Raw genomic sequence first — 140,168 nt, 5'->3', positions numbered from 1 at the left:
TGTACCACACACAGAGTTTCGTTATTATCCAAGGTTTATTCAGTTATGTGTTACCGTTGGTTGCTTGTGGTCCTCTCCTCCTCTAACCAGAGCAACTGAAGGGGGCTGCCTTATATGGTGGTGGCAGCTAGGGTTTTTTTTCCTTGACCTTTAATTAACCGCTTATTTTTGGTGATTTATGATTGATTGAAGAATGTTTGATTGGAGAATGTATTAAAATGATGTGTATTGTTTTGTGGGTCTTGTGGGGCCTTTGCAGAAGTAGTTTGGTGAAGCAGAATAGTAATTTGTGAGTTAATTGGGATTTGGTTGGTCTGTGGAGGGGCATAGCAGGGTATATAATGCTCCGGCCAACAAGAATCTGACAAGAATCCCACGTTTATTTGACAGTATGTAGGATGTAAACATGTCACATTATGTCACATATAAACATTTAACTCATGTTCATGTTACATTTTCATATGGGAGCCCTGTCGGCCATCTTGGAAACAGCTGTCATCGTGTGTCCAGTCCAGCGTTAACAGGACGTAGACTACAGAGCGAGGTGGTCGGAGGTGTGCGCCCCCCAGTGGTCTGGTCTGGAGCAGAACAAGCTCCGCCCCCTCCATCCAATAACCACGACGACGGCCCTCCTGTGTCAGGTGTGTGTGTGTGTTGCCCCGGTGACAGAGGACCACTGGAAGTGTGAGGAAATAACAAGGGAGCGAGTCATTAAATTTGACTTCATGGAGAGTGTGTGTGTGTGTGTGTGTGTGTGTGTGTGTGTGTGTGTGTGTCTCGGTGTGTGTGTGTGTGTGTGTGTATAGGTACGGATCACAGCTCGCCAACATGGGCTGATAATAAAGTCCCAACACTTTTTACTCAGAGAGAGAGAGGGAGAGGAGGATTGTGGGAGACGGAGGAGAGTGCGTCTCATCTGAGGTGGCAGAAGATAATGAAGTCATCTGGTTTGTGTGTGTGTGTGTGTGTGTGTGTGTGTGTGTGTGTGTTTGCAGCGCCGACCGACAGGTAGAGACCACAGCAGGGTCCTGGAGGTGTGTGTATACCACCAGCACACACACACACACACACACACACACACACGTAACAGAACATAGAAAAATATCTCTCATGAATTCTCGAAACACAAACAGATGTAACATAGATACGTTGGATGAAAAGCACTTTGACCTTTGACCTTTGACCCACAAAACCAACTCAGTTCATCCTCAGATACATTAATAATAATATAAGTTATAAAATACAACACAATGTTTATGTACAGACATGAAAACCCTCCTGTAGTAAGTAAGGACAAAGGGAAGGAAGGAAGGAAGGAAGGAAGGAAGGAAGGAAGGAAGGAAGGAAGGAAGGAAGGAAGGAAGGAAGGAAGGAAGGAAAAAAGGATTGTGGAAAGAAGAAAGGATGGAGGAAGGGAACAGATTGGGTCAATTCGACCCAGAAGGACGACAAGAGGGTCAAAAAAGTGTATAAGAAGATTTGGTAACCTTTTAATTTACAGGCTGTTAATTAGCTACGTGATAATGTCTAGAAATAACAGTAAATTTCATTGTAATGTCATTTGAATTTTTTGAGAAAGGCCAGAATTTTTCTCCACCAAGTCGTTGCAATTGACCAATATTTCTGGGCTATTTTTTAGACATTATTATGCCATCAATTATTATTTCTTGGCTATTTGTTGACATTGTCACACACAATTAAAGGCCTGTTATATAAATTAAAGGATTGCCGAATTATTTTATTATATGTTTTGATTTTAATTTGATTCATGTATGTTTACAGAAGAGCATTAGGGCCAACAACTGAGTTTTTTTTTTTAAAAGATTTAAAGATTTTTTAAGAGTTTTTTTCTCCAAAGTTCTGACTTTTTTTTATCTCAGAATCTTAAAAAACAAAACAAATCTCCGTTGTTGGCCCTAATGCTCTTCTGTAAAAGTTTATTAAAACACCTTCTGTATGTTTTTATTATTATATAGCCTATGTTACAATATTACACATGTATTAATACTGACAGGTCTCAGGATGTTTATATAACACTAGAAGTTAATGTCAATATATGAAGTTCTTCTTTTTTTTCATATAGCCTATACTTTTATTTTTCATGTCTATAAACATCCATTATGTATAAAAACTGACGTGTACCTACATTATGTTATATTTGTGTATGAGCCACAGGGATGAAGGTCAACAGGAAGTGACCAGAGGAGGTCGGCGTGATGCGTTCAAAGACACGTATTGATTAATGAGTTGATTGAGTGATGCTCTCTTGGTTTCTTATCTATCTTCTCCTTCTCCTTCTTCTTTTCTTCTCCTTCTTCTTCTTCCTCTGTGCAGGTCTCTTGGGGTTTCCGTGGCGGCGGCCGGGCGGCGCTGTGTGACAGACGGAGTGACAGATGTGAGAATGTAGAAGAACACACCTGTACGGACACAGTCGCCACACACACTCAAACTCACACACACACACACACACACTTCATATATGAAGGTTTTGGGGCCAATTTATTTTTCGTGGCACGGCGGGAAAACCTGGGCGACACATGTGTCACCTGTCGCCATGACAGCAGTATGAGTCTGAATGATGGAGAAGCTCTCACAGTGGAGTTAAAGCAGAAACACAGAGCGGAAGTTCAGAGTTTGGTTTGTTAGAATGGATATCACATGACGATCACATGGTATTGATCATAACCAATCGCCTTGTTTACAACTAGAAAACCAGCACATAATTTTAATAAGAACAGTCGTAACGAACAAGAGTTTAGCTATCATGTTTTTCACGTCACTATCACCGTAAATACAAATATGAAATGACTGAAGAAACATTACTATTTGTGTGTGTGTGTGTGTTTTGTGTTGCTATGTGTTGTATTTATTCAGTTTGGGGGAATCACGGTGTCTAGAAAGCATCAGTGGCTCAGCTGACAGGGACAGCTAACGGTAGCTAAGCTAACGGTAGCTAAGCTAACGGCGGTAGCTAAGCTAACAGCAGGACGTCAGCTGTTAAAACCCTCCCGTTGTGGGACACGACATGAAACTACTCCAGTTAGCTCAGTCATGTTGTAACTCAGATATCCGCTGGAGAAAATATTTTTTCATGGAGCGTTTATTGAGTCACTGAGTTATTAAAGTTAAACAGGTAGCTAACCGTTAGCCCGGCTAATCTATGATAACCATGACTAATTACAAAAATGTGCACACAGAAATAGTAATGTTTGTCCAATCATTGGTTTTATAGACTTTACAAACATCAGATTAGTCTATACGAGGATATAGTCTATAGTCAGGATAAACTCTCGTCCGTCACTATCGTTCTCACGCTGGTTTTCTACCGGAAGTAGGTTGTTCTATAGCATTAGCTTTTAGCCTTTTGGTCCGTCACTTTGTGCCTCCGCAGAAACACTTAGGCTATGTTGTGTTGTTTTATGTTGTGTGGTTTTTGTCAAAGTGATGTAGTTGTTTTCTGAATTTGTGGGGCGACTTTATCCTCACACACACACACACACACACACACACACACACTAAAACACACTAAAACACACACTGAAACACACACAGCTCCATATAATTATCACCGTGCTGCAGCCAAACTCTTTCTTTCTTTTCTTGCTGCAGTAAATTGCTGCGTATCGCTGAAAATCCATTGAACGCATCAAACAAAAGAGGAGAAAATGTAACTGTGGCGACAGCGTGGATTCCTACACACACACGCACACACACACACACACACACACACACACACAAACATGCACACACACACACACACACATACATGCACACACACTGTCCATTGTCTTCTCCTCCATTATCAAAACCAACAGTGTGTGTTTTTTCCTCCTGTGTTTTGTGGTGGTGAAGCCGACACCCGGTGGGAGAGTCGCCTGCCACTGGGGGGGGGGGGGTAGATAACGGGGAGGGGGGGTGGGGGGGGGGGTAAAGGGGGAGTTGTGGGGGGGCAGATGGGTGTAATTATGTTATTTTTACCTCCTCCAGGAGCTGGCTGCCAGCTCGGGGAAATTAGCATCACACCTGTGTGTAATTGGCTAAATTAGCTTGTCGAGCGGCAGAGCTGAGACAGAGGTGGACGACGGTGAGGAGTGTGTGTGTGTGTGTGTGTGTGTGGGAGGCAGGTAAAATCAGAGAGCAGTTGTTTAGAGGAGGCTGTCGGGGGGCGAGCGAGCGAGGTGTCACACCTGGAATGGAAAATGTCGCACACAAACACACATATGGGCTACACACTGCTGCTGACACACAACAAGCTGAACAAGAACAAAGTGGAGGGAACAAACACACACACACACACAGAGACAGAGACAAACAAAAACAGAAGAGGATGTAAACACACAAACAGTGAGAGGAGACACAGGAAGCTGAACACACACACACACACACACACACACATGTTCGCCTACACGTGTTTGGTCGATCTAAAAGAACATGTGCTGTACTACACACACACAGAAACACACACCTGACCATCATTTGTACTGAGCATGTGTGTAAACAACAGGAAGTAGATAACTCATCATCATCATCATCTCCAAAGGTCTCGCCACCAAAGTTTTCAAAATAAAACACATCATAGTTTTCAAAATAAAGCACGACCCCAGGGTTTTCAAAATAAAACGTGTCTGGTAGACGTTCTAGAAGTCTCTGAGAAGGAAATGTAGTAAAAGAGATGACCAAAATAAGGCGCCGTTTTCCACCGCAGGAACTTCGGGGTAATTTTACGGGGGCCGTTGGTGCGTGTCTCCACTGCAGGAACTTTTATGGGGCCAAAAGGAGTCCCTGCCTGGGGGAAGATACTCAGATCGGCCCTGAAAAACTCCCAGATTTACTCTATGCTGATTGGTCAGACCCGCTAGACGTGACGCCAAAAGAGAGCACCGAAATAAGCTGCATTTTTAAAACTCAGCATTATTACTGTAAGAAAAAATAATTAAAAAATGTCTACACGGCCGGAAAAGAGAGAGAATAACTGTGCGTTCACACCAAAAGCTTCCAAAGCGTCAAAAACGCTCGAGGATGCGGACAACAGACAAGACAGCTTCCAAAAGCAGCTAAATATTTTTAGCCGCTTTTGTTTTGTCGCTCTTCACGTGACCGATGTCAAAGTTCGATCGCGCTGGTCATTGGGGAGTTGAAGGACAAAAAAAGGCCGGACTCTCATTGAAAATGAATTGACTTCCGGCGTTTTTGACGCTTTGGAAGCTTTTGATGTGAATGTACGATAAGTCAGTGAAAGATGTATGAGAAAAAAAGTTTAATATGCGATCGTGCAATTACGCGACGATCAAAACGGCAATTAAAAACCCAGCTTTATTAGAAAGCACTTCTTAAATCACATCTTAAAACTCATTTATTTAGACAGGCTTTTAATATTGAGTAACTTTTGCCTTTTGATATGCATTTTATCATTTGTGTTCTCTTGCTTTTGTATCTGCTATGTTACTCTTTGTCACTTGTAATGTAATTTATTTCTGTAAAGCACTTTGATCATCTTTCTGATGTTGTAGGGTGCTATATAAATAAACTTTATTATTATTATTAGAAAGCGTCTATACTGAAGGAAAAAACAACAACAAAAAGCTACAGAATGACTGCGCGATGATCCTGTAAAGATTCCTATACCCGCTCCCTTTACCAGAAACTCCTGCAGTGGAAACGCGTCTGTTTCCTCACTGCAGCATCATGGACCTGTTCAGACTGGACCATGTGGGTCAGATTTCATGTCTCCCTGGTACCTGAAGGCATCGCGTCAACGCACAGTGTAATTAAAGCTGGATGTCAGGTGTCTGTCTTCGTGTCTCTGTGGGATTTTGTCCCATTCTCGTGGACATGAAGTGTCAGTGACGCCTTGAAGGAACTTCTTCAGTTTTTCAGCTTCTTCAGATTTATTTGACTCAGGGTCAAAGGTCAAATTAAACCTTTAGCATCAGACCTAAGTGTCTGATCTGTGATATAATACATGTCAGCACATCTTATCTTCTGCAATAATAATGACTCAGATTCAGATTCAGATTGCTTTATTTGTCCCAGAACAGCAAATAACAAGACAAACATTAATACTCATTTATATTCTCAGACAAGGCAGCTCATTATGCAACAAGTAGGGAATAAAAAAATAAAATATGCAAAGAAAATAAAGTAAAAAACCAACTTGTAATGTGTATGAGTATACTATTGCACATGAGAAACCTACTTCACGTTCAGCAGCTTGATGGCAGAGGGGGCACGTAACGCCGACCCGACGGCATGAGAGTGAATTCTTTGGACAGAGCTGTCGACTTTCTGCAGGACCCGTCTCTCCCAGAGAGAGTTTAAATGACCGTGGTCACATGCTGCATTAACAGCATCACACTGTTATTCAAGAAGTAATAAAAAAAGTATTTTATGTAGTTAAACAGACAAAGATTTAAATAAACTCATAAGTTTGGTTGCAGAAACTCATGAGAAAACAGATTTACAACCCTCAGGTTTGAACCACAGATAAACGAGTTTAAGCAGCAGTGAGGACTCAGATTTTCTTTCAAACTCAATGATAATTTAACAAAAACACAAAAATATAAAGAGTGAAATCAAATTACAGATATATATATAGAGAGAGATTAAACTGATGAATAAAGAAGAGAATGAATGAACCTTCAGAACTCTGAGGAGGGAAACGACCCCAGCGACGACAACATCACTGGTCTGTTGGCGCCACCTACAGGTGATCTGACGTAACAGCAGCACATTCCCTCAATCAAATTGATAAACTGATAGGAATTTAGAGAGTTTTAATACTTTGGGCTGATGTATTTAATGGTATGATGATATTTGCTGAATAATGAGCAGGACTTTAAATCAAACAGAAGTTATTTGACTTTACCATTCACACACACTTGCACACTTTACCAATGCTCCACCGATCCTTCACACAGCCAAAAATTACACCTCAAAATCAGAGAAACCCTCAGCAATAATACAAGAGTGGGCCTGTGCACACATACACACAGAATATTTATATGCACATGCCTACCTATACTCACAAATAAATAAATTACATTAACAAAAACAGGAGGAGAACCAGTTTAGATCAACTAAATCCTCGAGAGAAAAGGAAGAGGGGAAAGGTAAATCAGAAACAGGAGCAGGATGTTTGGAAGTAAATAAAAAGTGAGGATTTAAAGGGACAACAAGGAGTTTTGGAAAGCGAAGTGTTTTCACACTACATTTCCCATGAGCCTCCGTGCGCACTGTGAAATTCTTGGACCGACGCAAGACGGACTAAAGTGAAAAGATTTGCCAAGAATGTTTTCATTGATCAAGAAGTCGGAGGTTGGAAGACAATCAGATACCGTCGTAGTTCCGACCATAAATGGCGATTCGGCGGCGTTATTCTCATGACCTGCCAGGCAGCGTCCGGGAAACTGAAAGTAAGGAAATACTGGGCGAGTCCACCACTAAATAATAATATCAAAATAACTATAAAGACAAAACGATATAATTATCGAAAATGGACCCATTAAAGCAGAAGTAAGCGATATTTTTGTGTTAATATAAGTCTTAAATAGTTGTATCTTCCGACAGCAATCACTTACATAGAGTGTTTGGTCTGAAACACGGGTCTCTCAGTCCCTCTGCTCTGCTCTGAGCCCAGGAGAAAACTTTTATCGTATCCTACAAGTTTTATCCAATGAGGAGAGAGAACGGCATAAAGGGGCAGTCCTCTCTGTGTGTGCAGCCAAGGGATGCGCCTGAATGTGGTGACGTAGGGACGAGGACCAATAGATCCATGACGAGGGCGGGGGCTGCTAACTCCGTCGGCTGACAAGAAGTTATGGTGCGTTCAAGGCAACCCGTAACTCGTGTTTTTCCGACCTGTGAAGTCGTACCAGTTCGATCTGGTGCGAGTTCACGGGTCGGAAGTTAGGAGTGGCCGTTATAGTGACTTTCACAGGTAAAACAGGTCGGAAAAACACGAGTGGGTTGCCTGGAACGCTACAAAGTCGTAAGTCGTGACTTGAAGCTGTAATTTACGGTTTCAAAAGCCTGCCTGGAACGCAGCATTAGCCAAAACGATCGGATCGCTTACTTCTGCTTTAACAAATGGTAACGTAGATTCATCCACATTAATATGAGACTCTTTTAGAACCAATTATAAACTCCTCGTTGTCCCTTTAAAGAGATGAAAAGAGGTTAAAGGGAGATTTTTCGAGTCAGTTAAAATATGAATACGGATAACTTTATTAATCCCCAAAGGGAAATGTAGCCTATTTGTTTGTCAGCTCATCGACCATTTGCAGAATTAAAAAAAGTCTGATTCTGACTCTCTCTGTCCTGCAAATGAAAGGAGTAAAAAATAAAGAATAAAAAAAGTAACAAAACACTTTTACTTCCTGTGGATTTCGGTCAAAATCTACAAAAGAAACTTCGAAAAAGAAACAGTTTTATGTGTTTATTTCGTTTATTTGTGTGTTTCTGACTCGTTGGTTCTGGATGCAGCTGCAGTTTCTGACCAGCAGGAGGCGGAAGTGAGTCATTTCACTGTTTCAGTCACTTCCGGTTACAAAGAAGAAGAAGAAGCGGAAGCGGAAGTGGTCGCTGCTAACAGGCTAACATCACTGCTGTGGCTAAGTGGCTAACCCGTTAGCCGCTCGTGTTGTTGTTGTTGTGTTTGAGTTTTATCAAACTGTTAATAACCATGAACGGACTGAACCGGGACCCGGAGTTTGACTCGTATGAGATCGAGGAGCCGAGTGACGAGGAGCGAGCGGAGGACAGGTCAGTAGCTTAGCTTTAGCTTAGCTTAGCATTAGCTTAGCTTTAGCTTTAGCTTTAGCACCGCGGGGCGAATGTAAACAAACCTGAAGAGAGAGAGATTATGATGATAAAACTGAGTTTATATTCATGTAGCTTCTGTTAAAACATGGTTAAATACTCAGAGACGAAGCTGTGAACTGTTGGAGTCAGATTCTGTGTTTTGTTTTTTGTTTTATTATCAACGCAACAATAAAACAAGATGCTCAGATCATCACAGTCACATGTGACACCAGAAACCTGTTTATGTGGGGAAAAAAAGTCACATTTATAAATGTAACAGTTCCGTAAGTAAATAAATAGGAATAGGTTTGGAGTTTAGTGAGTTAAATAACTGAAATAATGGTATTTAATATCGGTGTAATGTCGTTATTCCACGTGCTAAATAAACCTGTTATTCACTCACAAAAAATTGCAAATTCAGTCAGTTAAATTCATTTTTTAATCGTTTCTTTATTTCCTTCTTAAATTATTTGGACTTTTAAACAACTATTTACTCTAATGAACCTAAAACTCACTCCACAGTAGTTGTATCAATGAGGGCTCCACATTGGCCCTAAATCTGAGACAGTGCAAGTACATTTTTTGTGCAACCAGTAAATTTGCTGTTTTTTGTCTTTCTGTTTGTTTTTAAACACTCAAAGAATCTGGACTTTGTCAATACAGGTGTCAGGTCAATGTGTGTGAGGATAATGAATGAAAAGGAAAAGTCAATATTTCCTTAACAAGTCCATTTCCAGTGTGTACGCCCCTAAATTTTCTGTTTGTGCTCCTAGTAAAACTAGTTAGTCTGGAGCCCAGTGTGTGGACATGAGGCTGATTCACAGTCAGCTGAGCTTTTACAGTGCACACACACACACACACACACCTGTCAGGAACAATGGGAAAAACACACACACACGTCTCTGTGTTTTGTCATGTAGATGTTTGACAGTGACTCTTCACAGCTCAGTGTAAAGGGACGTGATGATGACAGAGAACAGACTCTGACCTTTGTCTTTCTGTCTCTCTGTCTCTCTGTGTGTGTGTGTGTGTGTGTGTGTGTGTGTGTGTGTGTCTCAGCTCGGAGGACGAGCTGGACGTGCTGCTGAACGGGACCCCGGAGCAGAAGAAGAAGCTGATCAGAGAATACCTGACGGGCGAGAGCGAGTCGTCCAGCGGCGATGAGTTTGAGAAGGAGATGGAGGCGGAGCTCAGCTCCACCATGAAGGCCATGGAGGGAACCTGGGCGCCGAGCGCTGCAGGTAGCACTCACCTGGACTGGTCACACACACACACACAGACAGACAGACAAGTTTATTCAGACCTACAAACTCTGGAGTAGTGAAAAAGGTGACAACATACAAAACTAAAACCCTCTTCATTCACTTCTACTTCCCTGGTTGACATAAAAAAAGGTGACTGTAGCCAAAAGGTGACCAGTTTGCAGGTGTGTTATTAATCCCACCAGGGGCAAACAGCTTGTATACTGCACATACAATACAAGTAGAATAAAATGCCAAGGAATATAGTGGAATCAAGGATCAATAAATAGAAAATACATAAATAGAAGGGGGTTACTAATATTGACCAATAAGATAATTAAAACCTGATAACATGGGTTAAAAAGAATAAAATGATTATAAAGAATTTAGGAGAGGAAAGGCAGAGGGAATAAAAGATTGCAAGAAACAGTGAGTCTGACAGACAGGTGAGACGTACCGACGACGACAACAAAATGTTGTTTGCTTTCCTCAGAGTTTGTTGGTCACAAAAACTGGTGAAGTCCCTGAAGATCTTGGAACATGTTTTTATAATTAAATGCTGTACAAAGAACTGAAATCAATCCCAACTATAAGCACTTTTAAATCCAGGTTAAAAACATTTCTCTTTTCATGTGCTTATAGCTGAGCTCTTTTTAAGAACTTGAAACTTGATCTATTTTCTTTTATTCTACTTTTTTATTCTTCTTTGCTCCTGCTTTTAACTCTGTGTTTTTGTTTTTATGCTGTTTTTCTTAATGTTTTGTCTTTCTGTAAAGCACATTTGAGTTGCCTTAGTATGAAATGCGCTATATAAATAAAGATGCCTTGTCTTACAAACTGTTTTTACCTCCCAGCATAAAGGTGATAAAGGCGAAACACAGGAGGCTTTAGATAAAAGTTGTAAAACAACTTCAGAGTGAGGATGAAACAGTGAATCAGCTTCACATGTGAAAATAGAAAGACAGAGAAACAACTGAACCAGGTTTTATTTGTTCTCCAGCAGAAGGAGGAGGAGAAGGAGCTCGCCCTGGCCTCCCGAACCCTCGGCTCTACGACAACATTTACTTTGACTCGGACTCAGAGGAGGAGGACAAGCCAAGTAAACACACCACCACCGTCAACCATCATACTTACATACACACAAACATACATGAACTTTATTTATTAAAAAAAAAAAACACAAGAGGAACAGAGAACAGAAAACATACTGTCCAGCAGGGAAAATAAGTATTGAACATGTCAACATTTTTTCTCAGAAAATATTATTTCTAACGGAGCTATTGACATGAAAACTTCACCAGATGTCGGCAACAACCCAACTAATGCACACATACAAAGAAATCCAAACATTTATGTCCATAAATGAAGTAATGTGTAATAAAGTGAAATGACACAGGGAATAAGTATTGAACACATGAAGGACAGGAGGAGGAGCAGAAAGGTAAAGAAGGAAAGACAAGAAAGCAGCTGGAGTCTGTCGGTGTTTAGAAAGTAATCCTGTCAGTACAAAGTAATATCAGCTGCTTTAAGTCCAGTTTACGCCTATAAAAAGGTTTCTCATCACCAAGGTGTAAAAAAAGAGGTGTCTCATGATGGGAAAAGCAAAGAGCTCATTCAAGACCATCAGAAGCTGAATGCTGATGCAAAATATACTGATGCATCAGTTACACATGTGTCTGAATGAACCGTTTTATCCGTTAATCTGGAACATTTCACCATAAACTGGCCACGACCAGGTCCTCACAAGATTTCTGACAGAGACAAAAGAGAATTTCCAAGAGCCAAGGAGCACTTGAAGTACAGTTATAAAAAAAAAAAAAAAAAAGAAACAATGAGTAATGCATTTAACCGCCTCTATGGCCTTATGCTGCTCACCATGAAAGTATATTGACGTGTTCCATACTTATTTTACCCGCTGTAAAAGCAGACACAATATTGACAAGTAAAACTAAACAAGCAACAAAACAGCAACTGGACAGACAGAGTGAAACAAGGAGGTTCAGTAACGTGCTGTAACCCAAAAGTGGGTCGTGGACCCGTTCTGGATGGGTCGCGGACAGCTGGTCAAAAAAGTAAATAATATTTAATGCACATCTGATGTTGGACATGTCTTTTATTTTGAAAAATAACTTATATTGAAAGGCAGAAGAGACACGTGAACACATGCAGTTGTAATGGTCCTCCTCACTTTCTTATTATTTGCTCCATTTGCTCTGAATGCAAAGATATCAGTTTCTTATTAATGTGGCCTGAATGCAGTGAATCTTGTTTTGTTTTGTGGGTCTTTATTTTGTGCAATTTGATATTTATTCACTTTAGTGAACATGCTCTGAATGCAGAGATGCATTAGAAGTCAAATATATCGTTTTGTTGGTCTCCATTTTGTGCAGTTTGATATTTTTTTATTCACTTCCGTACATGCGGTTGTCATGGTAACTCCTCAGTTTCATTCATGTGCTCTGAAATGCACTTTGCTCAATAAAGAGCAAAATGAGTTTTTAAAGGCTTAAAAAAAATCTTGGTTTGAATTCTATAAAAGTGGGTCGTGACTTAATGACCATGGGACAATGTGGAGCCCAGAGTGAGACTAGTGGAGAACCCCTGGTTTACATGACATCACTCCTGCAGGCGGCTCCACGGGCCGGAGGCGGAGACAGAGAGTCATACCGACCAACGACGAGCTGCTGTACGACCCCGACGAGGACGACAGAGACCAGGCCTGGGTGGACGCCCGCAGGAGGATGTGAGTCGCTCAGACGGTTCCCGTGGCAACGCCTTGACAGCAGGTTTTTTTTCTAAACCCGTATTCATTGACCTGACCTGTCCTCTTCCCGTCCAGGTACAGCAGGAAGCGACCGGCGTCGGCGCTTCGCTCGCAGCCGCGGCGGTCTCAGGGTTTACCGAGCAGCGACGCCGTCCTCAACTGTCCCGCCTGCATGACCACGCTGTGTCTGGACTGTCAGAGGTGAGGGACGGGAAAGTTTTTATGGGAATTAACCGGAAATGGTAGAAAATTGAAGGCTGGTCCTTCACGGGGAAAATATATTCTAGCATAATCTGAGCTAAAAGAACCAGATTTAATGCGAGCAAATAAATGAATATCTATGCACACGGCTGATTGTTCACTTAGTGCACAGATGATTTCTACAACCCTGAGGTATTGAGGACACATTTTGAGACCAAAGCACAAAACTATAGAAGTATGCACGGGCCGAATATCATGTTCAAGTTATAACCGCGATAATAAAAAGTCAAGGTTTCGAAACCACTAAAAATGTCTGTGATACTGTTCCTAAGGTATGAGCTGTTTTTAATGTCTCACCTCCCTACTTACTTTCATTTTATTTATAAAAGAGTTCAATCATTTATTTTATTTTATTTTTTTCACTAATGTAACAGATATGTTGTTTAAAGATAAAAGATTGAGTTCAATGGAAAAGTTGCTTTTTTGTTAAATCCACACATTTCAAACTGTGATATTTTTCCCAACCCTTTAACACCTATAATATTAGACAGTCTGTCAGGACTTAATTTGGCATTTTAGCTGTAAAAGTGTTATACAAATATGTACTTTGGCCCCTTTTTTCAGGATTACTTATTTTAACTTATTATTTTAACTGACGGTTGTTTTGCTTTACTGTATGATATAAGTGCTTCAAAGGTTTTTTTTCTTTTTTTAATTGTTTTATTTTGCAAGAATGTCTGCTAATGACAAAACAAAATGTTTATATCTGTTTGTATATGATACAGTTAGTTTAAATAACCCCCAATTTCCAGTTAATTCCCATGGACATTTTCCAATTTTGAATATTTTCAAGATCCCCCAACTAAAATTCCCATGGAAAGTTTCGGGAACTTGCAGCGCTTTTCCTCACACGTCTGTTTTGTTTAAGACACTGCTTTGTGTTGAGCTGAACTGTTCGAACGTTGTGGTCGTTTCCACTCAGGCACGAGAAGTACCGGACTCAGTACCGAGCCATGTTCGTGATGAACTGCACGGTGAAGAAGGACGAGGTGCTGCGCTACCAGACGCAGCCGGAGAAGAAGCAGAAGAACAGGAAGAGGAGGCGCGGCCAGAGAGCAGAAACCACCGAGGCCGAGACCGCCGACGCTCCCGCTCCCACCCTGGTGCCGGCGGGGATGGACGCCGGCGAGGTCTACCACCCGGTGCAGTGCTCCGAGTGCAGCACGGAGGTGGCCGTGTTCGATAAAGAAGAGGTGTTCCACTTCTTCAACATCCTGGCCAGCCACTGCTGAGACACTGCGAACGTTTTCCGAGGTTTTTAGTCGTCGCAGAATCCTGCTCCAGTCAAACACACTGCGGCTGGTCACAGCTCTGAAACTGAACTCTACACAAGAGACCAGATGTTTGTTTTTTTTTACTTTTTATTTGAGACGTTGAAACCTGCAGCAGTGACGATGGACGGTCTTTATTTTTATATAAAAACAAAACACATCACACACACACCGACACACACATAATCCTGTTTTTTGTGGAGTGGGTTGAGTGAGATGACGTGTTGGGACTTGTCAGAGTTCAAAATTAAACTTGTCAGTGCTGAATCTGTTTCTGAAATCTGTCTTTGACTTATTGTAGATCTACTGAGATTTCTTGATATTTTTCTATTTTCTTAACCCTTCAGTGAACTTTCAGGCGTAAAACATCACATGATCACTCCATATTTCTGCCATCCACTCACATATAAATGAATAAATAATTCAAGTGTCTCCAAGAATTTAAAGTAATAGTGTTTGTAGCGGTAGTCTTGTTAATAAGACAATATTCCTTTTGGGGGGTGACCAGTGTTTTTCTATTTAATATTTTCACATCTGGAAAAAGACATCTTGGTTGGTTGGTTGGTTGGTTTACTTTATTAATCCCTCTGAAGGGAAATTGAATGTCACTCTGTACGTACAACATCCAACACACAATACTACAACATGACAAGCATTGACAACTCAGGCAGTAAGAAAACACCAAGTTTTTTTTGTTAGGGACAGCAGCGGGAGGGAAGTGTTGTTTAAAATCAGCTCTAGGGGTGAATTTAGAAACTTTATTTCTGTTTACAAATAAAAATAAGACATTTTTATACTTTTATTTTGAAATCCGGATGCTGGAACTCCCTGGTTGCGTCACTGCCGTGCCGTTCTTACGCGTGGTCGTGATTGGCTGAAACCGAGCACCTTCCGACCGTACATGCGTCATTACGTAATTTACGGCGAGAAGTCACGTCGAAAGGAGGAAGAAGGTAAAATAGCAAACAGTAGAGTAGAGAAAAGTAAAGTAAAAATAAAGTTATCGGACTCGAACCCGGGACCATGGCGCTGGGAGACTGTTGGAAGCAGCTGTCGTGGTTTTACTACCAGTACCTGCTGGTGACGGCGCTCTACATGCTGGAGCCCTGGGAGCGGACGGTGTTCAGTATCCTTCTGCCGGCGAGCTAACGAGCTAACAGGCTAACCATAGAGATACACGGTTATGATGCTAACGAGCTAACAGGCTAACCATAGAGATACACGGTTATGATGGTAACGAGCTAACAGGCTAACCATAGAGATACACGGTTATGATGCTAACAGGCTAATTGTAGCTACAGCCGCTCGGACTTTACTAACACAACAATAATATGTTAGTTAACGTTACTAATAGTAATAGTAACGTGTTGTCGGTCACAGTTAAAGGGGTTTTACGGAGTTATAACAGCGTATTTACACACTGTACCGTTGAAGTTGCTAACTATCGATCGGAAATTGTTACTGTGCTAAAGTTTCGTAACGTTTCACACTTTATAATCTCTGTCGATTCAAAACAAACAGCTCAACCCGTTTGGTAACAGTGTTAAAACGGTGACAGGTTGTTTGCTAACATTTTGCGGAAGACATAAAAAAGAAAAGAAGTTGTAGGCTACTTATAATCAGCAGATTCACTGATCGATTAGAGAAGATCTATAGGCCTGTTTCTGTTCCAGAGCCCTCGTCTCTTTTTTCATTTATTTTTCTTGTAAGTAAAAACACAAAAGAGGTAAAATAGTAAACGGAAGACTGTGTGTGTGTGTGTGTGTGTTACCGGAAGAGGGCGAAAGAGGAGAAGTCAGGTGATCCACATGTGCCTGTAAATTACACCACAAGTCCAGAATTAGTTTTTTTTTTTTTTTTGCACTGTGTAAAAACCAGCTCATCGTTAGGAACATGTCTATGGATATTCTCATTCATCCAGGTCATTGTTCTTTTCTGGGCAAATTGAATCGTAGGCAACTGGACTTGTATTTGTCAAGGGATAGTTCACCCAAAATTCAAATTTCACTCATCATCTCCTCCCCCTCATGTGGACTAAGGGCTGGGAGAAGTTTCAGAGTCCTCCGTTCCTTCTCTGAGTTACAGGGGGGGGGTCCGTGCAGCAGTATTTGTCCATATAATGGTTTTCAATGGATACCAACTTTCTTCATCCAAAAAGACACACCAAAAAACATCCAAATACCTCCATACTGCTCGTCTGTAATGTCCCTCTTGTATTGAAGCCCCGACATGAGAAATTGTTCCGCCGGTGACACAGGAAGAGCAGTGAACCGAGACACTGGGAGCTTCCGCTACAAACAAGCTTAAAATATAGACTTATTTAATTTTTTTCGGAACAATTTCTCATGTCGGGGCTTCAATACAAGAGGGACATTACAGACGAGCAGCATGGAGGTATTTGGATCCAAAAAGACACATCAAAAAGTGTCTTTTTGGATGAAGAAAGTTGGTATCCATTGACAACCATTATATGGACAAATACTGCTGCGCCGAGCCCCGCTGTAACTCAGAGAAGCCACGGAGGACTCTGAAACTTCTCCCAGCGCTTAGTTGACATGAGGGGGAGGAGATATAATGAGTGAAATTTGAAATTTGGGTGAACTATCGCTTTAAGATAAGAGGCGAAACATCTTCCCAGATAAATAAATACAAGTCCAGTTGCCTACGATTCAATTTGCCCAGAAAAAATAAACTCATCGTTAGGAAGAAGTAGGGCTGTTCGATTAATCGATTTAGAATCGTAATCGCGATTATTTGGAATTGTAAAAATTGATTTTTTGAAATCGTAAAAATCGATTTTTTACTCTAATTAGGGTAATTACAGTAAGCCCCCGTTCATGAATCTGGGCTGCGCTGAATTATTGTAATGACTGCTGCCTCCTTCCTCCCATCACACTCTCCCACTGCTCTCCCCACACACTGGAAACAAGCATGTTGGCATTTTGCTATGACCAGTGAGGATTTTGTTGCCAAAAAGACCAACGGCCCTTTTCCACTACACAGTTACAGCCCAACTGGTCCATTAGGTCAATTTAAAAAGACACAAACAGCACACAAAATAGTTTGTCATTTAACAAAAAAATCGTAATCGGAAATCGATTTTTCAGAGAAGAAAATTGAGATTTTATGTTTGGGCAAAATAGAACAGCCCTAGGAGGAAGTGATGGCTGCTCTGAGATCAGTTTGTGTCCACCTGCTGTAAATTATTATCTGTGATGCCTTCAGGTGCCTCTTCTCCTCTGTACAATACAAAACCGTGTGTGTCCGTCCCTTAACTCCTCCCCCTCCTCAGACTCCCTGCTCGTCTCGGTGGCCGGCATGGCGATCTACACCGGCTACGTCTTCATGCCTCAGCACATCATGGCCATCCTGCACTACTTCGAGGTCGTCCAATGACACTATCCCGTCTATCCCTGTCTGTGTCCGTCTCGTCTGTGGCTTCCCTGTCCGTCCATCTCGCCTGCAGCCGGTCCGCTGTGATGTTGAAGCAGAAACGTCTCGTCATCCTTTTTCCTTTTTCCAAAGTGAAAATCACAGTCGAAGTTGAGTCGAGTTGGACTCTAGGACTGAATCATTTGCACCTTAACAGTTGTTGAAAGTGTCTTAATCCTACAGACGTGAGTGGACAGATGTTTTTTTTTTTTGTTTTGTTTTTACTCCATGAAGACATCGAAGGTTGTCTGACGGTTTGAAACGCGAGACGAGACGGGACGGAACTTTTCTCTGAGCCGAATGAACCTGATGATGATGAAAAAGCAGCGACGTTCAACGCTCGCCATCCCCGAGGCCACGCCCCCCCGCCGCCCTTGGAAAAAGAGGCGTGGCTCTAAGAACTCAACTGGCTTAGTGATTTTAACCTTCTTCTTTTCTTTCTTTCTTTTTTTTTGTTTATTGTGGAAACTGCTGAGGGTGTTTATAAAGTCACAAAACTTATAACCGTCTCATTTTACCAAACGTTTTAATATTTGTATTTGTATATAAAACCCGATGGGGGAAACATTAGCGACCAATCAAAACTCCACGACCACGACCACGTCCGTTACATTGTTTATCTGTCATTTGGCGGCGGTGGTGATGCTGCTTGCTGATTGGCTGTTTGACCAAGTTGAAAAGTAAAACTGTAAATAAAGTTTTTGTCTTTTTGTTTAATTATTATTAGACAGATTCAGGAGGATAAGTTTCCTTTTACGTAGCCGTGCTTGAACGCCTCGCTATGTACAGTGTAGTGTTCGTCCTGCAGCAGCTGCTGGTGGTGCGTTCAGGTTCACGTCACTCGCTGCGTTAAAACAAACACTGACCGACCGTTTCCTCTTTGCACAGAAACATTAAAATATTTAAGTTCCATTTTTACTATCGTCTTATTTTATTTTATGAGTTTGTTCTCTCTGCTACTGGTGTCCCTTGGAAAATTGTGATTTTTTTTTTTTTCGGCAAAATATTGTATTTTTCTGCAGCTGTGTGTATATAATCTTGTATACATATTTGTAAAGTTTTTGTAGTCGGTGTGTAGAAGAACATGTGTGTGTGTGCGTGTGTGTGTGTGAGCTACTGATCCAGGTGTATAACTCAGAATCATTAAAGGGATGTTTCACTACGCCAACGCTGCTGCTCTGCTCCTCATTCACTCCAGCTGCTCTGCAACATTTATTTTAATCAGCTACAATGCAAAAAAATAAATACAAAGTTTATCACCTTTATCATCTTTAGGTGAGATAAAGAAAAGAAAAGCAGAAACTGGATTTAAATTAATAAACAATCATTTCTTCACAGTATCTTCACTTTTTTTGACTACATCATAATAGAGTTTATTTGTACTAAAGTAAATTTATCAAGTTTGCCTATAATAAAATATCTATAACAGACTCACTAAACATTAGTAACTCATAAGTGCAGCATAAATGTTTGTAAAAGTAGTTTGTCAATCATTTACTGACACTTTAAATGATTGTTATACCAGTGACATCTCTTAAATGACTGGTTTGTAAATGATTTATAAAGGCTAAATCCCCATCACTTCACAGTAAATGTGAAAATAAGTAATTAAACACATTATAGATGAGTTTATAAATCCAGAGTTAAGCAATTATAACTGTTTTAATGTTCAGGTCAAAAAATAATTTCACTAGTTTTCATTTTAATGCACATTTCTTCACTTTGAGCAGTTTGTTATTGAGGTTTTGTGTTTCCCTGTATCTGCTGTAATCGGCCACTAGAGAGGAGTGTTTCCCTGTTCGACACAAACTGCTCATGTTTCTTTGTGAGAATCAAATGACCCATAAAGTTCAGTTTTTAAAAGAATCTATTTCATTTATTTAAAGTCACTATAGGCTTTATGCACAGCTCCACTACTTCCTGAACTTAAACAAGCTCCTTTATTTCCTGTCTGAGCTGTGCATAACGCTTGTTTTTTTTTGGGGGGGGTTTTATGTTTTGTCTTTATGTAAAGCACATTGAGTTGCCTTGGTATGAAATGTGCTATATAAATAAAGATGCCTTGCCTTGTTGAAATTCACAAATGACAAATTCAAGGTTTAGTTGAATTAAAACAGTCACATAAAACAGCTTCAGTTACTCAGCTTGATATTTTTACGTTGCTTTGTTTATTTATTATACATGTATACACTGAGTTATATTAGTAAATATATATGTATATATATATATATATATATATATATATATATATATATATATATATATATATATGTATATAAAATCATATTTCATGTTGTAAAAGAACAAACAAAAAAATCATAATTTGCAAAATCATGTCAAATGTGTCTAGTGGATAAAAACTCTGTCGTCACCTTGGAAAACTTCAGCCTTTCGTAAAGCTTCAAGGTTAATAGGATTCTTTTCTATTATAAATGTGTGTGTGTGTGTGTGTGTGTGTGTGTGTGTGTGTGTGTGTGTGTGTTTCCGGAGACGTCGGTTCAAACTCCAGTCTCTGCTCTGCTGTCGTTGGTGTACGTGAGAGGGGCTTCATCGCCTCAGTTAACCAGTAACCAGACCTCAGCTTCCTCTGATCCGATGCCAGAGAGAGAGAGAGTGTGTGTGTGTGTGTGTGTGTGTGTGTGTGTGTGTACGTGGTGTAATTTGAGCAATAATTCCTGCGGTTTACTTTAGAGCTCGACTGATGTGGTTTGGTTCCATTGAAGCTGCTGATGACTGATAATCAGCAGATAATTGATTGATATGTGGTTTATTGAAGTTTGTGCATTAAAGGAAACAGACACAAAAACAACAACACACCACACATCTAAATACTGTATGGAGCTTTAACACAAACATCTACCTTTATACTGTATGGAGCTTTAACACAAACATCTACCTTTATACTGTATGGAGCTTTAACACAAACATCTACCTTTATACTGTATGGAGCTTTAACACAAACATCTACCTTTATACTGTATGGAGCTTTAAAGCAGAAGTAAGTGATATTTTTGTGTTAATATAAGTCTTAAATAGTTGTATCTTCCGACAGCAATCACTTACATAGAGTGTTTGGTCTGAAACACGGGTCTGTCAGTCACTCTGCTCTGCTCTGAGCCCAGGAGAAAACTTTTCTTGTGTCCTACAAGTTTTATCCAATGAGGAGAGAGAACGGCATAAAGGGGCAGTCCTCTCTGTGTGTGCAGCCAAGGGATGCGCCTGAATGTGGTGACGTAGGGACAAGGACTGTTATGGTGCGTACAGGGCAACCCGTAACTTGTGTTTTTCCGACCTGTGAAGTTGTACCAGTTCGATCTGGTACGAGTTCACGGGTCAGAAGTTACGAGTGGCCGTTATAGTGACTTTCACAGGTAAAACAGGTCGGAGAAACACGAGTGGGTTGCCTGGAACGCTACAAAGTCGTAAGTTGTGACTTGAAGCTGTAATTTACGGTTTCAAAAGCCTGCCTGGAACGCAGCATTAGCCAAAACCACCGGATCGCTTACTTCTGCTTTAATGTTAAAATCTGAATCTACTCCCCATGAATATATTAGTCTAAGTGTATAAAAAATAAAATTTGTTTGGTTTTCGTTTGGCCTTATTCATTCATATCTACATATAAAAACAAAAAAGCCTCTTTTGGCCTCCGTCCAAACTGTCTAAAATAACCTTTTGACCTTCGGTGTCACTGCTATTTCTGGACTCTGATTCTGCAGAAAGAAGGTGAATCAACCAGCTGACAGTCGACCCTGGTTGATTGATCGATGTGTGTGTGTGTGTGTGTGTGTGTGTGTGTGTGTGTGAACGGGTGTCACCGTGGTGATTAGTGGAGGCGGAGCTGGCACAGCTTCATGTGGCAGCAGGAAGAACAAGTGTGCAGCCTCACGTATACAGCATGCATTCCTCAGACATGGAGCTGGAGCAGCGGTGACGGGGCACGATGTGACTCGTCTGCACAATAACATACACACATAACAGGTCTATACACACACACACACACACACACACACACTTTATTAACCATTCTGTAATCAGATAGCTACAAGGCCGGGGCCTTTTCCAATGTCCCTGAATGCAACGTGCAGGGTCACAGGGAGGTTGTTTCCTGCTGCAAGGAGACACTGATAACAACCGATAACATTATCAATACATAATATTTACAATAACATGCAATATATTACAGAAGCATAATCAATGATCAACAATTGGTGGCAGCCAAAATAGCCTAAATAAACATACATGGGATGATATTTCAGGTTGGGATCATCAAAATTTGTTTACAAGACATCTTGAAGATTGTAAAAATATAAAAGTTAGGGAAAAAATGTCAATAGGGCGCATTGGGAAGGAGTTCCTGTGATAGAATTCCGCCGTTGTTTTAACTTTTTTTTGTGTTTTTTTGATTTTTTATGTACCACACATGATTTAATCATGGCAATCTTCATCTCTACCAATTCCTCATGCCAAGACAAAAAGAAAATGGGGTCAGTTGTCTCTGTAGGATGTATAGTTCAGGAGCTATATAGATTAACATTTTTCATTTTTCACAGTTGGAAATCCAGGATGGCCACAAAAGATGTTCCAAAAAAACATACATGGGACAATAATTGGCGCGGGGATCATCAAAATTAATTTACTAGACATCTTAAGGATTACAAAAAGCTAAGTTAGAAAAATATATCTTTCGGGTGCATGGGAACCCCCCCTGGCTACTAGACTAAATGTGATGTTTACAGGAAACAGAAAATATGAGCTGTTCTACTGGTCGTGTAGGTAAAATTACTTGAGTTTTATTTTGGACTTTTATTTCCATAGTACACAATTCACTGAGATTGTTGAAAAACTTTTCAATAACAGACTAGAAAATGTAAAAAAAAATAAACACAAATACTCTCTGACAGCCGGTGTGGGTTTAGAGAAAAAAGGTCAAAGTCACTCAATCAATATTAGATTCAACTGAAATGCCACAAATCAAAAAGAGTTCGCAACTGGATTATCCATCTATCGAAAGAAAAGTGTTTGACTCAATAGATCATAAAATATTAACTTAGAAAACTTGAACTTTATATGGTTCTGGACTGGGTTATAGTTATTAGTTACCTGGGTAACAGGAAGCCAATTGTGTAATATAGGAGACTGCTGCTACATGTTCGGACATGGCCTGTGGTGGTGTTCCCCAAGGCTCAATGCTGGGCCCCCAACTGTTTCGTTTTATAGTATTTTATATTAATAATGTGTGATATGTTTCAGATGTTAAAACCTGATACAAATATCTTCTGTTCAGGTCTTGATTTAAACTATGTAATAAAACGTATTACTTTTAGAAATGAGCATGGTTCAATATAATTAAGTTATCATCAAATCTGAGCAAAACAATAATAATGTTATTCGTGAATTGCAGAAAATGTACACAAGCAAAAGTTCAAATAGACGAGGTGGACATAGAAAGGGTAACTTAATTGGAGTGCTCACATTTATAGTACAAAGTTTCAAGAACAATCAGTTTATATATTATTATATTTTATATATACGTAACAAAGTAGAACAGCTCCCACAGTCAGAGCAATCAGGGTAATTAACAGAACCGGTCATAGGGATCATTCACATCTACTGTTTTCACAGCAGCACAAATCATGTTTAAAGTGGGGAAAAAATACCACCAGGAAACATGAATAAGATAAATAAATAAAAATGAAACATGAGGGGATTGTTTTATTTAAAAAATGTCAAAGTGAAAAGTTTTAGTATAAAAATTATAATTAGCCTATTATATTTTTGTTTTCAATGTTTTTGTTGTTTTCAATGTTTTTGTTCTTTACAAATGAACTTTGTTTACATGCTCTAATTAAAAAAGAAAAGAAAAGTTTCATTTACATTAGCTGAAGAGTTGAGCTGACACAAAGCTAATGCTAAATCCAAAATAAGATTAATGTTAATTAAACTGAATGTTAAATTAAAATTAAAAATGCTGCAATGTGTGGCCGCTTAGCATTTATTTTTCTGTTTAAGTTATAAATCAATAAAAAAATGAATAAAATAAAATGTTTTGAATGATGCAGAATGAAACGATCAGTCACATTATTTTCCAACTTTTTCTTTTAAAATTTTTAGGTCAAATTCAAAGTGGAAAAATACCTAATGTTTATTTATTGATTCATAATGTATGGTATCTATGGGTAAAATATATAGTTTCAGTAAAATAAGCTGCTAATTTTTAAAGTTAAGACTTTACTGTAAATCTCCTTTAAGTCAGATTAATGAGAAGGATTATTATTATTATTATTATTATTATTATTATTATTATTATTATTATTATTATTATTATTATTATTATCAGTCCGCTCCCTCCAGCTGCTCTCAGTCACTTCCCGGCGCGTGGTCAACTTCACGTTCACTGTTGACTCTTCACTTCCGCGCGGACATCAAGGGAGAGAGAGAGAGAGCGCGAGGGCTACATGCCGCTCGCGGAGTCCTCAATGGCGGCGGGCACGCCCAGTGCGCGTTCACGTGAAAGAGCTGAGCGCACGCACATCCAACCACTTTCATGCATGATGCTCACTTCACTTTCTGATAATAATCGATGATTGAAACTTTTTTAATCGATACAGATGTGACGTGGTGTGTTCACGGACCAGGTCGCTGTGGTTTTTATTGGTTTTTTATTATTATTCTTGTTTATTATTGAAGCTTTAATGTTGTTTCCTCCTCCACTGAGCTGATTGACTCGATCATAAACAACAGGTCACGTGATGCAGCAACAATAACAGAGAAATGAGGTTACAGTCAAGTCCAGGAACCCCCTCACCCCCCCCCCCTCCCTCCTCCTCCTCCCCCCTCTGTGTACATCACATCCAGCACGTCTCACTCCCTCTGCTTCATCTCAGCCTCCACAGTGAAGCAGCTGGCACTGGCACCGGAAGTCCGTCACTGGGGGCTGTCAAATTAAAAGCACAGAGTTGGCATAGCCTGTCCTGCACGTCCTTGGTGGTTCCTGTGCTTTAACTATAGGTTAAAGAGGAATTAATGCAGGATTTTCACTTCAACTATACATTTGTACCTCCATGAAACAGCTTCAGAGTATATATTGTTGTAAGGCTGTTGTTGTGTAGTCGTTATGCCCGTTAAAGGGACAGCGAGGAGTTTCTATTTGGTTATAAAAAAGTCTCATATTAACGTGGATGAATCTATGTTACCACTTGTTAATGGCTCCATTTTAGATAAATCTATGGTTTTGTCTCTATGGTTATTTTATTATTATTAGTGGTGGTGGAAATGCTGGGCGAGCCGACCAGCGTTTCTTTACTTTCGGTTTCGTGGCGAGTCATGAGAATAACGCCGCCGAATCTCCGTTTATGGTGGGAACTACGACGGTATGTGATTGTCTTCCAACCTCGGACTTTAATTCTTGATGAATGAAAACATGAGTCTGTCTTGCACCGGTCAAAGAATTTCACGGTGCGGAGGCTCATAAATGTAGTGTGGAAACACTTCACTTTTCCAAAACTCCTGGTTGTCCCTTTAATGAGTGTTGCTCTATGCACATGTCACCACCTCCAGGGATAGTCGGGGTCACAGCTCTGTTACTTTGGGGGTCGGGGGCTGAAAAGTTTAGGAACCCCTGGTTTAGGCTATTCTACGACGGAGTATTAGGGCCACTTTGACAAAAAAAATATCACAAACTTCAAACTTCTAGTTGTAAATTCACGACTTATTCTCGTAAATTTACGACTTTATTCTCGTAATGTTATAACTTTTTTCTCGTAGGAAATGTACGATTTATTCTCGTAATGTTATAACTTTTTTCTCGTAGGAAATGTACGACTTTATTCTCGTAAATTTATGACTTTATTCTCCTAATGTTATGACTTTTTTCTCGTAGGAAATGTACGACTTTATTCTCGTAAATTTACGACTTTATTCTCCTAATGTTATGACTTTTTTCTCGTAGGAAATGTACGACTTTATTCGCATAAATTTACGACTTTATTCTCCTAATGTTATGACTTTTTTCTCGTAGGAAATGTACGACTTTATTCACGTAAATTTACGACTTTATTCTCCTAATGTTATGACTTTTTTCTCGTAGGAAATGTACGACTTTATTCTCGTAAATTTACGACTTTATTCTCCTAATGTTATGACTTTTCATCCATGGTCCAGCCCTTTAATCACTTTTAAGTGCCCCCACTGTAGGAAAACGACCCGACTCTTATTTTGAAAGGTGCTGACCGGACGTGGTGCGTGTGCACGCCGGCTGGCCTGACGCGGCTCCAATAAGAAGCTCTGTAACAACATGAAGTTGGATTCTTCTTCTCAGTCTGAGCCGCAGTCAGAGACCGGTTGACTTTCAGCGGGACCGAGTTGAGTCGTGAGTCCGAGCTCCGAGCGCCGAGTCCCGGCCGCTGTCGCTGCGTCACCCCGCTGTTTCCTCCGGTTCTTCTCAGCCTCAACTCAACCACCCAGACACTCTGAGATGCCGTTCATCGAGCAGGTCTCGGACGCGGACTTGGAGCGCCTGGCTCTGGAGCGGATCGTGCCGGCCCTGCTGTCCCACGGCTTCTGCTACGTGGACGCGCTGCTCGGGCACGTGGCCGGCGGCGCGGTGCTGGAGCAGGTGATGGACATGCACCGGTCCGGCGCGCTGCAGGACGGCCGCCTCGCCGGCTCGGGGTCGGACGACGTCGTCCACCGCAGGAGGATCAGAGGGGACAAGATCGCCTGGGTGAGCGGCTCGGAGCGCGGCTGCGAGGCGATCAGCTTCCTGCTCAACCTCATCGATAAGCTCATCGCCCTGTGCGCGAGCCGCCTCGGAACCAAGGCGATCCGCGAGAGGTCCAAGGTAAGACCGAGACTCACACCCACATCTATCTATATCTATATTTATATCATGTTTATAGTCTATTCAAATACAGTTTTACCTGTTTGTCAACCACTCCTTCGATAATGAAAACTTGAAAAATACAGTTATCCAACTAAGGCAATGCGAAAGAAAAATAAAAGTAGGGTGTATAGCCTACAGCTCTGGAAAATATGCAGAGACCACTTCAAAATGACCAGTTCCTCTGGTTTTACTATTCATAGCTATGTGTTTGAGTAAAATGAACACTTTTGTTTCATTCTATAACCTACTGACACAATTTCTCCCAAATTGGAAATAAAAATATTGTCATTTAGAGCATTTATTTATTTGCAGAAAATGGCAACAGGTCAAAATAACAAAAAACAATTCTGGTGTTTTCAGACCTTGTACTATAATGCAAAGAAAACAAGTTCACATTCATTTTAAAACAACACAACACTACTTTTTAAACTTAGGAAGAGTTTAGAAATCAAAATTGGTTGAAAAATCCCAACAATAGGCCTACCTGATAATGAAAACTTAAAAATAAAGTTATCCAACTTCTAAGACAATGCAAAAGAAAAAGAAAAGAAGGTGGATGCATATGTTTGAGTGTGTGTTTACAATATCATTATATATAGAGACATTGTACAACAAATATGTTCATATAATTTCATATAGTTCATATTATGTAATTCAATAGGCCTAAGTTCCAGATAATTCAAATAGTTGCACTAAAGTATCTGCTTGTGTTAAAACCATGATGTGAACAACTTGGTGTCACCATGACAACAGTGGGCGGAGACTTCAGCAGGTTCTGTGCTGTGTTCTTCTGTTCAATCCAAACTTTGTTTACATTAAATATGGTTTAGATTTTACATCAAATCATCTTTTCTTTTTAATCTGAGGAGGAATAATGTAAATATCAAGACACGTGGTTATTATGAGGACCGGGGCTGGAGACAGTGGTGGTCTTGGAAATGGACTTGTATTGGTTTGGTCTTGGTCTTGGATTTGTGCTTTTATTTTGTCATATTTCACATACATTTTTAAATATGTGGGTGTGTGTGTGTGTGTGTGTGTCATATTCAGTGGAGATATGACCGTATTCAGAATTAATGAGAAGTTATTGAAGAAAACATGGAAAGGTGCAGCATCATATTGATTGATGGAAGTGGGCGTGGCCTGTTCATCAATAGGGGATGTTTCCTCTAGAGTCAGACTCGGGAAACTGTGGCCCAGTGGCTGATGGGAAATGTGAAAGCCCATTGTTCCTTTTTGTTGTTATTGTTTTTTCAAAATAAAACTACAACCAGCTCCAGAGGAGTGTGTGTGTGTGTGTGAGTTAAAGAGGCCGGAGAGTCAGGACTTCCTGTTCTTCTCGGTCGGGGGCCTTTTCAGGGCCAGAACCAGAGCGCACGCTCCAGGAAGGACCCGGTGTGGCGTTGACCTCGTGACCTCTGAGGTGAATACCTGGGAATCTGCTTCCTGTTCCTGGGAAAACATGAGCGTTGCTTCACTGTGAAGCTCCGTCCGTCTTATAAACCATTTATTACACCTTTATATTTATATTAGTGATATAAAAGTAAACAAAGGGTATTACGGTAACTTTCCGGCTTTTATTTTGGAGTGCACAAACTAACAAATGTCCAAATTTAAACATATGTAAAATATGTATTACCGGTATTTATATTATTTACAGTTATAAATAATAGCAGCACAGCAGTTTGAGAAAGAGCGTCCTGCTCGAAACGTCACTTGCAAATAAATCCTTTTCAAAGGGAGCTTTTTGGTGTGCGGACTTATTCATCCTCTTTAGTTATAAATAATATACATTTATTTATTATACTATATAAAATGTAGGTGTTATGTCATATTGTGTCACACCAAAGTCAGCAGTATGTCCCGGCAAAAAAGACAAAACACAGTAAAAATAAACTTGATTATATCCAGATGTGTTCACAAAAATTTAGTAGATACATAGAATAGAATAGAATACAATAGAATACAATAGAATACAATAGAATAGAATAATTCTTTATTGTCCACATGGGGTGGAAAATTGCTTTCGGCTCACCAAACAAAACAAAACAGCACGAATTACACTGAAGAACAGAATCTAAAAACCACAACAACAATACATTGAGTTAAAATAAGAGTGTGGGTTACAGTAGGAAATAAGAAAATATAGCCTATACTGACATGTTTTTTCTTAAATTATATATAAATATACACAGGTCGATGTCGTGACTCGTGATGTGAGCTGGAGTCAGGTGGTTTAACTGCTGTTTCTTCATAAACATCTGACTATTAACAGGAAAATCAATCTGGACTCAAATGTGGAAGAAATGTTGATTAAGATTTCCAATACAACATTTAGTTTATTATTAACACGTGTGACGTAATGTGCCACATGTTTTTTTTAGTCCTGTTCAGTGCATTAACATTTAAATATAGAAACACAGCAAAAAAAAAAGCCTAACTTTGGTTAAAAAGGTTCAAATGTCAAAAAACCAACATGAATATAAAATGTACAAAACAGTTTTTAAAGATATTTTTCATGTTTTTAAATGAGTTTTTAATTTAGTTTCATGTTCTGTTAAAATGTGACTAAACAAATGAATCCTGCAGAGAGTCAACAACCCAAGTACTTTAATTATAGCCTTATTGTTTATTGTCAAAAAGTTCATTAATGAGTCACATTTACACTTCCTGTCGTCTTTGTTTACCTTTCTGTCCGGTCTGTTGTTGGTCTTTAGTCTAGTTTTCACTGAGACGACTTCATGTTGTGTAGTTTTGTTCGTTTCACGTTTCAGTTTTTACACCGTTAAAGTTAAAGTTCAGTCACGTTCAGATTCTCCGGCTTCAAATCCCAAAAGTTTCATTTAGTTTGTTTCTCGTCTTATCAGGGAAAAGAAGCTGCTGAGACAATACACAGGGAAACATATGTGTGTGTATGTGTGTGTGTGTATGAGTCACACACACACACACACACACACACACACACACACACGCACACACACACACACACCTGTTCATGAGAGCTCATGCCGACATTCTCACGTACACACTCTCCCACTTATTCAATTATTCCCTCCCTCCCTCTCTCTCTTCTCCTCAGTGCTCAGTCATGCTCTCGCCCGCCCCGCTCACACGTACACACACACACACACACACACACTGATTTACTGTATCCTGACTTCCTCTGCTCACACACACACACACACACTCTCCCATCTTCACGTGCAGCAGCAACAACACACTGAGCCCTTATCACATGTGTGTGTCTGTGTGTTATCAGATGGAAGTTCTTAAGAAAACAGGTCAACCCAGTTACAATAGGAGCACACACACACACACACACACACACACACACACACACACACACACACACACACACACACACTCACACACACACACACACACACACATGCTGCAGGAGAATCAACACACACACACACACACACCGATGAGCAGCAGGATAAGAGAGTTATTGTCTGGAAAACCGAACCAACGTTTACTGTAATAAACTTCTCTCTCTGCTCTGATTGGCCGACTGTGTCCGGAGGGATCCAATCGGAGCAGCAGCTTTCAGGTGAAACAGGTGGACGAGTCACCTGTTGATCAGCTGATCGACTGGTTGATGGATTTTAGTCTTTGAGGCTGAGAAGGTTTAATCTGAAACTTGGGATGTCACGATTATTATAATAAATAATTTCGCAACACTATGAATGTGTAAAATCAAATAGAAACACAAGAGAATCTGGTCAGTTTTCAAAAATAAAACAATTTTCAAAATAAAACAGCTAAACATTGGCGAATACGAGAGGCCAATGTGTGTGCGTCTGTAGCTTATTTGTGTTTATTTATCTAAACGGCGTGAGAGAGTTGAACACATTTTGTTTCAAATGTGAATGAGTTCTCAAAGTGAGAATGTTAGTGTGAAATATAAAACTACACTTTGTTGTTTTCAATAAAAAAAACATTTGCACAAAGCAAGCCTATCCACTTCCATGTTGATAAGAGTATTAAAATGATCATTCAAGGGACATTTAGAATAAATGTGTGATTAATCGCAAGTTAACTATGACATTCATGAGATTAGTCATGATTAAATATTTTAATCGATTGATAGCAATATTTATAAAGCATCTATTAATATAGGACCAATTATTAATCCTTCAGAGGAAATGTTTGACGTTTTTTTTAACCTTTTTTTTTTCTTACTGTTGTTGTGTAACTTTGTTTTTGTTCTGTGCGTGTTGCACTGATCTGCCGACACGGTTCCAACATAATCGTTTTGGGAAAGTGACGGTATTTAGAAACCTTTACCATTAAATAATTGTGGCATTTTTGTGAAAACAAGTCATCGTTACATCCCAATTTAATCTGAAGCTCTACAGTGATTTGTCACCAGAATGACTCCGTAGAGGCGTCCTGTTTTGTCCACGAACTTTGTGACCTTTTGAATTTGTCGTGTGACCCTTTGTGGGGGGGTCACAGGGTCACGGGGTCACGACCCCTGCAGTCTGAGAACCACGGAGCTGAGGTGGATCGGTCCTGGAGGTTTGTGTCGGGTCCAGACTGCAGCCTCACGCTCCTCACGTAGCTCTGTCATTAAACCGTCAGCAGCCTGGAAACCTGCCAAAGCCCTGCACACACACACACACACACACACACACACACACACACACACACACAGACACACACACACACACACACACACACACACACACACACACACACACAGAAACCTCCCCGCACTCCCACAATCCCCCTCTCCTCCCCCCTCCTCCTCTCTAATAGAATAAGATAAGATGAAGTTTAACTCCTAAACGGCTCTCGGAGGCGTTTTGTTTTCCACGGTATCATTTCCTCTCGGCCCCGCCCACGTATTTCAAGGTTGCACGATGATGATGATGACGATGTGTACGTGTGTGTGTGTGTTTGTGTGTGTCTAGTGTGTGTACGTGCCTCAGTGGTGGCGTCACGTGAGCTCCCTATACTTCCCCTCGGTGCAGCCGCCTGTGGTTTTCAGAGCAGCTCTTTATCAACTCGCTGACGGGGGCCCAGTCCATCCATGTGGTTGCATGTGAAGCGTGTGTAAACACAGACGTCAGTGAGGTGTGTGTCGTTGCTGTTGTCGTTGCATTGAGCCGTGTGTCTGATGATGATGATGATGATGAGGGTTAATCCACGCCGTGACCTTCCTGTATGAAGTGGAGTTGCGTGTCCATGATTGTAAAGAGCAGGAAGTGAGAAGGATGTCAGAGTTTATGGAGCGTGCGGCGGCGGCGGCGCAGGGCTACGTGCTCACAGTCTGTGGCTGCAGGTGCACGCCCAGGTGAGCGCATATGTCGCTGTAAAAGCTGGCGTGGACAGGGGGGGGCTGCGTGCGATGTGAGTTTGAGGCGGCGGCACCAAGGGGGCAGTTGTGGGTCTGAGAAGTGAAGTCACTTCCGCGTTCAACAAACTGCAATCCCCTCTTCTTCCTCTGGGGGCTGGTGTCAGAAAGCAGCATTCCTCATAGACCCCCATGTTAAAATCACCGACTTTACATCCTCAATAAACATGTTAAAAGCCTGGTGTCAGAACGTTTCTTCGTCTCAACCGATAGTTTCTACCCCCGCACACACTCTGAGGGGGGTGAATTTTTTTTTAACTCTACCGTTTTACTGTTATTAGGTTAAAATTCTGGCCAATTAGGGCGCGGAAACGTTGAGTGACAGGTCCGAGCAGCTCCGTGGACAGCTGCTTCGAGGCCAGTGGGCGGGTTCTCGGCCGGCCAATCCAACATGGCGCTGTTCAGGCCGCCATGTTGGAGTCACAAAAACGACTCCCCAAAACCAATGGGTGACGTCACGGATGCTACGTCCATATTTTTTACAGTCTATGGGCAAGACACGCACGTCACATGACGCAGTGCTGCTGTTGTTGTTGTTGCATCTCGTATTGACTCATGATCCTGCTTCTTCTGTGAAAAACCTTCATGTCAGAAAGTAACATCTGAAAGCTACACTGTGTAGGAATTCCTCCCATCTAGCGTTGTGGTTGTATATCACAAGCAACTCAATGGTATTTTTCATGCTGCATTCACCTGAAATTGGGCAGATGGCAGACGGACGACAGCCGCTGCACGTAACGGCATAAACAAGCCTCTATGTAAACAAGTGGTCCGTCAGCACGAGGTGAAACAATACACATGACAATATGTTGTCATGGCGATGTGGTATTGTTTTACCGGCTTTCTCTGGACTTCTGTGACTAAAATGACATCTGGTTTGTTAGCGACGGCCGTCTGCCCGACTGCAGGTGAATGCACACTGCAAAAACTCAAACTCTTACCAAGAACATTTGTCTTATTTCTAGTCAAAACAATCTCATTCTACTTAAAATAAGACTAATCACGTTAAAAAGTAGCTTGTTTTTAGACACTTTTTACTTCTTTCAAGCAAATTTTTACTTGAAATAAGTAGAAAAATCTGATAGTGGAGCAAGTTTTTCTTTCTTATTACAAGCACAAAAAACTTGCTTTCATTGGCAGATTTTTCTACTTATTTCAAGTGAAAATTAGTTTGAAAGAAGTGAAAATGATCTAAAAACAAGTTCATTGGCAGATTTTGAGTCTTATTTTAAGTGGAAAGAGATTAGTTTTGACAAGAAATTAGACAAATATTCTTGGAAAGATTTTGAGTTTTGCAATGCAGCATCAGTGTAACGCTCCATTCCTCCTCACTGCGTTACCGCGGTGACTTCTCACAGACGCCACCTCCACCTGAGCCGACAGCTCCGGTGTCTCCGCTGAGTTTCCGTGGTTACCTACCGTCACGCTGCCACTGAACGTAAAAACATGGCGACACCACATGGCAGCCAGCACGGTCTGTCTGCCATATTTTTGATTATTCTGGCGTAGTGCATCTCGAACGCTTTGAAGTCGGAAGTTGGAGTTTTCAACTGGAAGATTCAGAGTTGCGAGTTTGCATCATTAAAATAGTTTTAGTTTCATAGACAGTGAAGTTATGAAGAGAGCAGCAGTGACCTCACAAGGGGGCGGGGTCTTGTGCGTGTGCATAGAGGCAGCTGCTCTTTGTTTTTCCTGGGAGGAAACTCACAGTTTGAGCCTTTGTTGACTTTGACACAGTCTCAGGTTGGATAATCGTCGGCTTATCAGACACTTCCTGTTTGGGTCGAAAGGCCGTGGTGCTGCGGGGGAGGAGGGGACGCAGGGAAACCCCACAACCACCACAACTTTCACCACCACCACTACCACTACCACCAACCCCCACCCCAAAATATGGGGGTGAAAATGAAATTGAAAGGGTTGTTTCCATGATGACCTGTGTGCATAGGAATACAGTCGATAAAATGTAGTAAACAGCTGTTTGACAGATCGGCCTAATGTTCAGTTAAAGTAGTCCAGATGTGAGTTTGTGGATGGATGTCACATCAGGTGGTGGGCGGGGCTACATATTGATTGACAGCATGAGTCTCTGAACACAGATTTCCGAGTCCTCGCCGAGTCACACAAAGGCTTCGACCTGCGACTACACAAGTGGACGATCCAGTTTCCAAACACTGACCATCTGCACGTACACGCACACACAGACACACACATACACACACACACACACAGGCAGCCAGCAAACATGAACACACATGCATGCAATTTGTGTACGTGCAACTGAGGCCGTAGGCACACAACCACAACACACACCCCTGATGTTCGCAAGAAATATTAGCAAATAACCACCCACACACACACACACACACACAGGAAGCTTATGTAATCATGTCTCTTAACACAACTGGTCTTCAACAGTTCAACATTTGGGTCAGTAGCAGGTCCTTTACAGAACGCCACTTCTTCTTCTTTGGTTTTGTTTTTTGGCATCTGCCTCCGATGACTTTGTGTCAAACCAACGTCCAATGAAATGTCTCTTGTCTTGTCTTGTCTTGTGTGTTCAGGCCATGGTGGCATGTTACCCGGGAAACGGAGCCGGATACGTCAAACATGTGGACAACCCCAACAGCGACGGACGCTGCATCACCTGCATCTACTACCTCAACAAGAACTGGAACGCCACGGTGCGTTGCGTTTGTTGTCACCTCTGACCTACAGTCGCTGGTTGTTACTGGGTTGATGTTGTTGTTATTATTGTTCAGACGTTTGAATCTTTGTGTTTTGTGTCGTTGTCGTATCTCAGGAGCACGGCGGCGTCCTCAGGATCTTTCCTGAAGGGAAGAACTACGTGGCCGACATCAAACCGCTTTTTGACCGGCTTCTTGTCTTCTGGTCCGACCGCCGGAACCCACATGAGGTGCAGCCCTCCTACGCCACCAGGTAACTGATCAATCAGTCAATCAATCAATTAACGAATCAATCAATCAGTCAGGTACCAATCCTGACCAATGACAGGAGGAGGTTTGTCTGGTTAAAAGTGACAAACAATATTGTAAAAATCCAGAAAACTTACCAGTATGAAAAGTGTCAACCACAGAAACATGGGTCTGTTGAGACAGTAAACCTCTATCTACTGTCGAATGGCTCCACCTGCTGGCGGGATTGTGTAATAACACTCACATTTCACACACAGAACAGTACTGTTTGATAATTGAAGACACAGTTTAGTTCCTTTCCTCCCCATGAGCGTAAAGCCCCTAAAGTCTCAACCTCCTCCTTGACACGATTGGTCATTTCAAACATGGCCAAGTTAGAAAATCCCTCAGTCTTATTCAGTCATTACCAAAAGCCATGAAGGTAGTCGAAACAAAATACATGAAGACCAAAGATGGTGTTTTATCAAAGTCCACATTATCCAATGCCAACTCAACAACACAGGATTGAGGCCGGAGAGTCCAGAAACATGAAAAGCATTGCAAGTAAACACACAAGTCAAATGTAGAGCTTCATTAAAGCAGATATCATCGGCACGGCCGTTTCGGCTAATGCTGTGTTCAAGGCAGGCTTTTGAAACCGTAAGTTACAGCTTCAAGTCACAACTACGACTTGGTAGCGTTCCGGGTAACCCGTAGCTCGTGTTTTTACCGTCCTGTTGTCTGTGAAAGTTCCCTATAACGGCCACTCGTAACTTCCGACCCGTGAACTCGTACCAGATCGAACTGGTATGACTTCACAGGAAGGAAAAACACAAAGTACGAGTTTCCTTGAACGCACCATGAGTTAGCAGCCCCCGCCCTTGTCAGGCATCAATTGGTCCTCGTGCTACGTCACCACATTCACGCGCATCCCTTGGCTGCACACACAGCCCTTCATGCCGTTCTCTCCCCTCATTGGATAACACTTGTATCCCACAAGGAAAATTTTCTCCTCGGGTTACAGCAGAGCAGAGTGACGGAGAGACTCGTGTTTAGGCTGAAATACTTCATGTAAGTGATTTCTGACGGAAAATAGGACTATTTAGGACTTATATTAACAAAAACATTCCACTGATATCTGCTTTAACCCTCAGTGTTTGTGTTGCAGGTACGCCATCACCGTTTGGTATTTTGATTCTGAGGAGCGAGCTGAGGCCAAGAGGCGCTTCAAAGACTTGACAGGTACAAACACACATTCGCACAACAAATTGTTGCTTAGTTTAATTCATCTGACACTTTCTCTGGTATCCATCCATTGGTCCATACGTTTAGTGCACAATAGATGAGCCCTTTAAGACCCCTATCTTTGTCCTCTACCTGACCCTACCCAAACAAGGGTCCTAGAAAGGCAACTTTAGGACAGTAGCCCTGAAACTACATCCACTTTACTGCTAAAAATGGATGATTACAGGAAGTTCAGGTTGGGTTTTACTGTATTTTGTAGGTAATGACACTACAAAGGCCCTGAAATGTTGTAGTGTAAGTTTCTGCAGACAGGACAGGAAGGGGACTGAACATGTTTTGATTGTGTGTCCTTTCAAAAGGCCGAGCTGCAGCTGTAGTGTCACCACTCTTTACCGATCCTCTTGACATCACCCATCCCCTTCAAAACAAGTTTCAAAGAGTGTCCCTTCATGCTTGTGTGTCTGTTGTGTCTCAGCAGCGTCCACTGGGAAGCAAGGCAGCAACTCTGGCTGACTGTGAGGAAACATCGCCACCTGGTGTTTGTCACCATGAACTGCAGGAGAGGACAGCAGGACTCCCTCAGGCTCTTGGATTCCCCGGAAAAGCTGCGAGAAAAACGACAAAAAAAGAAGTCGCTTTGATCCGTCCTGGACTCTGGAGGAGTTGAGAGGGTTTTAAAGTCTTCAGCTGATGAATTTTCATCCCCTCATCGCTCCAACCGGCGTCCAGGCTGGAGAGAACTCCCTGCCTGCACTGCTCTGAGCACTGCTGGAAACCTGATGGACAATGGGTTCAGGTGCCCGACAGCTGCTCGGGACTTTCCTGTTTCTTTGTGATGTTTTTGTGCAATACTTTATCTTTCTCTGTCTCTGCTGATTTCTATTGCCGAGATGGAAGAAAAAACACAGACTGCACCTTTAAGCTTCGCCTTCAGCTCGCTTCAAACAAGACGGAGTTGGAGAGACAGAAAGCACTCGACAAAGTTTACCGACAGAAAGAGACTCAAGACACGATGCCTTCAAAGCTGCGTGACAGATATATTTCATACTGCAATGTGTTCTTTTAAGATATAAGAAGTGTCATGTATTCAGTGATGGAGGAACATCAGAGAACTGTTTACTTGTAAATAAAATTAGAGATCCAGTTTGGGCTGGAACTCAGAACCACATAAAGAGTCTAATCTGATTTGAGAGAGTCTGAATTCATTAATGGAGAACTTCAAACACAGGCCTGCAGTGAAGAAATTATACGGTAACTGAGAGAGGTGGAGTCAGTTCAAGACACCATGACAACAGAAATTCAGCATTTATTCAACAGGTCTGAGAATCAAACCTTTTCAGGATGTGCTTCAGGTACAACTTAAAGGAACTAAATTTGTACTAAATACCAATCAAACTATTCATTCCAGCTCAGTGTTGAGGAAATTGCATTGAAACTACACCACAACATTTATCTGACAACTGCATCAGGAGGGATTGGCAGGTGGATGGGGTCGGCATCAACAGGGAAATGGGGGTTGTACCGGACCACAGTAGAACCACAGCTCTATAGGACCATGGTTTCTGGTGCCATCTAACAACAACGGTAGAATGAGGGGTAGTGTACCGTTATCAGTGCCACTAGAAACTAAGGTCCAAGATCTATGGTCGTCAGACAGGCCTGAATGTCCTGAAGCTGCAGGCTCCAGGTCTGCAGAGACATGCTACTCAAAGATGGAGTTGAGCTGGAAGGTAAAGCTCTTGATTTACGACTCCATCTTTGGTCTTTGATCTGGTGACCAAAAATCTGAGTTTGAATAGGTTCAATCTGTTGGTCGAAATTAGTTTCCTTCTCTGGGGTGTCTGAGCGCAGAGGGATAAGACATGCAGCAGAGCATTGGGTAGAGCCGAGGTGGTTGGGGCAGCTGATGGGAATCCGTCCTGGGAGGAGCCCTCGGGTTAGACCTAGAGCTTGTTGGAAGAATTATATGTATAATCTGGCCTGGGAACGCCTTGAGATCCTCCAGAAGGAGCTGGGAAACGTTGCTGGGGAGACGGGCATCCGGAATACCTTGTTCCAATTTGGCTGAAAATGGAAGTTTGCTTGCTTAGAAATGAGAAAATACAAAGACACATATATATTCATATAATACAGTTTAGTTTTTGTAACTGGACCCTAAGTTGTTTAACTTCATTTATATCATGGTTTTATTCATTTTTCACAGCTCCGGCTTCAATTTGTTGCTTTTTCTTTGTGTTTGAATCATTTTTACACTGAAATGAAGTTCTGGTACCTTGGTGTTTCTCTATTTTCTGATCTTTTGTGCATCAATACCAATACCACACTGTGAAAACACCCAATGATTCATGTTTTTACCCATTTCTCCATTAAATAGTCAACAACTGATCTAGAATTAGAGAAGTAATCTTTGGTTGAAGCCTTGTACGAAGTTGTTAAACCACTTTGACCAACCACAACAGTAAAATGCTGCTTCAGAACTGACCTGATTTATCAGCCAATACTTTCCTAATGATGTACTTGTACCTGTGCAGAGTTATTGTACACAGTGTGTTGTTAGTACTTCATCTTAACACTTACTCCACCTCTGCTGCTAATTAAAAAGAATGGGAACCTGTGATCTTTGTTTTTTTATTTACTTGGGGGTGGGGGTGGTCGATGCAGGAGACATTAAAGACAAAGCAGATTATGAATCCAACTCAAGACAATATTTTATTATGTTAATGAAAAACAGGAACAAATGTACATTCACCTTTTGTGATTACCCCACACATTGATACATTTTAATCGTTTTGTATGAACCGAGACAAACTTTTCATATTATGTCATTAAACAATAATCACTTATATGTTGGACATTTTTTCATTTGGAGCAGAACTGAAAATAAAACTTTTTTTTATCACCATCGCCATCAGTTAACTGGTGCTCATCACCCCAAACAAAAGTCATAACAAACATAAATTTGAAATGATTTTACACATGAAAAGTAGTAAAAAATTAAAATTAAAAAAAAGTATAAGTGTAATAACAGATGCTGCATAACAGGTTCAATTCACTGACTTTTCCCTTTAAGAAATAAACAACATTATTAATATGATCATCTTCTTTATCTCTAACTGCTCTGCTCCACTGTCACTGACACCTTCACTGGTAACAGCTTCATTGGGGTTTCATCAGGGGCAACATATGGAAACATCTTCTCAGTGAAAGTGTGTGTGAAGGTGTGTATGTCTGTGTTAGTATCAGGATCAGAGAATGACAGTTTTCTTCTGTTCAAGTCCAGATTCACTCTGATCCTCTGGAACTTCTTCTGCTCTGGGAGATCAATCCATTGAGTTGATGGTGAATGTGCTGAGTATTCACCTCTATAAAACTGTATTCCCCACAATCCAGACCATAGGTTGTTTCCCTTCCTCTGCACAGACTCTCTCACCACACCCAGTCCCCACCATGTACTGTCTCCAACCTCGACATCCCAGCTGTGAGTCCCTGAGTTAAAACCCTCAGAGCCCAGGACAGGGTAGAAATCATCAAACCTCTCTGGATTGTCAGGAAGCTGCTGTTTGTCTCCTTCTCTCCCACTGGTCAGATCTTCAGACAGGATGAGTCTTGGATCAGCAGTGTTTGGGTCCAGAACCACAGGACTGTAGGAGACCATGTCCTTCATCTTGTTCCAGATGTTGAAGGTCAGGTTGCCCAGGTGTTTGGCCTGGTCTATCAGAGCTCCTGAGTCCAGCTGTGGATCCTCCAGCAGGGGGCGCTGCTGGACTCTTTCCACTGCAGCCTTGTAGTTGAGCAGGAATGAGACGTCTTCAGCTCTCAGCTCGTCCTCTGTGGCTCTGACTGTGTGTGAAAGAGCTGCTATCTCTCTGCTCAGAGCCTCCATCTTCTCCTTCATCCTCTGACTCTTCTGCTCCTCTTCCTCCCTCAGTGCAGCCATCCTGGCCTCCTCTTCCTCTTCTAGAAACTGGTGAAGCTTCTTAAACTGCTCCTTAATCTGCCTCTCTGTGTGTCGGGCCTGGACCTTAATGTGTTCTGCTGTTTGATCAAACTTCACTTGAGCTTCTTCAAAACCCTTTAACTTCTTCTTTAAGGGCTCCAGAGTTTCCTCAAGTTCCTTCTTGAGTTGTGAAGCAGCTTCATCGATGGGTTTGAATCTGTGGTTGGTGTGTTTTTCTGAATCTCTGCAGATGAGACACACTGGCTGCTGATGGTCCAGACAGAAGAGTTTAAGTTTCTCAGAGAGCAGACTGCAGAAAGCCTCTGAAGATCTCTTTCTCTGCTGTATGAAGCTCTCACACAGGTTCTTCAATGCCAGGTTGCAGGGTGGATCATCAATTGAAGATCTTGTCTTACAAACTGGACACAGTGGATCTTGTTTCTCTCTCCACCATCTCTTCAGACAGTCTCTACAGAAGCTGTGGCTACAGGACAGAATAACAGGATCTCTGAAGACCTCCGTACAGACCGGACAGCAGAGATCCTCCTCTGGTCTGGAAGCCATTGAGTCTGTGGGTCATTATCAAAATATGGTGATTTTCAGAGTCAAATAAGTTAAAATTTTTAATTCAGATTTCACAAATTTAATTTAACAGGAACTATTTATTAGCATGCTCACCATGTTACCAACTATAATGGACAACTAGAATATTTTTCTTTTTTTTCCTTTAAAAAAAAAAAGTCTATCATACGTATTTAGTTTTCTGTCGTTGGTGTTACCACACAGTAACACCAATGACAGTAACACCAATGACAAATATCTATAACAGGCTAATTACACAAAATGGTGTCCAAGCTAGCTCAAAGCCAGCATGAGTCAGCATCTTAAAATCTATAAATTATACTCATTAAACTGTTTTTATCCATAAAAATATTTCATTATAGTGCAAAGCAAAGTAACACCAATGACACAACAAAAAGAACCACGTTGATAAACAACATTTTAATTGAAAATATCTTAGGTGAAGCTGAAAACACAGCAGACAGGAAGTAGAGTCAGTCATGGCTCCCCTCCCTCCTCTACTGACTTGACTGAAGTTTACTGTGACTCTGAGTCCAGGTTTTAGTCAAACTCACCTTCAGTGTGTGGAGTGTCAGCAGGTTGAAGCAGCAGTGTTGTAGTTGGACTCACTCACAGGAAGTTGGTAGTTTGGTCTGAAGCTGAATCTGATCGTCTCTTCTTCAGTTTGCGTCTCTGGGACTGAGGAAGAACAAACTCTTTCCTGGTTTAAGTCTGTGAGTCATGTGAGGGGGCTGAGCTGTGTCAAACTGAAACTTAAGCAGGATGATGTTACATTAACTCAGTTTAGTTTCGCTTTGTGAACACATGAATCAGAAAAGTCAGAAGAAATAGTTCCTATCAGGACTTCAAACTCGCAGGACTTGAGTAAATTAGTTTTTTGTCTCCTGGCCTTTGTGAGAAGCCCTTAGAGTTCGGGCCTTGCACTTAAGCTGTGTGGTTGAGTTGAGACTCACCTTTGAACCTACCATCCCACTCGTCCTGCAGAGACAGGTCACTGAGTAAGTAGACAAGTAGTTGTAGTAAGTAGACACAAGATAAATCAAAGCTGCTTTATAACAGTGGGTCATGGTAACAGCAGTACAGTTCATCCATTCAGGCTTAGGCAGATGAGAGTTGAATGTGGTCTATAGAACAAATAACAAAGGAGACAATTACTAGAAGAATTCAAACAACCACATATCGTCAAATTATGCTGCTTGTTAAGACGCACACAACTCCCAGCACTTGGAAACCAGAGTGTCCTCAGTGTGCTGTCCTGACAATGTCCCTGTTACTGCACCGATCTATCTGCAGCATGTGTTTCATAACGCAGCTGCTCATCTTCACCACAAGATGGCACCCTCACATCAGTCTGCTGAAACTCAACAGGCAGCTGTGTGATTTAAAATCTGATTAAATGTGTAGTTCCACTAAAAATATAACTAATGGCGAACACACAGCTTCTACAACCGACAGTCAGAACTGTATTTTTGTTTTATTTTAGTTTATGTTATTTCTAATGGGCGTAGGTTGGGGATGGTGAAAAGTGAATTAAGCCAAAGTGACATTAGGTGCAACACCACTGGGGCCGGCTCCACAACACTGTGGCTCCAATACACACTCATTTAAAAAAAACAAAAAAAAAACAACTTGTCTACTGAAAAACACACAACTCACTCACTGTGGTGTCGGACTGAATTCGCTTTTATTGGTCACTGTTCTGAACTCCTTCTAAAAAAATAATCCTTCAATTGATTACAAAGCAGGCCTGAAGATTATTGTGTAACTCAGCTACCCATAAAATGTGTTAAAAGTGTTAAAATAATTTTTCATGCAGGTTTAAATAGTGGATTATGGTGACATTATTTACAAACATGCATCTGCTTCTACTCTTGCCCCACTGGACTCAATATACCACTCTGCTCACCAGCTCCCATTATTCCACCCATCACGCGGCACGGTGGCGCAGTGGTTAGCACTGTTGCCTCACAGCAAGAAGGTCCTGGGAAAAAATAATCATCACTTACTGATCAAATTATTAATAACTATAAAGGATAGGCCGCTGCTCGGGACTTTCCTGTTTCTTTGTGATGTTTTTGTGCAATACTTTATCTTTCTCTGTCTCTGCTGATTTCTATTGCCGAGATGGAAGAACATTGCCACCTGGTGTTTGTCACCATGAACTGTAGGAGAGGACAGCAGGACTCCCTCAGGCTCTTGGATTCCCCGGAAAAGCTGCGAGAAAAACGACAAAAAAAGAAGTGGCTTTGATCCGTTCTGGACTCTGGAGGAGTCGAGAGGGTTTTGAAGTCTTCAGCTGATGAATTTTCATCCCCTCATCGCTCCAACCGGCGTCCAGGCTGGAGAGAACTCCCTGCTCGGGACTTTCCTGTTTCTTTGTGATGTTTTTGTGCAATACTTTATCTTTCTCTGTCTCTGCTGATTTCTATTGCCGAGATGGAAGAAAACCACAGACTGCACCTTTAAGCTTCGCCTCCAGCTCACTTCAAACAAGACGGAGGTGGAGAGACAGAAAGCACTCGACAAAGTTTACAGACAGAAAGAGACTCAAGACACGATGCCTTCAAAGCTGTGGGACAGATATATTTCATACTGCAATGTGTTCTTTTAAGATATAAGAAGTGTCATGTATTCAGTGATGGAGGAACATCAGAGAACTGTTTACTTGTAAATAAAATTAGAGATCCAGTTTGGGCTGGAACTCAGAACCACATAAAGAGTTTACTCTAATTCGAGAGAGTCTGAATTCATTAATGGAGAACTTCAAACACAGGCCTGCAGTGAAGAAATGATAACCGAGAGAGGTGGAGTCAGTTCAAGACACCAGGACAACAGAAATTCAGCGTTTATTCAACAGGTCTGAGAATCAAACCTTTTCAGGATGTGCTTCAGGTACAACTTAAAGGAACTAAATTTGTACTAAATACCAATCAAACTACATTCATTCCAGCTAAGGTTTGAGGAACTTGCATTGAAACTACTCCACAACATTTATCTGACAAATGCATCAGGAGGGATTGGCAGGTGGATGGGGTCGGCATCAACAGGGAAATGGGGGTTGTACCGGACCACAGTAGAACCACAGCTCTATAGGACCCTGGTTTCTGGTGCCATCTAACAACAATGGTAGAATGAGGGGTAGTGTACCGTTATCGGTGCCACCAGAAACTAAGGTCCAAGATCTATGGTCCTCAGACAGGCCTGAATGTCCTGAAGCTGCAAGCTCCAGGTCTGCAGAGACATGCTACTCAAAGATGGAGTTGAGCTGGAAGGTAAAGCTTTTGATTTACAACTCAATCTTTGGTCTTTGATCTGGTGACCAAAAATCTGAGTTTGAATAGGTTGAATCTGCAGTTGGTCGAAATTAGTTTCCTTCTCTGGGGTGTCTGGGCGCAGAGGGATAAGACATGCAGCAGAGCATTGGGTAGAGCCGAGGTGGTTGGGGCAGCTGATGGGAATCAGCCCTGGGAGGAGACCTCGGGTTAGACCTAGAGCTTGTTGGAAGAATTATATGTATAATCTGGTCTGGGAACACCTTGAGATCCTCCAGAAGGAGCTAGGAAACATTGCTGGGGAGACGGGCATCCGGAATACCTTGTTCCAATTTGGCTGAAAATGGAAGTTTGCTTGCTTAGAAATGAGAAAATACAAAGAAGGCACATACAGTTTAGTTTTTGTAACTGGAACCTAAGTTGTTCATTTATATCATGGTTTTATTCATTTTTCACAGCTCCAGCTTCAATTTGTTGCTTTTTCTTTGTGTTTGAATCATTTTACACTGAAATGAAGTTCTGGTACCTTGGTGTTTCACTATTTTCTGAACTTTTGTACATCAATACCAATACCACACTGTGAAAACACCCAATGATTCATGTTTTTACCCATTTATCTATGAAATAGTCAACAATTGATCCAGAATCCAAGAAGTAATCATGAGTTGAAGCCTTGTACGAAGTTGAAGTTGTTAAACCACAACAGTAAAATGCTGCTTCAGAACTGACCTGATTGATCAGCCAATACTTTCCTAATGATGTACTTGTACCTGTTCAGAGTTCTTGTACACAGTGTGTTGTTAGTACATCATCTTAACACTTACTCCACCTCTGCTGCTAATTAAAAAGAATGGGAACCTGTGATCTTTGTTTTTGTATTTACTTGGGGGTGGGGGTGGTCAATGCAGGAGACATTAAAGACAAAGTAGATGTAGTGTATTATTTACCTGAACTTTTAGCTTTAACATCATGTATTATGTTCTTCTTTTTATGTGTGTCCTGTTTTTCACATTTTTCCCGTGAGAGCCTTGCATAAGGTCGTAAACTCTATAGGTTGGATCCTGTCTCATGTCCATAAACGACAGACATGAACTGTGTATGTTAAACATTTATAGAACACGTAATGCCTGTCATGATAAGATATAGATAAGATATAAGATAAGATATAAGGTGGAGTTTTGGAGTTAGAAAGTATATAAGATCATGGTTTTGAGCCTTAGGGAAGAAGATCCCACTTTGGCACCAGGGATGCTTCAGGATTCGGCATTTTTGTACACTGTTCTTCTACTTGTTAATAAACTTCTTTTTGAACACAAGTGAAGACGTGTCGGCGGTGATCCCTTCTTTTCAGCAACACATCAATATACCACAATTTTGGCGTCACGAACTTGGGCGTGTTTGTGGCCTCTCAGCGTTGGCTGGCAGCTCCACTGGGCCGACTCCCGCAACAGCCGGCTTCTACTAAGGGTGAGTTTTTCACATAAGTGTGCGCTGGTTTGCTCGTGGGAGCTGCTGTCTGTTTGCTGTTGGGTCACACCGTTAAAGATCTTTGTGTGGGTGATTGTTGTTCTGATGATTAGAAGAAGGTTATCGTTCTAAATTTACCTAAATTTGGGGGTTTTTTGGTTTTTGTTTGCGTTACGGGCAACGCAAAAAGGGGGAAATAGGGAATTTGGGGTAAAAGGGAAATAGGGATTTGGGGTAAAAGTAAAATAGGGAATTTGGGGTAAAAGGGAAATAGGGATTTGGGGTAAAAGTAAAATAGGGAATTTGGGGTAAAAGTAAAATAGGACATTTGGGGTAAAATGGGTATGTGGGTAAAGAAAAGGGGTAAAAAGGGGGATTAAGTAATGGGTAATAATATAAGTTAAGAATTGTTTTTAGTGGGTTTAAAGGAACTGGGGTTAAAGAGGGTTAACTAAAATAAAGGGATTAAAGAGGGTACATTTGAATAGAGGGTAAATTTGAATACTTGGTAACAGAGGGTGAATTTGGACATTTGGTTAAAGAGGGTTAATTAGGATATCTGGTAAAAGGGGGGTAAAATTTGAATAAAGGGATATTTTGGGGTAAAGAAGAAAGTTAAAGGGGGTATTTAAAAAGTAGAATAAAGTTAAAAGTGGGACAATTAAAGAGAGAGATAAAATATAGGGAAATTGAAATAGTTTTCTAGTTAAAAAGAAGTTAAAAAGTAGAAAGAAACTGCAGTTATTAAGCAAGAGAAATATGTGATCACTTACCGGTACATTTGAGTGTTTTGTGTTTGTTGTCTATTATGTTTTGTGTTTGTTGATTTTGTTGTGTATGTGGCTAATGTGATAGACTCTATGTTGAATAAGGCATAAGAGGTAATATAACTTGAGAAACAGGAGATATAATAATAGTAATAGTAATAGTAGTAATAATGATAATATATACATTAATAGGAATTTATGAGATAAGATATTTTGTCTAAAATAAATGAACTTTTAAAGGACGTTTGATAGAATATATGAGCTCTCTATGGGGACTTTTTGGTAGAGATAAGCCTCTGTTTAGAGGACTTTGGAAAATAAATCTGTAAGAAACATATGAGCCCTGGAAGAAGGACTTTTTTATGTAGTGGAGAATTTTTTGATAAAGCCTGATTAACTTTTTTATCCAAAGGATACATCTTTCAAAAATAATGCATTCACAGAATGTCTAGGGGGGTGCAGAATAAAAGTATTAATTTTACTGAATTTTAAAAAATAGTATATAAATAATTGTTTAATACGTTTTGGCGGGTCCGAAATATATATATATTTACATCTGGTTATGTTGGCAACGTCGGCATGGAATGATCTCTGTGGCAACAGCATTAGAACGTTGATGTCATGTGTCGACTGCTGTAACTGGCGACCAGTACAATGGAAGGTTGGAGCGAGAGCTACTGGCCAGGAGGAATTAAACTTGTAGCTATCACCTTTAAAGTGAGAATGTTTTTATAAAATTATAACGTTCCAGTTATAATACAGAATTTTTGAAAGAAAGGAAAAGTTTGCAGTAGGAATGTGCATCTAGTGATTTTATAAAACACTGAACTATTTGTTTGTCTTCCTTTCATGGAGCGAGAGTTCAAGGAGGAGACCAGAGCCTAAGAGGTGTGTCTAGAGGAGGACAGAGGACAGCTGGCTTGCATCACAAGGATTGAGGCTTGCGGACGACAGTGCATGCATCTGGATCCAGTGATCAAGGCCAGTGTGATTTTATCCACAAACTCTTTGTAATACTAGTTGCTTTTAAATGAAAGTGTGTACATTTGGTTGTACATTTAATTTTATTAGTAGTATGGATTAACAGAGTGCATTCATTTGCTCACATACATAAAACCCAAAATTGTACAGTATGTTGTAGTTATTTAGAAGGAAGACTTGGCAACTGACTGATTAATCAAGGCTAACTGATGTTGAGCTTTTGTAATTTGATAGATCTGATAAGACTTTGAATTCCTTTGAAGTTATTTGTTTCATCTTTCTTTTGTTGACCTTGGCAATACAGAGGTTATAAATGAATTAATCAATAAAAATAAACTAAATAATATTTAATTAGTTAAGTTACGTAAAGTTAAGCACAAGAATAAATGGGAGCCATGACATTGATAAAATAGATGTAAAAAATCCAAAAGTAGTTATTGTTGTTGAACTAGTGTAGAAGAAAAATCCTAAATTATAGGTATCAAAGAGGTGTTAAAGAAAGGGTATAAGAATTGCTCTGAAATTGACTATCCATGGTCATTAGAAGAAACACTCAATAAAGATATCATTTAAACAATAAAGTTGCTGGTGTCCATATATAAGGTGATCGAAAAAATAAAATAAAATAATAAACAATAAAAAATAAATAAAAGAGATGAAAAATATAAAAAGAGACAAATAGAGCTTGACATTCTCCAGTTGCTTGAAAAGGAGGGTCAAAGATGGATAATGAGAATCCTTCATTTTCAAGAAGGCATGCCAAGAAAAAACCTCTTTCTAGGGAAGAAGAAGAGAGACGACAAACTTTAAGTAGGATTGATAAAAGCATAGATCAATGCCTTAAATATTTGGACCAATACACCACACCAAAAGGCCGGAGATTGTTACAGGAACAATTACAGGACTTGCAAATGCAAAAGAAAAAGTTATTGAAAAAAGCCTCCCAAAAATCACCAAGGAAGGAAGATAAGTCTGATAAGATCTGTCCAGTGGTTATCAGAGGACAGAATCTGGTGTATAAATCTTGGGATGATACAGTTATGCAAGATTTATTTGAGAAATTACCCATTCTTCAAGATGGAGCACATCCTTGGATTTTAAAGTTGGAAGAGATTATGTTGGGAACGAAGCCTACCATGGGAGACTTTAAGAGACTTCTGGTAAACATTATTGGGGTTCCAGCCATGGAAGAGATTTTACAGAAAGCTGGATATAATCGATATGTGGGATCTACTGTGAATGATTCAGAGCTGTTTGCAGCAAATAGAGGTCGACTGTATAGAGCGTTAAGAGATACATTTCCAACAAATGTACACCCTGATAATATTCATGTTGAATCATTAGGACAAGAAGAAAATCCGAGATCTTATGTCTCGAGAGCCCATCAGGTATGGAGAAATGTTACAGGGAATGATCCAGAGGACAGTCAGATGGAACAATCAATCTTGCGAGCTAAGATTCAGAAGGGGTTGTCCCCGTCAGTGAGGAGCAAGTTAGCAGAAGTGGTTGGCCTAGGAAGCATGACAAAGAGTGTTTATACAGATCACATAGCACACCAAGTAGAGCTGTATAGAAAGAAAGAGCATGAACAGAGGGAGCAAGATCAGGAGATCCTCAGAAAGCTCAATCAAATTCAATTGGTGGATAATAAGAAGGAGGAGAAGCAAGTAGTTATGCAGAACCAGCCTGAGACAAATCAGTCCATGCCACAGCAACAGCCACAGCCACCACCACAGCCAAATCAGTGTCAGTGTCAGGCATCACAGCCTTTATCAATGGTTCCTGTAGCTTATAATGCACAGCCGACCTTTGGTCTGCAGCAGCAGGCATGGAGAGGAAGAGGTCGAGGAAATGTAGGGAGAAGAAGAGGTCATTTCAATCCAAATTTTCAACAAGTCCCTGAAGTGTGTTATATCTGTGGACTGGTTGGTCATTTTGCTCGTGAGTGTAACAAACCAGGAGGAGGAAATTTCAGAGGGAATTTCAAAGGAATCCCAAGAGGCTTTAGAGCTCAGCCAATGACATTCCGAGGACTGTTGAACCCTCTCAGGGGTCCGCAGCTAGGATTCTAGGACTGCCCAGAAAATCCGAAAGGGAGGTGTCAGTTGGTACCTCTTACAAAATTAATTGAGCTCTGTTACAAAAAACAAAAAACTACAATACCTATACTGGTATCAGGAGCATACACCTATCTGTACTTTTGGGAAGAGATGCTTTGTGTTCTGTGATGACACTAGCGTTGAAACCAGTTAATTTGTTCTCCTTCTACGTCTCAACTGTCCACTGCATTGGCTGGCATATTATTAAAACAAGATGTAAACATTTAGGAAGTGCAGGGTAAAATATCAACATCAGGATAAGGACATATTTTGACTTATACTTGTCTGAATGAGGTAAATGTTGCAGTGTTGAACAGCCACTTCTCAACACTCGTGTTATATTGTGTAGTAGCCGATTGTCAAACAAATAAAAGTATCAAATCAAACTTCAAATTATACTAATCAAAGGACCACTGTTGCACCATAAGTTGTGTACGCGGATGGGAAAAACATAATGTCCAAACAAATGTCCAATTTCAACAAAAAGCGTGGTTTATTTAACCAAAAAGCGAGCAAACAAAGAACAAAGAAAATTCCGGTGCCTCTCCCGCTCCGGTAAAAAACCATTTGCCCACTCAGGTGCATGCTGGTCCCTTACCGATAGCTTACCTATATAACTTCAGGTGCCCTCCTACCGTGTCCAAATGAAACAAAACACATATAATAACCAAGAAACACCTAAAGTAAACAAATAATAAACTAGAATACTAATAGAAATTTAATCATAATGAAATCAAATAAATTGATTAAGAATAACCAAAACTAAATACTCACTAAACAAAATACTAAACTAAAGAGCACTAAATACTACAAATAAATAAATAGTTCCAACATATTGTTTTGATTTCTGTTGATAGTAATGAAACCTCATAGAATTCATAAGTTGTAGTTTAGCATTTATTGACCAAACTGACATGCATCAGATGCTAAAGTAAAGAAAGTAAAATTGCACTGCTTTGGCAGTAACATGTAGTATGAGCAGAAATTTGAAGTCTAAACGGTTGTTGTTTTCATTCTCCATCTTTTCCTTTATACAGTTAAGAATTATTGTTATTGCCATAGTGTAATAAAATGAAGCGTAGGCCTGCATAACAAATCTTTCTAGTATGTTTAAACTCATTGTGTTGGTGAATGTTGATTAGTTGGTTTACTGTTGGGAAAAAAAAAATCCTACAAGTCTCACTCAATTATCCACAAAACTGGCTTTCTCATACTAAAATGAAATAGGACAGAACATGACATGTTAAGAAAATTGTGTGTATCCAGCGTAAGTGTGGGATCCACTACTCACTCAGGTCAACGGCCCAATTTGAGCCAATGTGTGAGGCTGCTGCCTTTTGAAGTTCCAGTGCAAAACGTATAATTAAATAATACAAGTAAAAATGAGAAATTTAGCAAGCTTACTATACTTATTGCAGTAACATACAGTATATCCAAAGAGCTTAATTTACACAATATGAAGTTGTGTGGTTACCTTAGATAATTGAGACAATTACAAACAGGAAGCTGTTCTTGAAATAAAGAAATAGTTATGGATAGACCGAGGTGACACTTAAGATTCTATTGGTCTTTGGAGAATCATGAAGGATTGATAATAGTGCTCACTGACCTTTTAGGTCTGACGATTCAAGAAGCACATGGGTTGGCCCATGTTGCAAGGGGGGAGGTTATAGTATGAATTTTATTTGTTTAAATAGATTGATTGGGTTATAACCAGGTGGATGCTCAGTCACTTGTCAAGTTAACCAAGTTTTGTCAAAAAATGTGCAAGGTTTTTGCCAAGTTTTTGTCTAGAGAAGTAATATATGAGGGCTTCTAGATTGAACATTCTTAGATAATGGATGAGAGTCTGTGGATAAAATTAAAAGAAAAAAAAAAAGATTTTGTAACTATAGGGATTTAAGTGTGATGTGTTTATGCGTTTGATGTTTTAATTTGTATTTGTTGTTTGTCGCAAAAGATACTGCTGTGTGTTTTCTGTCCTCTTAGAATGATATTGGAAGAAGACAACCATAAGAGTGATTCTTCAGGGACCCTGAGTTCCTGAAAAGATGTATCTGATTATGGACAGTGAAGAATGGACTGAATGTGAACTAATGAAGTCTACAATGGGAACCGGACGCTGCGAAGGAGCTGCAGTGTCTTGATAATGTGATTTTATGTTTTCATGTTTTCATGTATGTAAGTTTGCTATTGTCCATGATATGTTTTTGCAAGTAAGTGGATATATTGAAACCTCAGATGTTTTCTTTTCTTTTTGACGTTTAGGAAGAGTAATGTTAGGCAGGGATAGGTCCAATGGAGGATCCGATGGGTTGACCAGCCTGAAATTGGATATTGTTTGATTTTATTTGTCTGAGGTCTTCATATGTATCTACTTGTGTTATGTCATATAAGCTTTAAGAATTTTTTATTTTTGATTGGTATGGAGTACTAAAAAGTGGTTGCCTAAGGCAGAGGGACCGTGAGAGAATTTCCTGTCTTGATTGTTTGATGGAAATTTTAAGAAAGATTGGCTGCCTGGCAGGTTTTCGCTCTCACACTCCACAAATTGTTTTATTGCTAATTATTGTTTTGTTGTTAGCAATATATATATATTTAAGTATCTGTTAGTTTCATTATGATAATCATTAAAGTGTATGATATCTTTTTTGTGTCGAGACTCTACGAGCCTCGAAGGGGGGAATATGTAGTGTATTATTTACCTGAACTTTTAGCTTTAACATCATGTATTATGTTCTTCTTTTTATGTGTGTCCTGTTTTTCACATTTTTCCCGTGAGAGCCTTGCATAAGGTCGTAAACTCTATAGGTTGGATCCTGTCTCATGTCCATAAACGACAGACATGAACTGTGTATGTTAAACATTTATAGAACACGTAATGCCTGTCATGATAAGATATAGATAAGATATAAGATAAGATATAAGGTGGAGTTTTGGAGTTAGAAAGTATATAAGATCATGGTTTTGAGCCTTAGGGAAGAAGATCCCACTTTGGCACCAGGGATGCTTCAGGATTCGGCATTTTTGTACACTGTTCTTCTACTTGTTAATAAACTTCTTTTTGAACACAAGTGAAGACGTGTCGGCGGTGATCCCTTCTTTTCATCAACACATCAATATACCACATAGATTATGAATCCAACTCAAGACAATATTTTATTATGTTGATGAAAAACAGGAGCAGTACATTCACCTTTTTTGATTACCCGACACATTGATACATTTTAATCGTTTTGTATGAACAGAGACAAACTTTTCATATTATGTAATTAAACAATAATCACTTCTTGTGTTTGACATTTTATCATTTTGAGCAGAACTGACAATAAAGCTTTTTTATCACCATCGCCATCAGTTAACTGGTGCTCAAGTCATTAACAAACATAACTTTGAAAAGATTTTACACATGAAAAGTAGTAAAAAAGGAAAAGTGTAATAACAGATGCAGTTTAATAGGTTCAATTCACTGACTTTTCCCTTTAAGAAATTGTTATGATTAGATGTTATTACATGTTTGACCGCTAGGCGGCAGTACTGGTTAGTAGTCAGCTTACCGTACCATATAAGAGAGTAGAGCAAGACTGCATGAAGCCACATGTAAGTTGTTGAGAACGTGAGACATTAAACTAAGTTACTTGCTATCAACACGGCCTCATCCTTCGAACACGAACATGACATGGTACCAGGAGTAAACTCGAATGGGCGACATGGATTTAAAACCACCGGAAAGTTGGAAACTGACGGGGAATGTCGACGAGAACTGGCGCACCTTCAAACAGCAGTTTCACCTTTATGTTGCTGCTACGGGACTCGAGGCAAAGCCGGAGGCAAGAAAGGTAGCGCTGCTGCTAACAATAGCAGGGCCACAGGCCATAGAAGTATTTAACACGTTCGTGTTTGACAGTCCTGAAGATAATGAAAAGTTGGATGTAGTGCTTAGCAAGTTTGATGCTCACTGTTCTCCGAAGAAGAACGAGACGTACGAGAGGTACGTGTTTCGGTCTCGTACACAGCGGCAGCATGAGCCATTTGATAGCTTCCTGACGGACTTGCGGCTAAAGGCGCAGTCCTGCAACTTCGGAACGCTGAGTGACTCCATGGTCCGGGACCAGATCGTCTACGGCGTGGAGGATAAAAAGGTCAGAGAGAGGCTACTACGGGAGATGGAGCTGACGCTGGCAGGAGCCATTAAGATCTGCCAGGCCAGTGAGCTGTCCCAAAGGCACGTGAGGACGTTCAGCGAGATGTCTGCAGTCGCCTCGGCGCAGAGCGACAGCGCGGCAGCGGTTGGAGCAGTGTCGTATCAGCGGAGACGGCGCACACAGACCCGGCCTGCACAGCAGGAGGACGTGATGATAAACTGCAAGCGCTGCGGCTCACAGCACAAGCCTAGACAGTGTCCAGCGTTTGGTAAGCAATGCTCCAGTTGCCAAGGCAAGAATCATTTTGCTAAACAATGCTTCTCCAAATGGAAAGAGGGGAAGAAAGAAAAAACTGTAAACTTAATAGACGAGCCTGATCTAAGTGACACGTTCTTTGTTGGAATGGTGAATTGTGAAAGTGAACAAATAAATAAGCCAGACAATGTAAATGATGTCACTACAGAAGATAAGTGGATAGCTCCTCTAATGATAAATGGGACTGTAGTCACCATGAGATTGGACAGTGGTGCGAAAGCAAATCTCATAAGCATGTGTGATGTGAAGGCAATGAAAAATAAGCCACAAATAAAAAGAAAAGAATCTGGACTGAAAGACTACAATGGGCGGCCAATCAAATGTTTGGGCACATGCAGGTTGAGTGTCACAGTTAAAGGAAAAGTGCACCACCTATCCTTCTTTGTTGTGAATGAGGGACGGGAATCACTTCTTGGTGACAGAGCCTGTGAAGAACTGGGGCTTGTGGAAAGAGTGTATCAACGGATATATACTCCAGGTAAACACCTAGTCCTTGCTGATGCCCTATCCAGAGCAACTACAGGCGACAGTGTGAGTGCAACAGACGAAGACATACAGTGTCACGTGAACATGGTGTCGGCTACACTGCCTGTGTCGGACACAAAGTCAAGACAAATAGCGGAGGCTACAGCAAAGGATGCTGAGCTACAGCATGTCATGAAGAACATGGATGAGGGATGGCCAGCTGGTTCATGTCCACAATTTTACCATGTCAGAGGTGAGCTTAGTACTGTGGATGGTCTGCTGTTGAAAAAGGGCAGGATTGTTATTCCACGGGCTTTGAGAATGGACATGTTGCACAGGATACATGAAGGCCATCTCGGCATCGAAAAGTGCAAAAGGAGGGCGAGAGACACGGTTTTCTGGCCCGGACTGAACAAAGACATTGAAACACTTGTAAGTAAATGTGAAACATGCCAGAAACACAGGAACAAGCAGAGCAAAGAGCCTATGGTGGTAGCTGAGGTGCCAACAGCACCATGGCACAAAGTAGGAATGGACTTGTTTCATCTCAGAGGTAAAGACTATTTAGTGGTAATGGATTACTACTCAAACTTCCCTGAGATGGCGCTACTAGCAAGCTCAACGTCAACTTGTGTCATAACACATGCTAAATCTATCTTCGCCAGGCATGGCATCCCACACATCGTGGTGAGCGACAATGGCCCCTGCTTCAGTAGCAAAGAATGGCAGAAGTTTGCAGTGCAATATGATTTCAAGCATGTGACGTCAAGCCCACACTATGCACAGTCAAACGGGCAAGCTGAAAAAGGAGTTCACATTCTCAAGCAACTCCTAAAGAAAGCAGCTGACAGTGACTCGGATCCGTATCTGGCTTTATTGAGCTACAGAGCATCACCTCTTCAGTGCGGCCTGTCACCAGCTGAACTGCTGATGAAGAGGAAGCTAAGAACAACTTTGCCGAGTCATCAAAACGACAAATTAAAGCAAAAGAATCACTCAAAGATTGAACATAAGCTACGACAACAGAAAATGATGCAAAAGTCATTCTATGACAGAACAACCAAGCATCTCCCTCCACTGACTACCAACAACACAGTCAGGATTGAGGATGCTGATGGATGGAGTACAAAAGCAACTGTCCTGCAAGAAGTTGCTCCACGATCGTACACGGTGAAAACTGATGATGGACAAATCCTCAGACGCAATCGTCGCAGTCTGCTAAAGACTCCTCAAGGGACTGTTGGAGAGCTCAGTGTAACCTGTGGTGAATCTCAGGTAACTCCCACACCCGCTATGGACTGTAACACTGACTCTCACACACCTACTCCAAGCGAACCTGAGTTAAGAAGGTCCACAAGAGAAATCAGAAAGCCTGATAGACTGAACTTATAAACAAAGAAAATTCAATATGCATGTTAAAGATGTTGAACAAAATGTATATTGATTGATGTTGTGAATGTGTTCTAAATGGTCTAGTAGTGGCTTAGATATGAGTTATGCAATCTGATAAACTGTTTATACTGCTTATGTGTTGCAGAGTTATGCTGAATGAGAAATGGTTAAAATAACTGACACAGCTAATGTGATGATTCATGTTAATGCATTTTACCTTAGAAAAGGGGGGATGTTATGATTAGATGTTATTACATGTTTGACCGCTAGGCGGCAGTACTGGTTAGTAGTCAGCTTACCGTACCATATAACGAGGTAGAGCAAGACTGCATGAAGCCACATGTAAGTTGTTGAGAACGTGAGACATTAAACTAAGTTACTTGCTATCAACACGGCCTCATCCTTCGAACACGAACATGACAGAAATAAACAACATTATGAATATGATCATCTTCTTTATCACTAACTGCTCTTCTCCACTGTCACTGACACCTTCACTGGTAACAGCTTCAGTGGGAGCTCATCACCAATGGCTACGTACGGAAACATCTTCTCAGTGAAAGTGTGTTTGAAGGTGTGTATGTGTGTGTTAGTATCAGCATCAGAGAACGACAGTTTTCCTCTGTTCAAGTCCAGATTCACTCTGATCCTCTGGAACTTCTTCTGCTCTGGGAGATCAATCCATTGAGTTGATGGTGAATGTGCTGAGTATTCACCTCCATAAAACTGTATTCCCCACAATCCAGACCATAGGTTGTTTCCCTTCCTCTGCACAGACTCTCTCACCACACCCAGTCCCCACCATGTACTGTCTCCAAACTCGACATCCCAGGTGTGAGTCCCTGAGTTAAAACCCTCAGAGCCCAGGACAGGGTAGAAATCATCAATCCTCTCTGGATTGTCAGGAAGCTGCTGTTTGTCTCCTACTCTCACACTGGTCAGATCATCAGACGGGATGAGTCTTGGATCTGCAGTGTTTGGGTCCAGAACCACAGGACTGTAGGAGACCATGTCCTTCATCTTGTTCCAGATGTTGAAGGTCAGGTTGCCCAGGTGTTTGGCCTGGTCTATCAGAGCTCCTGAGTCCAGCTGTGGATCCTCCAGCAGGGGGCGCTGCTGGACTCTTTCCACTGCAGCCTTGTAGTTGAGCAGGAATGAGACGTCTTCAGCTCTCAGCTCGTCCTCTGTGGCTCTGACTGTGTGTGAAAGAGCTGCTATCTCTCTGCTCAGAGCCTTCATCTTCTCCTTCATCCTCTGACTCTTCTGCTCCTCTTCCTCCCTCAGTGCAGCCATCCTGGCCTCCTCTTCCTCTTCTAGAAACTGGTGAAGCTTCTTAAACTGCTCCTTAATCTGCCTCTCTGTGTGTCGGGCCTGGACCTTAATGTGTTCTGCTGTTTGATCAAACTTCACTTGAACTTCTTCAAAACCCTTTAACTTCTTCTTTAAGGGCTCCAGAGTTTCCTCAAGTTCCTTCTTGAGTTGTGAAGCAGCTTCATCAATGGGTTTGAATCTGTGGTTGGTGTGTTTGTCTGAATCTCTGCAGATGAGACACGCTGGCTGCTGATGGTCCAGACAGAAGATTTTAAGTTTCTCAGAGTGCAGACTGCAGAGAGCCTCTGAAGATCTCTTTCGCTGCTGTATGAAGCTCTCACACAGGTTCTTCAATGCCAGGTTGCAGGGTGGATCATCAATTGAAGATCTTGTCTTACAAAATGGACACAGTTGATCTTGTTTCTCCTCCCACCATCTCTTCAGACAGTCTTTACAGAAGCTGTGGCTGCAGGACAGAATAACAGGATCTCTGAAGACCTCCGTACAGACCGGACAGCAGAGATCCGCCTCTGGTTGGGAAGCCATTGAGTCTGTGGGTCATTATCAAAATATGGTGATTTTCAGAGTCAAATAAGTTAAAATTTTTAATTCAGATTTCACAAATTTAATTTAATGGGAACTATTTACCGTATTAGCATGCTGACCATGTTACCAACTATAATGGACAACTAGAATATTTTTCTTTTTTTTCCTTTAAAAAAAAAAAATCTATCATACGTATTTAGTTTTCTGTCATTGGTGTTACCACACAGTAACACCAATGACAAATATCTATAACAGGCTAATTACACAAAATGGTGTCCAAGCTAGCTCAAAGCCAGCATGAGTCAGCATCTTAAAATCTATAAATTATACTCATTAAACTGTTTTTATCCATAAAAACATTTTATTATAGTGCAAATCAAAGTAACACCAATGACACAACAAAAAGAACCACATTGATAAACAACATTTTAATTGAAAATATCTTAGGTGAAGCTGAAAACACAGCAAACAGGAAGTAGAGTCAGTCATGGCTCCTCTCCCTCCTCTACTGACTTGACTGAAGTTTACTGTGACTCTGAGTCCAGGTTTTAGTCAAACTCACCTTCAGTGTGTGGAGTGGCAGCAGGTTGAAGCAGCAGTGTTGTAGCTGGACTCACTCACAGGAAATTGTTAGTTTGGTTTGAAGCTGAATCTGATCGTCTCTTCTTCAGTCTGCGTCTCTGGGACTGAGGAGGAACAAACTCTTTCCTGGTTTTTGAGTCATGTGAGTCATGTGAGGGGGCTGAGCTGTGTCAAACTGAAACTTAAGCAGGATGATGTTACATTAGCTCAGTTTAGTTTCGCTTTGTAAACACATGAATCAGAAAAGTCAGAAGAAATAGTTCCTATCAGGACTTCAAACTCGCAGGACTTGAGTAAATTAGTTTTTTTTTTTTCTTTGTGAGAAGCCCTTAGAGTTTGGGCCTTGCACTTAAGCTGTGTGGTTGAGTTGAGACTCACCTTTGAACCTATAACCATCCCACTCGTCCTGCAGAGACAGGTCACTGAGTAAGTAGACAAGTAGTTGTAGTAAGTAGACACAAGATAAATCAAAGCTGCTTTATAACAGTGGGTCATGGTAACAGCAGTACAGTTCATCCATTCAGGCTTAGGCAGATGAGAGTTGAATGTGGTCTATACAGTAGAACAAATAACAAAGGAGACAATTACTACAAGAATTCAAACAACCAAATATCGTCAAAGTATGCTGCTTGTTAAGACGCACACAACTCCCTGCACTTGGAAACCAGAGTGTCCTCAGTGTGCTGTCCTGACAATGTCCTTGTTACTGCACCGATCTATCAGCAGCATGTGTTTCATAACGCAGCTGCTCATCTTCACCACAAGATGGCACCCTCACATCAGTCTGCTGAAACTCAACAGGCAGCTGTGTGATTTAAAATCTGATTAAATGTTCCACTAAAAATATAACTGGTGGCGAACACACAGCTTCTACAACCGACAGTCAGAACTGTATTTTTGTTTTATTTTATTTTATGTTATTTCTAATGGGCGTAGGTTGGGGATGGTGAAAAGTGAATTAAGCCAAAGTGACATTAGGTGCAACACCACTGTGGCTCCAATACACACTCATTGAAAAAAAACAAAAAACAACTTGTCTCCTGAAAAACACACAACTCACTCACTGTGGTGTCAGGCTGAATTCGCTTTTATTGGTCACTGTTCTGAAGTCCTTCTAAAAAAATAATCCTTCAATTGATTACAAAGCAGGCCTGAAGATTATTGTGTAACTCAGCTACCCATAAAATGTGTTAAAAGTGTTAAAATAATATTTCATGCAGGTTTAAATAGTCTAATGAAAGGGTTAACAGTGTAGGTCAGAGATGCATTATTAAAAGAATAGTTCACCCAAAATTCAAATTGCACTCATTATCTACTCACCCTCATGTCGAGAGAAGTTTCAGAGTTATCTGTGGCTTCTCTGAGTTACAGGGGGTCTCGGCGTAGCAGTGCATGTCCATATGACGGTTGCAAATGGATACCAACTGTCTTCGTAACAAAAAGACACACCAAAAAACATCCAAATACCTCCATGCTGCTCGTATGTAATGTCCGTCTTGTTCTTCGTGGAGCTTCCGCTACAAACAAGCTTGAAATGTAGACTTATTTAATTTTTTTCGGAACAATTTCACATTTCGGGGCTTCAATACAGGACGGACATTACATACGAGCACTATGGAGGTATTTGGATGTTTTTTGGTGTGTCTTTTTGTTACGAAGACAGTTGGTATCCATTTGCAACCGTCATATGGACATGCAGTGCTGCACGGAGCCCCGCCGTAACTCAGAGAAGCCACGGAGGACTCTGAAACTTCTCCCAGCCCTTACATGATGAGGGTGAATAGATAATGAGTGAAATTTCAATTTTGAGTGAACTATCCCTTTAAATCTTTCAGTTTTATTTTATTTTGAAAAGCACATGGTGAAAGAGGAAGTACCGATCGAGAAAGAGGTTGGTACTGGTCCTTCATTGGTGGTCGAAGGTGTGTGATTGACGGTGTCAGACAGGAAGAGAGAGAGTGTGTACATGTGTGTGTGGATTTTGGGGAATTTGACAGAGAGACGATCGGAAAACAGAGTCACATGGCGACAAGTGTGTAGTTTCACTAGGCTAATGTTAGACTTATGGAGAAGACTGTCTGCTGCATATTTACCTGGATATCTGAGCTGCGCCTGATTGGTGGACAACTGGAGACATTTCTACTCGAAGTTTCTGTTGTAGTTGTGCACGTTTTGAGTGTTATTATTATTAGCACTGGCTAGTAAAGTGAATAGACTGTTAGCCGCTGCCTAGCTAAACCAGCTACCAGCTAACTCTGTGGGCTCATTGTTTTCCACGCGGGACCGTGAGGATTCATCTGAAACGCTGTCAGGGTGAGTGAAAGAGACTCCATCACCGTCTCACCTGTCTGTCTGCCTCCATGTTGATCTACAGTAGGCTACCTTCAGCATCGCCTTTCATCAGACTGGGTAAACTGTCGTCCTTCGGAGTTGAGCTGCACTCGAGGTAACACTTTTCCTTTTTACTGTTCTGTCGATTAGCTATTGTCAGAGCAATTATCACGGTATTACAATTATCACGATTATTATGCATTTAATTTCACAGCTATGTAGCCTATGCATAAAATCAAATATAGTCAAAGTATGATTTCATTAGGCTACTACAGAAAAGTAGGTTGAAATATTCAAGTTATATTGTCATCACATCAAATGTTCAAGTTTATTTTAATCGATTTTTTTTATTGCAAATGACAAGCTTTAAATTCCTACCGATACTGATAACTGTGATAATTTGATCACTGTAATCGAGATGTCAAGTTTTCTATATCGTTACATCCCTTATCGGCTACAATTGGAATAAAAGGTGTGTGTGATTGATTGACAGGTCTGTTCTCAAGTAGAATTGATTCAATGTTACATTAAATGTAATTTAACAAACCAAAACAAAGTTACACATGCGGTAACATGCAGATGTTGTGTAATTTTCTTTTCCTCCGTGCAAACCTGCCTCTTTTTGTTCCAATGTTTTGGAAAAGTTGCGGTAGATCTAGGAATCTTAATGATTAACTGTAGTGTTTAATACCTGGGTTAGGCCTAATCGTGACATCCTTAGTTATGTGGATCATGTGGATTAAAACTGTGGATTTCCTCGCTTTCAAGCATCGTAACGTTAGGCCTGCAGCGGATTTTATTTTGATTTTTGTGCGTGCGTTGTGTGGGCCCACTGAGTTGAGTTTGACTGTATAGCACAAAGCTAAATATGTTGGTTGTTTAAAGGTGCTTTTGAGTAGCTTAACAGTTCATTTTTGTTTAAACTTGAAGAGTATTTTCTTGCAACTTAAAGATATGGGTTTAATTTCATTAACTGATGGTGAACCTTTTTCTTTCGTGCCTTAATTGTTTGTGATGACAAACGAAGAGAACAAAGAATTTAAGTTATTTTCTCAGAAAAGTGAATTAGTTTCTGTTTCTTGACATTTAAGTCTAAGTAAATAATTGATTTATATTTTCTAAATCAGAAGCACTCCGCCTGCTCAGTTTTGAACCGGTATTTCTCAACCCGCTCTCTTTCCACGTCGATCATGGCTGATATCACCACCGTTGCTGCACTGTACTTGCTGTACAAGTCCTATCGCGTTTGGTGTGAACGCCCCTTAACACCGTCAGCACCCGGTCTACTCAGGTCCACTGAGCGGAGCCGACACAATGTAAGGCAACATGAGGTAATGTAATCATGTTCATTTAATGTGATCGCTAACCGAGATGAAAACTTGAAAGACCGTACGGTGATTATGATTATTGATAATGACGAGCTAAGAACGAGAGTCCATATTGATGGCTTGTTATGATGTCTGTATCTTCAGCTCAAGAAATTGTATTTTTAATGTTTTATTGTGATGTTTTCAATTAGTTTTAAAGGTAGTTTAAGTGTTAATTTAAACCTGCACTGAAGTAATGTTTCTTGATAAATAAGCTGTATTGCACTTACAAATATCGTGTTTATGTTGATAAGTGTGATAATTTGGTCACTGTAATCGAGATGTCAAGTTTTCTATATCGTTACATCCCTAATCGGCTACAATCGGAATAACCAGAGGCATGTGTGATTGATTGGCAGGTCTGTTCTCCAGTGATTGACAAGCTGTGAGAAACCGGAGGATCGGACACCGGAGAGGAGCTTCAGTGGTTTGTGCATCGTTTTGAGTGAGTTGTGTTAAATTTCTGCTGCTTCCTGGGTCTTTGTGGAGGAGGATGTTACAGGGACAGTTTGTCTCTTAGTTATTGATCTTTAATCAGTTTCCATTTCACCGTGATCACGGCTCGTTCTGTGGCGCTAACAGACCAGAAGGAGCTGATGTCCACAGGCATCAAAACTTTCAGGTTTAAGACATGAACTTGTTTCTTTGTTCTCGTTTCACTGGTGTTGTTTTGTATTGAACACAACACATTCCCTGTGATCCACCATGTTTGAACTGAAGTGTTTGTGTTTTACTGTGATTCTAAGTGTCTACACTGTGAAAACTGACTGACTGACCCAACAGACGAAGGACACCATGTATGGAGCTGTGATGATGAAGATGAGAATGAAGTGTTCAAGAACAGCAACATTAGAACATTTTTATTATCTATTTACTGATCATAAGAAATCATCCTGTAACTAGCAACAAAGTTAACAACCCAAGCATTAAATATGAATCAAGATCAAAACAGATGAATATAAAAACCATGAGAAATGTATACAGACAGTAAAATCGAATTTATACACAAGATAAACATTCAAGCAACAGGATACATTAGAAATCCAGTCCAACAAACTGCAGCTGAGTCTCCATCATTGTGTGAACAACACCACCCTCTGGTGGACAAATGTTGCAGCTGCATCATGAAATGACCTCATAGAAATGCAGGAGTGCAATGAGAACATAAGGTTTCTATGTGGGAGTGTGAGCAGGTTCACAGAGTCACTGACAGTACAGTAGTCTACACATCAGACCTGCTGTGGACTGGACCGTCCAATCAGGAGGGAAGAACTCCTCCATCCTAATCACTGTTGGTCTTGGTGTCATCACATCAATCAGACAATAGTTCATAGATTTTGCATAATCTCGGATGAAGAGTTTCTACACATTTGAAACTTTTCATTCATGCAAAAAGACATGAATGAATCATGTTTGAAACTCATCAACTGAAGCAGAATTCAAAATGAAATTTGTTGAATGTGATCAATGATCAGATGAGACAACGGGTGCAGTTTAACAGGACGTGACTGAGTCAGAACAAGATTTTATTGTGTTGATGAAAAACAGGAACAAATGTTTTTAGCCTTTTATGATGAACTGACATATTTACAATGAAAACAGCTGTTTTTGTTGTTTCAGTTTAGTTATTGTTTGTTTCTCGTCATAGATCTACACAAAACCACAATAACATAAGATTAATAACATAAAATGAGCCAAAACCACAGACCACAGAAGAAGAAAAGGGTAACAAAAACCAGTGAGAACTCAAGGAGAAACAACAATGTTTGCAATAATGAGACAGCAGTAGGACAGACAGTTTAACAGGTTCAATTCACTGACTTTTCCCTTTAAGAAATCAAAGTCAAAGTGTCTTTATTTGTCCCAAACAGGGAAAATTGATTTGCAGCCAGGAAGATCCACACATTCGAACACATACACAAATAGACAACACCAAATAACATGTAACATATCATGGGCAGATTAAAAGGACCTACTGCAAGATAAAATATGATTAAAAAGTGCCAATAATGTACAAACAAATAAATAATAAACAGCATGGGGCCTAAAGTGCAAATGCAACGGGCAGGTTACAACAGCCGTGAACAGTCTGTATACAATTAATTATCTACTGTCTCTGAAATAAACAACATTATAAATCTCTCTTTATCTCCAACTGCTCTGCTCCACTGTCACTGACACCTTCACTGGTAACAGCTTCACTGGGACTTTATCATCAGAGTAAATGTATGGAAACATCTTCTGAGTGCAAGTGTGTGTGAAGGTGTGTATGTGTGTGTCAGTTTCAGAATCAAAGAACGACAGTTTTCCTCTGTTCAAGTCCAGATTCACTCTGATCCTCTGGAGCTTCTTCTGCACTGGGAGAACAATGTCTAATGCTGATGGTGAATGTGCTGAGTATTTACCTTCATTTAACAGTAGTCCCCATAATCCAGACCACATGTTGTCTCCCTTCCTCTGCACAGACTCTTCTAACACACCCAGTAACCAGAATGTAATGTCTCCAACCTGGACATCCCAGCTGTGAGTCCCTGAGTTAAAACCTTCAGAGCCCTGGACGGACCGGTAATAATCAAACCTCTCTGGATTGTCAGGAAGCTGCTGTTTGTCTCCTCGTCTCACACTGGTCAGATCTTCAGACAGGATGAGTTTTGGATGAGCAGTGTTTGGGTCCAGAACCACAGGACTGTAGGAGACCATGTCCTTCATCTTGTTCCAGATGTTGAAGGTCAGGTTGCCCAGGTGTTTGGCCTGGTCTATCAGAGCTCCTGAGTCCAGCTGTGGATCCTCCAGCAGGGGGCGCTGCTGGACTCTTTCCACTGCAGCCTTGTAGTTGAGCAGGAATGAGACGTCTTCAGCTCTCAGCTCGTCCTCTGTGGCTCTGACTGTGTGTGAAAGAGCTGCTCTCTCTCTGCTCAGAGCCTCCATCTTCTCCTTCATCCTCTGACTCTTCTGCTCCTCTTCCTCCCTCAGTGCAGCCATCCTGGCCTCCTCTTCCTCTTCTAGAAACTGGTGAAGCTTCTTAAACTGCTCCTTAATCTGCCTCTCTGTGTGTCGGGCCTGGACCTTAATGTGTTCTGCTGTTTGATCAAACTTCACTTGGACTCTTTTAAAACCCCTCAACTTCTTCTTTAAGGGCTCCAGAGTTTTCTCAAGTTTCTTCTTGAGGTCTGAAGCAGCTTCATCGATGGGTCTGAATCTGTGGTTGTTGTGTTTTTCTGAATCTCTGCAGATGAGACACACTGGCTGCTGATGGTCCAGACAGAAGAGTGTGAGTTTCTCAGAGTGCAGACTGCAGAGAGCCTCTGAAGATCTCTGCTCTCTCTGCTGTAAGAAGCTCTCACACAGGTTCTTCAACGCCAGGTTACGAGGTGGTTCATCTCTTGAAGATCTTCTGTTACAAACTGGACACAGTGGATCTCGTTTCTCTCTCCACCAGCTCTTCAGACAGTCTTTACAGAAGCTGTGGCTGCAGGACAGAACAACAGGATCTCTGAAGACCTCCGTACAGACCGGACAGCAGAGATGCTCCTCTAATCTGGAAGCCATTTAGTCTGTGAGAGAAGCTAAAAACACAGCAGACAGAAAGTAGAGTCAGTCCTGGCTCCCCTCCCTCCTCTACTGACTTGACTGAAGTTTACTGTGACTCTGAGTCCAGGTTTTAGTCAAACTCACCTTCAGTGTGTGGAGTGTCAGCAGGTTGAAGCAGCAGTTGTTAGTTTGGTCTGAAGCTGAATCTGATCGTCTCTTCTTCAGTCTGCTTCTCTTCACTGATGGAGAAATGCAACATTTTCTTGGTTCATCTAGTGTGAGTGGTCAGTGATAGAGCTTAAAAACTGACTGAAAAGGATGTAGCATCATTGGTTTCAGTTCAGATGAAGCTGTGGGTTAAATGTAGTGGAGCAGTTGAACCAACAGGAAGTGAAGAGTCATCCATTTCTTTATCAGCTAAGCCAAGAGTTTATGCACAGCACAGATACTGTGTAGACCTAGGTTGTGACTGTCAAGTCTTGCCTTGTGCGCAGTCTGATAGGAAGACCAGCAATGACAGCTTACAGCTTAAAAACAACACATTCTGCCAGCTCTATTCTTATTCTTCAACTAAATTCATAATATATTTGTAAAAAGTTAGGACTGAATTAGTTGTAATTAATTTGTTGCATTCTTTTTAAAACCACCACAATGTTGAATCAGTGGGAGCCCTGAGCTTGTTTCCCTGCAGCTTGACAGTCGCATCTGGGGGTGATTGGGTTTACTTGCCGATCATGACAAACTGCTCCCTGGTTTTTCCGAGTTGATTAATGTGAGTGGGCGGAGCTTTGCCAACCATTTACTGTAAAACAGGTTGATTTTCATTCCAGACTTTTGACGGTATGGTGAAAACACTTGGTGCAGCAGCTCTGCTCTGATCCTGGTTTTCCCCAGCACTTATGCACATTGGACACCAGAGTGTCATCGGTGTGCTTTCCTGACTATGTATCTGTTACTTACCCATTCATCACTGCTGCAACCCACTTTGTTGACACCCCCAGTATGCTTCCTCATCCTCTCACTCATCTATGGCCCTCTGCTTACAAAATGCAGTTCACAACCACCACCCACTGATCTTCTCACCACTGTTTTTCACACTACCACAATACCACAAACCCTCAACCCTCAGCACAGAGTACCTCAGCTGCAAGTTGTCCCTCACAATATTCCGAGTGAGGTTTCGGGCTCAGGAGAATCCATGCGAGGAAGGCAGCAGCTCCTGATTGCATCAGCTCCAGACTCCTTAAGTTCTGTCCTGACCAGCTCTGCTCAGTGATTGAGCGCTGGTGAGAGTGCAACGACTGTGGAAAACAACCTGTACGTCCCAACAGCTACAGGCTGGTGGCACTGACATCCCAACTGATGAAGACCCTGGACGCTGCAGACTTCAGTAAAAACATGCCCACCTGTCACCTTGAGAAGTTTTCTGACGACTCTGCAATTGTTGGCCTTATCACTCAAGGGGACATTAGGGAGTAAAGAAAACTGATTGAGGATTGTGGACTGGTATCTGAGGAACCACCTCTAGGTCAATGTGGAGAAGACCAAGGAGCTAATGGTGTAAGGAGCAGACACCCCTCTCCAACACTGCTGAACATCCAGGGCAAGGACATTGAGATGGTGACATTTTACAAGTACCTGGGCATTCACCTGAACAATCGACTGGACTGGACTGGACTGGTAATACCACTGCACTTTTCAAAGAAGGGTCCAAGCAGATTATATCTGCTCAGGAGACCAAGGACTTTTGGAGTGAAGGGGGCACTCCCTAAAGGGATATTTTGGTGTAGGTTTAACCCAAGGTAAGACCGAGTTGAACGCCCCCTGAAGAGAACAAGTTTGTCGACCACAAACTTCTCTAGTTGTAGTGGCTTCAGCACAGACAATGTAATAGCAAAATTCTGCTGTCTTTGTAGCCACTAGCCAACCGCGATCAAAAAAGCCACTCATCGCCAGAAATAATGCTCAGAATAGCACCATACTTAGTCAACAGTACGAATAGGGTCCAAGTCCATAATACGAGGCATCAAACACTTGCTAGTTTTGTCCAAAATGTAATAGGTTATTTGTAGTGCTGCTCATTTAGTTTAAGAAATAGACAGCTCCAGTTCAACTGTATCCGCTAACGGAGCTAACAGACCTAACAGACCTAATGGTGCCAATGGAGCTAACAGTGCTAACAGTTTAACGGAGCTAACAGGTACTCGCCGATACCTATGCCGGCATTTTTGGCAATATTGGAGTCATTTACTGCAACAATGACGTAAATTTCCCCAGTGTGCGATCTTATCTTATCATATCTTATCTTCCTTACGTCAGTCTGCTGCCTTTCCAACAGTAACCCCCAGAAATGGGCAGAAGTGTGATTTAAAATTAGATACATGTATTTCCACTAAATTTCCTCTAGATGGTGCAAAGCATCTACAACTGATAGTTTTTATTCAGAAATGGTCAGAATCAGAGAGGAGTAACATTTGGGGTGAAAAATAACGAGACTGAAAGTTAAAATGAGCTCATTGGACACATGTGTTTTATTTTTTAAATTTAGTTATGTATGTATGTATGTATGTATATTTTTAGAAAAGTTTGTCAAATACACAGCTCTGTTTTAGTATAAAGTCTCTAATGTCTGTTTTTCATCTTCAGAGGATTTTCTTTCATTAAAAAAAACAAAACAACACACCCGAGTAAACATTGATGTATAAAACTAGATATTATATGTTCCGTATATTGTAGATACATAGCAGTTCAATAACTGAAACAATATGCAGTTGAAATCCAGTCCGACAAACTGCTGCTGAGCCTCCATCATTGTGTGGACAACACCACACTCTGGTGGACAAATATTGCAGCTGCATCATGAAGCAACCTCATCACATCAACTAGAAAACAGTCCTGAGTATTTTGGATAATTTTTAAATTTATCAATTGGAGAAAAAATTCAAAATAAATTTTGTTGAATGTGATCAATGGTCAGATGAGACAACAGATACATTTTAACTGGTTCAACTCACTCGCTTTAAGAAATAAACAACATTATAAGACTGATCTGCTCCACTGTCACTTACAGCTTCACTGGTAACAGCTTCACTGCGGGGGTTTCACCAGTGCCAATATAGGGAAACATTTTCTGAGGGAAAGTGTGTGTGAAGGTGTGTATGTGTGTGTTGGTATCCGGATCTAAGAACGACAGTTTTCCTCTGTTCAAGTCCAGATTCACTCTGATCCTCTGGAACTTCTTCTGCACTGGGAGATCGATGTCTGATGCTGATGGTGAACATGCTCTGTATTTACTATTATAGAACCATATTCTCCATAATCCAGACCCTATCTTCTTTCCCTTCCTCTGCACAGACTCTGTTAACACACCCAGCCCCCAGTATGTATTGTCTCCAACCTGGACATCCCAGCTGTGATTCCCTGAGTTAAAACCCTCAGAACCCAGGACAGACCAGAAAGTATCGATCCTCTCTGGATTGTCAGGAAGCTGCTGTTTGACTCCTGGTCTCACACTGGTCAGATCATCAGACAAGATGAGTCCTGGATGAGCAGTGTTTGGGTCCAGAACCACAGGACTGTAGGAGACCATGTCCTTCATCTTGTTCCAGATGTTGAAGGCCAGGTTGCCCAGGTGTTTGGCCTGGTCTATCAGAGCTCCTGAGTCCAGCTGTGGATCCTCCAGCAGGGGGCGCTGCTGGACTCTTTCCACTGCAGCCTTGTAGTTGAGCAGGAATGAGACGTCTTCAGCTCTCAGCTCGTCCTCTGTGGCTCTGACTGTGTGTGAAAGAGCTGCTATCTCTCTGCTCAGAGCCTCCATCTTCTCCTTCATCCTCTGACTCTTCTGCTCCTCTTCCTCCCTCAGTGCAGCCATCCTGGCCTCCTCTTCCTCTTCTAGAAACTGGTGAAGCTTCTTAAACTGCTCCTTAATCTGCCTCTCTGTGTGTCGGGCCTGGACCTTAATGTGTTCTGCTGTTTGACAAAACTTCACTTGAACTTCTTCAAAACTCTTTGACTTCTTCTTTAAGGGCTCCAGAGTTTCCTCAAGTTCCTTCTTGAGTTGTGAAGCAACTTCATCGATGGGTCTGATTCTGTGGTTGGTGTGTTTTGTTGAATCTCTGCAGACGAGACACACTGGCTGCTGATGGTCCAGACAGAAGAGTTTGAGTTTCTCAGAGTGCAGACTGCAGAGATCTTCTGAAGATCTCTGCTCTTTCTGCTGCAAGAAGCTCTCACACAGGTTCTTCAGTGCCAGGTTAGACGGTGGATAACCTTTGGAAGATCTTCTCTTACAAACTGGACACAGTGGATCTTGTTTCTCTCTCCACCAGCTCTTCAGACAGTCTTTACAGAAGCTGTGGCTGCAGGACAGAACAACAGGATCTCTGAAGACCTCCGTACAGACTGGACAGCAGAGATCCACCTCTGATCTGGAAGCCATTTAGTCTGTGAGTGAAGCTGAAAACACACACAGCAGACAGTCAGACTTGACTGAAGTTTACTGTGACTCTGAGTCCAGGTTTTAGTCAAACTCACCTTCAGTGTGTGGAGTGTCAGCAGGTTGAAGCAGCGTCTCTTCTTCAGTCTGTGACTCTGTGACTGACAAAGAATAAACTGTTTCCTTGTTTGTCTCAGGTGTGGGTGTGGAGCTTTGTCAAACCCACAAACAAGCTGAGTTTCATTCCAGACTTTTAATTAATTGCTGGAAAAAGTTGATGCAGCAGCTCTGTTTCTGTTTTTTTGTTTGTGAACATGAATCAGTCAAGTCAGAAGAACTAGTTCCTTTCAGATAGAAAGTCATTGTAGTGTATTATCCACCTGTACTTTTGCTTTAATATCTTAAATTATTGTATGTTCTAGAAAAACTTCAGGGGCCTCATTTATAAAACATTGCACAGGGTCGTTACTGAAAGTGTACGTACTCCCAAAAGCCAAAGTTTGCGTACGCCAAAAAATATTCATAAAACCCTGCGTACGCACACACACACACACACACACAGCAAACGTCGCTTTCATAAATCAAAGAGTGCCTCAAGTGTGCGCAGCTGGATCGGCTTCATGTCCCGCCCTGTACACACCCTTTTTTAACCATAGATGGTCAATGCAAACTACTTAATGAATGCTGACTGCATGTAAATAAGTCTGACGTGCTCTTGTGGTTTAAGGTAAGAACAAACGACAAAGGAGACAATTACAGTATTAGAAGAATTCAAATAACCAAATATTGTCAACTTATGCTGCTTGTTAAGACGCACACAACCCCCCTGGAGTCAACCTGAGTAAACACGCAGACATTTACTGGACAAAGATAAGAACAGTTTAACAGTAACCTCATCACGATGCACACAACAGTCGTTTTGTATTGAACAACACGTGATATGTAGAAGACTACTGTGTTGTCTTGTTGACAGCTGATAAAAGTCTTGTGATTCACTATGATACACCATGTTTGAACTAAAGTGTTTTTGTTTTACTGTGATTCAAAGTGTCTACACTGTGAAAACTGACTGAGCAACAGAAGAAGGACATCATGCATGGAGCTGTGATGTCCGACTAGCTGTTTCCACATGTTGTGTATTCATGACTCTCTGTCCACATTAACCTCACACACTCTTTACTGTGAACTAGAAATAGAAAACTGTTAGAATAGTCCAGTTCATGAATTTGTTTTACTCATAATGTAATTATTATCAATGAAAAGCTGCTTAATAAACATCTACTGTGATTCAACTGGTCCGAGTGTTATTTCCCGTCAGCCTCATGATGAATCCAACAGAACACTTTGGTCAAATTGTGTTTTCAGTATCAGAAATATTAATAAGAGCATAAAAGCATGAAGAAAACACAAGCTCTAATATCTACCCCTGGATCTGTTATTGCCAAGGGTTCAATGACAGCAACATTAAAACATTTCTATGGTTTATTTATTGATTACATGGCCATCATAAGAAATCATCCTGTTATTAACAAATTGAGGACAAAACCGCTTCCATCAGTGTGTTCTTTATGATACGTATATGTTGTTATTTTTTAAATTCATAGCAGATACGCTTCAATAAAAACCATCACACAGCAAAGCTTCATAGGCTACATGACTTTATTTTATATTAAAACAACATTAATGTCAGAAATGTACAACACTCAAAGCACATAGGAAAAAAAGACAGCTGTAGATGAAGATGAACATCACAGTCACATGATCAATTTGAATGATAGAGGCTGAATCTCGAAACGGAGTTAGCAGCCCCCGCCCTTGTTATGGATCTATTGGTCCTCGTCCCTAGGTCACCACATTCAGGCGCATCCCTTGGCTGCACACACAGCCCTTCATGCCGTTCTCTCTCCTCATTGGATAAAAATTGTAGGATACAAGAAAAGTTTTCTCCTCGGCTCAGAGCAGAGCAGAGTGACTGAGAGACCCGTGTTTCGGTCCAAACACTCTATGTAAGTGATTGCTGTGGGAAGATATAACTATTTAAGACTTATATTAACACAAAAATATCACTTACTTCTGCTTTAATAACAGAAAATAAACCATCACTTAATCTACATAAGAAGAAATGGGATATAGAAACCATTGAGAAGTCAAAGAAAAAAAAGAATGTTTGTAATAATGAGGAAATGTGCAGTTTAACAGGTTGAATTCACTGACTTTTCCTTTTAACCCCTTGGCTTCCATTGACGTCTATAGACGTCAATCATGTTTTTCAACGGTGGGGGTTGGGGGACAGTCTGGTGGAGCTTGTCCATCAAAATCGGGCTTGTAAACTAGTGTAATGACGTGTAGCTGCCCTGTAGGTGGCAGCAATGCCCTGTTTGGATGAGAGATCAGCATTGATTATGAGAAGAAGATGCAAGATGACGAGAGATAGCCTACCTATAATGGATGAATACATCCATGCTACGTATGCGAAAGAAACATTGGCACATATGTGTACCGTACGTTGGCACGTACGTGTAGCCTACCGTATGTGTTGCGGTAGTTCGGAGAGTAAGAGTGTGACGATCCTAAAGACGACGGAGATCATAGAAAAAGACAGCGACAATCAAGCCGGGCCGAGCGGTGAAAGTCAGCATAGCTCACGGTGTGTCAATCAACTGACAGGTCAGCGAACGTGACCCGGATTCGTCAGATGAGTTTTTGCCATCTGGATCAACCAGGAGCAGCAGAGACTCATCCCCAGACACTCCAGAAAGAAATTAAGATAATAATATACCTCCATGGTAAGAACTAACTTGCTAGCTAGCTAACTTTTACTGCTTAGTGAAGTGCGGATCGTGTGGAGAGAAAAAGTAAAAAAAAAAAAAAGAGAGAGTTTTTTTTTTCCACATCACACTGCACCAATAAGAAATGTATTTTTATGGTGATTCTATATATTTCTATAATTTACAGGTCGTGCATCGAGCAGAGGTCGACCATGGGGCAGAGGTCATGTGACAGCATGTATGTATTACAAAAAAGTTCATGCATTTTTAGTTATACGTATATTTGTGAATAAATTATTATTTTGTCATCAAAAGTTGTTGTTTTATAGAAGGAAAACACTGTTCAGATGTTTGAGGTGTCACTAAAGCAAAAAATATTAACGTCAAAGTCACTGTTCTGCTTGAGATGTTTCTTTCCACAAAAAGTTTGTTTTCTCAGTGTTTGGGTCAAAAACTGGTGTTTTTGGCAAAACCAGCCTATGTTCTACTGCCGTTTACTAACAAACGGAAAACAAACTTTTTCTCCTAATGAAAGAAGAGAGTTTACTCTTCTCTTGGTAGTTTTGCTGTTTACATAGTCATAGAACACCATATTCTGTCAGTCTTGAAATATTGGTCAAAATGCTCTAAAACGGCTGGCAGTATGGGGCTCTCTGCTCAGAAAATGGCTGGCAGCCAAGAAATAAACAACATTTTAAGTGTGGTCATCCTCTTTATCTCTAACTGCTCTGTTCTAGGGATGTGAAGATTCACCGATTCATATCGGTGGTCCGAAACGTATGCGATGCGACTGCACCGGTAGATTCAGGGTACATCGGACATAATTTATGGTTAAATTTGCGATGCATCTCTTCTAGCCTTCTACATCGGTAAATTCCATGGTTAAATCGATCATTTCATTTTCCGAGGCAACCTGAATGCACCATCGTGGAAGCCGTGCGCAGCCTCCTGTCCAATGCTCTGACAGCAGCAGCAGCAGCTGTAGTCAGAGCCGCCAAGAAAAGTAAACAGTCCAAGTGAAGCGGCGGGTCAATACTCGGCCGTCAGCGGCTGTAACTAGGAGGGGGGCCGTGGTAGTGGCTCTGGTTGTAGTGAGCTGGGAAGCGGTGGTAGCCGCGGATGCCAACCGCTAGTTAGCGGTAGCGGTTAGCATCTGGGACAGCTAGCAGGGCTAGTAGCTCTGCTCTGCTGCACGGAGCTTCACCTGAGAGAAAACACAGACTCTCCACCCAGAAATGTCCTGTGCACAACAAAACATCTGTGACTTGTCTCTTTTAAGTTGTGCTATACAAATAAAGTTATTAACATAGCAAAAGACCAAAATGCAGAAGTGCCACCACACAAGACTAGCCCACATGATTAAGCTGGATTTCATTTCTACCATTTATTTCCTCTAGACTGTACCTTTCAAATATGATTTATTGGTTTGCCCTGTAAAAATTAACCAAATATAGGCTACATCCCTCAAATTGATACAGAGAGTAAAGCAGAATAGTGGTATTGAGGTAATAAACTTGATGTGGGAAGAAACTCTCATATCACAACTGTATCAAACATCATATCGAACCGAATCTCTTTGTAATTAAGTCATATCGTTATCAAATCGCATTTGAACCGCATCGCATCGTGAACAGGAGTGAATCGTATCGCATCGTATCGACGGGAGCTTCAGTGTATCCAGGGTTTCCCGCAGCGCTTTCCTGTTACAGCAAAGAGCTGCCGCCTAAACTAACGTCTTTAATAAAAAAAAAAGTAGCGATATTGGCCCCCCCCCCCCCCCCCCCGGAACGATCAAACAATCCGCCCCCGCCACCAGGACAGACACCACCTTAACTAACACATTTTCTGGGGGAAACACTGGTATCGTTAATGTATCATATCGGTGGCAGCGTATCGAGATGCGTATCGAATCGGCCTCAATGGTGGAGATATACAACCCTACTCTGTTCCACTGTCACTGACACCTTCACTGGTAACAGCTTCAAAAGGAAAAGACCACCAATGTCAAAGAAGGGAAACATCTTCTCAGTGAAAGTGTGTGTGAAGGTGTGTATGTGTGTTTTAGTATCAGAATCATAGAACGACAGTTTTCCTCTGTTCAAATCCAGATTCACTCTGATCCTCTGGAACTTCCTCTGCACTGAGAGATAAATGTCTGGACCTGATGGTGAACATGCAAAATATATACCTTTAAGAAACCCTATTCTCCATAATCCAGATGATGTCTTGTCCCCCTCCCTCTGCACAGACTCTGCTAACACACCCAGTAACCAGACAGTATTGTCTCCAACCTCGACATCCCAGCTGTGAGTCCCTGAGTTAAAACCCTCTGAGCCCACGACAGAACAGTAATAATCAAACCTCTCTGGATTGTCAGGAAGCTGCTGTTCATCTCCTCGTCTCACACTGGTCAGATCTTTAGACAAGATGAGTCCTGGATAAGCAGTGTTTGGGTCCAGAACCACAGGACTGTAGGAGACCATGTCCTTCATCTTGTTCCAGATGTTGAAGGTCAGGTTGCCCAGGTGTTTGGCCTGGTCTATCAGAGCTCCTGAGTCCAGCTGTGGATCCTCCAGCAGGGGGCGCTGCTGGACTCTTTCCACTGCAACCTTGTAGTTGAGCAGGAATGAGACGTCTTCAGCTCTCAGCTCGTCCTCTGTGGCTCTGACTGTGTGTGAAAGAGCTGCTATCTCTCTGCTCAGAGCCTCCATCTTCTCCTTCATCCTCTGACTCTTCTGCTCCTCTTCCTCCCTCAGTGCAGTCATCCTGGCCTCCTCTTCCTCTTCTAGAAACTGGTGAAGCTTCTTAAACTGCTCCTTAATCTGCCTCTCTGTGTGTCGGGCCTGGACCTTAATGTGTTCTGCTGTTTGATCAAACTCCACTTGAACTTCTTCAAAACCCTTTAACTTCTTCTTTAAGGGCTCCAGAGTTTCCTCAAGTTCCTTCTTGAGTTGTGAAGCAGCTTCATTGATGGGTCTGAATCTGTGGTTGGTGTGTGTTTCTGAATCTCTGCAGATGAGACACACTGGCTGCTGATGGTCCAGACAGAAGAGTTTGAGTTTCTCAGAGTGCAGACTGCAGAGAGCCTCTGAAGATCTCTGCTCTCTCTGCTGTAAGAAGCTCTCACACAGGTTCTTCAACACCAGGTTACGAGGCGGATTTGACTTTGAAGATCTTCTCTTACAAATTGGACACAGTTGATCTTGTTTCTCCTTCCACCAGCTCTTCAGACAGTCTTTACAGAAGCTGTGGCTGCAGGATAGAACAACAGGATCTCTGAAGACCTCCGTACAGACCGGACAGCAGAGATCCTCCTCTGGTCTGGAAGCCATTTAGTCTGAGAGTGAAGCTGAAAACACAGCAGACAAGAAGTAGAGTCAGTCATGGCTCCCCTCCCTCCTCTACTGACTTGACTGAAGTTTACTGTGACTCTGAGTCCAGGTTTTAGTCAAACTCACCTTCAGTGTGTGGAGTGTCAGCAGCAGTGTTGTAGCTGGACTCACTCACAGGAAGTTGTTAGTTTGCTCTGAAGCTGAATCTAATAGTCTCTTCTTCAGTCTGCGTCTCTGTGACTGACGAAGAACAAACTGTTTCCTGGTTTGTCTCGAGTGAGTCATGTAAGGGGGTGGAGCTTTGTCAACCACAAACAGCTTGAGTTTCATTCCAGACCTTTGATTCATTGCTGGAAACAGTTGGTGCAGCATTTGTCTTTAGTTTTTCTTTGTGAACACAAGAATCAGAAAAGTCAGAATAAATAGTTCTTGTCAGATAAATGTTGTGCAGTGAATATTAGTCACAGAGATGTGGAGCAGAAACATGAAGAGCTGTGGCAAGAAAATCATCAAGAAAAGTATCAGGACTTCAAACTTGCAGGACTTGAGTAAATTTGTTCACTTAACTTTCCACATTCATTAAAGAAGTTGTTTGTCTTTGATGAACCGTGTTGGACAGGAACCAGGATCAGCTCCTGACCTTTTTGAAAACCTCTTTGCTGAAAAGACTGTCTGTCACTCTAAAATGGTGAGGACTGAGTCAGCAGAGTGCATACCTTCTCCATTCTGCCTAGCAACACTGACCAGTCAAGACCATCTTATCAGCAGCACCAGCAGATAAGAGCTGAAAAAGGAACTTTTCAGTAGATTTCCCTTCACTTCAGTGCTCAGCAGCGGGATGTGTGCATCCATGTGAACTGCACATTGTCCTCTGATCTGTTGTTGGTGAGCACTCTACTGATGTAGCTTGGCTTAATTGTGTTGCTGAGACTGACCTGTAATCTAACAGTTGTAGTTTAAAGTCCTTGTTGTGTTTGATGTGAGAATGCTTTACCTATGAATGGTTTCTGATGTTTACACTCTGTTATTGTGTGTTTCAGAAACCACACAAGTCACTAGAAGTGCATCATTCAACTGTCGGAGCAACTAAAGGGAACTTTTCTTTCACCCAGGCCTGGTTATTGGGACCAACCAGAGTTCTGACCGGACTCTCCACAGAGATTCCTTCTGTCCAACCTCCATACAATCAATCACCTGTTTTTCATTCTTTGTGTTGACATTTGTCTCTTTTTTTTCCCCAATTTGAGCTGCAGCTTTTTCATCATGAGGTGATTTAGATGAACGGACTTCAGTGTTGGTGTCAGTGTCTACAAACTGAATCAGGCTACAGAGGTTGTCATCTACACACAGCTGATCTGATACAAACACATCTGAGTTCATGACGACAACTTGTTCAGTGGAGAGAGAGAGATAGATAGATAGATAGATAGATAGATAGATAGATAGATAGATAGATAGATAGATAGATAGATAGATAGATAGATAGATAGATAGATAGATAGATAGATAGATAGGTGTTTGCTGTCTAAATAAATCTGTGTGTAGCGTCAGGTCATTCTGCAGCTCACCTCTCTGTGTCCTGTGTTGCCCTCTGCTGGATGAACCCTGACACTACATCACACCACGTGCAGAGACACAATCGTGCTACAAACTCAGGAAACAACTTCATCAGTTTGACACATGAGCTGCAGAAACTCACAATCTCATCCTCTCCATGTTCACTGTAATTTCTACTGCCTGTATTTCTATTAGTGTAACTGTCAAAGAAACAGAAAAGCAGCACATGACTGAGTCAGAACAAGATTTTATTGTGTTGATGAAAAACAGGAATGAATGTACAGTCAGTTTTTATGATGAAGTTACACGTTTACACTGAAATCAGCTGTTTTTGTTGATTTTAATCTAGTAATTGATCATCGGTTTGTTGCTCTTCATAGATCTAGACAAAATCACAATAACATGAGCCAAAACCACAGACCACAGAAGAAGAAAAGGGAAATGAAAACAATTGAGAAGTCAAAAAGAAATAGAGTGTTTGTGATGATGAGACAGCAGGAGGACGGGTGCAGTTTAACAGGTTCAATTTTAAGAAATAAACATTATAAATATGATCATCCTCATCCTTTATCTCTAACTGCTCTGCTCCACTGTCACTGACACCTTCACTGGTAACAGCTTCACTGAGAGGTTATCACCAATGTGAATGAATGGAAACATCTTCTCAGTAAAAGTGTGTATGAAGGTGTGTATGTGTGTGTTAGTATGAGGATCAGAGAACGACAGTTTTCCTCTGTTGAAGTCCAGATTTACTCTGATCCTCTGGAACTTCTTCTGCACTGGTAGAACAGTGACTGGAGTTGATGGTGAACGAGCTGAGTATTTACCTTCATAGAACCGTACTCTCCACAATCCAGGCAGTCTGTCTCCCTTCCTCTGCACAGACTCTGTTAACACACCCAGTGTCCAGACTCTATTGTCTCCAACCTCGACATCCCAGCTGTGAGTCCCTGAGTTAAAACCCTCTGAGCCCAGGACAGAGCAGAAAGTATCAAACCTCTCTGGATTGTCAGGAAGCTGCTGTTTGTCTCCTTGTCTCACACTGGTCAGATCTTCAGACAGGATGAGTTTTGGAGGAGCAGTGTTTGGGTCCAGAACCACAGGACTGTAGGAGACCATGTCCTTCATCTTGTTCCAGATGTTGAAGGTCAGGTTGCCCAGGTGTTTGGCCTGGTCTATCAGAGCTCCTGAGTCCAGCTGTGGATTCTTCAGCAGGGGGCGCTGCTGGACTCTTTCCACTGCAGCCTTGTAGTTGAGCAGGAATGAGACGTCTTCAGCTCTCAGCTCGTCCTCTGTGGCTCTGACTGTGTGTGAAAGAGCTGCTATCTCTCTGCTCAGAGCCTCCATCTTCTCCTTCATCCTCTGACTCTTCTGCTCCTCTTCCTCCCTCAGTGCAGCCATCCTGGCCTCCTCTTCCTCTTCTAGAAACTGGTGAAGCTTCTTAAACTGCTCCTTAATCTGCCTCTCTGTGTGTTGGGCCTGGGCCTTAATGTGTTCTGCTGTTTGATCAAACTTCACTTGAACTTCTTCAAAACCCTTTAACTTCTTCTTTAAGGGCTTCAGAGTTTCCTCAAGTTCCTTCTTGAGGTCTGAAGCAGCTTCATCGATGGGTCTGATTCTGTGGTTAGTGTGTTTTTCTGAATCTTTGCAGATGAGACACACTGGCTGCTGATGGTCCAGACAGAAGAGTTTGAGTTTCTCAGAGTGCAGACTGCAGAGAGGCTCTGAAGATCTCTGCTCTCTCTGCTGTAAGAAGCTCTCACACAGGTTCTTCAACACCAGGTTACGAGGTGGATCATCCTTTGAAGATCTTCTCTTACAAACTGGACACAGTGGATCTCGTTTCTCTCTCCACCAGCTCTTCAGACAGTCTTTACAGAAGCTGTGGCTGCAGGACAGAACAACAGGATTTCTGAAGACCTCCGTACAGACCGGACAGCAGAGATCCTCCTCTGGTCTGGAAGCCATTTAGTCTGTGAGTGAAGCTGAAAACACAGCAGACAGGAAGTAGAGTCAGTCATGGCTCCCCTCCCTCCTCTACTGACTTGACTGAAGTTTACTGAGACTCTGAGTCCAGGTTTTAGTCAAACTCACCTTCAGTGTGTGGAGTGTCAGCAGGTTGAAGCAGCAGTGTTGTAGCTGGACTCATTCACAGGAAGTTGTTAGTTTGGTCTGAAGCTGAATCTGATCGTCTCTTCTTCAGTCTGCATCTCTGGGACAGACTAAGTCTGATAATGTGGTTCCTCAGACTTTGTCCTCAGTGTTAATAACCAACCTGGTTTATCTCAGGTGAGCCCGGGGAGCAGGTGGAGTCTTGTCTACCATGTAAAAGAAGTTGAGTTTTATTCCAGACCTTTGATCCACTGAAATCAAGAAACTCAAAGTGATAAATGTTGTGCAGTAAAAAGTAGCAGATCGTGGGGCAGAAACATGAAGAAAAGAAAGTAGTCCAGTTCCTCAAACTTCTATGAAAGTTCTTCAGTAAATAATCAAAGTGAAAAAAAGAGCAGTAGCGACTATTCACAAAAACTCACCTAACCACCTTGTTGTAACTGGACTCACTCAGGAAGTTGTTAGTTTGGTCTGAAGCTGAATCTGATCGTCTCTTCTTCGGTCTGCGTCACTGTGACTGACAACGTCCAATAAAGTTGTTCCTGGGACTTTGCCCTTATTGTTAATAACTTACCTGGTTCATCTCAGGTGAGTCAGGTGAGGGGGCAGAGCTTTATCAACTATAAAACAGCTTGAGTTTCATTGCAGACCTTTATTTTATTGCTGTTGATGCAGCAGCTCTGTTTTCAGTTGTGTTGCTGAGACTGACTGGTAATGTATCAGTTGTAGTTTTAAATCCTTGTTGTGTTTGATGTGAGGATGCTTTACCTGTGTGTTTACACTGTTATTATGTGTTTCAGAAACCACGCACACGCTTGTGTATCATCCAAAGAAAGGTTATTGGGACCAGCCAGACTTTTGACCAGACCCATCACCATTTTTTTTTCTCACTCCTTGCGTTGACATTTATCTCATTTTTTATCCCTGATTTCTTACATTTTTGCATATTTCTCACACTTCAATGTTTAACATCATCAAACACATTTCAATATTAGACAAAGATAACCTAAGCATGCAGTTTTTAAATGATGATTTCATTTATTAAGAGCTATGCAAAGCCACCTGGCCCTTTGTGAAGAAGTAATCGCCCCCCATGTTTAATCATGAACTAACTGTTACAAACCAAATGTTTTGGAAAGCTGAGATCAGTTTCACTGTCCACACCCAGGCCTGATCACTGCCAGACCTGTTGAATCAAGAAATCCCTTCAATAGAACTTGTTTGAGTGTAGTGAAGGAGGCTGAGAGATCTCAGTTCAAGAAAAGATGGAAAAACAAAGTCACTAACATCTATCTGTCTGGAAAGTGTTGCAAAGCCATTTCTAAAACTTTGAGACTCCAGTGAACCACAGTGAGAACCTTTATCCACTAATGGATGACCCCAACAGCATTTGACCCTGAGGTCACAAACTGATGGCTGGACATTATCCTTCAAGATTTTCTGGTAGAGAGCAGCATTCATGGTTCCATCAGTTACTGCAAGTCGTCCAGGTACTGAAGCAGTATAACAGCCCCAGACCATCACCCTATTGGCACCCTCATATTGGTAAGATGCTCCTTTTATGAAATTCTGTATTAGTTTCAAACCAGATGGGACGGACACCTTCCAGAGAGTTCAACTTCTGTCTTGTCAGTTCACAGAGTATTTTCGGAAAAGTCACGGGGATCATCAAGATTTTTCTTTTGTTTTGTTTTTGTGTTTTTTTTTTGGCAAAAATGAGACAAGCCTTTGTGATCTTTTTGGTCAGCAGTGGTTTTCACCTTGGATGCTGTTTTTGTCCCGTCTCTTTCTTATTGTTTCCTGCAGGTCTTTAGAAGATATTCTGGGTCCTTTTGTGACCTCCTGGATGAATTGTTGCTGCGCTCTTGGAGTATTTTAGTAGGGTGGCATCTTAGGAATGTTTTCACCACTGTTCCAAGTTTTCTCCATTTGTGGATAAAGTGCTCTAACCCGTGGTTCACTCACTTAGCGCTGTCTAGAAGAGCCTTGGAGACAGTGTGCTTCTTAGTGTTTGATTCCTGTGTCTTAGCCTGCTGTGTGGGTGTCCTTTTACTATTCTGTCCTCACTCTTGCATAGCCGGACAAGGCTAGACAGATAGTGAACAAAAACTCAGGCAAAGCGTCTTCCTAGTATGTGGTTTTTACTGTTGTTGTTTCTGTAAAACTGAACTATACAGACCAAATCAATATATTTTGCATACAGTACATAAACATACTTAAAATAATGACAGTGCACACATGTACAAAAAACACTCATTAAATTCTTGTAAACAATACTCATGGACAAATCTACTCTGAGGCTGAAATGTAAAAAGAACACCGCACACTGCAGGCTGCTAGCTGTTGTACTGAACAACATAGAGAAGGGAAAAAACAAAACTTAAGGAAAACAGAACTTAAACCACTACCAAAGGTCACCAGTAGGTGGCTGCAAAGGTCAGGGATCAGCACAGTGGCATCTTAGGAAGGTTTTCACCACTGTTCCAAGCTTTCTCCATTTATGGATAAAGGCTCTAACCCGTGGTTCACTGGAGTCCCAAAGTTTTAGAAAAAACACTTTCAAGACGGATAGATGTCAGTGACTTTGTTTGTCCATCTTTTCTTGAATCTCTTTAGATTGTAGTATGATGTGTTGCTTTTTGAGATCTCTCAGCCAACTTCACTTCATTCAGACAGGTTCTATTGAAGTGAAGTTAGAAATCAAGAGGGGGGGGAATACTTTTCACAACACTGTATGAACAGACGTCAGTGTAGTGTCTACAGACTATCATATCAGCTGTGTGTAGCTAACAGCCTCTGTAGCCTGATTCAAACACATCTGAGCTCATGACCACAACATGTTCAGTTTGCATGTAGTTCATAAACATGACAGACAGACAGGTGTTTGCAGTGTGTGTAGCTTCAGGTCATTCTGCAGCTCAGCTCTCTGTGTCCTGTGTCGCGCCCTGCTGGATGAACCCTGACACTACACTAAACTAAAATACACTACACCACACCACGTGCAGAGACACAAACATGCTACAAACTCAGGAAACAACTTCATCAGTTTGACACATGAGCTGCAGAGACTCACAATCTCCTCCTCTCCATGTTCACTGTAATTTCTACTGCCTGTATTTCTATTAGTGTAACTGTCAAAGAAACAGAAAAGCAGCACATGACTGGAACGAACAAGATTTTATTGTGTTGATGAAAAACAGGAATAAATAACATTACACATTTACACTGAAATCAGCTGTTTTTGTTGATTTCAATTTAGTTATTGATTATCAGTTTGTTGCTCTTTATAGATGTGGTATTATTTTTCGCATTGGATAATGCAGGCGCACGGATTATACGTCAGTCTGCTTACGATTCACCAGCCATTGATACTGGATCCGTCATTCGTCAATCAAACATCTGAAACAACACACACACACCGAGCTCGGTCTCGTCTCAAGCATTGAATATCCCGTCTGGTCCGACCAATCAAATTTGTTTTCCTTACTCAGGTAAACTCATGCGGCAACTCGTGACAACTCGGCGCGACAAACAGGACAAACAGCCATTTCTGAACACCTTTAATGAAATAAAATGACCCATCATTTAAACCACAGAATAAGAAAAGGGTTATAAAAACCATTGAGAAGTCAAAGAGAAATTAACAGTGTATGTAATAATGAGGCAGCAGGAGGACAGGTGCAGTTTAACAGGTTCAATTCACTAAGTTTTCCCTTTAAGAAATAAACAACATTATAAATATGATCATCCTCTTCATCTCTAACTGCTCTGCTTCACTGTCACTGACACCTTCACTGGTAACAGCTTCATTGGGAGGTTATCACCAGTGTAAATGTATGGAAACATCTTCTGAGTGAAAGTGTGTGTGAAGGTGTGTATGTGTGTGTTAGTATCAGGATCAGAGAACGACAGTTTTCTTCTGTTGAAGTCCAGATTCACTCTGATCCTCTGGAACTTCTTCTGCACTGGGAGATCAATGTTTGGAGCTGATGGTGAATGTGCTGTGTATTCACCTTCATAGAACCATATTCCAAGAAATCTAGACAGTATCTTGTCAATGTTGTTTACCTTCCTCTGCACAGACTCTGTTAACACACCCAGTATCCACCATGTATTGTCTCCAACCTCGACATCCCAGCTGTGAGTTCCTGAGTTAAAACCCTCAGAGCCCAGGACAGAGCAGAAAGAATCGATCCTCTCTGGATTGTCAGGAAGCTGCTGTTCTTCTCCTCGTCTCACACTGGTCAGATCTTTAGACAGGATGAGTTTTGGATGAGCAGTGTTTGGGTCCAGAACCACAGGACTGTAGGAGACCATGTCCTTCATCTTGTTCCAGATGTTGAAGGTCAGGTTCCCCAGGTGTTTGGCCTGGTCTATCAGAGCTCCTGAGTCCAGCTGTGGATCCTCCAGCAGGGGGCGCTGCTGGACTCTTTCCACTGCAGCCTTGTAGTTGAGCAGGAATGAGACGTCTTCAGCTCTCAGCTCGTCCTCTATGGCTCTGACTGTGTGTGAAAGAGCTGCTATCTCTCTGCTCAGAGCCTCCATCTTCTCCTTCATCCTCTGACTCTTCTGCTCCTCTTCCTCCCTCAGTGCAGCCATCCTGGCCTCCTCTTCCTCTTCTAGAAACTGGTGAAGCTTCTTAAACTGCTCATTAATCTGCCTCTTTGTGTGTTGGGCCTGGACCTTAATGTGTTCTGCTGTTTGATCAAACTCCACTTGAACTTCTTCAAAACGCTTTAACTTCTTCTTTAAGGACCCCAGAGTTTCCTCAAGTTCCTTCTTGAGTTGTGAAGCAGCTTCATTGATGGGTCTGAATCTGTGGTTGGTGTGTTTTTCTGAATCTCTGCAGATGAGACACACTGGCTGCTGATGGTCCAGACAGAAGAGTTTGAGTTTCTCAGAGTGCAGACTGCAGAGAGCCTCTGAAGATCTCTGTTCTCTCTGCTGTAAGAAGCTCTCACACAGGTTCTTCAACACCAGGTTACAAGGCGGATTTGACTTTGAAGATCTTCTCTTACAAATTGGACACAGTTGATCTTGTTTCTGTCTCCACCAGCTCTTCAGACAGTCTTTACAGAAGCTGTGGCTGCAGGACAGAAGAACAGGATTTCTGAAGACCTCCGTACAGACCGGACAGCAGAGATCCTCCTCTGATCTGGAAGCCATTTAGTCTGAGAGTGAAGCTGAAAACACAGCAGACAAGAAGTAGAGTCAGTCATGGCTCCCCTCCCTCCTCTACTGACTAGACTGAAGTTTACTGTGACTCTGAGTCCAGGTTTTAGTCAAACTCACCTTCAGTGTGTGGAGTTTCAGCAGCAGTGTTGTAGCTGGACTCACTCACAGGAAGTTGTTAGTTTGCTCTGAAGCTGAATCTAATAGTCTCTTCTTCAGTCTGCGTCTCTGTGACTGACGAAGAACAAACTGTTTCCTGGTTTGTCTCGAGTGAGTCATGTGAGGGGGTGGAGCTTTGTCAACCATAAACAGCTTGAGTTTCATTCCAGACCTTTGATTCATTGCTGGAAACAGTTGGTGCAGCATTTGTCTTTAGTTTTTCTTTGTGAACACAAGAATCAGAAAAGTCAGAAGAAATAGTTCTTGTCAGATAAATGTTGTGCAGTGAATATTAGTCACACAGATGTGGAGCAGAAACATGAAGAGCTGTGGCAAGAAAATCATCAAGAAAAGCATCAGGACTTCAAACTTGCAGGACTTGAGTAAATGTGTTCACTTAACTTTCCACAGTCATTAAATAAGTTGTTTGTCTTTGATGAACCGTGTTGGACAGGAACCAGGATCAGCTCCTGACCTTTTTGAAAACCTCTTTGCTGAAAAGACTGTCTCTCACTCTAAAATGGTGAGGACTGAGTCAGCAGAGTGCATTCCTTCTCCATTCTGCCTAGCAACGTAGACAAGAGCAGGTTATCAGCAGCACCAGCAGATAAGAGCTGAAAAAGGAACTTTTCAGTAGATTTCCCTTCACTTCAGTGCTCAGCAGCGGGATGTGTGCATCCATGTGAACTGCAAGTTGTCCTCTGATCTGTTGTTGGTGAGCACTCTACTGATGTAGCTTGGCTTAATTGTGTTACTGAGACTGACTTGTAATGTAAAAGTTTTAGTTTAAAGTCCTTGTTGTGTTTGATGTGAGGATGCTTTACCTATGAATGGTTTCTGATGTTTACACTCTGTTATTGTGTGTTTCAGAAACCACAAAAGTCACTGCAAGTGCATCATTCAACTGTCAGAGCAAATAAAGGGAACTTTTCTTTCACCCAGGCCTGGTTATTGGGACCAGCCAGAGTTCTGACCGGACTCTCCACAGAGATTCCTTCTGTCCAACCTCCATACAATCAATCACCTGTTTTTCATTCTTTGTGTTGACATTTATCTCTTTTTTTCCCAATTTGAGCTGCAGCTTTTTCATCATGAAGGGATTTAGATGAACAGACGTCAGTGTTGGTGTCAGTGTCTACAAACTGAATCAGGCTACAGAGGCTGTTAGCTACACACAGCTGATCTGATACAAACACATCTGAGTTCATGATGACAACTTGTTCAGCGGAGATAGATAGATTGATGGGTAGGTAGGTAGGTGTTTGCTGTCTAAATAAATCTGTGTGTAGCTTCAGGTCATTCTGCAGCTCAGCTCTCTGTGTCCTGTGTCGCCCCCTGCTGGATGAACCCTGACATTACACTAAACTGCACTACACCACACCACGTGCAGAGACACAAACATGCTACAAACTCAGGAAATAAACTTCATCAGTTTGACACATGAGCTGCAGAAACTCACAATCTCCTCCTCTCCATGTTCACTGTACTTTCTACTCTCTGTATTTCTATTAGTGTAACTGTCAAAGAAACAGAAAAGCTGCACATGACTGAGTCAGGACAAGATTTTATTGTGTTGATGAAAAACAGGAATGCATGTACAGTCAGTTTTTATGATGAAGTTACACATTTACACTGAAATCAGCTGTTTTTGTTGATTTCAATCTAGTACTTGATCATCGGTTTGTTGCTCTTCATAGATCTAGACAAAATCACAATAACATGAGCCAAAACCACAGACCACAGAAGAAGAAAAGGGAAATGAAAACAATTGAGAAGTCAAAAAGAAATAGAGTGTTTGTGATGATGAGACAGCAGGAGGACGGGTGCAGTTTAACAGGTTCAATTTTAAGAAATAAACATTATAAATATGATCATCCTCTTTATCTCTAACTGCTCTGCTCCACTGTCACTGAGACCTTCACTGGTAACAGCTTCACTGGGATTGTATCACCAATGTGAATGAATGGAAACTTCTTCTCAGTAAAAGTGTGTATGAAGGTGTGTATGTGTGTGTTAGTATGAGGATCAGAGAACGACAGTTTTCCTCTGTTGAAGTCCAGATTTACTCTGATCCTCTGGAACTTCTTCTGCACTGGTAGAACAGTGACTGGAGCTGATGGTGAACGAGCTGAGTATTTACCTTCATAGAACCGTACTCTCCACAATCCAGGCAGTCTGTCTCCCTTCCTCTGCACAGACTCTGGTAACACACCCAGTGTCCAGACTGTATTGTCTCCAACCTCGACATCCCAGCTGTGAGTCCCTGAGTTAAAACCCTCTGAGCCCAGGACAGAGCAGTAAGTATCAAACCTCTCTGGGTTGTCAGGTAGTTGCTGTTTATCTCTTCCTTGTCTCACACTGGTCAGATCTTCAGACAGGATGAGTTTTGGATGAGCAGTGTTTGGGTCCAGAACCACAGGACTGTAGGAGACCATGTCCTTCATCTTGTTCCAGATGTTGAAGGTCAGGTTGCCCAGGTGTTTGGCCTGGTCTATCAGAGCTCCTGAGTCCAGCTGTGGATCCTCCAGCAGGGGGCGCTGCTGGACTCTTTCCACTGCAGCCTTGTAGTTGAGCAGGAATGAGACGTCTTCAGCTCTCAGCTCGTCCTCTGTGGCTCTGACTGTGTGTGAAAGAGCTGCTATCTCTCTGCTCAGAGCCTCCATCTTCTCCTTCATCCTCTGACTCTTCTGCTCCTCTTCCTCCCTCAGTGCAGCCATCCTGGCCTCCTCTTCCTCTTCTAGAAACTGGTGAAGCTTCTTAAACTGCTCCTTAATCTGCCTCTCTGTGTGTCGGGTCTGGGCCTTAATGTGTTCTGCTGTTTGATCAAACTTCACTTGAACTTCTTCAGAACCCTTTAACTTCTTCTTTAAGGGCTTCAGAGTTTCCTCAAGTTCATTCTTGAGGTCTGAAGCAGCTTCATTGATGGGTCTGATTCTGTGGTTAGTGTGTTTTTCTGAATCTCTGCAGATGAGACACACTGGCTGCTGATGGTCCAGACAGAAGAGTTTGAGTTTCTCAGAGTGCAGACTGCAGAGAGGCTCTGAAGATCTCTGCTCTCTCTGCTGTAAGAAGCTCTCACACAGGTTCTTCAACACCAGGTTAATAGGTGGATCATCCTTTGAAGATCTTCTCTTACAAACTGGACACAGTGGATCTCGTTTCTCTCTCCACCATCTCTTCAGACAGTCTTTACAGAAGCTGTGGCTGCAGGACAGAACAACAGGATTTCTGAAGACCTCCTGACAAACCTGACAGCAGAGATCCTCCTCTGGTCTGGAAGCCATTTAGTCTGTGAGTGAAGCTGAAAACACAGCAGACAGGAAGTAGAGTCAGTCATGGCTCCCCTCCCTCCTCTACTGACTTGACTGAAGTTTACTGAGACTCTGAGTCCAGGTTTTAGTCAAACTCACCTTCAGTGTGTGGAGTGTCAGCAGGTTGAAGCAGCAGTGTTGTAGCTGGACTCATTCACAGGAAGTTGTTAGTTTGGTCTGAAGCTGAATCTGATCGTCTCTTCTTCAGTCTGCATCTCTGGGACAGACTAAGTCTGATAATGTGGTTCCTCAGACTTTGTCCTCAGTGTTAATAACCAACATGGTTTATCTCAGGTGAGCCAGGTGAGCGGGTGGAGTCTTATCTACCATGTAAAAGAAGTTGAGTTTTATTCCAGACCTTTGATCCACTGATAACACACAGTGCAGCAGATCAGTTTAGTTTGTGAATTATTTAATCTGTAGTCTCAAGAAACTCAAAGTGATAAATGTTGTGCAGTGAAAAGTAGCAGATCGTGGAGCAGAAACATGAAGAAAAGAAAATAGTCCAGTTCCTCAAACTTCTATGAAAGTTCTTCAGTAAATAATCAAAGTGAAAAAAAGAGCAGTAGCGACTATTCACAAAAACTCACCTAACCACCTTGTTGTAGCTGGACTCACTCAGGAAGTTGTTAGTTTGGTCTGAAGCTGAATCTGATCATCTCCTCTTCAGTCTGCGTCTCTGGGACTGACAACGTCCAATAAAGTTGTTCCTGGGACTTTGCCCTTATTGTTAATAACTTACCTGGTTTATCTCAGGTGAGTCAGGTGAGTGGGTGGAGCTTTACCAACCATACAACAGCTTGAGTTTCATTGCAGACCTTTATTTTATTGCTGTTGATGCAGCAGCTCTGTTTTTAGTTCTGTTGCTGAGACTGACTGGTAATGTATCAGTTGTAGTTTAAAATCCTTGTTGTGTTTGATGTGAGGATGCTTTACTCTTTACGTTGCCGTATTTCTTTTCCTCCTTTTCTCCCGACATTAGCCTGAGCCTTGTCTTGTTCTTTCTTTTTAGTCCCCCCCCTTCTCCCTTCTCAGAATCCAACAGGTAGTTGACACTCATTTCTGACTGGCATGGACTGGCTAATAAAAGACTGACACCTGGTTACCCAAATAAACAGAGGAAACGACATGAGATGTTCAAAAACCACTAAGACCATAGGGAATTTCAGTATTATGCCAAATAAAGTACCACATTACCAGATTAATGATAACTTCTTTCACAACGCAGTAATTTAACCTCATCCTCATCTGCTGCAGGTTCCTCAGCTGTAGCCTCTTCCATCTCTGAGTTACTTGTAGCGATAGATAGATCCAAATCCAGACTGAAAGGTTCTGATTGATCAATTACCTGAGGTTCTGGTTCTTTTGACTCTTGTGGTGAATGATACTCATACCCATTTCTTTATCTTCTGAGTCAGATGCAGACTCCAACTTGTCATTGCTCAGGGGCTGGTGAACCAGAAAGATTGCAGTTTTCACTCATCTTTGCTTTGAGTCTTTTGCTTGCTCTCCTTTTAGGTTTGAGGGTATCTTTATTCTTTTCTGGCCTCAGTTACACTTCCTGTCCAATTGGCAGAATGTGATTTCGGTGCAATACTTTGTCAGAGCCCTGTCTGTTCTCTGGCTTCAACTTGAAGACAGGTAAACCAGGAAGTTGACTCTCCACAACATATGGTGTAGCTTTCCAGTGGTCAGCTAGGTTGTTCTTCCCTTGTAGTCCAAGGTTTCAGATCAAAACCCTGTCACCGGAGACTAATGGACAGAAACGAACTCTTTGATCATAGCGTTGCTTGTTTCCTTCATTTTTACTCTTTGCCATACTCTCAGCCAGCTGATAGGCAGTCTCTCGTTTCATGTTTTTAACGTACCTCAAATAGGATTTGGTGGAGGTACCATCACTTGAGACTCCAAATGCCACATCTACTGGCAGCCTGGCCTCTTGGCTGAACATAAGAAAGTGTGGTGAGTGGCCTGTTGACTCATTTAGCGTGCAATTGTACGCGTGCACAAGATGACTGATGTATCTACTCCATTTACTTTTATCCTGTTTTCTCAAGAGTGCCGAGCATGTCGAGAAGAGTTCTATTGAACCGCTCAGACTGTGGATCACCCTGAGGGTGGTAGGGTGTAGTTTTTTCTTTATGACAAGCATACTCAACATTTTATGAGTGAGGCGACTCTCAAAATCCCGGCCTTAATCCGAGTGTACTGTCTTTCGTAGACCATAGTGGACAAAATACTGTTCCCACAGGACAACTCAAGACAATATTTTATTATGTTGATGAAGAACAGGAACAAATTATGGACCTTTTTGTGATTACCCGACACATTGATACATTTTAATTGTTTTGTATGAACAGAGACAAACTTTTCATATTATGTAATTGTAATTTGGAGAAGAACTGAAAATAAAGCTTTTTTATCTCCATCAGTTAACTGGTGCTCATCACCCCACACAAAAGTCATAACAAACGTGATGTAAAATTATTTTACACATGAAAACTAGTAAAAAAGGAAAAGTGTAATAATGAGACATCAGGAAGACAGGTACAGTTTAACAGGTTCCATTCACTGACTTTTCCCTTTGTGTGTGTGTGTGTGTGTGTGTGTGGGCTGTGTGCACACGCAACGGTCAAATATTTATAGACAGACATCAATAACTTCATAAATCATCAATTTGCCCGACTTCCTGTCTGTTACGATCTGTTCTACATAGCTTGACAGACAGCCCTCGCGGCGCGCGTGAAAAATAGAACAGACGCCGAACTGAAGCTCTGCGCGCGCGCTGCGCTCCACAGCGCGAGGTGTGCGACCAGGCAGACCGGTTAACATGTGCGCCGATCTGAAACTGCCTCCGCTCCAGGGCGCTGCGCTTCGGTTGTGCGGGCAGTGCGACCGGGCCGTAACTGCTCTGCTTCACTGACACCTTCACTGGTAACAGCTTCATTGGGAGGTTATCACCGGTGTAAATGTATGGAAACATCTTCTCAGTGAAAGTGTGTATGAAGGTGTGTATGTGTGTGTTAGTATCAGGATCAGAGAGCGACAGTTTTCCGCTGTTCAAGTCCAGATTCACTCTGATCCTCTGGAACTTCTTCTGCACTGGGAGATCAATGTTTGGAGCTGATGGTGAATGTGATGTGTATTCACCTTCATAAAACCATATTCCAAGAAATCTAGACAGTATCTTGTCAATGTTGTCCCCCTTCCTCTGCACAGACTCTATTAACACACCCAGCATCCACCATTTATTATCTCCAACCTCGACATCCCAGATGTGAGTCCCTGAGTTAAAACCCTCAGAGCCCAGGACAGACCAGAAAGTATCAAACCTCTCTGGATTGTCAGGAAGCTGCTGTTTGTCTCCTCGTCTCACACTGGTCAGATCTTTAGACAGGATGAGTCTTGGATCAGCAGTGTTTGGGTCCAGAACCACAGGACTGTAGGAGACCATGTCCTTCATCTTGTTCCAGATGTTGAAGGTCAGGTTGCCCAGGTGTTTGGCCTGGTCTATCAGAGCTCCTGAGTCCAGCTGTGGATCCTCCAGCAGGGGGCGCTGCTGGACTCTTTCCACTGCAGCCTTGTAGTTGAGCAGGAGTGAGACGTCTTCAGCTCTCAGCTCGTCCTCTGTGGCTCTGACTGTGTGTGAAAGAGCTGCTATCTCTCTGCTCAGAGCCTCCATCTTCTCCTTCATCCTCTGACTCTTCTGCTCCTCTTCCTCCCTCAGTGCAGCCATCCTGGCCTCCTCTTCCTCTTCTAGAAACTGGTGAAGCTTCTTAAACTGCTCCTTAATCTGCCTCTCTGTGTGTCGGGCCTGGACCTTAATGTGTTCTGCTGTTTGACCAAACTTCACTTGAACTTCTTCAAAACCCTTTAACTTTTTCTTTAAGGACTCCAGAGTTTCCTCAAGTTCCTTCTTGAGTTGTGAAGCAGCTTCATTGATGGGTCTGAATCTGTGGTTGTTGTGTGTTTCTGAATCTCTGCAGATGAGACACACTGGATGCTGATGGTCCAGACAGAAAAGTTCGAGTTTCTCAGAGTGCAGACTGCAGAGAGCCTCTGAAGATCTCTGCTCTCTCTGCTGTAAGAAGCTCTCACACAGGTTCTTCAATGCCAGACTAACAGGTGGATAATCCATTGAAGATCTTCTCTTACAAACTGGACACAGTTGATCTTGTTTCTCCTTCCACCAGCTCTTCAGACAGTCTTTACAGAAGCTGTGGCTGCAGGACAGAACAACAGGATCTCTGAAGATCTCCGTACAGACCGGACAGCAGAGATCCTCCTCTGGTCTGGAAGCCATTTAGTCTGTGAGTGAAGCTGAAAACACAGCAGACAGGAAGTAGAGTCAGTCATGGCTCCCCTCCCTCCTCTACTGACTTGACTGAAGTTTAAGTTTAGTTTTTAAGAGTCCAGGTTTTAGTCAAACTCACCTTCAGTGTGTGGAGTGTCAGCAGGTTGAAGCAGCAGTGTTGTAGCTGGACTCACTCACAGGAAGTTGTTAGTTTGGTCTGAAGCTGAATCTGATCGTCTCTTCTTCAGTCTATGTCCCTGTGACTGACAACATCCAATAAAGTTGTTCCTGGGACATGTCCCTTATTGTTAATAACTTACCTGGTTCATCTCAGGTGAGTCAGGTGAGGGGGCAGAGTTTTATCAACCATAAAACAGCTTGAATTTCATTGCAGACCTTTGTTTCATTGCTGTTGATGCAGCAGTTCTGTTTTTAGTTCTGTTGCTGGTAATGTATCAGTTGTAGTTTAAAATCCTTGTTGTGTTTCATGTGAGGATTCTTTACCTGTGTATGGTTTCTGATGTTTACACACTGTTAGTATGTGTTTCGGAAACCACACAGGTAACTGCAAGTGTATAATCCAAATAAAGGTTATTGGGACCAGCCAGAGTTCTGACCAGATTCTCCACAGAGATTCGTACTCTCTAACCTTCCTGCAATCCATTACCGTTTTTTTTCTCACTCCTTGCGTTGACATTTATCTCATTTTTCTTGTTTGAACTGTTGCCCTATCCCTGATTTCTTACCTTTTTGCATATTTCTCACACTTAAATGTTTAAGATCATCAAACTAATTTCAATATTAGACAAAGATAACCTAAGTGTGCAGTTTTTAAATAATGATTTCATTTATTAAGGCAAAGAGCTATGCAAAGCCACCTGGCCCTTTGTGAAAAAGTAATTGCCCCCCTTGTTCAATCATGAACTAACTGTGATGAACCAAGTGTTTTGGAAAGCTGAGTTCAATTTCACTGTCCACACCCAGGCCTGATCACTGCCAGACCTGTTGAATCAAGAAATCACTTCAATAGAACCTGTTTGAATGAAGTGAAGGAGGCTGAGAGATCTCAAAAAGCAACACATCATGCTGCAATCCAAAGAGATTCAAGAAAAGATGGAAAAACAAAGTCACTAACATCTGGAAAGTGTTGCGAAGCCATTTCTAAAACTTTGAGACTCCAGTGAACCACAGTGAGAACCTTTATCCACTAATGGATGACCCCAACAGCATTTGACCCTGAGGTCACAAACTGATGGCTGGACATTATCCTTCAAGATTTTCTGGTAGAGAGCAGCATTCATGGTTCCATCAGTTACTGCAAGTCGTCCAGGTACTGAAGCAGTATAACAGCCCCCGACCATCACCCTATTGGCACCCTCATATTGGTAAGATGCTCCTTTTATGAAATGCTGTATTAGTTTCAAACCAGATGGGACGGACACCTTCCAGAGAGTTCAACTTCTGTCTTGTCAGTTCACAGAATATTTTCGGAAAAGTCACGGGGATCATCAAGATGGTTTTTTTTTTGTTTTTGTTTTTTTGTTTTTTGGCAAAAATGAGACAAGACTTTGTGATCTTTTTGGTCAGCAGTGGTTTTCACCTTGGATGCTGTTTTTGTCCCGTCTCTTTCTTATTGTTTCCTGCAGGTCTTTAGAAGATATTCTGGGTCCTTTTGTGACCTCCTGGATGAATTGTTGCTGCGCTCTTGGAGTATTTTAGTAGGGTGGCATCTTAGGAATGTTTTCACCACTGTTCCAAGTTTTCTCCATTTGTGGATAAAGTGCTCTAACCCGTGGTTCACTCACTCAGTGCTGTCTAGAAGAGCCTTGGAGACAGTGTGCTACTTAGTGTTTGATTCCTGTGTCTTAGCCTGCTGTGTGGGTGTCCTTTTACTATTCTGTCCTCACTCTTGCATAGCCGGACAAGGCTAGACAGATAGTGAACAAAAACTCAGGCAAAGCGTCTTCCTAGTATGTGGTTTTTACTGTTGTTGTTTCTGTAAAACTGAACAATACAGACCAAATCAATATATTTTGCATACAGTACATAAACATACTTAAAATAATGACAGTGTACACATGTACAAAAAACACTCATTAAATTCTTGTAAACAATACTCATGGACAAATCTACTCCGAGGCTGAAATGTAAAAAGAACACCGCACACTGCAGGCTGCTTGCTGTTGTACTGAACAACATAGAGAAGGGAAAAAACAAAACTTAAGGAAAACAAAACTTAAACCACTACCAAAGGTCACCAGTGGGTGGCTACAAAGATCAGGGATCAGCACAGTGGCATCTTAGGAAGGTTTTCACCACTGTTCCAAGCTTTCTCCATTAATGGATAAAGGCTCTAACTCGTGGTTCACTGGAGTCCCAAAGTTTTAGAAATGGCTTTGCAACACTTTGCAGACAGATAGATGCAGTGACTTTGTTTTTCCATCTTTTCTTGAATCTCTTTGGATTGTAGTATGATGTGTTGCTTTTTGAGATCTCTCAGCCAACTTCACTTCATTCAGACAGGTTCTATTGAAGTGAAGTTAGAAATCAAGAGGGGGGGAATACTTTTCACAGCATTGTATGAACAGACGTCAGTGTAGTGTCTACAGACTATCAGATCAGCTGTGTGTAGCTAACAGCCTCTGTAGCCTGATTCAAACACATCTGATTTATGACCACAACATGTTCAGTTTGCATGTAGTTCATAAACATGACAGACAGACAGGTGTTTGCAGTGTGTGTAGCTTCAGGTCATTCTGCAGCTCAGCACTCTGTGTCCTATGTCGCCCCCTGCTGGATGAACCCTGACACTACACTACACTAAACTAAAATACACTACACCCCACCACGTGCAGAGACCATAGACTGTAAAAAGAATGGACGTAGCACCCGTGACGTCACCCATTGGTTTGGGGGAGTCTGTTTTGTGCTGCTACTACGGGGGTTTGAACTGCGCCATGTTGGATTTGACTTGCCATATTTGGAGCGGTGCGGCCGTTGGCCGGCCGAGAGCCCGCCCACTGGCCTCGTAGTAGTGGTCTCCGGACCTGTCACTCAACGGTTCTGCGCCCTAATTGGCCAGAACTTTAAACCTAATAATAGTAAAACGGTAGAGTTTTAAAAAAATTCACCCCCCTCAGAGTGTCTGCGGGGGTAGAAACTATCGATTGAGACCAAAAAAATAAAATGTACCAGGCTGTAAATATGTTTTTTTAAGCTGTAAAATCGGCTATTTTAACATGGGGCTCAATTGGAGTTGCTCCCTTCTGGAGCCAGCCCCCAGAGGAAGCCGAGGGGATTGCAGTTTTTTGAACGCGGAAGTGAGCTTCACTTCTCAGACCGACAACTGCCCCCTTGGCAGAGACACAAACATGCTACAAACTCAGGAAATAAACTTCATCACTTTGCCACATGAGCTGCAGAAACTCACAATCTCCTCCTCTCCATGTTGGGTGACGTAATTTCTACTGTCTGTATTTCTATTAGTGTAACTGTCAAAGAAACAGAAAAGCAGCACATGACTGAGTCAGGACAAGATTTTATTGTGTTGATGAAAAACAGGAATGCATGTACATTTAGCTTTTATGATGAAATTACACGTTTACACTGAAATTAGCTGTTTTTGTTCATTTCAATCTATTCATTGATCATCAGTTTGTTGCTCTTCATAAATCTACACAAAATCAAAATAACACAAGATAAAATGAGCCATCATTTAAAGTACAGAAGAAGAAGGAAATACAAACCAGTGAGAAGTCAAAGAGAAATAAAGAGTGTTTGTAATAATGAGACAGCAGGTGCAGTTTAACAGGTTCAATTCACTGACTTTTCCCTTTAAGAAATAAACAACATTATACATATGATCATCCTCTTTATCTCTAACTGCTCTGCTCCACTGTCACTGACACCTTCACTGGTAACAGCTTCATTGGGAGGTTATCACCAGTGTAAATGTATGGAAACATCTTCTGAGTGAAAGTGTGTGTGAAGGTGTGTATGTGTGTGTTAGTATCAGGATCAGAGAACGACAGTTTTCTTCTGTTGAAGTCCAGATTCACCCTGATCCTCTGGAACTTCTTCTGCTCTGGGAGATCAATGTTTGGAGCTGATGGTGAATATGCTGTGTATTCACCTTCATAGAACCATATTCCAAGAAATCTAGACAGTATCTTGTCAATGTTGTTTCCCTTCCTCTGCACAGACTCTGTTAACACACCCAGTATCCACCATTTATTGTCTCCAACCTCGACATCCCAGCTGTGAGTTCCTGAGTTAAAACCCTCAGAGCCCAGGACAGAGCAGAAAGAATCGATTCTCTCTGGATTGTCAGGAAGCTGCTGTTCTTCTCCTCGTCTCACACTGGTCAGATCTTCAGACAGGATGAGTTTTGGATGAGCAGTGTTTGGGTCCAGAACCACAGGACTGTAGGAGACCATGTCCTTCATCTTGTTCCAGATGTTGAAGGTCAGGTTGCCCAGGTGTTTGGCCTGGTCTATCAGAGCTCCTGAGTCCAGCTGTGGATCCTCCAGCAGGGGGCGCTGCTGGACTCTTTCCACTGCAGCCTTGTAGTTGAGCAGGAATGAGACGTCTTCAGCTCTCAGCTCGTCCTCTGTGGCTCTGACTGTGTGTGAAAGAGCTGCTATCTCTCTGCTCAGAGCCTCCATCTTCTCCTTCATCCTCTGACTCTTCTGCTCCTCTTCCTCCCTCAGTGCAGCCATCCTGGCCTCCTCTTCCTCTTCTAGAAACTGGTGAAGCTTCTTAAACTGCTCCTTAATCTGCCTCTCTGTGTGTCGGGCCTGGACCTTAATGTGTTCTGCTGTTTGATCAAACTCCACTTGAACTTCTTCAAAACCCTTTAACTTCTTCTTTAAGGACTCCAGAGTTTCCTCAAGTTCCTTCTTGAGTTGTGAAGCAGCTTCATTGGTGGGTCTGATTCTGTGGTTGGTGTGTGTTTCTGAATCTCTGCAGATGAGACACACTGGCTGCTGATGGTCCAGACAGAAGAGTTTGAGTTTCTCAGAGTGCAGACTGCAGAGAGCCTCTGAAGATCTCTGTTCTCTCTGCTGTAAGAAGCTCTCACACAGGTTCTTCAACACCTGCTGGATGAACCCTGACACTACATCACACCACGTGCAGAGACACAATCGTGCTACAAACTCAGGAAACAACTTCATCAGTTTGACACATGAGCTGCAGAAACTCACAATCTCCTCCTCTCCATGTTCACTGTAATTTCTATTGTCTGTATTTCTATTAGTGTAACTGTCAAAGAAACAGAAAAGTCAGTCAGTTTTTATGATGAAGTTACACGTTTACACTGAAATCAGCTGTTTTTGTTGATTTTAATGTAGTAATTGATCATCGGTTTGTTGCTCTTCATAGATCTAGACAAAATCACAATAACATGAGCCAAAACCACAGACCACAGAAGAAGAAAAGGGAAATGAAAACAATTGAGAAGTCAAAAAGAAATAGAGTGTTTGTGATGATGAGACAGCAGGAGGACGGGTGCAGTTTTACAGGTTCAATTTTAAGAAATAAACATTATAAATATGATCATCCTCTTTATCTCTAACTGCTCTGCTCCACTGTCACTGACACCTTCACTGGTAACAGCTTCACTGGGATTGTATCACCAATGTGAATGAATGGAAACATCTTCTCAGTAAAAGTGTGTATGAAGGTGTGTATGTGTGTGTTAGTATGAGGATCAGAGAACGACAGTTTTCCTCTGTTGAAGTCCAGATTTACTCTGATCCTCTGGAACTTCTTCTGCACTGGTAGAACAGTGACTGGAGTTGATGGTGAACGAGCTGAGTATTTACCTTCATAGAACCGTACTCTCCACAATCCAGGCAGTCTGTCTCCCTTCCTCTGCACAGACTCTGTTAACACACCCAGTGTCCAGACTCTATTGTCTCCAACCTGGACATCCCAGCTGTGAGTCCCTGAGTTAAAACCCTCTGAGCCCAGGACAGAGCAGTAAGTATCAAACCTCTCTGGATTGTCAGGAAGCTGCTGTTCTTCTCCTTCTCTCACACTGGTCAGATCTTCAGACAGGATGAGTTGTGGATGAGCAGTGTTTGGGTCCAGAACCACAGGACTGTAGGAGACCATGTCCTTCTTCTTGTTCCAGATGTTGAAGGCCAGGTTGCCCAGGTGTTTGGCCTGGTCTATCAGAGCTCCTGAGTCCAGCTGTGGATCCTCCAGCAGGGGGCGCTGCTGGACTCTTTCCACTGCAGCCTTGTAGTTGAGCAGGAATGAGACGTCTTGAGCTCTCAGCTCGTCCTCTGTGGCTCTGACTGTGTGTGAAAGAGCTGCTATCTCTCTGCTCAGAGCCTCCATCTTCTCCTTCATCCTCTGACTCTTCTGCTCCTCTTCCTCCCTCAGTGCAGCCATCCTGGCCTCCTCTTCCTCTTCTAGAAACTGGTGAAGCTTCTTAAACTGCTCCTTAATCTGCCTCTCTGTGTGTCGGGCCTGGACCTTAATGTGTTCTGCTGTTTGACCAAACTTCACTTGAACTTCTTCAAAACTTTTTAACTTCTTCTTTAAGGGCTCCAGAGTTTCCTCAAGTTCCTTCTTGAGTAGTGAAGCAGCTTCATTGATGGGTTTGATTCTGTGGTTGGTGTGTTTGTCTGAATCTCTGCAGATGAGACACACTGCCTGCTGATGGTCCAGACAGAAGAGTTTGAGTTTCTCAGAGTGCAGACTGCAGAGAGCCTCTGGAGATCTCTGCTCTCTCTGCTGTAAGAAGCTCTCACACAGGTTCTTCAACGCCAGGTTACAAGGTGGATGGTCCTTTGAAGATCTTCTCTCACAAACTGGACACAGTTGATCTCGTTTCTCCTTCCACCAGCTCTTCAGACAGTCTTTACAGAAGCTGTGGCTGCAGGACAGAACAACAGGATCTCTGAAGACCTCCTTACAGACCGGACAGCAGAGATCCTCCTCTGATCTGGAAGCCATTTAGTCTGAGAGTGGAGCTGAAAACACAGCAGACAGGAAGTAGAGTCAGTCCTGGCTCCCCTCCCTCCTCTACTGACTTGACTGAAGTTTACTGTGACTCTGGGTCCAGGTTTTAGTCAAACTCACCTTCAGTGTGTGGAGTGTCAGCAGGTTGAAGCAGCGTCTCTTCTTCAGTCTGTGACTCTGTGACTGACAAAGAATAAACTGTTTCCTTGTTTGTCTCAGGTGTGGGTGTGGAGCTTTGTCAAACCCACAAACAAGCTGAGTTTCATTCCAGACTTTTAATTCATTGCTGGAAAAAGTTGATGCAGCAGCTGTGTTTCAATTTTTTTTTTGTTTGTGAACATGAATCAGTCAAGTCAGAAGAACTAGTTCCTGCCAGATAGAAAGTCATCAAGAAAAACTTAAGGGGCCTCATTTATAAAACATTGCACAGGATCGTTACTAAAAGTGTGCCAAAAGCCAAAGTTTGCGTGTGCCAAAAAATATTCAGATTCATAAAACCCTGCGTACACACACTTGTAAGCAGTCCCGAGTGCCTCGAGTGTGCGCAGCTGAATCGGCATCACGTCCCGCCCTGTACACACCCTTTTTTAACCATAGATGGTCAATGCAAACTACTTAATGAATGCTGACTGCATGTAAATAAGTCTGACGTGCTCTTGTTCCGTCAGTGTTGTGATTATTGGCTGCAGGTGTGAAAGTGGCAACATGACATGTTGCTGCAGCTGTCAACGGCATCAGTGGCACAGTACAGTACAGAAAACAACAGTACAGTTCATCCATTCAGACTTACAGGGGAGAGTTGAACACAGAGTGGTCTAAGGTAAGAACAAACAACAAAGGAGACAATTACAGTATTAGAAGAATTCAAATACGCAGCTGCTCATCTTAACTACAAGATGGCCCCTCATATCAGTCTGCTGCCTCTCCAACAGTGACCCCCAGAAACTCAACAGGCAGTCTTCTGATTTGAAATAAGATTAAATGTGTAGTTGCACTAGAAATCCAGTTGGTGGCGCACAGAGAACATCTACAACAGTCTAAATCAGAAACATAGACTGTATTTTTTTATAAAATGGACATAGGTTCTGGTGGTGAAAAGTGAAGCCAAAACGCAAGTGACATTAGGTGCAACACCAACGATGGCCACTGGGCTCCACAACACTATGGCTCCAATACACACTCCAAATACACTGAAAAAACAACAACTTGTCTACTGAAAAACTCAGTCAGTACTTTTTTTTTTACACCACTCATTGTGGTGTCAGTGGCTGAATTCGCTCCTATTGATCACTGTTCTGGTGTCCATCTGAAAATGATCCTCCAATTGATTACAAATCAGGCCCTAAGCCCTAAAATCTATCTCTGGATGTGTTATTGTCAAGTATTTAAGGACAGCAACATTAAAACATTCCTATTTTTATTTATTGATTACAGCCATAAGAAATCATCCTGTTATTAACAAATTGAGGACAAAACCACTTCCATCAGTGTGCTCTTTATTATACTGTACATGTTGTTATTTTTTTAAATTCATAGCAGATATGCTCCATTAAAAACCATGACACAGCAAAGCTTCATATATGACTTTATTTCACATTCAAACAACATTAATGTCAGAAATGTGAAACACTGGAATAGAATTAAATACAGCTGTAAATGATGTGAAGATGAACCTCACTGACACATGACCAGTTTTAATAAAAGCGGCTGACTCTCCAGTAAAACACTACTAGTAAGACTTAGTAGAAAGGATGCTTCATAGAAAATGACAACTTTGATAGAAATGGCAGTTGACAGGAAGATATCTGTGTTTGTTTTATCACTTTATTGCTCTTTATAGATCTACACATCTAAATAACAAATCAATCACAGACTCCACCCTGTCTGAACCACCACACAGCCTGACTGATATTATATAAGCTCACCCTCAAACCTCCAACCTCTCTTTCCCCCTCTAAACAAACTAACAACCAAAGTATTACCTCTTACCTTACCATGTTTAATTGTGGATGCATTAATTAATGTGAGTACTTTTCTTCATTTTGATTATTGTTTGAAATGGAAATTGATATTTTCTTTCATGTCATTGTACAGGAAATCATCCACCACCTTTTGCTCTCTACCATTTTCTGTTGCTACCATCAAATAAATCATTGTATGGATTGCTGGATCCTGTGTCTGAATGTGAACACCTAATTGAATATTCAGTGAGCCAGCACCAATTACAGTATAGGTTTTTCAATGACTGAAATCATTTAAACCACAGAGGCAGACAAAGAAATAAAAAACAGTGAGAAGTAAAAGAGAAATAAACACAGTTTGTAATGATGAGGCAGCAGGAGGACCGGTGCAGTTTAACAGGTTCAATTCACTGACTTGACTTTGAGAAACAACATGATCAATATGATCATGTTGTTTATCTCTAGTCTGCTCCACTGTCACTGACACCTTCACTGGTAACAGCTTCAATGGGATGTCATCATCACCATTTGAAAAGTATGGAAACATCTTCTCAGTGAAAGTGTGTGTGAAGGTGTATATGTGTGTGTTAGTATCAGGATCAGAGAACGACAGTTTTCCTCTGTTGAAGTCCAGATTCACTCTGATCCTCTGGAATTCCCTCTGCACTGGGAAAATAGTGGGTGGAGATGATGATGAATATGCTGAGTATTCATCATCAGTGAATCCTATTCTCCATAATCCAGGCTGTAAGCCTCCCATTCTTTCCACAGACTCTGCTAATACACCCAGTGTCCAGAATATACTGTCTCCAACCTCAACATCCCAGCTGTGAGTCCCTGAGTCAAAACCCTCAGAGCCCAGGACAGCCCAGAAATAACCAATCCTCTCTGGATTGTCAGGAAGCCAACCATGATCAGCTCCTCTCACTCTGATAAGATCTTTAAACAGGCTGAGAAATGTCCCAGCAGTGTTTGGGTCCAGAACCACAGGACTGTAGGAGACCATGTCCTTCATCTTGTTCCAGATGTTGAAGGTCAGGTTGCCCAGGTGTTTGGCCTGGTCTACCAGAGCTCCTGAGTCCAGCTGTGGATCCTCCAGCAGGGGGTGCTGCTGGACTCTTTCCACTGCAGCCTTGTAGTTGAGCAGGAATGAGACGTCTTCAGCTCTCAGCTCGTCCTCTGTGGCTCTGACTGTGTGTGAAAGAGCTGCTATCTCTCTGCTCAGAGCCTCCATCTTCTCCTTCATCCTCTGACTCTTCTGCTCCTCTTCCTCCCTCAGTGCAGCCATCCTGGCCTCCTCTTCCTCTACTAGAAACTGGTGAAGCTTCTTAAACTGCTCCTTAATCTGCCTCTCTGTGTGTCGGGCCTGGGCCTTAATGTGTTCTGCTGTTTGATCAAACTTCACTTGAACTTTTCCCAAACCCATTATCTTCTTCTTTAAGGGCTCCAGAGTTTCCTCAAGTTCCTTCTTGAGTTTCGAAGCAACTTCATCAATGGGTCTGAATCTGTGGTTGTTGTGTTTGTCTGAATCTCTGCAGATGAGACACACTGGCTGCTGATGGTCCTGACAGAAGAGTTTGAGTTTCTCAGAGTGCAGACTGCAGAGAGGCTCTGAAGATCTCTGCTCTCTCTGCTGTAAGAAGCTCTCACACAGGTTCTTCAACACCAGGTTACAGGGAGTTTTTTTTCTTGAAGTTCTTTTACAAATTGGACACAGTCTATCTTGTTTCTTTCTCCACCAGCTCTTCAGACAGTCTTTACAGAAGCTGTGGCTGCAGGACAGAACAACAGGATCTCTGAAGACCTCCGTACAGACCGGACAGCAGAGATCCTCCTCTGGTCTGGAAGCCATTTAGTCTGAGAGTGGAGCTGAAAACACAGCAGACAGGAAGTAGAGTCAGTCATTGCTCCCCTCCCTCCTCTACTGACTTGACTGAAGTTTAGGGGAGAGTGGGGTAAAGTGAGACACTTTTTACATTTGCTCCCCTCTAAGCGAGCTAAAATGATTTATCAGTAAAATTTACACATTTCCCATTAATTCAGGATGTTTCCTACCAATGGAAATGATCAGAATGTATTTAGAATGAAGGGCATTGAAAATATGATTTAAAAAAGTGGTCTTATGTCTCACTTTACCCCAGCTCAGGGGTAAAGTGAGACAAACCAGAGAAATCAATGGGGTAAACTGATCCACTTACTTTTTTCACTCTGAAACTACCATAACAACACATGTTGGAACAGTTAGAATCCTGACAGCTAGCTTGACAACCACACTTCCCAGAACTAATGTCGGACTAGTAACAGAATCATGGGGATTGGTCAATTAAGCATTTTTTTTTATAAACACAAAGTAACTCAAGAACAAAATCAACACAAAATGTTTTAATTAACATTTAAATGACAGATAGAACCAGTTAGATTAGAACACAGTCTGGGGGTCAGATTGTAGGACCCGACAATTGTGACCATTTTGATCAAAAGTCATCTTTTAAAATTGAAATGTAACCAATAAAGAAGTGAGCTGACTGAGAGCACATAGCATAACAAAGCAGTGTGGCTACAGATCATGCTTGATCACGCAAGATTTCTGGCTTGGGGGACGAGATTCTAGTGTAAATCTTTGTGTGTGGTGCTCACAGTGTTTCACTCATGGATTTATTATAATACATCCATGGTCTCACTTTACCCCGCAGCATTTGTCTCACTTTACCCCAACACCCCCATTTTAGAAAAAACGACCTCTCTTAGAAATTCAGCCTAATTTTCAGCCAGCATCATCACATGGTTTTATGTGTTGGTAGTTCATCATCATGTATCATATACGTTTTTCTACCTGAATCAATTTGCTTTGGCACAACAGTTGATTAAGTTGACAGCAAGAAAGTTTACTTTTACATGCAAAAATCATATTTTTGTGAAAAAAACATGCTTTCCACAGCATCGTGAGGTCCTCTCCTTCATGACCATGGGGAAATGGGAGGGGCTTGAAAACATAATGGTCACATGACCAAAAATGTGTTCCGTTTCCTAGATACAGGGGGTGTCTCACATTACCCCACTCTCCCCTACTGTGACTCTGAGTCCAGGTTTTAGTCAAACTCACCTTCAGTGTGTGGAGTGTCAGCAGGTTGAAGCAGCACTGTTGTAACTGCACTCACTGGAAGTTGTTAGTTTGGTCTGAAGCTGAATCTGTTTGTCTCTTCTTCAGTCTGCGTCTCTGGGACTGATGAAGAACAAACTGTTCCCTGGGTTGAGTCATGTGAATCATGTGAGGGGGCGGAGCTTTGACAAACTGAAACTTGAGCAGGATGATGCAGCAGCTCTGTTTAGTTTCTGTTTTTGAGAACATGAATCAGAAAAGTCAGAAAAAATAGTTCCTGTCAGATAAATGTTGTGCAGTGAATATTAGTCACAGAGATGTGGAGCAGAAACATGAAGAGCTGTGGCAAGAAAATCATCAAGAAAAGTATCAGGACTTGAGTAAATGTGTTCACTTAACTTTCCACAGTCATTAAATAAGTTGTTTGTCTTTGATGAACCGTGTTGGACAGAAACCAGGATCAGCTCCCGACCTTTTTGAAAACCTCTTTGCTGAAAAGACTGTCTCTCACTCTAAAATGGTGAGGACTGAGTCAGCAGAGTGCATACCTTCTCCATTCTGCCTAGCAACACTGACCAGTCAAGACCAGCTTATCAGCAGCACCAGCAGATAAGAGCTGAAAAAGGAACTTTTCAGTAGATTTCCCTTCACTTCAGTGCTCAGCAGCGGGATGTGTGCATCCATGTGAACTGCACATTGTCCTCTGATCTGTTGTTGGTGAGCACTTTACTGATGTAGGTTGGCTTAATTGTGTTACTGAGACTGACTTGTAATGTAAAAGTTTTAGTTTAAAGTCCTTGTTGTGTTTGATGTGAGAATGCTTTACCTATGAATGGTTTCTGATGTTTACACTCTGTTATTGTATGTTTCAGAAACCACAAAAGTCACTGCAAGTGCATCATTCAACTGTCAGAGCAAATAAAGGGAACTTTTCTTTCCCCAGGCCTGGTTATTGGGACCAACCAGAGTTCTGACCGGACTCTCCACAGAGATTCCTTCTGTCCAACCTCCCTACAATCCATCACCTGTTTTTCATTCTTTGTGTTGACATTTGTCTCTTTTTTTCCAGTTTGAGCTGCAGCTTTTTCATCATGAAGGGATTTAGATGAGCAGACTACAACAGGGTTCCTACACAAGTATGGAAAGTATGGAAAAGTATGGAATTTGATTTTATATAGGCCTATTTCCAGGTCTGGAAAAGTATGGAAAATTGAAATTATTGTATGGAAATATATTTATCTTAATACTTATCTTGGTTTGGTCTTATCTGAAGTTATCTGGATTAATTATTTTCTATGTGCTATTGTACCTATCCACCTTTTTCCGAACGTCAAAAACGTAGCCTGTTTTGCCGGTTTTGCTCTTCCGGTGGAATTTTATGTTTACGTTTCCATGGTTTCGGTAGTCGTGGTAAATGCATGTATTTTTTTTTTTTTCAATGAAAATCTGTAAAGCGCATGGATCATCACACCAGCTTTTAACAGTGGATATCACACAAATTGACATCCGTGTTAAAAGCCAGCGTTAATAGATCCATGCGTTTACCGCAACTATGACAACGACTGAAAACCATGGAAACGTAAACGTACAATTCCACCAAACCGGCAAAACCGGCTTCCGGTTTTGACCATAGATGACGTTCGGAAACTTGTGGATAGCTACAATCTCCTGGAAATTATTTGGTTACATAATGACATACACATTCAGAATAATGAAAACAAATGATTAATTGCATGATTTTTTATATAATGCACAACTATTTACTCAAATATCACAAATTATTTTAATTTTTTTACCCAGAAGTCTGGAAAAAGTATGGAATTTGGAAATTTCAAATGTGTAGGAACCCTGCTACAAACACATCTGAGTTCATGACAACATGTTCAGCTGAGATAGATAGATAGATCTTTTGTTGGTGAGCACTCTACTGATGTAGCTTGGCTTAATTGTGTTACTGAAACTGACTTGTAATGTAAAAGTTTTAGTTTAAAGTCCTTGTTGTGTTTGATGTGAGGATGCTTTACCTATGAATGGTTTCTGATGTTTACACTCTGTTATTGTGTGTTTCAGAAACCACAAAAGTCACTGCAAGTGCATCATTCAACTGTCAGAGCAAATAAAGGGAACTTTTCTTTCCCCAGGCCTGGTTATTGGGACCAACCAGAGTTCTGACCGGACTCTCCACAGAGATTCCTTCTGTCCAACCTCCATACAATCAATCACCTGTTTTTCATTCTTTGTGTTGACATTTGTCTCTTTTTTTTCCCCAATTTGAGCTGCAGCTTTTTCATCATGAGGGGATTTAGATGAACGGACTTCAGTGTTGGTGTCAGTGTCTACAAACTGAATCAGGCTACAGAGGTTGTCATCTACACACAGCTGATCTGATACAAACACATCTGAGTTCATGACGACAACTTGTTCAGTGGAGATAGATAGATAGATAGATAGATAGATAGATAGATAGATAGATAGATAGATAGATAGATAGATAGATAGATAGATAGATAGATAGATATATTGTTATATTATATTATTAGATATATATAGATGTATTTGTATTAGTGTAACTGTCAAAAAAACAGAAAAGCAGCACATGACTGAGTCAGAACAAGATTTTATTGTGTTGATGAAAAACAGGAATATATGTACATTCAGTTTTTATGACGAAATTACACGTTTACACTGAAATTAGCTGTTTTTGTTGATTTCAGTTTAGTTATTGATTATCAGTTTGTTTCTCTTTGTAGATCTACATAAAATCACATTAACACGAGATTAATAACATAAAATGAGCCATTACTTAAATCACAGAAGAAGAGCAGGAAAATAAAACACATTGAGAAGTAATTTAGAAATTATAACATTATAAATATGATGACCCTCTTTATCGCCTACGGCTCTTCTTTACTGTCACTGACACCTTCACTGGTAAAAGCTTCACTGGGAGGTTAATAAAAGTGCCAATCCATGGAAACATCTTCTCAGTGAAAGTGTGTGTGAAGGTGTGTATTTGTGTGTTAGTATGAGGATCAGAGAACAACAGTTTTCCTCTGTTGAAGTCCAGATTCACTCTGATCCTCTGGAGCTTCTTCTGCACTGAGAGATTGATGACGGGACCTGATGGTGAACCTGCTGAGTATTTACCTTTAAAGAGGTATATTGTCCATAATTCAGACATGAGCTTGTATCCCTTCCTCTGTGCAGATTCTGGTAACACACCCATTGACCACCCTGTATTGTCTCCAACCTCGACATCCCAGCTGTGAGTCCCTGAGTTAAAACCCTCTGAGCCCAGGGCAGAGGGGAACTCATCACCAAACCTCTCTGGATTGTCAGGAAGCTGCTGTTTGTCTCCTTCTCTCACACTGGTCAGATCTTCAGACAGGATGAGTTCTGGACCAGCAGTGTTTGGGTCCAGAACCACAGGACTGTAGGAGACCATGTCCTTCATCTTGTTCCAGATGTTGAAGGTCAGGTTGCCCAGGTGTTTGGCCTGGTCTATCAGAGCTCCTGAGTCCAGCTGTGGATCCTCCAGCAGGGGGCGCTGCTGGACTCTTTCCACTGCAGCCTTGTACTTGAGCAGGAATGAGACGTCTTCAGCTCTCAGCTCGTCCTCTGTGGCTCTGACTGTGTGTGAAAGAGCTGCTATCTCTCTGCTCAGAGCCTCCATCTTCTCCTTCATCCTCTGACTCTTCTGCTCCTCTTCCTCCCTCAGTGCAGCCATCCTGGCCTCCTCTTCCTCTTCTAGAAACTGGTGAAGCTTCTTAAACTGCTCCTTAATCTGCCTCTCTGTGTGTCGGGCCTGGACCTTAATGTGTTCTGCTGTTTGATCAAACTTCACTTTAACTCTTTTAAAACCCTTTAACTTCTTCTTTAAGGGCTCCAGAGTTTCCTCAAGTTCCTTCTTGAGTTGTGAAGCAGCTTCATCAATGGGTCTGAATCTGTGGTTGTTGTGTTTGTCTGAATCTCTGCAGATGAGACACACTGGATGCTGATGGTCCAGACAGAAGAGTTTGAGTTTCTCAGAGTGCAGACTGCAGAGAGGCTCTGAAGATCTCTGCTCTCTCTGCTGTAAGAAGCTCTCACACAGGTTCTTCAACACCAGGTTACAAGGTGGATGGTCCTTTGAAGATCTTCTCTTACAAACTGGACACCGTCGATCTTGTTTCTCTCTCCACCAGCTCTTCAGATAGTCTTTACAGAAGCTGTGGCTGCAGGACAGAACAACAGGATCTCTGAAGACCTCCGTACAGACCGGACAGCAGAAATCCTCCTCTGATCTGGAAGCCATTTAGTCTGTGAGTGAAGCTGAAAACACAGCAGACAGGAAGTAGAGTCAGTCATGGCTCCCCTCCCTCCTCTACTGACTTAACTGAAGTTTACTGTGACTCTGAGTCCAGGTTTTAGTCAAACTCACCTTCAGTGTGTGGAGTTTCAGCAGTTTGAAGCAGCAGTGTTGTAGCTGGACTCACTCACAGGAAGTTGTTAGTTTGATCTGAAGCTGAATCTCGTCTCTTTTTCAGTCTCTGGGACTGAGGAGGAAATGCCACAGTTTCCTGGGTTGAGCCATGAGAATCATGTGAGGGAGTGGAGCTTTGTCAAAATGAAACTTAAGCAGGATGGTGCAGCAGCTCTGTTTAGTTTCTGTTTGTGAACATGAATCAGAAAATTCAAGAGCAATTGTTCCTGACAGATAAATGTGGTGCAGTGAATATCAGTCACAGAGATGTGGAGCAGAAACATAAAGAGCTGTGGCAATAAAACCATCAAGAAAAGTATCAGGACTTCAAAGTTGCAGGACTTGAGTAAATAAATGGACATTTACAAATAGAAAATCATGGACAGGAGCCAGACCAACAATTTTGTCCACGTCTGTAATTCTCTGACCTTTAACCAGAGAAACACAAGGTTTTACAATCACTGTTTGTTTGTTTTGTCCTGTTCCAGGAGCTGTCCAACATCCACGAGCTCTACGAGAAGCTGAAATCTTCTGTCAGCTCCACAACAGAAACGTGGGATTCGTCCGTCAGCCTGATCAGTAAAGACCTGGTCCCTCAGCTGCGCAGCACCGTGGTCGACTTCTACAAGTGGCAGCAGAAGGAGGTGAGAAACCTGTTAAATGATGAGATAATTAAGTTATTTTAAAGCTTTACTATGTTTTCCCACTGTTGTTGATGTTCATTGGCAAAAAAATATAGATGCTAAGTTGATTAGAGGAGTAAAATAAACATATTTCCACAATTAATGAACCAAAACTTTTCCCGTCCTGTCTTGTCAGGATGGAGCAGATAAAGACGAAGGTGAAGACAGCGGTGAGGGGACGTCGTCTCAGCAGGAGGTGAGTGATGAACCACATTAAACCTGGAGCTCAGTGCACAGGACAAACATCATCCAGTGGCGGCCGGGCAATACTTTGATAAGTATATATTTTTAGATGAGTGAGATAAAAGTGAGTTAAATGTGTCACCTGCAATAAAAAATGTAGATGAAACATGTTCTACGTCGTCTAAAGTCACTGATTGGTCACGTGTTTCCTCCTTGGGCTGCAGAAATCTTTGCCCCTAGACTCTGGTTATAACTTGTACATGTGAGATAGGAGCTCCTGAATGCAGCTCATTGATGGTGCGTTCAGGTTTTATCAGAAATTTGAATCATCAATCAATCAAACATCGAACATCTACAAGTATAGAAACGTTGTATATCCGTTTAATTTCATCAATCGTCCATTTTTCTGACTTCTGTGTTGGTTTTTCAACTGGAAAGCGCTCAACGTTGTTCCAAGCTCCGAGTTTCCAACTTCTAATGTAAATGAAACGCATTGTACAGCCATAAAGCCTTAAATAAATAATAAACACTGGTACATTTGAGTCCCTTGGGTGTGCAAATGAGGCAAACTCTCCAGACCCGTATCCACAAAACCAATGTCCAATTGACCCTTCGCCAACTCCTCCCACAAATGGCTATTGTCCAATCCTACGTTAGCAACCGTAACTATAGGCCTGGCAAGCTTTCCGCAGCGAGTCATTACGTTTGCTTTTGTGGACACATTTTGAGACTAGGACGAAAAACATTTGTTTGTAGAGAAGGATGTTGTTGCTGCTGCTGCTACTATGGCGGCAGCGGCGGCGGCAGCAGCAATATAGAGATGTTCAGATACGAGCAGACTTTTTTTTCGACTTGAGCAAGTGTAAATATGGGGATAACCATATGTTCACCTCCGAAATGACAGCTGGACTTTTAGGGCTTTTACCTGGGCTTTTAGGGCTTTTACCTGGGCTTTTAGGGCTTTTAGGCGAGGGATCCTCCAGGCAGGGGCTGCTTTCACTGACTGATACAGCGGTGGGAGAAAAAAAAACAGCAGCCAAAGCTGTATGTGGTTCACAATCGCCCAAAAACTTGCAGTTTGACAACGTTTCATGACCAGTGAGATGACCTAAGTCTTGGTGGGTTGATAGACGGTAAAATTACCGGTCCTTACTGCTGCTCTGTACATTGTCCAGTCGTGTCGTTGAACAGATGTTTTATCCTCCTGCGCGAGTCACGTCACTGGAAACTATGAATGATCTTTGTGACTTCTTCTCTCTATTATCTCAGAACAGTTTATCCAGAAATTTGCTGATATTTCCTTTGAAATCGATACCAGGAGCATGGCTGGGAGTGAAAGCTTGCCCGGCGTAGCAACAGGGGGCGGGGCTTACGCGAAGGGTCAATTCTCAGTAATTACTTTTCCATATGGTGTTCATTTATTGACACAAACAGTTCATCTTTAACACAAGTACGACACAGTTCTCTTATTTTCAGGTCAGTGTTTATACATAACCATGTTCTTCATCGAACGGTAACAAACACACGTTCAAACACGATCTCAATACACGTTAATTCACGGTCAGAAAACGATTTGCTCTCCTCCTCTACACACACCTGATGCTCATTATGCTCTTACCTATTTGCCTTTTCCCATCATAACACCCCCACCTAGTGGTTAAACACAGAAATGACATAATGGCGCCAATATGTATCATCACACACTGTGATGTATTTATACTCTGGTATCGATTGAGAGACCTTATTATTATCTCTTCACCTGACGTTCGATATTGACTCCAAGAGTGTAACTTTATTATAAGAACTCAACTCAACCTGGAGAAAACTACACCAGCTGCCACTGACATTCTGGATCAACCCTTCAAAATAAAACACATGGAAAAGATGAAACTGTACGGGTGGCGAAAATAATCCTTTCGAAGATGCATCAAGATCTTTAACGGGACGATTCTGAATCGAAGCAGCGATGTCACATAATCGATCTTTAAACTCAAATAAGTCATTCAAGTTTAATGATGCTGTTCACATGCAGAGACAGTGATTTATTTTATTTTAAAGCACAATGCCAAGATATACGTTTTGTTTTGTGAACCTTTCAGTAGACTAAAGGCCTTTTCTTTTTCTTTGTGTGTTCAGACTCCAAGGAAGCTGCTGTATTGTGGAAATGAATTTAATTAATATTTTCCAATTTAATGTTATGTAAATAAAAAGTCATCATATCTATCTGACTATTTATGTTAATAAAGGAAAAAGCCATGTGTGGCTAGAAAATTGAGAATGTGATGCATCGAAATGCACTGAGATGCATCATATGATCGAATCGAACTGAATCGTAGACTGGTGAATCGTAATCGACTTGAATCGTGTGGCCAGTGAAGATGCAGCACCACTATGGGCTCTATGCACAGCTCCACTACTTCTTGAACGTAATGCAGCTCCTTTGTTTCCTGTCTTATATTATTGGACAAACTGATTAATCCAGGTGTGTCTGAGTAGTCACAATGGTCAGACACACCTGGATTCATCAATTTGTCCAATAATGTAAGACAGGAAACCAAGGAGCTGCATTAAGTTCAGGAAGTAGTGGAGCTGTGCATAGAGCCTATTAAACAGTGAACAGTAAAGCAGTAATAACCACCTGGTCCAGTAGGTGGCGCTGTTGTCTAACGTCCGTCCGTCTGTCTGTTTGTGTCCTCAGTGTTCAAACCGAGCCGAGCTCCTCGCCTCCATCAAGTCCAGAGCGTACGGAGAAGCAGCAGAGGTTTGTTACTTCCTGATCAGTTTATTCCTCATAATAAATCAAAGAGGTGTCAAATATTAAAAGTATGTTTGATTTGTGCGGTCACTCCAAGGCCTCCAAGTCCCGTCGTCATCGTCAGGTGGAGGTGGACTTGACCAGCGCTGAGGCGGGACCGTCCTCTACACCGGGTTCCTCCAGGATCAGTAAACCGTCACTCAAAGCCAGAACCAAGGAGAACATCCGGATCTCAGGTAAACACGTCCAACTTCATGCTGCTGGAAGAGGTGGAGGGTGGTAGGTTCAGGGACATCACGGTGTTCACACCATCCTAACATCCTCCTCCTGCTTTTTCTGTCCTACTGACGTTGAAAACATGATTTAAAGTTGTGATGAACACGATCAGATAAAGTCAGAAGTGAACTCCACATTTGTCTTGAATGATGCGTTCAATGACTGAAACTCTTTTTTTTCATCATCAGCTGCTTTTGAGAAAGAAGCCATGTCGACCACTGTGATCTCCAGTCTCACCAGTCTGGACTCTGCTCCTTAAGGTACACACACACACACACACACCTTAAAGGGATAGTTAACCCAAAATTCAAATTTCACTCATTATCTACTCCCCCTCATGTCGACTAAGGGCTGGGAGAAGTTTCAGAGTCCTCCGTGGCTTCTCTGAGTTACAGCGGGGCTCCGTGCAGCACTGCATGTCCATATGACGGTTGAGAACGGAGCTCACTTTTCTTCGTCCAAAAAGACACACCAAAAAACATCCAAATACCTCCATGCTGCTCGTCTGTAATGTCCCTCTTGTGTTGAAGCCCCAACATGAGAAATTGTTTCGAAAAAAATTAAATAAGTCTATGTTTTAAACTTGTTTGTAGCGGAAGCTCCCAGCACTGCTCTTCCTGGTCCGTCCAAATCTCGCGCAATTTGCATCGACACCCAGTTCACGGCTCCGCAAATCACGTGAGTTTCTGGAAGAGCAACACTGGGAGCTTCCGCTACAAACAAGCTTAAAACATAGACTTATTTAATTTTTTTCTGAACAATTTCTCATGTTGGGGCTTCGATACAAGAGGGACATTACAGACGAGCACTACGGAGGTATTTGGATGTTTTTTGGTGTGTCTTTTTGGACGAAGAAAAGTGAGCTCCGTTCTCAACCGTCATATGGACATGCAGTGCTGCACGGAGCCCCGCTGTAACTCAGAGAAGCCACGGAGGACTCTGAAACTTCTCCCAGCCCTTAGTCCACATGAGGGGGAGTAGATAATGAGTGAAATTTGAATTTTGGGTGAACTATCCCTTTAATGATTAATGAGAAAACACAGAACTCTGTGTAAGTGACATAAAGTCAGGACTTTGTTCATGGGAGTGTTCAGTTAACAAAGAGCTGCATTATGTTTCTCACATTAATATAGTATATTAAATCAAAATTATTGTTTAAAATGTTAATCATGATCGTTCTTTGTGGCCCAAATTGACATCAATGTACAGATGTTTCTGTACGTCACTAAATCATCGTTGTATATAATAAAAGACAGATGGAGATTTTTTTATTTCTTTTTATGTTCACACATTCATGATTTTTCTTTTTTCTTTCCAGAAAATCAAAAATGTAAAAGTGGACATGAAGATGACACAGGAGTCAGACTTCATCCTGAGGAGAAGATTTTTTTCTTTAAAGACCCACTCCCGTGAAAATCGTGTTTTTTGAGCTTTTCACATGTTCCTGTGGCATTTTTCTTGTGTTAGAGCACTTATCAGCAGAGAAGGAAGTGCAAAATTGCATTTCAGAGTTTTTCTGCCTTCAAACTGCTGTGAACCAATGGCAGACTCAAACTGGCAGTTTCAGGAAGACTGGAGTTGAGGGTGTCACAGCTCCAGGGGAGGGCACTAGTGCTACAAGCTCCCGCCCCGCTCTGCATCTGGCTCAGAGGTGAAAGCCTTCACAGCTCGGTGTAGCTGTCTAGGTATAATAGGTATAGCTCACCTGGTAGAGCAGCTTGCACTGTGAGCAAGGACTATGCACCAGTCTGGGATTGAATCCCAGTGTGGAGTTTTACGTTAAACGCGCTGAATCTGTAATTGTACAATGTCCAGCTGTCAGCAAGCGGGGGGGTGGGGTGCGAGGAGGTGGCTGGGCGGGTGCAGAGCAGCGCAGTCTCCGCCCACCCCCCAGAGGTGCATTGCTAATGTGCATGGCTAATGAGCTGGTTTTAAAATGGCCGAAAAGGGTCGCGGGAGTGGGACTTTAAAGATGTTGCCTGTTTTTTTTTTTTTTTTAAACAAATGTTTTATTGTAGTAATTAATATTTAATTAGCTTTAAGGTTTTTACTGCCATTAATTGGCATTTTATGGCAAAAAATATGAATGTTTTATATCTTATAGAACATAAAGGAAAAGTAAAAGTTGCAAACCTGCTTACATTTGTTCCAAAATGTAAAGGGTTGTAAAATATAAATACTCTGTTTTCTTACTGAGCCAGTGTTATGATGTTGCTTTTCACTCACTGCAGGAAATATCTGAATGTTTAAAACTTGACATCTGTGATGGCTTTATTTTTTTTATAATGTTTTATTTAAAAAAAAAAAACTCTTTAAAAGAAACTGTTAACTTGGTCCATCTCTTTCTTATGTGACATTTAGTTCAGACCTAAAGTTTCTGTTTTTCTGATTTTATCTTTGGCCTGTTGTGGACACATTGTTTTCTAAAACTCAGGATTAAGCATGAAAAAGATTTGTTTTATTTAAATCACAAAATATTGAACAGAGAAATACAAAAATATCTGTCAGAAATATTCAAGTCAAGTACAAACAATGAAATTAAATGTACTTTGTAAATACGTTTCACCACTGGATCTGACAGGGGTAAGTACAGTGCTTTTATTGTTTATACATCGTATACAGGTTTCATTTACTACAATATATTTACATTATTAGATCTAATGAATGGTGCATTTGTGGCACATTTATTTTGTCTATGTTCAGAAAATCAGGTTCAATTCACTGACTTTTCCTTTTAAGAAATAAACAACATTATAAATATGATCATCCTCTTTATCTCTAACTGCTCTGCTCCACTGTCACTGACACCTTCACTGGTAACAGCTTCAATGGGCGGCAGGTATCATAAGTGTAAATGTATGGAAACATCTTCTCAGTGAAAGTGTGTGTGAAGGTGTGTATGTGTGTGTTAGTATCAGGATCAGAGAACGACAGTTTTCCTCTGTTGAAGTCCAGATTCACTCTGATCCTCTGGGGCTTCTTCTGATCTGGGAGATTAATGTTTGGACCTGATGGTGAACGAACGGAGCATTTAGTTCTATAGAACTCTGTTACACATGCAGAGTGTTTACGCTGAGTGATTATATATTTTTTACTGAACTGTATTATCCATGATCCAGACCCTACGTTGGCTCCCTTCCTCTGCACAGACTCTGGTAACACACCCAGTCTCCAGCTTGAATTCTCTCCAACCTCGACATCCCAGCTTTGAGTCCCTGAGTTAAAACCCTCAGAGCCCAGGACAGACCAGAAAGAATCAAACCTCTCTGGATTGTCAGGAAGCTGCTGTTTGTCTCCTCGTCTCACACTGGTCAGATCTTCAGACAGGATGAGTTCTGGTTCAGCAGTGTTTGGGTCCAGAACCACAGGACTGTAGGAGACCATGTCCTTCATCTTGTTCCAGATGTTGAAGGTCAGGTTGCCCAGGTGTTTGGCCTGGTCTATCAGAGCTCCTGAGTCCAGCTGTGGATCCTCCAGCAGGGGGCGCTGCTGGACTCTTTCCACTGCAGCCTTGTAGTTGAGCAGGAATGAGACGTCTTCAGCTCTCAGCTCGTCCTCTGTGGCTCTGACTGTGTGTGAAAGAGCTGCTCTCTCTCTGCTCAGAGCCTCCATCTTCTCCTTCATCCTCTGACTCTTCTGCTCCTCTTCCTCCCTCAGTGCAGCCATCCTGGCCTCCTCTTCCTCTTCTAGAAACTGGTGAAGCTTCTTAAACTGCTCCTTAATCTGCCTCTCTGTGTGTCGGGCCTGGACCTTAATGTGTTCTGCTGTTTGATCAAACTTCACTTGAACTTCTTCAAAACCCTTTAACTTCTTCTTTAAGGGCTCCAGAGTTTCCTCAAGTTCCTTCTTGAGGTCTGAAGCAGCTTCATCGATGGGTCTGAATCTGTGGTTTTTGTGTGTTTGTGAATGCAGACAGACGACACACACTGGCTGCTGATGGTCCAGACAGAAGAGTTTGAGTTTCTCAGAGTGCAGACTGCAGAGAGCCTCTGAAGATCTCTGTTGTCTCTCCTCCAAGAAGGCCTCACACAGGTTCTTCAACGCCAGGTTAAGAGGTGGTTCTTCTGTTGAAGATCTTCTGTTACAAACTGGACACCGTCGATCTTGTTCCTCTCTCCACCAGCTCTTCAGACAGTCTTTACAGAAGCTGTGGCTGCAGGTCAGAACAACAGGATCTCTGAAGACCTCCGCACAGATCTGACAGCAGAGATCCTCCTCTGGTCTGGAAGCCATTTAGTCTGTGAGTGAAGCTGAAAACACAGCAGACAGGAAGTAGAGTCAGTCATGGCTCCCCTCCCTCCTCTACTGACTTGACTGAAATTTACTGTGACTCTGAGTCCAGGTTTTAGTCAAACTCACCTTCAGTGTGTGGAGTGTCAGCAGGTTGAAGCAGCAGTGTTGTAGCTGGACTCACTCACAGGAAGTTGTTAGTTTGGTCTGAAGCTGAATCTGATCGTCTCTTCTTCAGTCTGCGTCTCTGGGACTGACGAAGAACCAACTGTTCCCTGGTTTATCTCAGGTGAGTCAGGTGAGGGGGCGGAGCTTCATTAACCATAAACAGTTTCATTGCTGACCTTTGATTCATTGTGAACTTGAATCAAGATAAACCCAGATTTTGAAATATCTTTTTCTGCTATCCTGGCCCCAGTTGTTCAAAAGGTAATGTAATCAGATTTTGGATAATGGATTGGATCAAATCTTGAAAATGGGTTGTTCAAAACTTGAAACAGATTCTGAGATCTGATTAGGTCACGTAATCTAATCCAGGTGGGGGCGTAGCTTTATCAACCATAAACAGGTTGAGTTTCATTGCCGACCTTTGACTTATTGCTGGAAACAGTTGATGCAGCAGCTCTGTTGTTCTTTCTGTTTGTGAACATGAATCAGAAAAGTCAGAATAAATTGTTCCTGACAGATAAATGTGGTGCAATGAATATTAGTCACAGAGATGTGGAGCAGAAACATGAAAACTGTGACAAGAAAATCATCAAGAAAAGAATCAGGACTTCAAACTTGCAGGACTTGAGTAAATGTGTTGTTTGTCTCTGATGAAGTGTTGGACAGAAACCAGAATCAGCTCCTGACCTCTGTGAGAAGCCCTTAGAGTTCAGGCCTTGCACTAAAGCTGTGTGGTTGAGTTGAGACTTACCTATAAACCTACCATCCCACTTTATGATCTGTTTGACTAGGTGTTTGTCCTGCAGAGACAAGTCACTGAGTAAGAACACAAGGGACAAAAGACACATGTTCAATAAAAACTTGATAACAGAGGATCACCAACTTCTGATGTGACCATGAAGTGGGACAAATTTCTTAGGTAAGACAAATACTGAAAAACTTTCTTACAAATTGTCTCAGAATTTTTATTAAAGGTTCACTTTGAGACAAGATACAGTTTCCAACCCGCTCCACAGGACTTTGATGATTGTAGGTGGAGGTAAGGCAGGAGGAAGAGGTGGGTGGGATTTTGGAGGGAGGTGGGGCAACCGCCATTCCGACATCCCACCTTTCCGACATAGGCCTCTAATTGTCTAAATGGCAACATTTAATTTTCTATCAAACGTCCTATCATTCCAACAATTTTTGCCTCCTATGGTTGGAATGGCGGTATTTTTTTCATTTTATAACATACCGCCTTTCCGACAATTCCTTTTAATAGTGTATTTTTTCCCCAAAAGGATTTTGCACTGGTTGGGTTTAGGCAATGATGAAAGGAGTTGGTTAAGTTTAGTAAAAAGACCAAGTAGAGGCTAGACAGGCAGACTAGTCCCTGTCTGCGCTCTGCTGTGTGTGGGTATTCCTCTATCAGCATGTCTTAAAGAAGGGAGTCACCTGTTGAGGAACGCACATTTCCTTATATTAAAGCCTTTTCGGAATGGTGGGACGTTCACATGTCGGAATCGCGGTATGTCGGAATGGTGGTAAGTCTAAATGGTGCGATGTCGAATGTTGGGATGTCGTAATGACAGCATGTAACCTGGAGGGTGATGGAGTTGTTGAATTTGTGTGCTGTGCTGTGTGAAATGCCAGAAAGGTAAGGGTTGCTTTAAGGCACCGACTTAAGAACTTGGCTTTGCAACTCCACTGAGCAAGAGTTGGGTGGCTACAGCAGGTCTTCAGGTGGGTGCCCCCCACCTCGGGGGTGGGGAAGCGGGGGGGCTCTCCTGCCCCTGCTGACCACCACCCAACTCTTAAGACAATCCTTCAGCTGATTGGCTCTGCCACTGCACCTCCTGTATCCAGATCCACCAGGATGCTGTATCACATTTCCTATCAGGCGCCTCCTTACCCCTTCAATCCCCAGCAGTCCAAGGCTCCTCCAGAGTGACTGTCCAGAGAAACCTCTGCAGCCGACCTCCATGGTCGGTTCCAGGCCTTCCATCCGTTCTGCTGACTCTTGAGGATAAGGGTCTGATGTTTCTTGATCTTGTGCCCATGCACCTCCTCCATCCTCTCCTCCCAGGTTACTGTTAATTCAATAAGCACCACCTGTTTGGTGCATCTAGGCCAGAGAACATGACCTCGTCTGAGGCTCGACGGGGATGTTTCCTCTGGGAATTTGAGCCTCTTTTTCAGGTCTACCTGCATCTCCCAGTCGTTTTGCTGAGGCCAGGATCCCCCTGTTCCTTTGTCCTGCTGCTGCAGCGCTTTCACCTGACCTGACAAACTGGAAAAGTGGGACGCATCCAAACGTTGTTTCTGCTTTTTCCGTGCCTGTTTCACACCATCCACCGGCCGAACCAGAATCTTATCATGACGCCATTGGCAGCTTGACTGGCACAATGAGAGGACATGTTCAAGATTTGCAAACTGTCCACAGAGCTTGCACTGGGGACTCTCGGTCACCCCCCATGTGTGGAGGTTTGATGGAGTAGGCAGGAAATCATAGACAGAAGACATCAACAACTTTGCCCAATGTCCTTCCATGCTCAAGATGTCCTGCCAAGTCAGTGACCTTCCCTATAGCCAGAGAAGAAAGGTCTGGCCGGCTCGACTCAGATTCTGAGATCGGAGGGAAAAAATGCCCGGGCTGTTTGGATTTCTTTCAACCAATCACATTTGTTGTGGGCAGTGCCAGCAATGGTGCGCTTACAAATATTGCCAGGGTGTAGGCATTAGCCTCGCTAGCTCACTGAAGACAATGGGCCAAGCTTGGTAAATAAAACTTTTGACGCAGCCGGTCGACAAACAAGCCAGAACGTCCTTCTTGGTTAGCAAACGGCGTAAACATACTCTTGGAATATCTTTACAGTCATATCGAAGTATCTGTAATTCCTGTTGATGTTTCCTTACTCCGAGGGAACTGTGAAAACTGCAACAGGAAGGCGGGACTGTCATGTTCGTGTTCGAAGGATGAGGCCGTGTTGATAGCAAGTAACTTAGTTTAATGTCTCATGTTCTCGACAACATACATGTGGCTCCATGCAGTCTTGCTCTACTCTCTTATATGGTACGGTAAGCTGACTACTAACCAGTACTGCCGCCTAGCGGTCAAACATGTAATAACATCCAATCATAACATCCCCCCTTTTCTAAGGCAAAATGCATTAACATGAATCATCACATTAGCTGTGTCAGTTATTTCAACCATTTCACATTCAGCATAACTCTGCAACACATAAGCAGTATAAACAGTTTATATCAGATTGCATAACTCATATCTAAGCCAACACTAGACCATTTAGAACACATTCACAACATCAATCAATATACATTTTGTTTAACATCTTTAACATGCATATTGAATTTTCTTTGTTTATAAGTTCAGTCTATCAGGCTTTCTGATTTCTCTTGTGGACCTTCTTAACTCAGGTTCGCTTGGAGTAGGTGTGTGAGAGTCAGTGTTACAGTCCATAGCAGGTGTGGGAGTTACCTGAGATTCACCACAGGTTACACTGAGCTCACCAACAGTCCCTTGAGGAGTCTTTAATAGACTGCGACGATTGCGTCTGAGGATTTGTCCATCATCAGTTTTCACCGTGTACGATCGTGGAGCAACTTCTTGCAGGACAGTTGCTTTTGTACTCCATCCATCAGCATCCTCAATCCTGACTGTGTCATTGGTAGTCAGTGGAGGGAGATGCTTGGTTGTTCTGTCATAGAATGACTTTTGCATCATTTTCTGTTGTCGTAGCTTATGTTCAATCTTTGAGTGATTCTTTTGCTTGAATTTGTCGTTTTGATGACTCGGCAACGTTGTTCGTAGCTTCCTCTTCATCAGCAGTTCAGCTGGTGACAGGCCGCACTGAAGAGGTGATGCTCTGTAGCTCAATAAAGCCAGATAGGGATCCGAGTCACTGTCAGCTGCTTTCTTTAGGAGTTGCTTGAGAATGTGAACTCCTTTTTCAGCTTGCCCGTTTGACTGTGCATAGTGTGGGCTTGACGTCACATGCTTGAAATCATATTGCTCTGCAAACTTCTGCCATTCTTTGCTGCTGAAGCAGGGGCCATTGTCGCTCACCACGATGTGTGGGATGCCATGCCTGGCGAAGATAGATTTAGCATGTGTTATGACACAAGTTGATGTTGAGCTTGCTAGTAGCGCCATCTCAGGGAAGTTTGAGTAGTAATCCATTACCACTAAATAGTCTTTACCTCTGAGATGAAACAAGTCCATTCCTACTTTGTGCCATGGTGCTGTTGGCACCTCAGCTACCACCATAGGCTCTTTGCTCTGCTTGTTCCTGTGTTTCTGGCATGTTTCACATTTACTTATAAGTGTTTCAATGTCTTTGTTCAGTCCAGGCCAGAAAACCGTGTCTCTCGCCCTCCTTTTGCACTTTTCGATGCCGAGATGGCCTTCATGTATCCTGTGCAACATGTCCATTCTCAAAGCCCGTGGAATAACAATCCTGCCCTTTTTCAACAGCAGACCATCCACAGTACTAAGCTCACCTCTGACATGGTAAAATTGTGGACATGAACCAGCTGGCCATCCCTCATCCATGTTCTGCATGACATGCTGTAGCTCAGCATCCGTTGCTGTAGCCTCAGCTATTTGTCTTGACTTTGTGTCAGACACAGGCAGTGTAGCCGACACCATGTTCACATGACACTGTATGTCCTCGTCTGTTGCACTCACACTGTCGCCTGTAGTTGCTCTGGATAGGGCATCAGCAAGGACTAGGTGTTTACCTGGAGTATATATCAGTTGATACACTCTTTCCACAAGCCCCAGTTCTTCACAGGCTCTGTCACCAAGAAGTGATTCACGTCCCTCATTCACAACAAAGAAGGATAGGTGGTGCACTTTTCCTTTAACTGTGACACTCAACCTGCATGTGCCCAAACATTTGATTGGCCGCCCATTGTAGTCTTTCAGTCCAGATTCTTTTCTTTTTATTTGTGGCTTATTTTTCATTGCCTTTACATCACACATGCTTATGAGATTTGCTTTTGCACCAGTGTCCAATCTCATGGTGACTACAGTCCCATTTATCATTAGAGGAGCTATCCACTTATCTTCTGTAGTGACATCATTTACATTGTCTGGCTTATTTATTTGTTCACTTTCACAATTTACCATTCCAACAAAGAACGTGTCACTGAGATCAGGCTCGTCTATTAAGTTTACAGTTTTTTCTTTTTTCCACTCTTTCCGTTTGGAGAAGCATTGTTTAGCAAAATGATTCTTGCCTTGGCAAGTGGAGCATTGCTTACCAAACGCTGGACACTGTCTAGGCTTGTGCTGTGAGCCGCAGCGCTTGCAGTTTATCATCACGTCCTCCTGCTGTGCAGGCCGGGTCTGTGTGCGTCGTCTCCGCTGATACGACACTGCTCCAACCACTGCCGCGCTGTCGCTCTGCGCCGAGGCGACTGCAGACATCTCGCTTGAACGTCCTCACGTGCCTTTGGGACAGCTCACTGGCCTGGCAGATCTTAATGGCTCCAGCCAGCGTCAGCTCCATCTCCCGTAGTAGCCTCTCTCTGACCTTTTTATCCTCCACGCCGTAGACAATCTGGTCCCGTATCATGGAGTCCTTTAGCATTGCGAAGTTGCAGGACTGCGCCTTTAGCCGCAAGTCCGTCAGGAAGCTATCGAAGGGCTCATGCTGCCGCTGTGTACGAGACCGAAACACGTACCTCTCGTACGTCTCGTTCTTCTTCGGAGAACAGTGAGTATCAAACTTGCTAAGCACTACATCCAACTTTTCATTATCTTCAGGACTGTCAAACACGAACGTGTTAAATACTTCTATGGCCTGTGGCCCTGCTATTGTTAGCAGCAGCGCTACCTTTCTTGCTTCTGGCTTAGCCTCGAGTCCCGTAGCAGCGACATACAGGTGAAACTGCTGTTTGAAGGTGCGCCAGTTCTCGTCGACATTCCCCGTCAGTTTCAAACTTTCCGGTGGTTTTAAATCCATGTCGCCCATTCGAGTTTACTCCTGGTACCATGTCATGTTCGTGTTCGAAGGATGAGGCCGTGTTGATAGCAAGTAACTTAGTTTAATGTCTCATGTTCTCGACAACATACATGTGGCTCCATGCAGTCTTGCTCTACTCTCTTATATGGTACGGTAAGCTGACTACTAACCAGTACTGCCGCCTAGCGGTCAAACATGTAATAACATCCAATCATAACAGGGACTTCCGCACAGACTAACATCCCACCAATGGCACTGCTGTAGTTCCATGTGAAGTTCTCTATTAAATCGTTGCTAGGATACAGACTAAATATCCTTAGGCACCTTTAATGATATCTGAAGATTTCAATCATGTTCCCTGATGGATTCACTAGGGGAGGTGGTGGAGAAATGCTCACTGAAGATGGTGGAGGCCATTCAGGCCATTCAACGGCTCAGATCATCCACTTCATAACACCTTGATCGACCAAGAAAACAGCGGTGGTAGATGGCTCGTCTCTCTTTGCTGCAGTACAGAAAGATTTATTTCATTATTTAAAAGGATCCCCATTGATGCCAATGGCACAAGCTAGTCTTCCTGGGGTCTGAAGATATAGACGATCTTTACAGCCATTAGGCTTTTTATTTATTCTGCAAATGAGCTGCCAGACAAATGAATTTCCCTTTGGGGATTCATAAAGTAATTTGTAGTCGTATTTGTAGCTTTAATGTGAGCTGATGTTATTTAACTTGATTTTCATTAATGTGAACTTGTACAGACACAGTCAAACTCTTTTAACATGCAGAACATGTCCTGTTATAAACTCATGTAGATTTAGTTATGTTTGTTGTATCTAACGTACGTTTTGTTATTTGTTGTCAAAGATGAAAAGATCAGTAACGTCCAAACTTTAAGGAAACACTTTAACCAAACTCCTTTTGAATAACTGTCCATTCGAGGACCCTGTTGTTCCACCTGTCTTGACTCACTGTAAACGGATTGATGTCACTTCCTGTTTGCTTGATGACATAGTCTCCTCATTAGCATGAATCTGAGCCACTAACCAGTTCAACTTTAAATGGGAGTTCAAGTTTTTCCTGTTTTCTCCCTCACCACCTTCTGACACAGTAAAGAAGGGACCTAACAACCTCCAAGGAACCTGAACAATAATCATTTGTACTTTTCCTGTAATGCCAGTTTGACAGTGGTGATGCCCTCACCAGACATGATTTAGGAGAAGTTTGGTATCATCTTCCACCACATCTGTATCCCTGTCCAGAGGCTGAAGGTCCTTAAATATGATGTTTACATTCAATCTGAAAGATAAAGTTCAATAGACTCAGTTGGGACATTTTCCACTGACTAGAGACAGATTCTTCTTTCAGCACAAACATTCACCCTCAGTCAATTCAATTCAAAGGCTTTATTGACATGAAAGTTAAAAAAACAAAAAAAAAACAATCTTGCAATAAGCATTAATACTAAAGAAGAAAAACAACAACACAAATATAGCAATAAACCATAGAAATATGAATATCATGGACAGCATTGGGGTTATGGAGCATCAGTTACTCATTATGTGGAGCTAACAGAGTTGTGTAGATAAGTAGGAGCCACAACATGCAGTCTGGAGAAGGACAACCTTCAAACTTGAGATAGCTGGAGCAGTTTGTTTGTCTTTATCTCTTACTGTGCGTTCACACCAAAAGCTTCCAAAGCGTCAAAAACGCTCGAGGGTGGGCGTCAGACAAGACAGCTCCCAAAACGGCAAATATTTTCAGCCGCTTTGGCCGCTCGTCACGTGACTGACGTCAAAGTTCGATCGCGCTGGTCACTGGGGAGCCGAAATACAAAAAAAAGAAAAAAAAGGCAGCCGACGAACATCTCTATTCTGACAGGCTGCCGCCGGTTGCCGCTTAACCGCGTCATAGCTCATTACCCTAAAGTTAACCACGGCTCAACTTCTCATCTGGTGACGCTTTGGACGCTTTGGAAGCGCGGCGACGCCTGTTGACGCTTTGGACGCTCAGTGTCGCCGGGCTCTCATTGAAAATGAATTGACTTCCGGCGTTTTTGACGCTTTGGAAGCTTTTGGTGTGAACGCACAGTTACTGCTCTTCTTCACTGTCACTGACACATTCGCTGGTAACAGCTTTAATGGGAGGCTGTCACAAGTGTAAATGAATGGAAACATCTTCTCAGTGAAAGTGTGTGTGAAGGTGTGTATGTGTGTGTTAGTATCAGGATCAGAGAACGACAGTTTTCCTCTGTTTAAGTCCAGATTCACCCTGATCCTCTGGTGCTTCTTCTTCTGCACTGGGAGATCAATGAAGAGAGCTGATGGTGAATGTGCTGAGTATTCATCTCCATACAACTGTATTCTCCATAATTCAGACCCAATGTTGATTCCCTTCCTCACCACAGACTCTGTTAACACACCCAGTCTCCAGTCTGTATTGTCTCCAACCTGGACATCCCAGCTGTGAGTCCCTGAGGTAAAACCCTCAGAGCCCAGGACAGACCAGAAAAAATCAAATCTCTCTGGATTGTCAGGAAGCTGCTGTTCATCTCCACCACTCACACTGGTCAGATATTCAGACAGGATGAGTCCTGGATGAGCAGTGTTTGGGTCCAGAACCACAGGACTGTAGGAGACCACGTCCTTCATCTTGTTCCAGATGTTGAAGGTCAGGTTGCCCAGGTGTTTGGCCTGGTCTATCAGAGTTCCTACTTGCAGATGTGGACCCCTCAGCAGGAGACGCTGCTGGAGCTTTCCAACTGCAGCCTTGTAGTTGAGCAGAAATGAGATGTCTTCAGCTCTCAGCGCGTCCTCTGTGGCTCTGAGTGTGTCTGAAAGAGCTGCTATGTCTCTGCTCAGAACTATCATCTTCCCCTTCATCATCTGACTCTTCAGATCCTCTTCCTCCCTCAGTGCAGCCACCCTGGCCTTCTCTTCTTCTTCTAGAAACTGGTGAAGCTTCTTAAACTGCTCCTTAATCTGCCTCTCTGTGTGTTGGGCCTGGACCTTAATGTGTTCTGCTGTTTGACCAAACTTCACTTGAACGTCTTCAAAACGCTTTATCTTCTTCTTTAAAGGTTCCAGAGTTTCCTCAAATTCCTTCTTGAGGTCTGAAGCAGCTTCATCGATGGGTCTGATTCTGTCGTTGGCGTGTCTTCTTGAATCTCTGCAGACGAGACACACTGGCTGCCCATGGTCCAGACAGAAGAGTTTGAGTTTCTCAGAGTGCAGACTGCAGAGAGCCTCTGGAGATCTCTGTTCTCTCTTCTGTAAGAAGCTCTCACACAGGTTCTTTATCACCAGACTAACAGGTGGTTCATCTCTTGAAGACCTTCTCCTACAAACTGGACACAGTCGATCTTGTTTCTCCTTCCACCAGCTCTTCAGACAGTCTTTACAGAAGCTGTGGCTGCAGGTCAGAACAACAGGATCTCTGAAGACCTCGGTACAGACCGGACAGCAGAGATCCTCCTCTGGTCCGGAAGCCATTTAGTCTGTGAGTGAAGCTGAAAACACAGCAGACAGGAAGTACAGTCAGTCATGGCAGACAGAAACAGACAGAAAAAGGGTGATTTTCTGCCTCTACGTTGGTCTCACATTTTGGCTTAAAGCAGCACACCGTGGTCGTCATAAGGACTTACTGAATGCTTTGATATGACATTGGCATTTCTATAGTAAATATTTTGGACACACTTGCAAGTTATAAACATGGGTCCCTTCTGCTTCTCTCAGAAAATCTTTGTATTAGAGTCAGTGAGGAGAGACATCGCCGCAGTTACTCATACTCGTGTGTAGACTGTAATTTCTGGCCGGGAGGAGCGTGGAAAGAGAAACGTTTAAGACAATTTCAGGCAACTTCTCTCAGAGCGCACTCACACAGGGGTTTCGTACCGTGCCCAAGCACGTTTGCCCCGTAAAGTCCGGATTCCATCGCCAGTGTGAGTGCAGATGTCCCGTGCTTGAGTACGGTACACTTCCCTGGCCCGGTACGGTTGGGAGAGGTGTGCTTGGGCACGGTGGGAACTGCCCATTGGTCCGACCTCCCATTGGTTCGACCTAGCGTTACTCCGACAAAATCAACCACAAGTCGGACCAATACGAGGTCGAACCAATGGGTGGTCCCGTTAGTTCGAACTGTCATCGCTACTTTCTGACAAGCTCTTCCATTGATAGGAGCATGCAGCTTTCTCTCTCTCTCTCTCTCTCTCTCTCTCAAAATAACGAGAATTACTGAAAGAGAGAGAGCTCTCAGAAACACACAGAAACGCACATCACACACACGCGGCCCAGAAAGGAGCCAGATCATGTCAGATCGCGCACAACCATCATAAATGCTGATCAAGATGTGTAAACTGATAATCAAAGCCCCCCCTCCCAGAATACAGAGTAAAAGAACTACACTTTTTTTTTTAACTCTCATTACTCCGATTGTCGGACCAATGGGAGTTCGAACCAATGGGAGGTCGGACGAATGGGAGGTCGGACCAGTGCCATGGACCCGGGCACGGTATACTTGGTCATGCAAGTCCGCAACACGCTTCGGGTTCGTTCACCATCACATTTCTGCAACTGTCACTTATTGATTAATGATTACGTTGCGCCATGCCGTATGTAAACATCACTAGCTAACATCGCTTTGACTGGTCAAACAGTTAAAAGGCGCCGTTGTTTCTGCAGGTTAAGCGCGCATCCGCCATGTTGGTAAGATATCAACGTATACATGTCGGAGGCAACCGTGCTTGAGCATGCTTGGATTCAAGGTAGTGTGAGTGCGGGCCAGTGGGGGGCATTCGTGCTTCAGCACGGTACGGAACAACTGGCCCTAGTGTGAGTGCGCCTTTAGGCCCTGTCCCAATTCTCCCCCCTTAAAACTTCCACTTGGTTTTGAGTGCCCTCAACCGTAAATTCCCCTCGTTGAGGGAAAGTGGCTGGAAATCTTTCCCTATGGAAATGGGACACCACTAGTGTAGTGAACGTAGCGAACGTGATAACATACGTCACATACAATTATACCGGTGGAGCGTGCTACTATTTTCATTCAGGAAAAATGCCGGCGGTTCCAGCTGTTGTGTTGCCTGTTGCGTTGGCTGTGTTTGTTTCTCAGTCTAAACAATTTTTGTAATTAGTCATGGTTATCATAGATTAGCCAGGCTAACGGTTAGCTACCTGTTTAACTTTAATAACTCAGTGACTCAACAAACGGTCCATGAAAAAATATTTTCTCCAGCGGATATCTTAGTTACAGCATGACTGAGCTAACAGGAGTAGTTTCATGTCGTGTCCGACAACGGGAGGGTTTTAACAGCTGACGTCCTGATGCTACCACCATTAGCTTTGCTGCCGCCGTTAGCTTAGCTACCGGTTAGCTTTGCTGCTGCCGTTAGCTTAGCTACCGCCGTTAGCTTTGCTGCTGCCGTTAGCTGCAGCTACTGATGCGACACCGTGATTCCCCAAATAAATACCACACATAGCGACACAAAACACACACACAGAAATAGTAATGTTTCTTCAAGCATTTCAGAGTTGTCTAAACGGCGATCGAGCGTGACAACGGATAATTTCATCTTCCACTTCGTTTTAAGCCCGCATCGGACCTCACTACATTTTGAGGGCTGATTTTAAGGGCAAAATCGCACTTCCCCTTGCTCCCTAGAGTAATGGGACACCCTACCCCTACACGTGAACGCGCAAAATATAGGGTTACGGAAAATATTTAGGGCTAGGGGGAGAATTGGGACAGGCGCTTACTCTACACACCCACTATAATCTCAAAATGTCTCCAAAAATGATCATGCTCATTGAACAGTGATTGATAAAGAACTGTAACACCTACTGAAACATGGATCAATACACCAATATACAAGACTTGTGTCTACAATCTAAAGTTTAAATTGAGTTTCTAGGTGAAAGTATGCAGGAGCAGTAGACTTTTTGCCCCCAATGCAAAATTTGGCGCAGTGCCTCGGTGTGTGTGCCCCGTGGCCCTAAATGCAACAGCGACGGTAATAAACAAATCAATCTGGTCAACAAGACATTTAGAACGTGCTCAAATCAGCATGACAGCACGCCTAAACTCATCACTAAACATATTAGGCCTAACTCCTCCATCTTCCCAGCAAACATTTCCTCGACCTGGGTCGAGATGGAGACGTCCAATCTACGTCGCGTCACGTCGTGACCTTAATTCGACAGTTTTTCAACATGATAAAATACCATCTGAGTAAATATGACATACATAATGAGTCATTTTAGATCGGATTAATTGGTTAAATACTGCCAGCAAACATTTTCTCAATCCGCGTCCAGATGACGACATCCATCAGACGTTGCGTTACGACGTGACTTTATTTAGACTTTTTTTCGACATGATAACATAAGGGGGGATACGATCTCACATAACACATATTTAACCAAAAAAACACTGCCAAGAATGATTTCCTCTATCTACTGCTGTCTAGTGCTGTGTGGGGATGAAGACATCCAGTCAACGTCCAGTCATGTCAGGACGTAGATTCCACCTCTGATTAACGTTGGGCAGGCGGGTTGATATGACGTCTATCTGAGGGGTGAGATGACCGGCGGATGACGACGTCATTTCAACGGCGTTTAGACGGCATCGGTTTACGTTGTTAAAAACTATTCAAAATGATGGAAATATGTTTGTGAATGGGAGAAAACAATGTAGTACCATCAAGTGTATTGGCGGGGTGGGCTTAAATGTTTGTTATTCTAGCATCCATCAAGGAACTATTTTCCTCGCGTAGTGAACGCACCTGGTTTCAGCTGCGGTGCGGCGGCGGAAGAAGTTTTGAGTCGGCGAGGAGAAGACACAGACGCGTGTGAAAGGTGAGCTTCGAAAAATAGTGTAATTTAAAATGAAAATGTGCTTGGTAAGACATTATACGTTCATGAGTTACATGTTAAAGTTCTGATTTTGTTGCTGCATCGTGTAATGTTACAGATATCTGCTGCATGTTATTCGTAACCGAGCGGCGGCTAACAGTAAGCTAGCAGGCGAAATAGCAAGGCCTACCCTGATACATCGAGTGTAGCATCGATGTTAAACCGAGTGTGTGAGTTCAATGATCATACATCATCTCCAAAGAGTGTATTTTTATTGTAGCTCCGAAAGCATGGAGTGGCAGACTTACTTTTAGCCTAGCAGGCATAAACAACTGAACCCAAACATCCACAAATACACACAGGTGGCGCGACCCCTACTGGGCACAACAGGGATCATCATGAATGATCTACATTTTCCCTTTGTACTTCCTTCCTTGACCCAGGTGGACAACAGGATGGTTAAAGAGGAACTCTTAAGGATTCCATCCTCAAACCTGCTCCATGTGTCCCTTAGCTCCAGAGTCCTAATGCTGGTTAAATCAATGACTTGTAACTAATGCCTATAGGCTTTATAAGGAACCATCAGAAGATTCAGGCTACTGTGTGGGTCTAAGAAGTGGTTATGTCATTACTCTTTCAAATCCCAGGACAAAGTCTTACTGTAATTTATAAAGTGCATTTTACATCTGTGCTCTATAATTTTTTTTCTTGTGTCCTCTCTCCAGCTGCTGTGAAAAGATGGAGCATTAAGGCCACAGATGTGGAAATAGAGAATGCAATGATGAATCATCTAAAGCATGCGCCAGCCAGAAGCGGGGGGAAGGAGCAGATCCTCGTCGCTGACTGTTAAGCCTCCTTGGCTATGACCTGACTTTACAAAAAAAAAATTGTTCTCTAATAAATATATTTGTTTTACTTGTTTATATGTTTTCAATACAACCAGTTGAATAGATCTTGTCCTGAATGCTTTCCTTTTATTATTCTACCTGCATGCACCACTTGTATTTTACAGTATAGACTAGGTGAACATCACAAGGATATTTTAAACCTTCAGGTTTATTTGCTATCAAAGTTTCCGTCAGGTTCACTTTTCCAAAAATGCTGATGTGATTTGATGTCTTTGACTTTTTGAAGTCAATGCAGCTTGAGATTTTTTTTTTTTGCTAAAATTGAGAAGTTTGTTCAAGTATGTGTAGATTAGAGCATTGAGAATTACACATAGGATATGCAGCACAAGATCTGTGCTTTTCATAGAATTTCTAGATATGATAATGCCAGTTATAGACACCTTTTGAAATGCAATACATTACATGTGTAGACAAAAAGGTTGAAAGGTAAGCTATATTGCAATTCGAAACGACAAAAGTTGAAATGTTGATGTAAAAATTATGCCGTCTAATAGCCGTCGAAAAGACGTCGGTCATGGCACCGACGTCAGGAAAACTTTCATTTAAGCACCTCAAATAGACGTAAAATCAACCTGTTAGATCGACGTTAATTAGACGTGAGATAGACGTCATGAAGTAGCCTGCTCTGTGAGACGTTGATAAGTCGTCTAAACGACGTTGAAACAACGTAAAATGATGCCGTCTATTAGCCGTCGAAATGACGTCGGTCATAACATCGACGTCAGAAAAACTTTCATTTGAGCACCTCAGATCGACGTCGAATCAACCTGCCTGACTGACGTTAATTAGACGTGAAATAGACGTCAAAATGTTTGCTGGGCTTGTTTTATCCATCTCCATGGTAACCCTCCATGGATTCTTATTTTTATGAAACGTTATACAGTCGTGAAAATAAATCACAAACTAAATCAACCTCCTGTAGAGTGCTCCTTTCAGATGCCAAACCCACATTTTAGAACAATTAAATAACCATTTTTTTGTGAATATGCTGTAAACTGCCCCGTTTTAACCGAGAGGCTTAGTTGATATTAGTTAATATTTAGTTGGATAAAACGAAAGATACCTAGGCTATATGTTTCTCTCTCTCTCTCTCTCTCTGTGCTACTTTTGGGCTTTTAAATAATCTGGAGTAATGGAAATGTTTTGCTTTCCCCATCAGCTGTGTCGGCGACGCAGTATTGATTTAGTTTGGGAAAGTCCGAGACAGTGATAGAAAATCCTTTCTGTTGCTAGGTCGTTACTAAGGGCCGGGTTATTTGTTGTAGAGGTAAACTAGGTGCCATTACACATAGGAGTCTACTGACGTGACCGATTGTGTTTCAGGTGTTAGTCGGACCCCATGTATTCCCATGGAAACGGGAAGCACACTCGCAAAAAAAACCTTTCAAATTTGAGAGCAAATTGTCCATCAAAATGAATACTATATTTTGATGATAGGCTACATTTTATTTTGTTGTTAACAGTTGTATAATCGAATCAAATCCATGTTCCTTCCTGGTGTTTGTCAGGACTCTGGCTGCAGCGATATCTTCTCTGAGTCCAGGTTTTAGTCAAACTCACCTTCAGTGTGTGGAGTGTCAGCAGGTTGAAGCAGCAGCGTTGTGTTAGTTTGGTCTGAAGCTGAATCTGATCGTCTCTGGGACTGATGCATGAATGGAGCAGCAGTTTCCGGGTTGAGCCATGTGCGTCATCAGAGGGGGCGGGGTTTATTCTTCTTCCTCCTCTTTGGCGGGTGGCAACCATTGCAACAGTGCATTACCGCCACCTACTGTGCTGGAGTGTGACCCAGAGTCACCTATTCCCAATATATGTATATCCCTAATGGTACGCATTATGACGCCAATGGGGAAGAAAATGTTTGGAGTGTTTTTATGTCTCAAAATAGACTAAATAAACATAATCTAAAGAAATTTTTAAAAATTGTTTATTTTTGGAAGTTTTGGGGATTTTTTGCCTGTAGGCAACATTGTACTATTACGGTTCATCATCTACTGTATTAGAAACACCAGTCACTGGCCTCATCCTCATCCCAATTCTCATTCTCATCTTCCTCATCATCATCATAATAGCCTGATGTTTACTTTACTGCATCCAAAATCAAATTTATTAAGGATAAAAAACAATTATGATAAATGATATGATTTTGAACATTATATTTTACACCTAAACACACACTACCATAATCTCATAATGCAATATTGATTCCATAATGGTCCACTGTTGCCTCAAGGCAACATTGCAATTTTCTATAATGGTGCGTTGTTGCCTTCGGGCAACAGGTTCATTTTAACAAGTTTCCATTATTTAATAAGTAAATAAATTGCATGGAACTATTAAAAATTAAACTTTACTAATCTATTAGTGTAAATATTTTTTTCCAGATGAAAAAGGGCCAGGAAGTTACTGTATGTTTTCAGACCGTTTTAGTGGAGCGAAATGGCAAACCTGTTTCCTTTGAAAAAGTCTGTAAAAAAGTGTTTCAGTGTGGCTTCCTGAAAGTCATGTGATATATTAAAGCATTGTTATTGGTTCTCTAGGGTCTCTTCTCTTTTTTTAAAGTATTACAGCATTAAATGGGATGAATTGTGGAGATGTGACAGGCCAAAAAGTGGTATGTTGCCTGAGGGCAACATGGTACCATAGAGGGATATATATATATATGATAATGATAATAACAATCTTTGTAGCAGACCCTTGGTTCCCAAAGAATGGAGGCGGAGAGTTCCATACGGGTGCATAAGTTTATTGCCGTCAATGTAGCACCGTGAAAACTATGAAATAGAGAAATATACAAAAAAAAAAAAAAAACACACAAGAAGAAAAGGTTACACATTAGGCAAGGCAAGGCAAGGCATCTTTATTTATATAGCGCATTTCATACCAAGGCAACTCAATGTGCTTTACATAAAGACAAAACATTAAAAAAAAAAAAAAAAAAAGAGAGAGAAGCATAAAACAGAATAAAAACAAACAAACACTAAGTGCAGAGTTCAAAGCAAGAGCAAATAAAAGAAAATAGATAAAGTTTAAAGTTCTTCATAAAACAGAATAAAAACAAACACAGCAAATAAAAGAAAATAGATCTCAGCTATAAGCACGTGAAAAGAGAAATGTTTTTAACCTGGATTTAAAGGTAATTAAACAATTTCCCCAACACAGATTCAAAATGCGCCAAACGTATTACTATCCAAAAAAACAAACAAACAAAAAAAAACCTACATTTTATTGAACCATTACAATATTACTAAAACCTGATTAAGGAATTAAAATATAATGTGAGCGGCATCACCCAAAACAAAAAAATAAAACAAGACATCAAAAAATAAAGTAATAGCCCAAAATTGACATAGCCCTTGTTCCACAAACCAAGGGAGCTAATGCAGGATGGAGGGTGCCGTCTCTAATGTCTGTCCCCTAATTACAATAAAACAATATCAAACTATGAGGAGACCAGTGCACCAACACAAAGATTGTAAATAATTCTCCAAAAGAAACTCACTCAAAGTGCCACGAACATGGTGCAAACAAAAGGCCAGCAGCACAAATGGTCTCCTCCCTTTTATACCCTGCTCACCGGCCACTAGATGGCAGTAATTCACTGGCATTTACAATATTATTACTACTAATTATAATAATGAACTAAATTCTTCTATCCAACCCTGTGTCTTTCATGAAATGGGAAAGTTTCCCTTATACCCAATGTCCCACTGACTCTATTTGCCCACAATGCTGGCACACACTCCCGTTGTAAGTTTCCCTCATATGCTCCCTGTCAGATTCTACTGTAAATGTGGTGCAGTGAATATTAGTCACAGAGATGTGGAGCAGAAACATGAAGAGCTGTGACAAAAAAAATAATCAGGAAAAGTATCAGGACTTCAAACTTGCAGGACTTGAGTAAATGGACTGAATAACATTATTTTTTATTTCAAATTTGGGAGAAATGTTGTTAGTTAATAGAATGAAACAAAAATGTTCATTTTGCTCAAACACATACCTATAAATAGTGAAACCAAAGGAAGACCATCCTTTTTCAGCCATCAGACTCTTTAATGCTGAATAATAATGATTATTAAAGAGTTGCACACCTGCACTTTGTACATAGCCTAAATATGTTTTGTTTCTCCTTACAATTTTATACAGATTTTGTTACTGTGTCGTTAATATTATTGCTAGCCTAAAGTTATTCTCTTAATTATCTTATCTGTTTTTTTTATTCTATTCTAATGGAGCTACTGTGACACAATGATTTCCTGCAAAGGATTAATATAGTCCTACTATTCTTTTCCAATGGTCCTCAAAGTGGGGTCCCCAGAATTCTTTATTTTTATTTTTTTTTTAGAAATTTTATCACTTTTTCTAGAATTTTTTTTAAAGGGACAACTGGTGGGTCGGGACTCAAAAGTGGGTCGCGGACCCGTTCTGGATGGGTCGTGGACAGCTGGTCAAAAAAGTAAATAATATTTAATGCACATCTGATGTTGGACATGTCTTTTATTTTGAAAAATAACTTATTTTGAAAGGCACACGAGACAGGTGAGCACATGCAGTTGTAATGGTCCTCCTCACTTTCTTATTATTTGCTCTGAATGCAAAGATATCAGTTTCTTATTAATGTGGCCTGAATGCAGTTTTGTTTTGTGGGTCTTTATTTTGTGCAATTTGATATTTATTCACTTTTGTGAATATGCTCTGAATGCAGAGATGCATTAGAAGTCAAATATATTGTTTTGTTGGTCTCCATTTTGTGCAGTTTGATATTTTTTTATTCACTTCCGTACATGCAGTTGTCAGTTGTCAGTTTCATTCATGTGCTCTGAAATGCACTTTGCTCAATAAAGAGCAAAATGAGTTTTTAAAGGCTTAAAAAAAAAAAATCTTGGTTTGAATTCTATAAAAGTGGGTCGCGACCTAATGACCATGGGAAAATGTGGAGCCCAGAGTGAGACTAGTTGAGAACCCCTGTCTTAGGCTATTACAGGGTATCCGCGGGGTCTTGAAAAGTCTTAAATTTTGAAGGTATTTTTTCTGAATTAGCTGTCCAAGAGTTTGAGTCCTAAAAAACATTGTGAAAGTGTGTGAATTTATTCATTTTATTAAAAAACAAAGATGAACCGGTACATAAAAAAGAAAAGAAGATTGTTGTTTTGGTTTTTTGAGAGTGGAGCAATGTTTTTTTTTTTTTTTTTTTATTATAAACTTTGCCTTTTATTTATTATCCCAGCCTATTTTTAATACTGTTGTATCATAGTGGTCTAGAGTCTTTATCACAAACTAGAACTGTTAAAGCAGAAGTAAGCGATCCGGTGGTTTTGGCTAATGCTGCGTTCCAGGCAGGCTTTTGAAACCGTAAATTACAGCTTCAAGTCACAACTTACGACTTTCTAGCGTTCCAGACAACCCACTCGTGTTTTTCCGACCTGTTTTACCTGTGAAAGTCACTATAACGGCCACTCGTAACTTCCGACCGGTGAAGTCGTACCAGATCGAACTGGTACGACTTCACAGGTCGGAAAAACACGAGTTACGAGTTTCCTTGAACGCACCATAACAGTCCTCGTCCCTACGTCACCACATTCAGGCGCATCCCTTGGCTGCACACACAGAGAGGACTGCCCCTTTATGCCGTTCTCTCTCCTCATTGGATAAAGGTTGTAGGATACAAGGAAAGTTTTCTCCTGGGCTCAGAGCAGAGCAGAGTGACTGACAGACCCGTGTTTCAGACCAAACACTCTATAGAAGTGATTGCTGTCGGAAGATACAACTATTTAAGACTTAGATTAAAGCAGAAGTAAGTGGTCCGGTCGTTTTCGCTAATGCTGCGTTCCAGGCAGGCTTTTGAAATCGTAAATTACAGCTTCAAGTCACAACTTATGACTTTGTAGCGTTCCAGGCAACCCACTCGTGTTTTTCCGGCCTGTTTTACCTGTGAAAGTCACTATAACGGCCACTCGTAACTTCCGACCGGTGAACTCGTACCAGATCGAACTGGTACGACTTCACGGTCGGAAAAATACGAGTTTCCTTGAACGCACCATAACAGTCCTCGTCCCTACGTCGCCACATTCACGTAGTCCCTTGGCTGCACACACAGCCCTGCATGCCGTTCTCTCTCCTCATTGGATAAAAACTGTAGGATACGATAAATGTTTTCTCCTGGGCTCAGAGCAGAGCAGAGTGACTGACAGACCCGTGTTTCAGACCAAACACTCTATGTAAGTGATTGCTGTCGGAAGATATAACTATTTAAGACTTATATTAACACAAACATTCAGCTTACTTCTGCTTTAAAAAAATAAATCTTGGTTTGAATTCTATAAAAGTGGGTCGCGACCTAATGACCATGGGAAAATGTGGAGCCCAGAGTGAGACTAGTTGAGAACCCCTGTCTTCGGCTATTGTTTTTCGAGGCTGAATATCAAAATTTGAGATTCAGATATGAAACTCTGGAAAACGAGACTAGTGTAAACGCATCTGGTGTGTGTGGATATTTCCTACAGTCCGTGAAGGCGCCGCCGTCGCTCTCTCCGCTGTGTGGCTCTGGTTGGGTTTTTTGCGGCTCCGGAGGATGAGGATGAGGATGAGGAGGAGCGGCGGCGGGGATGCTGCTGCTGCTGCTGCTGCTGCTGCTGCTCCGCCGACCACACACTCGGTTCTGCAGCCGCTCTGAGGGGAAGCAGCCGCCGCCATGGCCTCGGACAGTAAGTACGACACCTGTGACCGGCTCGAGTCCGCGGTTTTACCCGGGAAAAGGAGCCCGTTTTTCAGCCTCTCCTCCTCCTCCTCCTCCCGGCTTTCGGAGAGGGGGGGTTGGCTGAATGAGAAGCGACAGGATGAGTAGGCCACTTTATCCTCCGTTCACGTTTTATATCTACATGTAATCCAGATTAGTGATATCGATCACCTGTAATCAATGATCAGACTGATAATGATAATTATTATTAGTATAATAACATTAATAATCCTGATGTTTCTTCAGTTTTCCTGCAGTGTGTTGAGTTGATAGTTGCCTCATCATGGCCACCTTATGGAAGTCTATTTTTATATCTCCTGCACCAAATCATAACATGTAACGTTATCACTTAGGCTACTTATCACAGTTTTTCACGCTTTACGAGAAATAATCAATATATTTGTATCAATGCATATAGGCTAATACACCGTTACTGGTCAGTTATGAGCTTGTTGATCAGAGCAACTTTTTTTTTTTTGTGGAAAATCTTCCTGAGGGAGACCTCTGACCCACTCTGCATAGCATCATATACAGTATACCCTGCTATCAATTCATTATTTGTTATTGAGGCTTTATTGCTTTTCAAAATAAAAGTAGCCTACCATCAGAACAGAACAAGTACACAGTGTTTTCTAGCTGCTGCTCACACGTCCAGTATTAATGCTATACAAGTGCAAACGTCACATTACATTACTGTCATCCCTCCTATATATGTAACACCCTATAGGGCAAATAACACCATCATCTTCATCATCATCTTCATACACTGTGACACACAGTTCAACCGTCTCTTAGAAATCCTGCTGTAACATAATACACACAATTGTAATTCAACCTTTTATAAATAATGTGATGTGATAAATGACTAATATTTACTTACGTCTCATTAGAAATTGAGAAAACCAGTACGGCTTGTTTACATTTGAGGCTCGTCGTCGTCGTCGTATCTGTTTTAATATTATTATTATTCAGATGTAGCTAATATTCACAGAGTCACATGGCTGCAGGTCCTGGTGAAGTGTTTACTGAGTGTTTGAGTCAATTTACTTTGAAATGTAAGTAGAGTTAGTGTTTCCGCTGTATTTTCCACTCCACTGCTGCTCTATTGGCTTTTTTTTTGCAGAATTTCACAGTTTTTACTTTGACATGATGGAATAGAAAATAACAACAGATGAAATTTGTCTTTGCTTACATGTGCAGTTTTGCATGAATTTCCCTCTACAACAACTCTGTGTGGTAACGTTGTGTTATTATCTCATAGTGTGGTGAATGTGCAGCTCACAACTTGTCCACCAGAGCGTTGTGGAGTTGTTGGATTGTGAATTTGATGATTTTGATTAGGGAAACCAAGAAATCCCATAATGAGCCTCCGTAGCGTAGCTCTGAGCAGCTCACGGCTCTGCTCCGCCGTTCTAAAAACAGCTTGCACCAACAATTAAAGGTAACAAACCTACTGCTATGACTATAGCGATTATGGCAATGGGCCAAAATGTTGAACTATCCCTTTTAAGTGAGAAATTGTGACATTTTATGAAGCTGCTCTGAAGCTGAAGTTGTTCACTTTGCATTGAGAACGTTAGTTGTTTTTCTTCAGACAAACTGATGGAATCATTTGATACAACTTTGATTTATTCACTCAAACATGACTCTAGTTCTTTTTTATTATATTAGGCTATTGTTTTTTATATCCAATTTTACTTAGCAACTGCAGTGAACAAACAGAGAATAATAATACACGAGTAATTGGCAAAGTAAATAAATACAGAAATATGTAAAGAGTATAAATGAAAGAAACAATATACTGTATATGATATATCGTCAACATGTACTTCCTGGATCTTTAGTGAGTTTTAACTATCATGCCATGATATTTCAGTTCAGTGAGATAGATCACAGTCTTGTCTGTTGAGCCACGAATGGTGAATTTGATCTTTTCCAATTTTAAAAAACGATAACAGGTCCTGCAGACAGGATGTGACTGTGTATTTGGAGGTTTAAGAGGCCGGTTGACATTTTGTTCTCTGGTGGACGGACGACTCTGAAGAAGAGTAAACTTCCAGACGTTTGTTTGAGGAGGATTCAGTTCAGGTTGAGTTCAGACGAAGACGAAGGTCCGGCAGCAGCAGCAGCAGGTGTGACAGGTAAACAGACGGCGAAGGCAAACAGGTGTTAAAGGGATAGTAGCATTTTTTTTTAAAGTGGGGTTGTATGATCTCCAAATGGTCCCTAAGTACTTTAATTGCAGTAGAAGACTCTCTGCACTCCTCCCGTTAGCGATGCCAGCCCATAATAGCCCTGCCCAGAGATTTACAACATACATTTTTGTGAATGGACCCAAAGAAACGGCCTATTTTCACGGCCTAAAAGAGGTTTTACCTGAAAAAAAAATACACAGTTCCATTGTTCACTATAATATAATTTTTTCCAGCCCTTCAAAGTGCAGGAAATACACTGTTTTTATTTGGAGCTAACCAACTGCTGATCGGCGGGCGCTAACCCTGGGTGGAGGGATACGTGAGTTGGTTAGGTCC

At 41.9% G+C, this 140,168-nt stretch overlaps 16 protein-coding genes across 22 annotated transcripts; 5 read left to right on the top strand and 11 right to left on the bottom strand.

Annotated features, from left to right (window-relative positions):
- The first annotated feature begins 8,573 nt into the window (after nt 1-8,573).
- eapp (e2f-associated phosphoprotein) lies at nt 8,574-14,349 on the top strand. Its single transcript, XM_085767693.1, has 6 exons — nt 8,574-8,760; nt 9,859-10,040; nt 11,041-11,139; nt 12,669-12,783; nt 12,880-13,005; nt 13,988-14,349. Exons 1-6 carry the CDS (start codon nt 8,681-8,683, stop codon nt 14,295-14,297), a joined length of 912 nt encoding a protein of 303 aa, XP_085623819.1. The 5' UTR covers nt 8,574-8,680; the 3' UTR covers nt 14,298-14,349.
- Nucleotides 14,350-15,259: 910 nt separating this feature from the next.
- On the top strand, nt 15,260-18,936 carry sptssa (serine palmitoyltransferase, small subunit A). The gene is made up of 2 exons (XM_085767705.1): nt 15,260-15,462; nt 17,629-18,936. Exons 1-2 carry the CDS (start codon nt 15,360-15,362, stop codon nt 17,730-17,732), a joined length of 207 nt encoding a protein of 68 aa, XP_085623831.1. The 5' UTR covers nt 15,260-15,359; the 3' UTR covers nt 17,733-18,936.
- A 7,098-nt stretch (nt 18,937-26,034) lies between these two features.
- egln3 (egl-9 family hypoxia-inducible factor 3) lies at nt 26,035-36,752 on the top strand. 3 transcript variants are annotated; one of them, XM_085767699.1, is made up of 5 exons: nt 26,035-26,607; nt 34,573-34,692; nt 34,812-34,948; nt 36,092-36,165; nt 36,644-36,752. In XM_085767699.1, exons 1-5 carry the CDS (start codon nt 26,242-26,244, stop codon nt 36,679-36,681), a joined length of 735 nt encoding a protein of 244 aa, XP_085623825.1. In that variant the 5' UTR covers nt 26,035-26,241; the 3' UTR covers nt 36,682-36,752. The 3 variants fall into 3 exon arrangements, with proteins under 3 accessions (XP_085623825.1, XP_085623826.1, XP_085623827.1); XM_085767700.1 differs by having other exon boundaries at nt 26,062-26,607; nt 36,647-36,752; XM_085767701.1 differs by lacking the exon at nt 36,644-36,752 and having other exon boundaries at nt 26,207-26,607; nt 34,812-34,952; nt 36,096-36,169.
- Nucleotides 36,753-39,244: 2,492 nt separating this feature from the next.
- On the bottom strand, nt 39,245-40,669 carry LOC146963212 (nuclear factor 7, brain-like). The gene has a single exon (XM_085767690.1). The coding sequence runs from the start codon at nt 40,667-40,669 to the stop codon at nt 39,278-39,280; it is 1,392 nt and encodes a 463-aa protein (XP_085623816.1). The 3' UTR covers nt 39,245-39,277.
- Nucleotides 40,670-47,980: 7,311 nt separating this feature from the next.
- On the top strand, nt 47,981-49,238 carry LOC146963211 (uncharacterized). Its single transcript, XM_085767944.1, has 2 exons — nt 47,981-48,920; nt 49,225-49,238. The coding sequence occupies exons 1-2, from the start codon at nt 48,086-48,088 to the stop codon at nt 49,236-49,238; spliced, it is 849 nt and encodes a 282-aa protein (XP_085624070.1). The 5' UTR covers nt 47,981-48,085.
- Nucleotides 49,239-56,052: 6,814 nt separating this feature from the next.
- On the bottom strand, nt 56,053-57,447 carry LOC146963210 (nuclear factor 7, brain-like). Its single transcript, XM_085767689.1, has one exon. It carries the CDS (start codon nt 57,445-57,447, stop codon nt 56,053-56,055), a length of 1,395 nt encoding a protein of 464 aa, XP_085623815.1.
- A 6,425-nt stretch (nt 57,448-63,872) lies between these two features.
- On the bottom strand, nt 63,873-69,696 carry LOC146963209 (E3 ubiquitin-protein ligase TRIM35-like). Of its 2 annotated transcripts, XM_085767684.1 has the most exons (2): nt 69,528-69,696; nt 63,873-65,107 (listed from the first exon to the last, which is right to left on the bottom strand). In XM_085767684.1, the coding sequence occupies exons 1-2, from the start codon at nt 69,694-69,696 to the stop codon at nt 63,873-63,875; spliced, it is 1,404 nt and encodes a 467-aa protein (XP_085623810.1). The 2 variants fall into 2 exon arrangements, with proteins under 2 accessions (XP_085623810.1, XP_085623809.1); XM_085767683.1 differs by lacking the exon at nt 69,528-69,696 and having other exon boundaries at nt 63,873-65,276.
- A 4,681-nt stretch (nt 69,697-74,377) lies between these two features.
- On the bottom strand, nt 74,378-75,793 carry LOC146963208 (E3 ubiquitin-protein ligase TRIM39-like). Its single transcript, XM_085767942.1, has one exon. It carries the CDS (start codon nt 75,791-75,793, stop codon nt 74,378-74,380), a length of 1,416 nt encoding a protein of 471 aa, XP_085624068.1.
- A 2,130-nt stretch (nt 75,794-77,923) lies between these two features.
- LOC146963207 (E3 ubiquitin-protein ligase TRIM39-like) lies at nt 77,924-79,559 on the bottom strand. Its single transcript, XM_085767688.1, has 2 exons — nt 79,445-79,559; nt 77,924-79,335 (listed from the first exon to the last, which is right to left on the bottom strand). Exon 2 carries the CDS (start codon nt 79,316-79,318, stop codon nt 77,924-77,926), a length of 1,395 nt encoding a protein of 464 aa, XP_085623814.1. The 5' UTR covers nt 79,319-79,335; nt 79,445-79,559.
- A 3,494-nt stretch (nt 79,560-83,053) lies between these two features.
- On the bottom strand, nt 83,054-88,077 carry LOC146963206 (E3 ubiquitin-protein ligase TRIM39-like). The gene is made up of 2 exons (XM_085767678.1): nt 86,934-88,077; nt 83,054-83,475 (listed from the first exon to the last, which is right to left on the bottom strand). Exons 1-2 carry the CDS (start codon nt 88,075-88,077, stop codon nt 83,222-83,224), a joined length of 1,398 nt encoding a protein of 465 aa, XP_085623804.1. The 3' UTR covers nt 83,054-83,221.
- Nucleotides 88,078-90,143: 2,066 nt separating this feature from the next.
- LOC146963205 (E3 ubiquitin-protein ligase TRIM35-like) lies at nt 90,144-91,941 on the bottom strand. Its single transcript, XM_085767941.1, has 2 exons — nt 91,339-91,941; nt 90,144-90,241 (listed from the first exon to the last, which is right to left on the bottom strand). Exons 1-2 carry the CDS (start codon nt 91,838-91,840, stop codon nt 90,144-90,146), a joined length of 600 nt encoding a protein of 199 aa, XP_085624067.1. The 5' UTR covers nt 91,841-91,941.
- A 4,259-nt stretch (nt 91,942-96,200) lies between these two features.
- Nucleotides 96,201-99,385, bottom strand: LOC146963204 (E3 ubiquitin-protein ligase TRIM39-like). Of its 4 annotated transcripts, none has more exons than XM_085767697.1 (2): nt 98,177-99,364; nt 96,201-96,480 (listed from the first exon to the last, which is right to left on the bottom strand). In XM_085767697.1, the coding sequence occupies exons 1-2, from the start codon at nt 99,362-99,364 to the stop codon at nt 96,277-96,279; spliced, it is 1,392 nt and encodes a 463-aa protein (XP_085623823.1). In that variant the 3' UTR covers nt 96,201-96,276. The 4 variants fall into 4 exon arrangements, with proteins under 4 accessions (XP_085623823.1, XP_085623822.1, XP_085623824.1 ...); XM_085767696.1 differs by having other exon boundaries at nt 96,201-96,556; nt 98,235-99,364; XM_085767698.1 differs by having other exon boundaries at nt 96,201-97,494; nt 99,176-99,364.
- Nucleotides 99,386-107,318: 7,933 nt separating this feature from the next.
- On the bottom strand, nt 107,319-108,819 carry LOC146963203 (zinc-binding protein A33-like). The gene has a single exon (XM_085767940.1). It carries the CDS (start codon nt 108,723-108,725, stop codon nt 107,319-107,321), a length of 1,407 nt encoding a protein of 468 aa, XP_085624066.1. The 5' UTR covers nt 108,726-108,819.
- Nucleotides 108,820-109,160: 341 nt separating this feature from the next.
- On the top strand, nt 109,161-114,180 carry LOC146963202 (snRNA-activating protein complex subunit 1-like). Its single transcript, XM_085767939.1, has 7 exons — nt 109,161-109,209; nt 109,332-109,537; nt 109,713-109,772; nt 112,458-112,520; nt 112,612-112,750; nt 112,979-113,050; nt 114,109-114,180. Exons 1-6 carry the CDS (start codon nt 109,161-109,163, stop codon nt 113,047-113,049), a joined length of 588 nt encoding a protein of 195 aa, XP_085624065.1. The 3' UTR covers nt 113,050; nt 114,109-114,180.
- Nucleotides 114,181-115,747: 1,567 nt separating this feature from the next.
- Nucleotides 115,748-117,278, bottom strand: LOC146963201 (E3 ubiquitin-protein ligase TRIM35-like). The gene is made up of 3 exons (XM_085767937.1): nt 117,150-117,278; nt 115,917-117,040; nt 115,748-115,798 (listed from the first exon to the last, which is right to left on the bottom strand). The coding sequence occupies exons 2-3, from the start codon at nt 117,021-117,023 to the stop codon at nt 115,748-115,750; spliced, it is 1,158 nt and encodes a 385-aa protein (XP_085624063.1). The 5' UTR covers nt 117,024-117,040; nt 117,150-117,278.
- A 7,549-nt stretch (nt 117,279-124,827) lies between these two features.
- On the bottom strand, nt 124,828-132,549 carry LOC146963200 (E3 ubiquitin-protein ligase TRIM39-like). Its single transcript, XM_085767677.1, has 2 exons — nt 132,465-132,549; nt 124,828-126,659 (listed from the first exon to the last, which is right to left on the bottom strand). The coding sequence occupies exon 2, from the start codon at nt 126,640-126,642 to the stop codon at nt 125,161-125,163; it is 1,482 nt and encodes a 493-aa protein (XP_085623803.1). The 5' UTR covers nt 126,643-126,659; nt 132,465-132,549; the 3' UTR covers nt 124,828-125,160.
- Between the last annotated feature and the right edge of the window lie 7,619 nt (nt 132,550-140,168).

The sequence above is a fragment of the Trachurus japonicus genome, chromosome 22 (genome assembly GCF_045865225.1).
Source record: "Trachurus japonicus isolate A0001 chromosome 22, Traja_1.0".
NCBI lineage: Eukaryota > Metazoa > Chordata > Actinopteri > Carangiformes > Carangidae > Trachurus > Trachurus japonicus.
The sequence above is the reverse complement of the archived record's forward strand: the minus strand, read 5'-3'. Positions and strand labels throughout refer to the sequence as shown.

What these genes read in the sequence shown, in the direction of transcription:
- LOC146963205 (XM_085767941.1), bottom strand. Translation starts at nt 91,840, where the DNA reads ATGGCTGCACTGAGGGAGGAAGAGGAGCAGAAGAGTCAGAGGATGAAG. An exon ending in TAATAAATGGTGGATGCTGG is followed by an intron (nt 90,242 to 91,338) that starts GTGTGTTAATAG and finishes CTTGTCATAAAG; the next exon opens with AAAAAACTACACCCTACCAC.
- LOC146963201 (XM_085767937.1), bottom strand. Translation starts at nt 117,023, where the DNA reads ATGGCTTCCAGACCAGAGGAGGATCTCTGCTGTCAGATCTGTGCGGAG. An exon ending in TGCAGAGGAAGGGAGCCAAC is followed by an intron (nt 115,799 to 115,916) that starts GTAGGGTCTGGA and finishes GTTCACCATCAG; the next exon opens with GTCCAAACATTAATCTCCCA.
- LOC146963207 (XM_085767688.1), bottom strand. Translation starts at nt 79,318, where the DNA reads ATGGCTTCCAGACCAGAGGAGGATCTCTGCTGTCCGGTCTGTACGGAG.
- LOC146963209 (XM_085767684.1), bottom strand. Translation starts at nt 69,696, where the DNA reads ATGGCTTCCAGATCAGAGGTGGATCTCTGCTGTCCAGTCTGTACGGAG. An exon ending in TAAGAGAAGATCTTCCAAAG is followed by an intron (nt 65,108 to 69,527) that starts GTTATCCACCGT and finishes GATCTTCAAGAG; the next exon opens with ATGAACCACCTCGTAACCTG.
- LOC146963202 (XM_085767939.1), top strand. Translation starts at nt 109,161, where the DNA reads ATGTGGAGCAGAAACATAAAGAGCTGTGGCAATAAAACCATCAAGAAA. An exon ending in CAATAAAACCATCAAGAAAA is followed by an intron (nt 109,210 to 109,331) that starts GTATCAGGACTT and finishes ACCTTTAACCAG; the next exon opens with AGAAACACAAGGTTTTACAA. An exon ending in ACAAGTGGCAGCAGAAGGAG is followed by an intron (nt 109,538 to 109,712) that starts GTGAGAAACCTG and finishes CTGTCTTGTCAG; the next exon opens with GATGGAGCAGATAAAGACGA.
- LOC146963210 (XM_085767689.1), bottom strand. Translation starts at nt 57,447, where the DNA reads ATGGCTTCCCAACCAGAGGCGGATCTCTGCTGTCCGGTCTGTACGGAG.
- LOC146963208 (XM_085767942.1), bottom strand. Translation starts at nt 75,793, where the DNA reads ATGGCTTCCAGACCAGAGGAGGATCTCTGCTGTCCGGTCTGTACGGAG.
- LOC146963203 (XM_085767940.1), bottom strand. Translation starts at nt 108,725, where the DNA reads ATGGCTTCCAGATCAGAGGAGGATTTCTGCTGTCCGGTCTGTACGGAG.
- LOC146963212 (XM_085767690.1), bottom strand. Translation starts at nt 40,669, where the DNA reads ATGGCTTCCAGACCAGAGGAGGATCTCTGCTGTCCGGTCTGTACGGAG.
- egln3 (XM_085767699.1), top strand. Translation starts at nt 26,242, where the DNA reads ATGCCGTTCATCGAGCAGGTCTCGGACGCGGACTTGGAGCGCCTGGCT. An exon ending in CGATCCGCGAGAGGTCCAAG is followed by an intron (nt 26,608 to 34,572) that starts GTAAGACCGAGA and finishes TTGTGTGTTCAG; the next exon opens with GCCATGGTGGCATGTTACCC. An exon ending in GCGCTTCAAAGACTTGACAG is followed by an intron (nt 36,166 to 36,643) that starts GTACAAACACAC and finishes GTTGTGTCTCAG; the next exon opens with CAGCGTCCACTGGGAAGCAA.
- LOC146963206 (XM_085767678.1), bottom strand. Translation starts at nt 88,077, where the DNA reads ATGGCTTCCAGACCAGAGGAGGATCTCTGCTGTCAGGTTTGTCAGGAG. An exon ending in GAGAGTACGGTTCTATGAAG is followed by an intron (nt 83,476 to 86,933) that starts GTAAATACTCAG and finishes GGTTCTATGAAG; the next exon opens with GTGAATACACAGCACATTCA.
- LOC146963204 (XM_085767696.1), bottom strand. Translation starts at nt 99,364, where the DNA reads ATGGCTTCCAGATCAGAGGAGGATCTCTGCTGTCCGGTCTGTAAGGAG. An exon ending in CCTGGATTGTGGAGAGTACG is followed by an intron (nt 96,557 to 98,234) that starts GTTCTATGAAGG and finishes GATACTGTCTAG; the next exon opens with ATTTCTTGGAATATGGTTCT.
- eapp (XM_085767693.1), top strand. Translation starts at nt 8,681, where the DNA reads ATGAACGGACTGAACCGGGACCCGGAGTTTGACTCGTATGAGATCGAG. An exon ending in GAGGAGCGAGCGGAGGACAG is followed by an intron (nt 8,761 to 9,858) that starts GTCAGTAGCTTA and finishes TGTGTGTCTCAG; the next exon opens with CTCGGAGGACGAGCTGGACG. An exon ending in CTGTGTCTGGACTGTCAGAG is followed by an intron (nt 13,006 to 13,987) that starts GTGAGGGACGGG and finishes GTTTCCACTCAG; the next exon opens with GCACGAGAAGTACCGGACTC.
- LOC146963211 (XM_085767944.1), top strand. Translation starts at nt 48,086, where the DNA reads ATGCAAAAGAAAAAGTTATTGAAAAAAGCCTCCCAAAAATCACCAAGG.
- sptssa (XM_085767705.1), top strand. Translation starts at nt 15,360, where the DNA reads ATGGCGCTGGGAGACTGTTGGAAGCAGCTGTCGTGGTTTTACTACCAG. An exon ending in CTGGGAGCGGACGGTGTTCA is followed by an intron (nt 15,463 to 17,628) that starts GTATCCTTCTGC and finishes CCCCCTCCTCAG; the next exon opens with ACTCCCTGCTCGTCTCGGTG.
- LOC146963200 (XM_085767677.1), bottom strand. Translation starts at nt 126,642, where the DNA reads ATGGCTTCCGGACCAGAGGAGGATCTCTGCTGTCCGGTCTGTACCGAG.